Here is a 122767-nt window from a genome sequence, read left to right on the forward strand (position 1 = left end):
TAAAACAGGGTGCCCACTCACACCTTGATTGTCATTCCATTGATTGAAAACACCTGACTTGAATTTCACCTTCAAACTAACTGCTAATCCTAGAGGTTCACATACTTTTACCACTCACAAATATGTAATATTCAATCATTTTCCTCAATAAATAAATGACAAAGTATAATATTTTTGTCTCATTTGTTTAACTCGTTTCTCTTTATCTACTTTTAGGACTTGAGTGAAAATCTGATGATGTTTTAGGTCATATTTATACAGAAATATAGACAATTCTAAAGGGTTCACAAACTTTCAAGCACAACTCTATTGATTTTCTGAAACCTACGTATCCAATTAGAAGTTATGGTTGTCTAGAATCTTTCCTGTCATTGAAAACATTGCAGAATCCAATCTGTTGAGCCTTCGTGGATTGCATCTTTTTGAGGTAATTCTCAATTTGCAATACTCATTTTCACAATTTTATGAAATTTCTGATTTGAGGACAGTACTGCTCCTATTTTAGGTATATTCACATATAATGCGTGAAGCACCTAGTGCGATAGCCATGTCTGTATGTCCATCTGTCTGCATGAAACAACTATGCCCCCAGTCGACCAATTTTGTTAAAATTTGGCACACTTATTCTTCAAGGAAATTGAGAAAGGCAATTCTATTTTTGTTGAGATATTGTGATTGTGATTGTACTGTACATGAACTCATCTACAGTCTAACTCATCTAACTTAAAATGCAGAAATATTCTTTGCAACATAAAGTACAAATTAGTTTACTGTTCCATTTTTACCTTGACAGCGGTTACACCAGCTTGTATATTTTGTATATTTTCCTGTTTCTCACTTCTGATAGATTCTGCTGACAGCCAGCAGACTGTGTATGTGTGTGCGCTGCAGTCCTCTAATCAGCAAGTCCACCTCTGCATGTAAAGAAACTGCTGCATGCGTCTTCCTCTTTCTGTTGATTTAAGTTTTAACAGGTAAGTTGAAGGATCTTACTAACTGTTAAAACTAAAATGCAAACAAGAAAATCAAATGGTCACATACCCAAATGCTTACCTACTCTCTGCTGTGCACCATTGTGCACAAAGCAAATAAACATTTAGTCAGTACTATTTACTTTACACTAACTCAACCTCAAAGATCCATTATCTACACATTATAATGATTCACTATTGCACTGTCACTATAATTTACTAGGGTGGCTAGACATCCAGGTGATAAGGGCAGTCCCAATTTTAGGCTGTGTCATGATAAATAACTGAAGAATATCAAAATGTTTTAACAGGCTGCCTGTCAAATAAAATATTGCAAACATAAACATTCTCATAATATATTAAGAACAGAGCATACAAAACTCCAAATAAGACCCCCATACCCCAGCACCCAGTTTGATGGAATCTGCATATAATAGCATGATCAAAACTCAAGATGGGGTAAGCTTAATTAGGAACTTGTGTTAAATGTGAACAGCATCAAGAACACAACCAAGAAGCAGATAAAAATACTGCCATTTATTTGTTTCCACTTCAAGCACTATGCAAAATCAAACACATTCACTTGTGAAAGCTTTTTGTCCATGCCCTAAGCCCTCGGTATTGAAGATGTTATAAAGAAGGCTTTAAACGAATGAGGATGGGCCTCACACACAGGCATACTCACTACATAAATGTCCCAGTTTGGAACTTTGAAAATCTGGTCACCACATAATTTACCATCAGACTGCCACATTCATCTGAATACCATAATGGTCACTCACTGTAATAAATTTTGTCTTTCAATTCTGTTTATCCCTAACATTTATCATAAGTAAATAACTTTGCAAGTCCCATTTCATTAAAATTAATTTGGTCAGGCATGCTCAAGAAAACAAGGAATTAACTACAAACATTTATTTTAGTTTATGTTAATTTCCAATTGTAAATTGTTACTGTGTTTGAATTTAGGGTGTTTTTCTGGGTGTGTATGTATGTGTTTATGTGTGTGTGACTGAGAGTGGTCCTGACCAGGCCTGTTTTCAGCCTTTTGCTCAATCCTGATAGTAGAGCTTTTGGCCTCCACAATCCTGAAATTGATTGAGAAGGTTGTAGAACCTGCCATTGAATTCAGTCCATTGAAGACTACAGTGCCTGTACAGCCCTTGAACGAACTTTAATGTTATGTGTGCATTTTCCAACTTGTTTTCAAATGTGCTCTATTGCATAAAGGAGTATCTCTTTCAATATATCACACAGGTAGGCGACATCTCCAAAATCTTGCTCTGGTTTGGAGTAACATTGCTTTTGTGTGTAAACTAGAAACATAACTGAAAATTACCACTTAGAAATACTTTCTAATCAGGTTCCCCAGGAACACCAATGTTTTATATAGGTTTTTAAATGGAACATGGAAGCATCTGTCATTTAATTACCCAGGGCTCCAATTGTGTAGAATACCTGACATGTATCTTGCAATGGTAACTATTCTTATTTAGAGATAATTTTATACAAAATAATTTTATATTAATACAAAATCCTTTCTGGTCTTGGCTTAGCAGGTTTCCATTATAAATCTAACAGTCAAAGCAATTTCAAAGTAGTCTCTACCAAGCATGAGCAAATGCCACATGCCATGGAGATGCGAATGCTGCGGTTGGTTCTCAGCCTAACCATATTTGATATTCGGAAGATCATGACCACGGCACCAATCGACAAGAAGATAAGCACTGCATGCCTCCAATGGCACGGCCCTGTCATCCACAGTGATGACAGCTCAGTGGCCAAGACGGTATTATGATTGAGCCCGTGGAGCAAGTGGCCAAAAAATAGCTGGCTCGACCGAATCAAGGAAGATATGTGACAGGTCAATGTTGCCCCCGAAGATGCCCTCAATTGAAACAAGTGGTGAGAGTCTTGCTGAATAGCTGACCCTGCACGAACGTGAGATAAAAGCTAGGAAGAAGAAAAAAGAAGTCAAAGCAATTTCACATAAGACATTTTATTTACTATTAGTGGTGCTGCTGAGTTGCTCCTCAACAGAAAATAACAAGGAGGTCAAATAGACAAAAATTTACTAAATTAATAATAGGGTAACAGGATATTAGAAGAAAATAGGTGCACAGAATAAAAGAACAGCCTCCCATGATTTCTCTACAAAGGGATTCCATTGTCTGCCTATATAAGTAGTGTGGCTGATAAGCATTTCTATCTGTAATACCTTTCCCTCTGGTTTCCTTGTGTTCTCATCTTCCACCTTCCTTTTATCACATCTCTGGACTTTCTTTAGTCCATAGCTGAAGCTTTTAACAACTCAGCGCTAAATTCTCCAGAGGTGGCTTGTAAGTTACACCACACTTTTTTATATACATTGTTGTTTATATTGGCTTCAAAAGGTTGCAAAGTGTTTTGGTTGAACTTAATAAGTAAAAACTGCACTACCAACTTGGGCAAATGCAACAGACTCCTTCTAAGCCAAATTTTGCAAATGATCATCAAGCTACTTCAGTAAACGGCATCTTCCTTTGAAATCAGTGCAGCAATATTTGTATAATGATATAGATTTATGTAAACAACTAATGCTAAATTGCCTCAGTGAAGAAACAGATGAAGTTTCAGTTATGATATATTCACTTGTAAAAGTTCTTTTGACAAATCTCAGTGAGTGGCTGTTAAGATCCTTGGAAACAACTAATGGAAAAATTAAAAGGCATATTTTGGCCTTGGCTTCTGCTTTCTACTGTAGCAGCACAGATTTTAGTTTGATGTGAAGGATTTTGATTTATAACCATTTCTCACTGCTTGACCTTGACTGTTACATATACAGTTGTTCCAAGCAAAGAATAACAAGGAAAAAGACAGATAAAAAAAACAAAACAACTTTTAACTATCTTGCCATCATTTATCACCTTGACATGAACGCAAAAACAGAACCCAAACAACAGCAGGTTTTCTGCACATTAAACAGAGTTTGAGAAACATCTGATAGACAAGAAGATTTCATCAGAGAAGATTCCTGTAAACATTTAGTTGAATAAAAAATGAATGATGCAGGCTTTCTGCCACTGCATTACACTTTATTAGTTTCTTGGGACTGGACTGTTCTATGTATTTAATATTGAGGCACATGATTTAAACCTTCTAAAACATTTTGATCCTTAGTATTTTGAGGTATGTATTATTCTTCTATATCTTGACAAATGTATACCAGCTGTTGTTTTCATTCTCCTCCAACAGAGGTCGGTATCACCTTTTTGGCATTATCTGCTACTCTTGAAGATAGATTAGGAGAATTTAGATACTCCCTTCAAAGTTGTAGCAAGTTAATTTTTCCAGTTCTTTGTTTAATTTGATTTTTTGTATATAGTCTCTTTCTTGACACGTATAGCACTTTACACATATAGTACACTTATTTATGTAATTTTATATGTTAAATGAATTACCCAAAATCACAAAGGAGAACTCCTTTGACATGAGATCACACAGACATATTTCAAACAATCTGTACTATGTTGAAATGTTTTAATGCATTTATTATTCAGCATTTAGTAAGAAAGAACAGAAATTTTCGTTTTTGGGAAAAATGGAAACAGTGAAGATCTTAGAAATAAACTCGACATCTTGGCACTAAAAGTCGAGGCAGAAGTTAAAACTTAGGTGTGATCAGGGAATGTGATCTAAACTATATTATTAGGACTGCATTTTTTCCCTCAAAAAATATTACAAAAGTTAGCTCTCTTACAGTATAGCTTTGCAAGACTCCATCCATCTTCTAACCCGCTGAATCCGAATACAGGGTCATGAGGGTCTGCTGGAGCCAATCCCAGCCAACACAGGGCACAAGGCAGGAACCAATCCTGGGCAAGGTGCCAACCCACCACAGGACACACACAAACACACCCGGGCCAATTTAGATTCGCCAGTCCACCTAACCTGCATGTCTTTGGATTGTGGGAGGAAACCCACGCAGACACAGGGAGAACATGCAAACTCCACACAGGGAGGACCTGGGAAGCGAACCCGAGTCTCCTAACTGCGAGGCAGCAGTGCTACCACTGCGCCACCGTGCCGCCCTTTGCAAGACTCTGAAAAATTAATTCATACTTTTGTTTTTAGATTACTGTAATGCTCTCCTAAGGAAGACATCAACCAGCGGCAGTTAACTCAATATGCAGCAGCAAGAACCTTAACCAGCAAAAGAAAATCGGAGCATATCTCACTGGTTTTGGCTTTGTTACATTGATTAACTATGTCCTTTAGAATAGATTTTTAAATACTGCTAATGGTATACGGTATAAAGCTCTGAATAATCTTGCTCCCTCATGTATTTTGGAGTGCCTGTCCCCTTACATTCCCAGTCATTGCCTAAGATCGCGTAGCACTTGTTTGCTTATTATACTGAAAGCTCAGCATAAAAGAAGTGGTAAAGCAGTATTGGAATTTGGAATACTTTACCGATAAAGATACGCCAGGTACAAATTGACTAGTATGAAGATTAAAAAATAATAAGAGCGACTTTACCACCTTTATCTTTGGTAGCACCAGTGGGAATTGGGCAGACTTTTGGCCTGGAACCCCTGCAGATTTAGATATTTTTTCTTAAGCATTTTTTTATTTAATTATATATAACTATCCATTTCAAACTTGCTGATTTTTCTCTTGTAACTTTTCTTTTAAACTGCATAAAGCACGTTGAGATACATTTCTTGTATGAAAATGTGCTATAGAAATAAAAATGTTGTTGTTGTTGTTGTTGCTGTTTAGTACTAATCCCAATAATTCACCCAGCAGTGTGACACTATAGTATGCAGCATTTGACATGGCAAGTATTGAAAAATTCATGACATACTTCATGGAAAAGGCCAAATACGTACTAAGGTAAACCAAATAAATTAATGTTGAAAAAAGTGATCCAAAGGCCCACAAGAACATCAACTGGTGTCACTAATGAGAAGACACCAAAAAAGATTGGTTTGTATGCTAAATAAAAGTAAGGTTATATAAAAATACCAAAAGAAATGATCCTTCAGGTATATAAAAAGGAGCCTTACAGTGATCAAAGGTAAAGTTAAAATATATACACTAGAGAGCCAGAAAAGAATTAATGGAGTGAAACTGAAGAAACAGCAGTTCTAGACGGATCGTTGCAGAAATTCATTTATACTCCTAGATAGAATGAATTCCCTTATACATTTTTGAGGTGCTTATTCCATTTCTCACATTCATGTTTGGTATTCACATTTTTTCCAATGCCATTTTTTTCCCAAGGGTTCCATCATTTAATATATTCTTTATGTACATTATCTGGGGTGGCTGCCACCGTGGGGTGCCCAGAGTTTGTGACCTTGTATGTAATCAGGTCAACAGTATAAAAGTTACTATCACACGCTTCCTGATTATCTGATATTTCAGATTCTACCAAAAGACTTTTTAATGTATGTTTCTTTAGCTTAGGAGTTCCAGTTTTAGTGTTTCTGGTTTATGTTTCTTGTTTTTTTGGCTCAGTTTCATCTTCTGGTCAAAAATCTAATCCAAATTGCCTCCTGGTATATCTAGACAGGACAGTTGTATTCTAGTTCCTCCTGTTTTTCCTGTGTTTTTACCTGGAGTCTGTTTTTTGATTTTTCTTTGTTTTTTGTTTTCTTGGATATCTCAGTTTGATTGTTATCATATGTTTAATTTTTGGTGAATGATACTGTATATACCCTTTAGGTTTACTTTTTTTGAAGAATTGTACTTTATTACATTACTGTTTAACATGACAATTAGGGTTACGTTAAGTTGGGGTTAGGCAATGTGTTTCCTGTTGGTTGGAATTTCCTTGTACTTTATACATAAGACAACGCTACTACCACTACTACTACTACTGCTGTGTTAGTGCATGTCTTTGAGTTCTTGCAAGTTTCTGAATAGTCTTTTCAGATCATAAAATGAATACAATTTCATTTACATAATTTTGGTTTCTCTTCAATTTCTGATGGCTCATTAAGGGTTTGCATTCTTTATATAGGTTGCACTATCTACCAAATGTGAAGGCATATTTTTTTTTTATTTTGCCTTATACAATTTCTTGTATTAGGAATTTGTTAGTTTTCGCATACCCCTTGGGGTCAGAGCACAGAGCTCCCGGAGCAATTACAGGTTAAGGGTCTTGCTCAAGGGCCCAGAAGTGTAGAATCGCTTTTGGCAGTGACGGGGATTGAACTGGCAACCTTCTGGATACCAGCACAGATCATTAGCCTCAGAGCCACCACTCCACCCCATACTGCTAAGAGCTCCATTCTTACAGGTCTGTCTGTGTATGATGAGGGCTGTTTTCAGGTGGAAGTAGTTGGAGGACAATTACTACTGAAGGAGTAATTAAAGGGTGTGTTTCTTTCAAAAACTACAACCAAGAACCTTCACTTTGGAAAAAAGGCAAATCTTTATGCCCCTCTAATTTGGCATAGTTTAGCATTTTTTGACAGTAAAACTGATGCTCTGTTTTGCCCATTCTAATGCATACTAAGTCTCAGTCAGTCTCATTTTGATGCTCAACTTTACATTCTCCACATGTTCATTTGCTATTTTCCCTCTTATATCACTGAGCTACTCCTTATTCTCGGTCAACTACCCTCCTTCAGCATCCTATAACTACAATAGTACTTTTTCTAAAATCTTTTTAGCTGATGTTATCACACTTTATCACATACACTATTTATCCTTTCAGTCAATTTATGTTCCTAATTCCTTAAAGCATTTAGGAGTTGTTCCTGTAAAGACTAAACCAAACTTTGATCATTCTGTCCAATTGACTTATTAAATATTTCATTTTTGTCTAGAACTCTAGAAAACATTTTTCCAGCTTATTTAGCATCCCATGTCTGTTTAAACACATTTAGATTTCTTACCAAATCACAGCACTGAAAATTTACTTTTACAAATATTGAGCAACTGGCTGATACTAATGACAGGTGCATCTCCTTGACCTCACTGCTGCTTTTGACACCATTATCCACAACACCCTCTCAAGAACTCTGCTAGACTGACATGAATCAACTACTACTGGATGCCTTTCTGCCTCTCCCAGTGCATGTAGTTCAACCCAGAGATACATACCAGATATGTGACTGAAGTTTGGCAGAGAATTAAATACAAGAAGTTACAAGCTATTTTAACTGTGTGAGACAGGAATGTTAGGTCTAAAACGGTCTAATGAATAGTTCTTTTGTATAAGGTTTCTGTTATAGCTAACAATACACAGAACATATGTGATTTGGACTGAAAAGATAAACTGAACTAGTAAATTTATCCTGGCTGCAGGACACTAAGCAGCTGGTGGCATGTCTAGCTGTATGACCTTTGACCACATGGCAAATGTTGTAATGGATCAAAATGTTGGACACCTGGTGATGTCAATGGCAGCATAACTCTTTAAAGTCTCTGCATTGGTTTTGTGGTATGTGACCCAGATACATTAATGCATTACGTCTGATGAATCTACAACTTGTCTTACTAAATGCTCATTTTCTGGTTTTATATTTGTGACTTTGTGACCCTGAACTAGATTAAATAAACATTTTTAAAACATTTCCTTTATTCATCCATCTGTTTACTTAACCAGCTTATCCAGTGTAGGGTCATGGGGTAGGATTAGGAAAAAAGATCAGGAAAGAATCAGGAACTGAAAAAGAAAGGAGAAAGGAAAATAATCAAGGATGAGTGTTTCGAATGGTTGAAAAAGCCAGTATGATTGGCCAAGCTAACCAGTGCATCAGAAAGGAGGCTTGACATTTGGGAGTTGGACCCATGGAGAGCGAAAAAATGGCATTCTTGGGGTAGGGTTGCTTCTGATGAGCATCCAGGAAGCAGGAGTGATCAAAGGGCTTCAGGAGATCATCCTACTGATGCCAGAGTGAAGGTGGTGGGATATTGGAGCCGGGCTTGGGTGTCACAGTGATGACTGGCTGAGGTGGCTGGAATGCAAGTCAGTTTAAAAAGCTGACTGCACTTGCCAGTGTCTCAGCTCCTGTTGAGTAGATCTGATGGGTGAGTGGGGGTTGAGAAGAGTAAAGAGACACCAAGCCTCAGAGAACAGAGCCTGAATTTACTCCCATGATTATTATTCCTTTTTATTCTCCTTTGGATTATTTATCGATAACTGATTTTACTACAACATTGAGCATTTATTTTTACCATGGATTATGTATTTATGTGTATTACTCAAGTTTTTACACTCAACATTATTTATAGAACACTGCCTTGTTTGATGTTAAATAAAAAAGCACTATGTACTTGATGCACCAAATTAGGTTGTTTTATGTGTCCTCATTGTACTAGCCCTCCTGGTCATGACTAACAATGTCTGGGTTCAAGGATGATATGCTAGCTGCGGGCAGCCCAAACATTACAGGCATCTCTAGTAGTTGATATTCACATGGTGTAGCATGAAGATAACTAAAATCATTATTGATAATAACTAATACAGTTTCTTCTTCAGTGCCCTTGGAGTAATCCATTAGCCTATCATCCATACATTCAGTATCACAGAAAGACAGAGGCTATTCTTTTCATTTGATGAACCCACGAGGGCTCAAAACCAGTTCAGCTTACCCACCCCTCTGTCCATTTTTCAAATCCACTATGTGCACAATACAGCTGTAGGAAGTCAGTGCCTTTTCCTGGTGGAATCAATTAAAAATACTTTATTGAATGTTTTTGGTTTAGAAACCAAATGTATAAAATTTAGTGGCAGAAACCCTAAAGAGATTCTTTGACACTATACTGTTACTAGCACATGAAATAAAAAAGTCCTGTCATCACTGGGCAGTGTCAAGCTGTCATTCTGAAAGATAGTAAAGCACTGCAGGGTTACGTGAAATGCACATTTGGGGATCCACGGACTCATAAATACTTCTTGTTAGTGCTCAGCTCAGCATGAAACCTGCCTTCCATTTATCACAGCTACTGAAAATATAAATCATCCTGTCATCAAGAACTGCAACACAGAACTCAAAACGTTAAACTTTCTTCCATATGAAGGCAGAGACAAATGCTAGTGGACTGCAGCAACTCTGAGCAACATAGTGGATCAAACACATGCAAGAGGGAAATGAATTTTTAGATGCAAATAACAAGACAACAATTTATATTTGAAGTAATTAAAATCACATTACCACTCATAGGTATAGCCTTGATTCCACATTTGAAACCCAGTGAAAAATATTTTATGACAGCTCCAACTAATTGATCTTAGCTGGATTTTTGATTCATATGCTTTTGTATCTCTCACTGATATTAATTCCCTGCTACACCCCTGTTAGCACTAGTTTCACAGTTCTTTCTTTTATTTTTCTTTATTACTTTATTTAGTTTGTTTTTTTCCTACGTCCTGTATTTTAGGTCCTACATCTCCAAAGACATATGTTAGGCTAATTGGCAACTCTCAATTTGCCTGTGTTGCTGACAAATGAACGTCTGTGTTAATGGGCTCTGTGATGAATTGATGTCCTGTATCCAGTGCTGTTACCTAATTTGTGCCCAATGTTGCTTGGATAAGCTGTGACTTCCTATGACACTGAATTTCATTGAGAGGGTTTGATAATGTTATGTTAATTTGGATATCTAGGACCTTCAAGAAGTAAACAGAACAAGTAAGAATAGCAAGAAAACTAATGCTAATCAGGTGGTACGAAGGTGCAGTGGTTACCACTTCTGGCAGTGTCCTAGGTTGAAATCTGCACTTGGTCTTTTAGCAGTGTGCATTGTCTTTCCATGTCTACATGTTTTCTTGTGGGTACTACACTTTACTTGACAAATCCCAAAAACAAACATAAAAAGCTGAATAACAGTTGGCCTAATGTGTGTGATGGGGTGGCATTCTGTCCAGGCCTTATTCTTGCCATGAACCCTGTAATGTGAGTTTTAAAAACAGTAAAGAATCACTTGAATTGCTGCTTCAGCTAGGTCTTATGTGTGTAAAGTCTTCAGAATGTTATAATTTTCCTTTCATAAGCACATTTAATAATCTGAAGTGGGTGCTGTTGTGGCCTTAGAGGAATAATCCACCATAAAATATTTTTATATGTTTACTTACCCTATGAACTTGGAAGTTGTGGCCAAAAAAAAAAAAAACCCATTAATTTTCTGTTTCCATTCATAATGAAGAGAAAAAAAGATTATGACATAACAGTAGCCAATAAAGATAAATGATTTACAATGGCAAACAATGTGAAAAATGTAAATGAAAAAAAGAAAAAAAAATCTCATGTTATCCAGTCATATGCTCAATACATGCAACACGCATGCTTTTTTTGCTAAATTATTGGTAAATAATTTCAGAATAATCAGTGCACAACATAAAAAGTAAACTAAAGCAATCTGAACTGAAGACAGGACTTTTGACCAATGAATAAGAGGAAGAGGAAGGTCTTCAGCTCAAAACGTCAATCACATGCAGTTTTACTTTACTGTTTATGTTGTGCACTGATTATTTAACAATATTTTAGCAAAAAGCATCTGTTTTACACGCTTTGAGCATACGACTGGATAACTGCTATGTGGTTTATGCAACATAAGTAACATGAGATTTGTTTTAACTTTTTTCCACGGATGTTTACCACACTTTTTGCCATTGTACAAAATTGGCTACCATTGGCTTGTATTATATCATAAATATATTTTTCTCTCTCATCTGCATTAAAACGCGAGATTAATCATTTTTGCCTGCCATTCATTAAGAGCTACTTAGGGTAAGTAAAGTATTAAAAAATATCATTTTTGGGTAGAGTATTCATTAATTGACAAGTCCTTTTCCACTGGAGTTGTACAATGTGGCTGCAGGTCATCTCCCTCAATTAACACACTCAGTGCTGACCAGAAAAGCTCCAGCTTGATGCAACTCTGGATTGTGTTATGCATGTTTGAAAATATTATGCGTATTACTTTATTATACTGTATTAAAGGGGAGAGTACAGCTAATTATTCAGAAGAAATTAAGATGGAATTGCAATATTAATCTTCTTGTGGTCATCTTTAAAATGTTGTTCTCTTTTGCTTGTTAACTTTATACTTTCTGGTATAAACTCAAAATTATTTAATGTAAACTGATTTTCTGTTAGTCATCATAGGTTATGTTATATATTACATGATGATAATAATAATAATAATAATAATTGTGGTTCAGTGAGCAAAGCAGAAAGAAATTAAGTACTCTGCATTATAGCTATAATCTAAAGATTCAGTTTTTGAAAAATGCACGTTAAAAAACCATCTAGCTGTTTTATTAATTCCTGATTGTCAATGCTTATTTATTAGCTTTTTAAAATCCTTTTCAGTTTTATTTTATTGTTTTACAAAACATGGACTGGAACTAAAGTGCTTAATGATTTAAAGTCCTTAATTAGTTAATCTGTACCATAATTCATTGTTCTGCCCTTTGAAATTGCAAAAAGCCATAAAATCATTTATTGGCTTTTTTCTTACCACCAAAATCTGAATCTTTTATGCCAGTTCTTTTGACATTTTTTTTAATGTAACAATAACACTTTGGAGAAATAGAAATTAATTCAAAATTTACAAAAAAAATTATATTGCAAAGAATGTTCTTTGTATGCAGTGAAAATTAGAAATCCTCCATACTATTTGCCTACATGGCAGCCAATTGAAACCTTATGCGTTAATTGACTAACGCTTCCCTTTTCAGTACTTCTGCCATAACCGCATCTGCCACACAGATTGAAAGCTGTGTACTGAGGCCTTTGACTTCACATTTTTCTCACTATGCAAAACCTCTTGGCTAAAGCATGGTTGTTTATTATATTGTAGTTGTCATTTCCCTTGGGAAAAATTATAATAAACTAAATATTTGTTGCAGCTTCTGTATTTAATATGCCTGGTCCAGAAAAAAAGTTTGGCGTAAATACATCATAAAGCAGCACAAACCATTGTTGATAACACAATAGTTTTAAGACCAACTGGTTTGTTGACAGAGAATGGGACAGGGTTGGTTAAGCTCCTAATAACAAGACGTCACTGAAGGGTTGACTTTGTTTAGTTCTTCTAACAGATCATGTAGTTGAGTGTAAATCTAGTAAAGGAATTTCCTTCCTCACTTTAATTGATAATAGAACTTAATTGTGGAATCAGGATTTTTCTCTTTTTCTTGTTCTTACAGTCCTTAGGTGTAAAAATGAGAAAGAAAATGTAGATGTGAAGAAGGTTGCTCTTAAATTGCATCCATTTCATATGTTTCACCACGCATGGAGAGATTGTGATATTGTTTTTTATCTTCTTAAACCAGTTCAGAGTTGTGGAAAGCTAGTACATATCACAACTGGACACTAATTCAGGACAATGCACCAGTTCATTACTGATCACACTTATAGACCCATTATGCCAGTTTAGGCCTGCCAGTGAACCCAACATGCATGTCTTTAGGATTTGTGAAATTAAACCATGAGGATCAACACAGGCAGTCTCCAGGCCACAAATTGAACCCAGCTTTTAGGAACTGTAAGGCAGTGTGATTAGGCACTATGTCACCCACAGTTCAAGTCTTTTTTTCTTAAATAGCACCATGGCATGATCAGAGTATTTATATTGATTCATAGTAGCTATGCCTACGAGGTGTGATCAAAAAATACGGTGAATATTTTAAAAAAGAAATGTTTATTACAGTAAAAGATTTACAACTACTAGTCACCCTCAAAATACGCACCTCCACTTTGAATGCACTTATCCCAATGCTCCTGCCACTTTGCAAAGCAGTTCTGGAAGTTTTCTTTCCAAGAGTGTCTTTAGTTGGGCTGTTGTGGCTGCCTGGATGTCCTCAATGGATTGAAATTGTTTGCCTTTCATGGTCATTTTCAATTTAGGGAACAGCCAGAAGTTGCACGGTGCCAGATCCAGCTAATAAGGTGGATGTGGATACAGCGTAATGTCTTTATTTGACAGAAATTGTCATACTAGTAGGGATGTGTGACAAGGAGCGTTGTCATGATGAAGAATGAAACCGTTTCAACATTTTCCTCGGTTATTGATGTTGAAAAATGTCCTGATCTTTTCTCAGCTTCAACCGAGTCAGATCCATTCTGAAATCAATCAAACCACTTGTAAACAGTCTTAATTGTCAGTGCAGTGTCACCATAAACCGATTTTAACAGCTGATGGGTTTCTTGAGCTTTTTGCAATTTGAAACAAAATTTCATGTTAATGCATTGTTCGATATCCATTATTAACAAAAAACTTGAAAAACACACTTGAACTCAACAGTGGCTCTCACAAACGACTGACAGTATCAAACAAGTTGAAACTTGTCACAAACTAGGCTGTAGGATGGACATGTCAAAACCTGCAATGAATTGTTTCGTGTTGCTCTTGGCTGGTGCTCTGCATCAACATTCACCATAATTTTTGATCTCACCTCATATATTCACAAATGTGGCTAAATGAATAGTGATAGTAATAACAGTAGTATTAATAGTGATAGTAGCAGAAGTATTGCCACATGTAAAGTGAAATTCCTATTGCATGTACAACCAACCGGCACCAGGTATGCAAGAATGTTTTAAAATAAATAACTTCAAACACATACTGGAGTGGGTGGCACTGGTGGCGCAGTGGTAGCGCTGCTGCCTTGCAGTAAGGAGACTCGGGTCCTCCCTGTGTCTGCGTGGGTTTCCTCCTGGTGCTCCAGTTTCCTCTCACAGTCCAAAGACATGCAGTTTAGGTGCATTGGTCATCCTAAATTGTCCCTAGTGTTGGTGTGTGTGTGTGTGTGTGTGTGTGCCCTGTGGTGGGCTGACACTCTGCCTGGGATTTGTTCCTGCCTTGCTCCATGTCCTGGCTGGGACTGACTCCAGAAGACCCTCGTGACCTTGTCTTAGGATATGGCGGGTTGGATAATGACTAACTGACTGACATACTGTAGTAAAGAGTTCATTACACTTTGCTTAAATGCAAAAGAAATCATACTAACGTAAGATCTTGCTAATGGATGATCTGGCCTGGAGGCATCAGAAGAACAGAAAAGAAAAAGTGCAATTAACATTGTTCCTAGAGAAAATAAGCCATGTGGAGGCCTTCAGTCATTTAGAATAAAGAAAGCTGCAGTTGGCCCGATCCACTGGCTGCTTTCTCCCTTCTTGAAGTATCATGGAGTGACATAGATTAGAGTGACATTGTTCTCAAAAGCAATTTCTATTCACTCTAATGCCTTGTTCCATAACCTAGTGAAAAAGCTCCTTAAAGGTAGCAGTGCCAACATGACACAGAGGAGAGAAACAGAATTTGAGAGGGCTAGTAATGGCTGGTAATGACAGCTGACACACTCCTATTAGGTGAAATACTTAACAAACTTTTTTTTAACAGTTTAAACAGCTCTAATAAGGGTGTGCTGTGTTAAAGAAATTTACCTTCAGAATGGATGTACTGTTGACGGGGAGACGGATGGGCCATTCCTTACACTAGCACCTTTTTACTAATGAAGGAATGTAAGGTTAAGCGTGCTGGAGAACTTGCCAGTTACTGTCACTGATTAGCCAGCACACGCAATGATCCTTTAAAAAGTGCTTCAGCCAGCACAACATGCACAGGAATTTGCCGGGCAGTGGCTCTTCACCACACTAAAGAACAAACTAAGAATTATGCATATGTTTTACATTACTGGCTGCCTAGTCTCATACTGCTCACAAAAAAAAATCAATAGACTCATAAGCTGAAAGACAGTGAGAGAAGCAGCTTTAAATAATGAGGATCAAACAAAAATATATGAAATCTAACAGTATGTGGTGCATTTAAAATTTTTTAATGTTTTCTTGAAATATTCAAAGCGAAAATATGTGAACAATACAGGATTTTACCTGCTTTAGGACATCTAAAAAAAGTTTTCTTGAAATGTAAAAACCATCGTGGACATATGAATGCAATAAAATTTAGTTCTTTTGCAGGATGTTGTCTGCCTTGCATCTAATGCTGACTGGATGGTCTCTGGATAACATCAAACTCTGAAGCTGGAAAAAATTGGTGGACGGATGAGATATTGGATCAAATTACCTTTTACTTACATATGCAAGATGGATTGTCTGAATGTTCTTCTCCTATTTTATTAAATGTATTGTGCTGTGAAATAAAACTAAATATTTATGAGACCATTATTTTGGTGGCTCCATGGATATTTGGTTAATTCTTCTGAATCTTAGTTCCAGGAACCTCGGTTCAATTGTCAGCCCAGTTGCCTTTTGTACATAGTTTAAGCATATTTTTCTCTGGGGAACTTCAGATTCCTCCTATGTTTCAGAAATGTCAAATTGGTTAACTGGTGCCTCTGAACTGAAATTGGATTTTTAGTGATATAGTGGTGTCCAATCTAGGACTGATTGCTGCTTCCTATGACCATGTAATGGAAATAGCAAGTTCAGAAAATGAAAGGATTATCGATACAGTTTACAATTATATGTATTAAGATGATCTTTAAGACGTTAAAAGATTTTGGAAAATGTTTTTCCTTCCCAGGATGCAAGGATCTTAATAAATGTATTATGATTTCTAATAAAAGTGAAACAATGCCTATTTCATATCATGGAGCAATCTGTTAGGCGAGAACAACAGATGTCTTCTTATAAAACTGGCTAGAAGATTAGGCCAGATGCCTTGCCTTTTATGTTTTTATTTTCTTTTTTCAGTTTCCTTTGCAATAAAATATTGGTGTTAAGCTTTCCGTTTTTTCTATGAAGTGTGACCAAGTTCCAAATCTCCAGAAACAGTGAAATATAAATTAAAGGAGGTGTTATAAAGAAATAAAATTACTTATTATAAAGTAATGTGGGTAGATGTAGTCACCACATGAAAAGAAGCACTGGCAAGAAGGACAGGGTGTCCAGCACCTAATTTATAAAATGAAAACTTCATCTCTTCAGCCAAAAATAGGAAAGTGTTAGAGGGAACTCTAATATAAATGTAGAATAAAAATAGCCCTGCAATCTGTGGTATGGAAAATGAAAATGAATACAGTAGATAGATAGTAATAAAAAAAGAATAGAGGGTGACTGTGGTAATTACATGTGGCTACTAGTATGATGCTAGGTATACACTGAAGAAATGAAGAGTCATCAAGAGACTAGGCCATTATTTTTTAAGAGAAAGAAAACTGAAAAGACATCCATAAATCCATAAGATATCCGTATTCATAAATGGAGAAACATGTCAAATTCACAACTTTGGCATGCCTCACACTGCAGCATGTCAGAGCCAGAGATCATATCACATATTAACTGCATTTGCTGGAACTCACTGCTTTGAAGATGTGATATTTTGCAACAAAACAGGACTTGCAGGGTTTATGGATTAAACAAATAACTCCCTCACGACTTATCAGGACAATTTCAACTTTATTTTGTGCTTTGAAAAAAAGTTTTGTTACAGCAAATCAACATGAAACATCCTTTTTTCTTCCTTCGCCCTGTCCTGATAAAATGAGAAGATGTTGAACAGATCAGATCAACAGTTCTGTGTGCCTCTCCTCTGTTTTTGTTGTTCTTGAAAGCCCTTTTTCTTCAGTTTCTTGAGCTCTTATGTTTTAGATTCATTGAGCTTTTCTCTGTTTTGGGCACTGCATGCATTGTATGCTGTATGATCTCTGGTTGTCAGCTCTTGCACATGTGAGAGCAAGTCTGTAAATTTTTACATGTTTGATCTTGTCATGGCTAGTCTAGGGAGTCCATTCCTGGGAATTCGAGAATCCCGGGCTCCCGGGAATGACACAGTGCGGGATGTGAACGGTTTTAGAACGAGCGATACTTATTTTTAATAAAACTACTGCAATACGTTGACACCAATAAAAGACTAACCTTAACTACAAGCAGTTCATGCTGTCATATACGTACATGTATCTAGTTAGTTGCAGTAATAAGAGCGTAGAAAGCACAACGTGTCGAGCATGCGGTCTTCCAGGTGAGAGCACACCTTCGTGCAGAGTACGCCAGCCACTGAGAAAGCATGCTCTGCCTCCACTGAAGTAGGAGGCACAGTCATCAGATACTGATACACTTGTTCTAAACAACACCCGTGCTTGCTGTTGTTCTGAAACACCGCCATTTCAGCTTTTACTGATGCATCCAGTTTCTTGTCATCATTCTATGATGGCAAGTTTCTTGGCACAGATAATGCGGATGCAACAGACTGACGCATTGCAATTTCAAGTTGCTGTTCAAAGCTGTCGTCTGATGACGTGCAGCAATGGCGCCACCATCTTCCAGTGTTGTGGAAGTTGCAGCTGAGCTCCATCGTTTTTAAACTCGACAAACTCTGCCATTCATACAAGGCTTTCAACACAAACAACTGGGGCCTCATGCATAATGGCATGCATAGAATTTGCACTATAACATGACGTAAGCACAAAAGCAGAAATGTGCTTATGCACAAAAAAATCCAGATGCATAAACCTGTGCGAACGCCAACTTCCATGTTCTTCCGCTACATAAATCCCAGTCAGCGTTAAAATTAAAGCACATGCACGCACCTGCTACCCCACCCCAACTCCTCCCAGAATTATGCCTCTTTGAATATGCAAATCAATATAAATAGACCTTAAGCCTTTTTGTGAAAAGGCAATGGCAAAATCACGAGGGAAAATAGAAGAATTTCAGGGAATACCAAGGAGAAATACTATTTGTTGGTTTAAACAGTGGTATAAACAAGAAAAGGAGGTTGATCGAGTGACATAGTTGCACAGAGCCCGAAATAAAAAAAGAAGTTGTCAGATATCAAAGTTGCTGTGAAAAGGCCAGTTGTAGCCCATCGTCTGAGTGTCAAATGAAAGCTTATTAGGGTACAGAGAAAAAAATAAGCACACAGTGAGAAAAAAGCACAAAATGTCAACTTTAAACTCAAAATTTCCACTTTAATCACATAGTTTATTTTGTCATTAAAGTAGAACATCATAAACTTCATCTTAAAATCGTTTAATTTACTAGTTTCTCAAATCCCATCGTAACTAAAGTAGCACGTTAAATGCTTTGTTTTGTATTTGATCTTCTATGTGCTCTATGTGTTTAAATCACTACATGCTTCCGGGGTTTCTCTTCCTCCGATAGGACACAGAATCTATTACATTCGTGATATTACAGCTCTCTGAATACAGTGATCCCTCGCTATATCGCGCTTCGACTTTCGCGGCTTCACTCCATCACGGATTTTAAATGTAAGCATAGCTAAATATATATCACAGATTTTTTGCTGGTTTGCGGATTTCTGCGTACAATGGGTCTTTTAATTTATGGTACATGCTTCCTCAGTTTGTTTGCCCAGTTGATTTCATACAAGGGACGCTATTGGCAGATGGCTGAGAAGCTACCCAATCAGAGCACGTATTACGTATTAAATAAAACTCCTCAATGATATACAATATGCTTCCTGCGCGGTGCTTCGCACACTTCAAAGCTCTAACAGCCCGTATTGATTTTTCATTGTTTGCTATTCTCTGCCTCTCTCACTCTCTCTGACATTCTCTGCTCCTGATGGAGGGGCTGTTTGCACAGAGGCTGTTTGCTTAGAAGATACAGACGCTCCTGTAAAAAATGCTGAAAGACTACCTTCACATTGATCCCTTCATTGCGGCCACTTTATCGGGGGTGCTTCGTATACTTAAAAGCCCAACAGCCCTATTGATTTCTGATTGTTTAAATTTCTCTCTCTCTCTGACATTCTCTGCTCCTGACGGCACTCCTTTGAAGAGGAAGATATGTTTGCATTCTTTTAATTGTGAGAAAGAACTGTCATCTCAATCTTGTCATGGAGCACAGTTTAAACTTTTAACTAAAGGGTGTTATTTCATGTCTAGAGGGCTCTAATAATGTTAAAAAAACGTATTTAGAAGGTCGTAAACAGGTTTTCTATGCTCTAACTGTGAAAATACTAGATTTATAAATAAAGAATACTACTTCGTGGAAATTCATTTATCTGACTGGAGCTGATTAATCGCTATAAACGAGGGTTTACTGTATAACTGTGCGGGGAATATTTATAAACAGTGTGGGAGAGTTTCTAAGGGCTTAAAATATATAAAAATAACCATACAAACATATGGTTTCTACTTCCCGGATTTTCACCAATCGCGGGGGGTCTGGAATGCAACCCCCACGATCGAGAAGGGATTACTGTAATTAAAATACTGAGATGTATAAGTAATATCATTTTTGTGATGATAGGAGTTAAAGCATGCTATTAAACATGGGAACACGGCGGCGCGGTGATTGTTCATGTCTCATGCAAGATGCTTGCTGTGCCATGCGCGACCTTCAATGAAATACTTTATTGTAGCAGTACTGTCTCTTTCAAACATACTAACCTCCAATTCCTGTCCTTATTTTTCTTTCTCTAAATACCCAATTGCCACACAATCAGCTCTGTAATAGACGTTAAGCCAACTGTAAGCTTAGAATGCCGATTCTTCAAAACTTTTAAGGAGCATTGAAATATCTTCGTAGTACATATTTAATTATTCTATCCATCTATCCTTCCAGTGTCGTGTCAGCACCAGCAAAAATACAGCACGAGGCAGGAACAATCCGTGAACGGAGCTCGCTAGCGCTGCAGCACCGTGACCTCACATGTTTAATTATTAACAATATAGATTATTTAAATGAAGTTAAAGTTTTATCTGTATAATATAATAAACATATTTTGCTGCATTTCATCTTAAAGATGATATCGTCATCATATGTAAATATACGCTTTATAAAGTGGCTCAGGTTGTGCAATATTATAACTGTATCGCAAGTTTACAGTGAGGTAATTGTACAGTATAATTATAAATATTATATATAATTATAAATATTGTATAATTGTTATAAGTACAAACAGTTCTACAAGGAGCACTTGATGGACTGATTGAGTGCGTTTAGAGTTCTTGGGATGAAACTGTTTCTGAACCGCGAGGAAAGGCTCTGAAGCGCTTGCCTTATGAGAGCAGTTCAATAGACAGCATGGCTGTGGCAGCGTGTGCTAGATGCTGTATACCGATAATTCACTTTCTGAGCAGCTGCTGTACAGCTGTGATTCACATTCAGATACAGTGACATAAATACTCCAAGTGGTGCAGTGAGAGTAATATGGAAAAAGATGATCTGATGTGGCAACCCCTAACGGGAGCAGCTGAAAGAAGAAAATGCAGTGAGAGTAACAACACTAATGGATTCCCTAGGCTAGTCACAGAGTGTTATGAATGAGTTAGTTGGGATGGTCAGTTTATAGATGTTCCCACCCCTGTCCACAATTGACTATGATTATGAAAATGGAGACAACATGATGTAGATTAACTGAACTTGCTTAGCCAACATTAGAGAAGGTAAGCATCCACAATGTGTTCTTCTTTGACATTCTTTTAAGCTGATTGCTTAATTTTGCTTTAGTGCAAGATGTGGCATATGCATACACAGCCTTGACTGCCATAAAAGAAGTATGATTTGCTAAATTAACAAATAGCTTATTTCAAGCAAATACATAATTATTATTGACTTCCAAAATTCTTTACTTGTTATAGTAGCTTTGGTCATGAAGTTTGACTCAAAAAAATAAAAACATCATTATATATACAGTGCATGTAAAAGGAAACTAAGCATTTAAAGATAATTTAACTTCTTTGAATAAAAAATAGTTTTAATGCCTGTGGTAGATGAGGATATTCTTGTATGAATCTCTCAGGTACAATTTTCTTTCATAATTAATTGGCTTACATTTGTTCATCCATCAGTCCATCATCACTTAAATCGACTTAGGTTTGTGGTGACCAACTCTCCGCTGGGTACCAATCCATCACAGAGAAAACATAAAATATAACTACAGGATATCTCAGCTACATAGTAAAGGTATGAATGACATATTTCAAAATGAGTACATTGGACTTTAGTTAGACAGTAATGGAGTGACTTACTTCACATTACAGAACATGATAGACACATTCATTTTAAATAATAATGCAATAAACTAAAGAGTAGGAGTTTGGAATAAGATTTATGTTGAGGGTTTGATAGTTAGCTGAACTGGTTTAAGATATTCTGTTGGTATCCTGAAAATCCTGTAACCCTGAAGTTTGATTAAGAAGGTTCAATTAATAGATGGATGGATTGATGGACACCAAATGTATTGTTTGTTACTAAAGGAAAATGTTAAAAGGGACATTTACACATTTTCAGATTTGCCAGGCACACATATGAGGCCAATGTCACACTAAGGCCTGCTGACATCTAAGCACTCGTGCCAGAACTGAACAAGTCAGTTCTGTTGCAGAACCTATTTACAGTAAATCCTGCTAAGGTGTTTTTTGATGCAGATTCAGGACACACTGGAAAAATTAAACCACACAGCTTGGCCTTGCAATATCTGGAGATTCTGTGACAAGAACACAAGACAGGTACTTTAGAACATGGATGAAAAAAAGGAACGATTGCTTGGAGGATGAAAATATAAGATCAGTAGAAAACCAAATTCCTGCAATGGTTAACTTAGAACAAATGTTATATAGACTGTGGCTGTAGAGGTCTGACCTAATACAGATTTAATGGGAAATTGTTGTTGATTGTAATGAAATAATTAGTGACTAAACCTTCTTAGAGACATATCGGCTTGGAAAGATGTTTTCATTCAGAAGAAGCAGGGAAGGATAAAGCCCTGCAATGGACTGGCACCCAGTGCGTCTGCTATATAAATCCTTTAATTGAAATAATTAGGTTTAGTAAACAAATGAATGAATGACAAATACAAATTCCAAGTTTATAATTAGCATCAAATAGAGTAAGGCCTTTCAGAGGTATCCCATTTATGAATGTATTAATAAAAATGACTTTTTTTAATTTTAATAACCAAGGGCTAAAGCGATATAGTATACTATGCTCAGTATGCTTTACAAAGACAACTATTGTAAAGGTAATACCTAAAGTGAGTCTAACAAATTAGTGAAAGAATTGAAAACAAAACCCTGGTACTGAAAATTAACATACGTGCTATATTCCAAAAAAATGTATGCTGTACTTCATAATTTTTCACACCCTGGACATATTTTAATAGGTTTGTCTCTCCCACCATTGCCATCTTCTTATGGCCAGTACTCATAACAGGTGATGAGACCATGTCTGATCATCGGTATGGGCAATCCACAACTGATGAACAAGGAAAGAGACAACCAAGAAGAATATACACAAAAAAGCCACATGACTGAATGGACTGTTACTCCTTGAGATCTTAAGGCCTGCACTGAAAAAACCTGGTGTCCTATGTTACCTGTTTAGTCTGTCACTAAGGCTGCAAAACATGCCACTGCTCTGGCAAACATCCTATACTGTTCCAGTTTCACAGAAGGCAGGTGCCTCTTCATCTAATGACTACAGACCAGTAGCCTTTACTTCTACATCATGAAAACCTTTGAGAGGCACATTCTGGACTATAGGAGTCCTCTTGTGTAAGACTACTTGGACCTTTGGAAGAGGCAGTTATCTATCTGCTCCCATCCACAAAAAGCTAGCAGCGCTGTGAGGATTATGTTTTTTGATTTCTCCAGTGCCCACTATACCAGCCTAAGATGTAACATTTTGGACTGATCAAGTTGTCACTTTTCATTCCTTCCATATTTCTTCACTAAAGGTAAAGCGTTAAAATTTTCTCCTGGTTACAATTTGCTGAAATTATGCCATTTTACAGAAGACGTAGGAATTTATTATGTCACATACTCTATAAGGTGTGTCCAATAAACAAAAAATATCGCCCCACATGTTTTATGCAAGTGCTTATTATATGAGACTGATGAACTGAATGGTCCCCCCTCATTTTTCTAACTATATACAATTTACTTATCACTTAACACGTCACTTACCAAAGACTTATTGTTTTGATCATTTGGCATGGATACGGCAAAAAGCCAATTATATTTAGAATTTGAATTTATCCACACTATGGTAGCTTTCATCAAATACACAGTTCACCTCCAATTCTCATCTTTTCTTATTGACAAGATATTGTTTCCTTTGCAGAAAAATGTTTGGCACAAGTTTATTGGCATAGGTTGTTAAACCTATGTAAAGACACAGAGTTAAATTACAGTCTGCCTACAGTGAAGCTAAATTGAACCTCCATGGAAAAAATACAGATGAACCCTCTAAAGTATACGACCACACTCCTCAGGATATTTTCAAGACATTTTTCACATACCTTCTTCCTTTGAAAAAAACATCACATGGTATTTGTACAATGAGATTTTAAGTATTTGTAGATTGTATTAGCAGATTAAATCTGGTATTTTAAAAATAAACAACTAGGTTAACAATTGCAATTCTAATTTATCTGACTCATTGTGTGTTTCCAATTTATTTCACCTGTCTTGGAATATGGGAACAAATGCAGAATACCTGAAGGTAAAAGTTAAGTTGAGAAAATTAAAACTCTATCCTGACAGTGACTGTCTGGCTTTTTAACCAATACCCAGGAGTTAGCTGCTGCACATATAATTTGTGACCAAACGTGTATGGCCCCCAGATCAAGAACGTAAAACAGTGTCAGCGTACTTCCTAATTTGAACTTTAACTAGATAAAACAGTCAGTCAGTCATTATCCAACCTGCTATATCGTAACACAGGCTCACGGGGGTCTGCTGGAGCCAATCCCAGCCAACACAGGGTGCAAGGCAGGAAACAAACCCCAGGCAGGGCGCCAGCCCACCACAGGGCGAGCACACACACACACACACACCCACACACCAAGCACAGACTGTGGGAGGAAACCGGAGTACCCAGAGGAAAACCACGCAGACACGGGGAGAACATACAAACTCCACACAGGGAGAACCCGGGAAGCGAACCTGGGTCTCCTAACTGCGAGGCAGCAGCGCCACCGAGCCGCCTACTCTTGAACTCTTGAGTAAAACATTCCTTCCATAGATCAGTTACTGGTTTTCTTACTGACTGACCTTGGTTTTTGTTGATGGTAGTAAGTAAAAACAATTTTACAGGAAGCTGTACTGTTTTGAATTCAAACAAGTAGTAAGCTGAATAATGAAAATTTTGGACATATATATAATTTCACCGTATAGCACATCCTGTAAAAATGGTAGCTTCGATCAGATTTTAATGTAATACCTTGATCTGTAATTTTGTACAATTAGAAAGTTTTGGAGGGTTTTGATCAAAAGCAAGACACAAATTGAAATAGACCTAGTGAACAGGAAAGATAATTTATCTCAGAGAAAGTACAGAACCCAATAAGAACAGTAATAAACCACAAATAAATGTACAAAATTGAAAACAATAGAAAGTGAGATAAAACGTAGAGCAATCGAAAAATCCTAATCTTGCAATGCATACTACTTACGTATCACATAATGATAGCAAGCAAAATGAACTAAACTCAGGTTCAGATGTGGGTTCTTTGTTCACTCAAGAACTTGTTTTCAAGTTTACCACCAGTTATATGTTAATGGGGGAAGGGGAAGACAGTACTATAGTATTATTATTATTTTTAATGTTATTATTTTTGGCTTTACCTTGAAAGCCATATTGAGGCAATGAAGTTATAACACTAAATCATGTTTTGGCTTAATAAAAGATATTTCCAGGCTGCGCATTTATGCAATTGAACATTTTATGAATTGAAAAGAACAGATGAAAAGAAATAATATTGTGAACTATGTACAACATTACCCACCGAAATCATTTACAGTAAAATTGTTGGTGTGGAAGAGATTGAAGCAGAATTCACTATTACAGGACATCAGCAACAGAGGTATAGAATAAAGGTGATTTAAAGTTGATTCATTCGAAGTTAAAAACTGCTAAAAATCTTGACTCAAAGCCTAAAATTAGTAGTGCCTTAATATCCTTTGAGCATGAATAAATGCCTAACAAGAAAAAAACCCCAAAGTTACTATTTACTTTTACTCAAAAGGTAACATTCTGTTCTACATCACACTCTGTATAACAGCAACAATAGCAAGTATAGAAAAAATTTTGGATCTATTGGTTAATTTTTTGGTTTTTTTTTATTATTTCCTCTGCATTTTTTTAATTGTTGAATTGGTATTGCAAATATAATGATGATATGCATGTGTACAACAGAGTTGACTTTTTAAAAAAATGCAAGCTTTGATTAAATAAAATGTTTAGTTCAAATTCATTGCCACATATGGTGTACACAGTAAAATGAAGTGCATGCTTGGCCAAGTAGATTGTGCCACCACTGTACAGCTGCCAAATCTCACTTCATAGATTATGTCAAATATAACATCACAATAGGTAATTATAAGCAAATCTTTTGAATGCATTATGCATGCTTCACTAAGGTAGTGTTTAAACTGACATAGGGAAACTACTTCTTGTTGTATTTCTCTCTCCTTCTGTGTGCCAGTCTTCACGTACTCCCCAATCACATCTGTGGCTGCCTTCATTTGTATACAACAGGAATCCACATTTCTGTGTGCGCTCATGCGCTGAGTGAAAAAAGGACCTGGTGCCATAGAAGAGCCCATTTGTTCTAGTACTGTTATCAACAGATATGAACAATTTGCGTGGAAATATTTTATTTTTTCTATAATATCACCATATTTTAATCAAATCAGTCAAAGAAATTTTGGGATTTTTGAGCATTTAGTTTTTCATTTGTTCTTTCTTAATGGGTATCTACTAAGCTAGGAGTACAATCCTGCCCAATTTCAGTTTTTTAACTGAAAGGGGAAAAATATTTTTGTTGATGAGTGGGTAAGGGAATGAGTGTGTAAATCAACCCAAAATTTGGGAAAAGGCACTGTCCTTAAAAGTTACTGTAGTAAAAAGGACCCCTTCCCCACCCCACCAATAAAATTACATTAACATTTTGTTTTATTTAAAAAGACAATGTCCTTAAAACTCTCCATAATAAAATGGAACCTCCCGCCAGGGTACACCCAGGGTCAGAATTTTGGGTTCCAGTCTAGTCTATTGTCTCTTCCTGAGAACAACAACAGTAACAACATTTATTTATATAACACATTTTCATACAAATGGTGTAGCTCAAAGTGCTTTACAAGATGAAGAAAGAAAAGATTATAAGAAACAAAAATAAGATTAGGCAATAAATACTAAGTAACAAAGAATAAAATAAGGTCCAATGGCTGGGACGACAGAAAAAACAAAAAAAAAAAAACAAAAACAAATCTCCAGATGGACTGGAGAAAAAAAAACAAAATCTGCAGGGGCTCCAACGCCACGAGACCGCCCAGCCCCAACTGGGCATTCTACATAACATAAATGACAAAGTGGGATATTTGTGCAACAAACAAACACATTGAGCTTTATATATTAGATATCCTCACCCGCTAATTAGGTTGTTTAGTAAAATAATTCTACATGGGCTCTCATCTGTTGTATTGTAATTTAAAAAAAATGATCACAAAAGTTTGTCTGAGCAATACTCAAACTCAGAGTGCTGGAGTAATAATGCTAACCACTGTCTATCCAAGGTTCACTCCTGGCTTGCACATGATGTTGGCAGAAAGCTTGGGCTCTTTGTCATGCTATAACAGAAAAAATCAGGTTTAGAAAACAGATGAATGGAAAAGAAAATTTGTACTATGATGACAGAAAATAAAACACAACAAAATATTACTTAGAAAATGAATTACTTTTATTTTCAGAGGCACAGTTCTTTTTGTGGTCACTTAAATGACAGCAATATATTACAAAATAGGTGTGCATGTGTATGCTTTTAAAATTAAAAAAAGAAAAGAAATAAAAAAACAAAACAGTTTTCAAAACCTCATATGCTAGGCTTGTTTAGATGTCACTTAAAAGAAACACAACAGGTTTTGTCTTAGCTTTAGCTTCAGCTTATTCCATGCAAAACATGCTAGAGTTATAAATACAGTACATATTGAAAAAAATCAAATACAATAAAAGCACACACACACACACACATGCACACTCCAAAATGCTGCTTGGTGGAAATGGCAGAAAGACCAAAAAAATAAAATAAAATTGTGTTATATAACTTTGCAAGTTAAAAATGCTGAGCACTAATTCTCACTTTGGTAAAACAAAATGCTTTATTTCACTGAGAAATTTTCAATAAGGCAGACCCAAGATCTCCAATATATTTGTGACCCTGACATGTGAGTAAAAGATAGAATGTCTCACACATACATATATACTATGTATTTTCATAAAAAAAGATGTTGATGAGTGAAATTGAAAAAAACCCAATAAATTCAAGTGGAAGAGCATGTTCCATAATAATCAGAAATAGCTTCCAGAAGAACAGCTGACTGTTTTGTTGTCCATGAAACTTCTAAGTATGCATTTTAATGAGTACGAGTAGCATGCCTGCGAGAGTGCGCTTTGATCAGCTTCTCAGCATAGTCACCTAAAAAATAACATGTAGTAAATTGTGTTTAAAAAAGAAATAAAAAGTGCATCATAATATAGCATTACATTACATTCTCAAATTCACTTAATTCAGTTCATAGTCATGATAGCTGAGCCTATACGAGCAGTGCTGGGAACAAAGTAAGAACCAGTTTCAGTTCTAAGGTCAGTGAAGTGTGTTTGTATGGTTGCATCTAACATGAGCTGTCTAATGGTTTAATGTCTCAGTAGGGGTCATCACCATCAGCAACCACCATATAAGAATTGAAAAAGTAAAGTTGGCTGAATTGGTTCTGAAGATGACATTGCCTTAATCTGCAAGAAAGGAAGAATGTTCTGGCAACTACAGTAAATTGGTAGTAGATGTGGGAATTAATAGTCAAAAGAAATGTTCTAGTAGAAGCAAAGTGAAGGAGCATGAGCTTTAAGCAGCCATCAGCACAGAATCTATATGTGGTCCTAATTGCTGTTTTCTAGGCTCCTGCTTTTTGTGACCTATGTTTTACCTATAAAAGATGTCCTGCTTCATTTTAATACTAGTGTTGTTTGTTATATTTTATGGAAAGATTTAATTGGTCACAACACAAGTTTAAATATTAAGGGAGTCTGTCCTCCTGAAGACTGGATCTCTCTGCCCCCTTCCTTCTAAATAAGGAGTCGGAGTACCTGAACCAACTAGCTAATTTTTTAAAACTTTGAGATAGCTTCTAGGCTGTCTGTTGTTTTTCATGGTGGCAGGGTCCCATCTGTCATCCATTATCCAACCTGCTATATCCTAATACTGGGCCATGGGGGTCTGCTGGAGCCAATCCCAGCCAACACAGGGCGCAGGGCAGGAACAAACCCCAGGAAAGGCACCTGCCCACCGCAGCCATCTGTCTCATGTGGGTCTAATTAGTTGTGATCTGGCAGCTTACAAGAGTTTTACTGGAGGTTTCCCACTATCATATTATGGTCTGTTAGAAGGTCAGCAACCACTGGCATATGTTAGACTGTCTTTTTCACTAACAATAACAGAAAGCCACTAAACCCTTGGTGTCTTATATGATTAAAATAATAGCATCCACAAAATATAATTCACAAAAAATGCAACACAGAAAAATCAGTACAATAAATAATAAAATAAATGTTTGTTCTTATTTAATTTTGACTTTGAGTGTTAATCTATTAAAATTACCAAACATGTTATATTAACGTTATTACAAATTGGCTCATTTGTAGTTTGAAAAGAGCTACACAGGTATCAGTTCCTAAGTAAAGGTGCAGAATAGGTTGATTTTTAGGAATCATGTTTATTTATTTTAAAGTTTCTAAGCCTTTGTTCTATGTAGCAAATAAACAAAATGATTACAAAAGCATAGTATAAATACCTTCTTTCAAGATGGTTCCAACCTAAAAGACAGAAAGGAAAGAAAGCAATGTGAATTATTTGGGAGACAATTTTGTCCAAAGAACAATTTTTCCTGAAATATTTTCTCTTATTGACTTTCAACCCATAAGTGTCTTTTTAAGATACAGTATTTGTAATTTTATAGGGCAAAATAGCTCACTAAAAGCATTTAATATTAGGAAGAACTATTAAGAATTGATAATTGATGTTATAAAACATTGAAAATGTATGAATTAAGCATTTTTCCTTGTGCAATTTGTTATTTCTTTCTTCCTTTAAGTAGAAAATAGTACACTTCAACCCAAAGTTAAAAAGCAGCTTCAGTTGGGGGATTATCCTGTTTTTATTTCATTTATTAATCTATGATAGACTGCCTATCCTTTTCACAACTGGTTAATGGATTGAACTCTGTTTATGAATACGCCAACCTGCCTGGAAAAGATGACTGTCAATGGAAGCTTAAAGTCCAGAAAAGCAATGTTGGCTATTTTTGGACATAATCTACCCAGGTAGAAAAAACCTGCCCAGACAGTCACCACTTTTATACTTTGAATCTTTTTTTTTTTTGTCACACTGTCCCTAATATAGTTTCTTAGTTTCTTCAGACCAAAGGTGTTCTCATTTATTGAAAGAAGGGTATCACCATTTACTTACTTTCATTGCAGAAGCTTTACGAGAAAATGAAACTTCATCTGCCATAGGCCGGAAAACTATATTAGAAAAAAAAATAATAAATAACAAATAGGTGACAGATCATAGTAATAACCAGTAAATATAGAAAAAACATTATGTTTACCTATGTACTCTGCAATATTAAATTATCCATTCTTGCAGAGAATGCCATAGTGAAAATAAACTTAAGTCAAAAATAAGCTGAGTTTAAATCAAACTTTCACCCTAAACACCCGGGAATCAGTTAAACCAGGATAACTGTGGTTTCTGAATTCAGCTATGAAATTTTTAGCATATTTGGTTCCCACCCAGCATGTGGCTCAATGTATGCCAGCCTGAAAAAACCTTAGCAGGGCTGGATGTCTCCATAACTTTTTATTTATAGCCCGTGCCATATGAGAATTCTGTAGTAGAATTATTATTGCTTTGACAAATGTTTGATAAATATGCTTGAATTGTTTAGTATTTGATTTTTATGCAGACTGGAATCACAGGTGAACTGGGCAGCAGATAAAGTTCAAGGAATTGCTGACAACGTTCAACACAACTGAACAAAGCGCCGCATAAGGAATATCAAAGGAGATCAATGAATCTTGTGTTCTGAGCATTATTAAATGCATTTACTGTAATAAATTGTTGGCCTCATTCTGGTTCTGAGCAGTTTTGGATTATAGAAGTACAGCAGTTTAACTTGTAAAGCAAAGAAAATACTGTAGAGAATACCATAGAATTAATTGAAAACCTTAAAAAGGATGTGATCATAGTTCTAACTGCCATACTACTTTGTATTATGTATTAATGAAAAAAATTCTAATTCAGCTAAATAAATAAATAATGTGAAATATTATAGTGAGGCCACGACAGAGCAGTGTCCCTTCCATGGTTAGTTCCTACTTTTGTCAGTCCTACCAACGTGCTGAATGCTACAGCTCTTTCCAATCCTATGCTTGGAATAAGTGGGTGCAGAAATTGTATCTTCTTCTTTCAGTTGCTCCCATTAGGGGTTGGCACAGTGGATCATCTTCTTCCATATGTATAAGAGAATAAATTAAAAATCAGAAAGTTAAACACGTACATTTCTAGAAGACTAGCTGTGCAACCCATATTAGCCATTTAGTACGGGATTCATAAAAGAAGTGTTAATGGTTGTGATGTGACATCTTTTGTAATGTCAGAGACATAGCAACAGGACTGGCACACAAACACTTATCCTTTTATTAAGGCGGATTGGCTAGGTATTTAAGTAAAAGAATAAAAGGCAATAACTGTTTTTTCAGCTCAGTGTAATGGAACACTAGTCATTTTCCTGATGATCTTAACCCAAAACACTAACATGTTGACATGTTTAAAAGAGCTTTTTTTTAATATTTTAGCTGAATTGATCATTTCCAGAACACAAGGGTGCTATAGACACTCTTTGGACTATTATTGACTGCTGAGCTCTTGAAGCGGTGTCATGGGGTTCCTGAACATAGGAAAAGATAGCAAAAGCCATGAATAACTGTAGTAGATTCCTAAGTATGGGAACCTACCATATGCAGATGTACTGTCAGATGGCAGCATAATTGGGTCAAAATGTGCAACAGTAAGAAGAACGATCTGCATTTTTTGTTTCTCACTTAGCTAATATGGTGGACCAGCTCATTCTGTGTGGTTATGATAAGCAACACATGGAATTTTCTTGATCCATTGAATATATTAATTATATTGAGATTGATGGTAGCGGGAGCTGGTGCAAGATGATTTTTTTTGTGATGTTTTTTTTTCATAGTTTCAAGGAATTTAAGACATATCAAGAAGGTCACTGGAAAAAGGGAAAAATGGTATACCCCAAATGGCATCCATGCCAGGTTTTTGTAAAACAGTTGCAGTCACAAATTTCCTATGCTTAGAGTCATAACTTATAATCAAGTATTATAAACATCCTTCTATATAAAATCGGTCGGGATTGTCCTTCCGTCCTGTGAGTGCTACGCAGGTGCGGAGTTTCACACATGCCCCGTCCATTTTGCAATGCACGGTGGGATTTGTAGTTCCGTTTTTCCAGGTAAAAGATGATTTCTACTCCAGACTGTGCGATATCGTCTTCTTCTTTCTTACTATATAAAAGCGGTCGGGATTGTCCTTCCGTCCCGTGAGTGGAAAGCGTAGCGGTATTCCACTTATCACAGACTTACTACTTGCAGCTTGCGGGACGAAGCAACATGATGTGAGCAGAGTTCTGGTGCTCCCATCGTTCCCTTGCTTTTGTGCGCGATGCACTGGAAAAATAGACAAAATTATGTCTCTGGAAATAATAATGTTGATGGAGTACAAATGCCTCACCGTGTAGTAAATATCAGGGGGGTTCAAAAGGGCGATCTCAATATAGAAAAAAAGTTTAAATTTCATCACAAAAATAACAGAAACTGCGAGTATTAAAGTAATATCGCTCAAATGCAATATAACCAAATTAATGAGTTTGTATAAAATAACAAATTGATATACATATTGAATTACCTTAAGAAGTGGTCAACTTAAAAGTCGGTCGCCTTAAAAGGCGGGTCAGCCTAGTTATACCTAATAAGCAAGTTTGTTTGTATACAGATACTCTAGCCAAACACCCATAAAAAGAAATAGAAAGGTGATAAACTGGTAATTTTGAGTTGTAATTGGTGAAAATTGGGTGTCTGACAATATTCAGATATACAAGCAATTTTGTAGATGACACTTGAAATACATAAAAAATTGCTACCATATACGGTATTACAAAAACGGTTGCATTTTTTTATTCAGTCAATAAAAATTTGCATTTCAGAATTTCGCAGTGTAGTATATGTCAAATAGTCAAACTTAAAATTATTTAGCTCATGGGTATAGTTGTACTTTGGATATGTTGTGCCTGTGCATTTCATATTAAAAGTGTGTATAACACAAAAATCAACATTATTAATTTAATTTAAACATTGAAATGTGTATGCATTGTCTGAACCTAAGTATTCTGAGGTGATCATGACCTTCACTGGAATGTTTAGTGCTATACTGATTTTTTTTTTTACTTTTATCTACATTTAGCAAAATACTTAAACAAATATCTCTAAATGCAAATGTATTTTACTGTTAATATAAAGTAATGTGTAAGAAGTGGAGCTTACCTGGAATCTGTAAAACTGAATCAATGGCATAGACAACTCCATTGGTGGCCATCATATCTGATTCTGACACCGGCATTTTGTTCACGTTGACAGTGTAGTTTTTCTAAGAATAAATTTTTAAAAATTACAAGAAATGATCGACTTATGAGAATTTTTGACAGAAGACTTGTTAAATTTAGCCATTTTTTTAAACTCCAGTTGTATCAAACAACACTAAGCAGAGAAAGAAAAACACTTAAGAGGAACTGAAGAAATATTAATTTTAAGCAGTATGTACCTGCATGCTGTGTTCATGTAATCATTTTCCAAAAAATCTACTCACAAAATTTTGTACATAAAAGATTTAAGAGTACAAACCAAATCATGTATTGCACAGGTTTATCTTTCTATTAGAGCAGCCGATACCTCAGGCAGAACAACATAGAAGCAAACCATCAAGCCATTTCTTTATCAAAACATATTCTAATTACAGAGAAATTACAGATACTCACAGGCCAGGTGAAAGAATAATAATAATTTCAATGATTTTAATTTTTGCTGTTGTTTCTAACAAGTAAACATTGTTTAAAATGATAATTAATATAAATTAGGTCAAACTGATGATTCAAAAGGATTTTATCTGCTAATATGGAAAGTTAGGTCACACTCAAAAGAATATCTTAAAACAAAATGAGAGCTATAAGGAGGAATTTTAAGTGGCATCCTACCATGTTTAGATCAAGTCTTTCTCCTTGAAGGGATTTAAGCCTGAAATGAGATCCCACTCCTCCACTGACCACTAGCTCCTCCCCAATGTGATATTTCAAGATATTGGCCAGCTGACGAGGATTGCCTGCAAGAGAGCACAATCTTTAAAAGCTGACACTTAACAGTAGGCATCAAAATAACAGTAGCACTAGAGTATTGTTGATAAAGTTGGTTAAAGTTCGAAGACAAATTTAAAAATCGGGAGTGGTCTCCTGTAGACTTTCTCATATACTCAGATATGGGGATGGAAATTTGAGTAATAAACCGCAAGACAATGATTATATTTTCATATTATGTGCATTAAAGAACCATCAACAAGAAATCAAATCAAACTAATAATACTGTATACTGAATAATTAAATTTGGTTGACCTAACTGAAAGCATACTCAAGTTATCATGTTTACACACACGCACACACAGACAGACATGCAGACATAATTCAAAATGGTATTTTCAGACTCAGGGAGGTCTAATATGTCGAGATTAATCAAAATCTCAAAATTGAATTTTTTGGACGATTAAAATACTTTCCCTACGAGAAAGTAAATCAGAATCAGGGAGACTGAGATTCATCAAAATCTTGAGGTCAAAGTTTTGAACGATTACAATTTTTTCCCTATACTTCTTATATGAGAAAGTAAAAATATAAGACAGAATTACTGTAAAATGTTGTTAATTAGATGTATTAGCCAAAATAAACAACAATCTATGGTTTCAAATAAAAGAGAAGTGACTTGATATTTAAATAATGTCATGAATTCTGCTTAGTTTATGTGTGCAATATTGGTGCAGTGGTTAGCACAACTGACTCACAGCTCTTGGAAGATAGGTCCAAACCGTGGTTCAGTCACTGTCCTTTATGGAGATTGTTATGTGATTTCTGTGCCTGAGAAGGTATTCTTGTTTTCTTCCCATATCTATACTTTGCACATGCTAGATTACTGTATCTGTGTTCTGTTAATTGGTTGAATATGTATAAACATACAGGTGTGTTCTGTAGTGGATTGGTGCCCTGTCCAAAGTTAGTTCTGGTCCCATATCCAACTGGATAATATAACTTCACTGAATGAACAAATGTACAATTATTTATGGATTAGGTGAAGTGTATAGCAGACAACTAAATGATTAAATGTAATGTAGCTAAAGAGACTATGGTAAGTAACTTAACAAAATATTTTTAAAGCCACTTATTCCGATTTGGGTTACAGTTCACCTAATAAAGATCACTGAGCACAAGACAGAAGCCTTCCCCGGAATGGGCACCAAGTCATTAAAGGCCCACTCTCATAACACTCTGATACACACACAAAGAGCCAGTTTCTAAATGCTAAGTATGTCACAGGAAAACCCACACAAATACAGAAAGTGCAAACTCCACACAGACAACAAGCACATGTAGGACATTGGATTCATGAGGGATCAAACATAAAGCATTAAGATATACAAAAGGGCATATATTGAACAACTCATTGTTAAAACGTGTTTTAACAAACTTTAGAATATAATACAATAGAATACAATTTATCTTTGTATAGCCCAAAATTACACAAGAGGTACTGCTTTAACAGGCAATGCCTCTTGACAGTCCACCAGCCTTGACTCTCTAAGAAGACAAGGAAAAACTCCCCCCAAAAAAACCCTTGTATGGAAAAACAATGGAAGAAACCTTGGGAAAGGCACTTCAAAGAGAGACACCTTTCCAGGTAGGTTGGGCATGCAGTGGGTGTCAAAAAGAAGGGGCTAAATACAAGACAATACACAGAACAGAACACAAGTATATTATATATGGTAGATAATACATCAATGAGTTAACTTTTAAATAAATATCCCTTTTATTTTCAGTTTTCCGGTACTATTTGTCTTACAACATTAAGAAGCCTTCTTAAGGGTCACAGCGGGCCAAAGCCCATCCAGGTGCCATCAGATGCAAGACAGAAACCTACTATGTAGTTAGCATCAGTCCATTGTGGATTTTTAAATTGTATCGTACATAATAGTATGATAGGAAAGTTAAGCACTTCAATGGCCTTTTGACTTTCTTTGCTTGTGGTACCCTGATACATTTTTCTATAACTTTACTGATAACTCCAAATAATTCACCTTGCAACTGATTTAATTCAAAGTTTGTGAACAAGGCATGTTATTTGAAAATGTGTATTTTCTGTTTAATAATGGAATTAGAAATGAATAATGAACATGTATTCAAGGTTTGTTCTAGTCTGGATTTTCATCTAACGCAAATATAACATTTGTGAATTTAGGATTTAGGGGACTTTCTTACACCTTCCTCACCTTGTTCAGTTGTTTTTCATTATAACCTGCCTTATTTAAAGGATCAGGCTAAACAAAAGACATTTTAAATTTTGTATCCTGTTACAATAAAACTTTGTTTCCCGATATTATGCTAGTTTATTCTATATCATAAAACAAAATTATTTAATGTCCTGTTCATTTTTTTTTGTCCCTAGATATCCACCTTATATCTTTTGGGAAAAGAACTGACCTAAAAGCCTGCGCTAACTCAGGAATGACTACTATAAATATAGACTATGTGACATGGACAGTAGAAATGCTTGGTATTCATTTATTTTTCTATTTATCTCTTTTCTCTTTAAAATGTGAGGAATGATAAAGCTATAAACTAGGACTGCACCTGGTGCTGTCTGCCTTTAGCCATCATTCCATCCCACTTATAAAACTCACATGTGGACAGGACCATATAAAAAATGATTGTTGCTTGTAAAAAGAATATAATCATGACTGCTGTTTCAGCAACTGGATTTTACCCTAAGCAGTTTTAAAACCAAAAATACTGAAATGTGTCTGGTAAGACAATTAACAGTAACTCATTTTGCACAAACTCTGAATGGCACCGTCACCATAGCACTTCAAGGGTGTAAAAGACACAAATACTAAGAAATCCTTAGTTATGCTGTAAAAGCCAGTGTCCATTTTGCTGCATAGTATGCATGCATATGCTGCCCATGTAAAAAACACAGACAGAAGCATAAGGATTTCTATAAACTATAAGGCAACCATTCAGTCCATCAAGTGCTTTGGGTTAACCAGTCATTAATTTGTCCAGATGTCTCCAGGTACTTTTTAAAAGTTGTCAAGGTTTCAATTTCAAGCACATAATGCAGTAATTTGTTCTTTATCTACGAGAAGAAGTGCTTACTCGTTTCTATATTGAGTATGCATCCTGTTAATTTCCATCACTTGTATGATTCCTTGAAAGGAATTCCGCTTGATCTGCTTTACTGATGTCTGAGAATTTTGAAGACCTACATTAGGTATCCTTTCAGGACAAGAAAAATAACATCTTTTGCCAATTAGAATAAGATGTAAACTTAAGTTGAGCACTACATTCGCTTATTTTCAGTGGACAGCTTCTTAACCAAGTGTGCTATTTTTTGTGGTTTAGGGACTAAAACTGTGCACTTAACTGCAGTCTCACTAGATACTCTGAGCATAATCTGTTTTTATTTTAAACTCATTACTTTTTACTTAACATTTTACTGCATGTACAGATTGCTAAGAATAGTTCATTTCTTGCGCACTAAACCTTTGAGTCAATGTTGCCCCTCTTGCAAGTACAGTGCAATTAATGATCTTTCTCCCTAAATATACTTTTGGTTGGTTTACCTAATTTTAAAGTCCCTCTTGCCAAGTCTTTTTCTTTTACTGCCTTGCTGGCATTTTCTGTTAGTTAAATTTTCATGCCATCCATTACTTACCATAAGTTTGCTTTTTATATAAAGAACCGATTGGTTGGGTAGAATCTTCTTTTCATAAATGCATTCTATTATTAAGTCTGTTTAATAGCTTTGATTTTAACTTCCAAAATCTTACATGGGATAGAGGTACATCTTATTAACTGTGATCTATTTTGTCTTTCTTTGTGTGAAATAGAATCACATTCGCAACCCTGCAGTCATGAGGTATTTCTTCCCTTGGGGACAATTAAGTATAATCTATCTATCTATCTATCTATCTATCTATCTATCTATCTATCTATCTATCTATCTATCTATCTATCTATCTATCTATCTATCTGTCTGTCTGTCTGTCTGTCTATTTGTCTGTCCGTCCTTCCATCCGTTTAAGTGCTAATAATGTTTTACGTTTATTTCAGTTTTGCTGGTACAGTCTCATGAGGTGCAGATTAGTCTTCAATTCCTAATGGCTGTACCACATCTGACCCCTCTACTACAAATATTTATATACCAAATATGTGTTTTCTTTTTCCTGAGGCATTCCATTTAACTCATCTTCCATAACCAGTTAGCTTAAATATTTATTTAGTTTATTTAATATTTCCTGCTGATTTTTCTTTGGGCAACCCTGAGATTTTATGTTGTTTTTTACTGGATCGGTATTTGATTTTTTTTCTGCTCTCTTGGTTATCATTGCATTTTCTCTGACAGTCTCTTTCTTAATCATTTGGATGTTTTTTATCCTTTGCAGTACTTTTATTATTTCTCTAGATCATTTTGTTTTTGTCTTTTTCAGTTTTCCTGTTGTCGATAGTTTGGTACAATGTGTTTATTCATCCATTTATGTCTTCTCTTTTGGGCTTTAATTTTAAATGATTTTGACATGCAGTCATTTTTTCATAAATCAGACTGCTTCTGAAGTGACACTCTGTACTGTTTACAGTAGCAATGTCTGTATTTTGAAGACTATTTCATACTTCATTAAACTGCCATGGTTGCTGTCTAAAGATGTGTCTTACTCAGTCTCTGTTGCTAGATAAAAGTTACCCCACGTTTGGCTTGAGATTAGCACCATAGGGAAGCAATCTTTTGCCATGAACATTTTATTTTTCTCTTTAAAACTTCAAAGGAGTTTTGGAAAGTTTTAATCACCTATGATCACCACATCTTGTTTCTTATTTCTCTTATTGCAATTTTCTCTTATTTCTCTTGTTTCAGTTGCTATTTTAATACTGGATGGGTTTCATCAGACTGAATGGAAAAAGCAGGAAGAGGGCTGGAGAATTTTACAAATGTGCTATAATGATATATGAGTATAATTAAAACTATAAGTGTGATCTAGGCCTTAAGTTGAGGACTGACTTCATTTGTGTCACTGCCCGGGAAAGAAAAGTTACTCCATCCCGGCTGACTCAGCAACAGAACTGATTCTCTCTGTACCAATTATCTTTTTGATGAATCATTCTTACTTCTGATGACTTCAAAGAAGGAATCAAGGGCTATTAGTTCCTTTTATGGGCGCTGCTCTATCCAAATGGTAATGCCTTTAAATAGGAACCTGGAGCACAATCCGAGCAGGTCTGACCTCATTAATGCCACCTACAAGCCTGTATTGACAACAGCAGCTCTTTGTTATCCAAGCCAGGAGATTTTTATGCGTGTTTGGGAGAGGTTGTTGTTTGTTTTTCTCATATTTATTTTATTTATTTATTGTATTTTTGTATTTAAAATTATAAATTCCTCTTAAGGGACCAATAAAGTATAACGTAAGTAAAGTATCTTCTTTGTGGCATATATGTCTAATTTCATTAAACAATCTGGGATGATCTAAATTAACAGAATGCTGTGGCCCATAGTAAAATTCCATAAATATATCTCTAAACTTCATCCTTATTACCTTAACCCATAGTGCTTCACAAATGGTCCCTTCTTTGTTTATTTTATCTATCTTTCCTGAAAGATTTATACCCACAGATGTTAAATCACAATTTTATTAACTGGAATATCAGAATATACTGGCATTCACAGCGTGGTTAACATTACTACTAACCATAATAATAACAAAAAGGCAATGATTATAACTAACATAGAAAGTAAACTCCATTAAAACTGTACTGTTCTATTACTATGCAGTAGGCGGAATGCAAACGATTGAGGTGTTCAGCAAGATGATGGCTAAAATATTTGAGGAGGTTACTTACAGTACATCCAGAAGACTGGACCTTAATGGGTCAACATCAAATGAGCCTGTATGAGACAATTAACTTCCTCATATCCATATCTGTTATGTTTTTGTGGAATGTTACCATTTTTGGCAATTTCAGCTAAAATGAAAATGTTTATTATAAGTCATTGTGGGGGACCAACCTATGGGCAAATGACAGCAATGTACAGAAGTGGTAAATGCCACATGAAGGGCCCATAATTGCCTAGGGTGAAAAACTGGAACTCACATTGCTTGTAACAGTAGATATTGTCATACATGAATGGGAAAGCAGAAATTGCCAAGAAGTGGTTAAAGCTACAGATGTTCTCAGATACTCCAAATCTGAGGGTACCGAGGGTTGGGAGAGGTTCTAGGGAAGTGTCGGGACACTGAGGCTTATAGTCTCCAATTGGAACCGTGGTTACAATATTGACATTTCAAGAGGACAAGTAGCTCATGAGATATATTTAAGACAGCTTAGAGCTGCTGGGATAATAACGACTGATAAAAAGAATCCTAACACGTTGTCCCCTGTAGCCATGTTATGATGGCCCTGATTGTGTAACTGATTTTGAGACATTGCTCAGAATTACAGTACTCCAAGTGTAAAGTTTAAGGTCTCTTCTTAACTTTAGCCTAATAAGTCTACAGCTGGAAGGAGTGTTGAGATGAAGGCTGAATGGTGGAAGGAAGAGAGGGAAGGGATGAGAGTGGAACTGACAGAAGGTGGTTGAGAGAGAGAGATGGGAAGTGAGAGGCGGTGGTTTCCTGTGTATTTCAGATGGATAAGTGGCCTGTCTACCCCATCTATGTGGCAAAGTCAAATAATGTAAAGGCAGATCCAGAGAGGCAACAATTGTGTATCTTTGTATTCCTTATTTTGTTAAAATAAATTTTGAACACCTTGTGAATTCTGTATTATTTTAAAAAATGAAAAAAACATGGATAGTTTAATTACCTAGTGCAGTGGTTCCCAACCTGGGTTCCGCAGGAATATGTTGGAGGTCCACGGCAAAAGGAGAAAATAAAATCATACGATTTTATTATTTAATAAGTTGTAAATAATAAAGCATTTTTCTAGTTCACCTTGTATTTTAATAATATCATCGTCACTTCGTTAGTGTGCTTGCCAATCACACCTATTAATAAACACGTTTTTGAAAAGCTACTCAAAGGTTACCACAGACATAAAAAATGTTGCATGGTGGTGTTAAAGTAATTCACAGCAAGCTATACATACAGTAGTGTGATGAATGCTAAAACATACGTAATGATGGATCTTTTTAAAAAAGGAAACATTCCGGAGAAAACCCATCTTGTAGTTCTGTATTAAATTTATGAAATGAATCATTTTCTAAAGCACAATCTAGAAAGTATGACACTTCATGCATAGAGTTTGGAATAGGGCTGGCTAAGAAAAAGTATTTCAAGACCCCAAATGTGTTCTTTGTAAGGAAATTCCGCCAAACGAATGTCTAAAACCATCTAAATTGAAAAGACATCTAGAACAAAAGCATCCACCTGATGTTGGGAAACATTTTGACTTTTTCCACAGGAAAGCAGCACAGCAAGCAATGGTTTCAGAGAGGGCACCGAAGGCCTTCTTTTTGGTGTCATATAGCATTGCCCATGTGAAGAAAGCTCATACATTTGGAAAACATCTGATATAATCAAAGACAGCTCTGGAATTGCTTAGTGAGGAAGCTGCCTGTAAAATTGACACTGATCCTTTGTCAGACAGCACTAAGTGTAGACGGATATCAGACATGGGTGAGGATGTAACAGACCAATTCCTGAAACTGGTGAAAAACTGCCATTGGTTTGTGCTGTAGTTTGATGAAAGCACAGATGTAGCACAGATGCAGCACAGTTTATTGTTTATGTCAGAATTATTGGGAGATTAAAACTTTGTTGAGGAGCTTTTATTCTGCAAAAAATTCAAGGGAAGAAATCAGGTCTGGACATTTTTCTAATATTTGGACGCATTCATGCAGGCAAATTTAATTGACTCGTCTTATTGCATGGCCATATGTATGGGCAACTCTACTGCAATGACAGGCAAGTATAGTGGAGGCATCACGTTAATAAAGGTCAGAGCTCCAGGTGCCATGGATACACACTGCATGCTTCACAGATAATGACTTGTCTCAGAAAGTTTGAATGATGAATTGCAACAAGGGCTTCAAGACGTTGTTAAAGCTGTAAATTGTACCAAAGCACATTCCCTTAAACACAGGCTGTTTGCCAAACAGTGTAGTAACATGGGTGCCTGTTTTGAAAGTCTTCTGCTGCATTCTGAGGTCCGTTGGCTGTCTCGTGGGGCAGTTTGACAATGAGTTATTGACCTCTGTGAAGAGCTCCCTGAATTTCTCTCTTCTGAGAACTCCCAGATTGCTGGCTGTTTTGAGAACTACTTGTGGGTCCTGAAACTTGTGTATTTGGCCAACATATTTCAACTTTTACATAGCTTGAATCAGAGCATGCACGGCCCCAATCTCGGCATATTTAATTTTGTGTTAATTAAGTTTGTGCATTTATACAAAAATCAGACTTTGGGAGAGAAAGCTAAATGAAAGAAATACTATAATATTCCCGCTCATTCACCAGGAGCTTGGAATCTCCAATGAGCCTGCAGACATCGTTCTGATGCACCTAAAAGAATACTTTAAATGACTATTTCCCAGACCTGGAAATTCGTAATTTAAGCTAGATCATAAATCTATTTGAGTCCAGAGGATTGTCTTGCTTTTGAGATCACAAGAGGAATGAATTGAAATAACCAATGATTGATTGAAAATGCAGTTCTCCACCATTAACCCTGTCAGAATTTTGAAGCAACCTCAGAAACGAATACCCAGTGTTGACCTAAAAACCCGTCCGATGCTTCTCACCATTTGCAACAACAACAATGTGTAAGGCAGGTTTTTCTCCATTGAAAGTACTGAAAACCATAAACAGAGTATGTCTAAATGTGGAAAATGATTTGAAATTCTCCCTAACCCAGCTGCAACCCAGAGTGGACAAACTGAGTGTGCCTGACCATCCAAGTTCAAAAGTCTCACTAGGCCTAGGGAGAGTTTAATTTATATATTTATTATGAGCAGTCTTTTTTTAAAAAAAACTGTTTTGTTATATGCACTTAACAGGTAGTAGGTCTGTATAGTAGTTTATTATTGACATGTGGGATACATAATTTTTTGGATGGTGAAAGGCAGAGAGTCCTCAGTCTAAGGTAAAGTCTACTAGGGGAGCTTTTGCATGAAAAAGGCTGGGAATCCATGGTTACCCCTGTGACATTATATTGGTCAGCACATCGTTGAAATATTTCTAGATGAATAAATGGCTATGGTACTTCTGACATCTGTTATTCTTCACTCTGAAAAAGAATTACTGAAGTATTTCCTCTTTACATATTGTTTATCTATTGTACTTATAAAAATGTCCTATGACAAGCCAAGATAGAGTACAGAAGGATTCCAAGTGCTGTTGCTCTTAAATGGGTAGCCAACACAGACCACTGTTCATAGTTATTGTAAACAAAATTCTTTCGAATTTCAGTGGCTCCTGTGTAGAAAACAGTGAAATAGTGATGTATTATTTTAATAAATTAGCAGAAGGATTAAAAAGTATAATAAAAAATCATCAGTTTTGCAAAAAGGTGTGCACTGTTCATAGGTGAAAAGGAAAAAAAATACTTTTCTAGCAAATATTGGGCACATGATGCCACAAAACCTTCACAGTGTTGATAATCTACACACACTGGACTATTAGCTTGTAGAAACAATTCCAAATGATAAGCTGTCAACACTGAATTTATGTGAACAGGTGCAAAAAAGAGCAGTGCCCAGAAAAATCTCAAATGAATGCTAGACTTCAGGAAGATGGCAGAAGCTTAACTTGACAAGGAATATGTGACAGCAGTGGCAAACACTTGACCAGAAGATCTTTAATTTATTTTATTATATATAATAAGGACATCAAATCAGAAAGCAAAAACAAGGTCCTTACCCATGAGTTTATTTAGATCTGCTGAAGGCATAGCACGGAAGGCTTCATTAGTTGGTGCAAACACTGTGTAAGTACCAGGGCGATTTAGTGTTTCTGTCAAGCCTGCCTTCTGGATGGCACCAACTAGAGTGCTAAAATATAAAAAATAAATAAATAAAAATTAGGCACTTATACATAAATTACTGAAGTAATTAGCAGGCTAAGTCTGGGACTTGTGTTAGTGGAGTCAGATAAAAATCACCAATATTTTATTGTAATTTCTTCATCTATGAAAGGTTCAAATAAATTTTATCAGTGAGTTGTTTAAAAATGTTTATCGGTGATTATGACTTTATGCTTACAAGCACTGAATGCAAATTATATAGATACTAGCCATAGTACCTGTCGAAGATAGCTAATATAATAACATTTGCTATTGCTTGCCCTATGTGTACTTTCTGCTGCTCTTCTCTGCATTTGTGTGTGTTTGAACATCTCTTCACCAGCACTCCTACTCTCAAGTGTGTTCCCATAAAAGCCTGCTTCACAGACTCTATCATAATTTTCAGGGAACCTTTCTAGCTTCTTTTTATACTTTCCTTGTTTGAGGATGACTCTCCCAGCTTGTGCATTTGCTCCTCCTTGTGTGTCTCACACTAGCACTTCCTCTTTCATTGCAGCACCAAAGTTAAACTGACCAATCAGATTGCTCTGAGGGACTGGACATACAGACCTTGGTGTTTTTTATATAGCAGGTACAGTGGAACCTCGGGTCATGACCGTAATTCATTCCAAAACTCTGGCCGTAACTCGATTTGGTTGCGACCAGAAGTAATTTCCCCCATAGGATTGTATGTAAATGCAATTAATCCGTTCCATACCATACGAACTGTATGTAAATATATTTTCTTTAAAGATTTTTGAGCACAAAAATAGTTAATTATACCATAGAATGCATAGTGTAATAGTAAACTAAATGTAAAAACACATTGCTCGCTCGCTCTCTCTCTCTCTTTCTCTCTCTCCTGCACCGGCTTTCTCCTCCTGCTTCTTGCCTTCTCCTGCAACCTCCCATTCTTTCCTATTCTCTTCTTTTTCCCTTTAGCCAACTCGCGCTTCTATTTAGGAAGAGGATGTGGTAGTCATGGCAATTATGGATGCGGACCGCTTCTCACCTGTGCACTTAGGTGAGAAACGCCCACATCACAAACTGTTCAGGAACTGCTTTGGCCACACACCACCACGCCCCCTCGCTAAGCCTCGAGTGCGGTGACTATTTATTAAAACTGGCCTTTTATGATGGGAGCTGTGGACCCGCTATACCACAGGAGTAAGCTGGGTTGAAAGGAGGTTATAGTTTTGAGGGAGAGTCCCTCTGCGTGATGCACTGAGAACAATGTACAGTACAGGGAGAGACTGAACACGTGCGGAAATCATCGGTGCTTACAAACTGGAAAGGAAACTGGCTTGTTTGTCACCCGAGTGTGTGGACGTGAACAGATGCAAAAGTTTGGCGAACTTTTTGGTTGTAACCCGATTTGTACGTGTTCAGAGATGTTCATGACCCGAGGTTCCGTTGTACTTGTTTGCCAGCTACAAAGCTGTAACTATACTGTCTGCCTTTCAGGATGCCTGGGTTTCTGTCATAAAAAAGGTTAATAAGCAGACAACTGCTCAGTTTGAAATAACATAAAATAAATGATTACACAGCATAGAAACATGCTAATTTAGTATTGAGAGTTAGGCAAAGATGCAAAGAGGAAAAACTGAACACTTAGCCCTGCTTGCTTTATACCAAGCCACATTTGCACTTACCATTCTTTTTAATTATAAAACAACAAAATCTCAACTTTTGTCCACAGATGTTTATAAACAAGAATACATATTAAAGTGATCTTGAACAATCTTCTAATAAAACAAATGCTTTCAAAAGAATTATTCTTTTAAATTAATCTTTTAACATTAGTGGTTGACTGTGTGAACAGGTATCACTGAACAATGACAGCATTTAATTACAATGGTAAATGAAAAAGAATTGGAATTTGCCTCAGTGGAACCCAACCAGCATTAATTTAGAAAAGTGTCTGAAAAGCATTGATGAGAGATCCTGGCTACTGGTTTTTATGTTAACCCATTCCTGCCATTAGTTGTGCTCCTTGTTTAATTAAAGGTTCTATATTTACTGATCATCTATATACTCATAAATAGATTACAGTAGTTGATTTGGTTTTATCTATCCATTTTCTATACCTGTATATCTTCTGAGGTTTAATGAAATGCTGGAACAACTCAAAGAGCTAGACGGGAACACTTCTATTCATGCTACAACAATCTAAATAGGAAACAGATTTAAACACTCATTTAACTTAGATTATTCATACATACTGACAACATGTGTTGGCAGAAATGAAAGGTATCAGGGAAAGAACATAAGGCTCTAAAAAAGGGGGCACCCCATACCGGAAATAAAAATGCAATGAAATTTGAGCAGGCAATGCTTGGCAAAGCTCTGTTTTAGTGTACTATGTCATTTGTTTTGAAGACATTTAACAGAGACCTATATATTTGTTTTTTCATTTATATACCTTTAAAGGAAAACTCACACGAAAATGTTATTTTTTTATGTTATTGAATACAGTAATCTTGACCAATGAATATGTTTTCTGAAAGTTTTCTGGAAGAATTAATAATATTTTAGCAAAAAAATGCATTGATTTCCACAATTTCAACATACTAATGGATAAAGGACATGTGGATTATTTGAGTTACATGAGAATTTTTTTTTTCCTTTTTAGATGGACCTTTTTCACATTGGTTACCATTGTCCAACATTGGTCACTATTGGGTCCCATTCTATTAGAATCTTTGTTAAGTATTAAAAAAAAATTCTTGGTCATAACTACAAACTACATGGGGTAAACCACATATAAAAATATAATTTTTGGGTGTAGTACTCCTTTAAGTTACAATTTTATATTTTTGTTGCGATGTGTTTATAATATCTCCTCTGCCATATATTCCCAAAAATAAAGAGCACACTGATCAGCTCAATTCATCTATTTACACAGTACATATAAGACCCAATGCTGTATATGCAGCATCTCTCCTAGGCTTTTTTTTAGAAATGCCAATGTCTTTCTTCTTCCTTTCCATCGTTTCCCATTTCTATGTGGGGTAAATGTGCTTTATCAACCTTCTCCATACAATTTAGCCCTGCACCTCTTTCCAGTCAGACCCTTTTCCTTCAAAATCTTCTTTTACTCTATCCATCCTCCACTGCTTCCCATCACTATTTTGACCATATTTTCATTGTTTTTCTGCATCACATGTCCATACCACTTCAACCTACATTTCTGTACTTTCTTAAATATTTCTCCCACTTTTGTTGTACCTCCAATTGTTTTATTTCTTATTCTGTCCTTTTTTATAACTCCACATTCTCATTTCTGGCACGTGTAACTTCTTCTCCTGCACTCCCTTTGCTGTCCATATCTCAGTTGTATACATCATTAATTGTCTTACCTTATTTTTAACATTTGCATTAATTCTTTGATCACACAATACTCTTGATAACTTCTTCCAATTGTTCCAACAACACTGCACTCAATAGATTATCTCTGAATTTAATTTTCCATCTTGGGCTACCACTGATCTTACACATTTAAAAGTATCCACTCTTTTCAGTAGCTCTCCCAGCAGGCTCACTTCTGAATCCTGATCATCATTAAACCTCATATATTCTGTCTTCTTCCTATTTATCTTCAGCATAAAATGCACCAGGGAGATTGTTGTTTTATCCCATGACTCAGCACATTCATAACCAGAGCAAAGAGTTAAGGACTTAAAGAAGATCCCTAATGCAGACCTACTAAAAACTGAGATCCTGTCTGTTACTACAACACTGCTTTTGACTCCCTCATACATATCCTGGACAATCCTCACAGACTTCTCTGGTACTTTTTTCTCTCTCATGCACCTGCAGACTTCTTGACATGACACTCTATCGCAAGCCTTCTCCTAATCAATAAATACCATATGAAATCCTTACTGTTTTTCACAATACTTCTGTATGAGCTGTCTTAATGCAAAGACTGCATCAGTTCATCCTCTCCCTGGCATAAAACCAAACTGCTTCTCCCCTACGGTGGTCTTGTCCCTAAACCTTCTCTTTATAACCCTTTCCCAATTTTTTACTGTATGTGACATCAGCTATTCAGGTAGTTTCCTCGATCCTGAATATTACCCTTCTCCTTATAAATGGGTACAATCACACCTGTTCCTCTACTCTTCTGGTATTCTCATTTACCATAAAATCTAAAATAGCAAAAAAACAGCAGCTGCTGTGGTAACCCTGAAGTAATCTGAGGAGCAGCAATTTATACTAAATTTTCACAATTCAAAGTGAATATTACTTAAATTGGATACCCTCTAGAAAAAATAAACTTCAAAATGAAGTAAAATATATAGATTCATATATTATATACCACATAAAATATATTGAAACATGTGGGCCCTTCAACAGGTGAAAGCCAAATAGGGCTACTTTTTGAATGACAAAAGTGTTACGTGTAATGTGTTTTCTTGTTTTATGGTATTAAGCAAATCATGCATAAAATTGTAGTGTAAAATGGCTCAGAGAATATAATAGAGGCCAGAAGAACACGTCAGCCTAGTGATTTAATCAGGAAACCATCAGACACATTCATAGACTGTGCAGTAATTTATTACAGATGAAAGCATTTGAACTTGATACTCTATATTTTGAAACTGCTGTCAATGTGGGCTCTAGTTCCAATAATTCTGATAAGAATCATGACAGTATCCAGTTAAAAAAAGAAAAAACAGAGTTACCTCAAATCATTGCTTCTTTGTGCAAACCTGTTAACATATTTCATGTCATACATTAGAAAAACATCACTGCTTTGTTAAAGACCTAATGGCTTAATGACAGAGTAGTATGAGCTTCTGATAAACATACAAAAGTATTTAGTATGGGTGGCCATGTTAAAATATATATACAGAGAGAGAGATAGAGAGTTCAGTGTGGCAGGATATGCTCCAACATCCACCACTCCAAATTGGATAGATAGAGTGTGTTTGGTGATTATCAGATTTGTTAAAAATACATGATTTTAAGAATTATCCCTCCTCATTCACCAGTCACTCGGGACTAAACAGATGATTACTTGAAGAAGAAAAGCTACATGTCAAATCTGAATACAAGGTTTTCAATGTTACTTTAGCCCCAAGTTAAAAAGTTTAAGATCTTACTTCAGACATTTAATAGTATTATTAATAGTCAGGCAGTCAGTTATTGTCCAACCCGCTATATCCTAACACAGGGTCACAGGGGTCTGCTGGAGCCAATCCCAGCCAGCACAGGGTGCAAGGCAGGCACAAACCCCCGGGCAGGGCGTCAGCCCACTGCAGAATATTAATAGTTCCCCCATCTATTTATAATGAAGGGTAATTTGGGCTAGAACCTATGTTAATAACAAGAAGAAGAAGATATAGAAGAAGAAGAAGAAGAAGAAGAAGAAGAAGAAGAAGAAGAAGAAGAGGAGGAATAGTATGTATTTGTCAACAATTTATTAATATGATTTTAAAGACAAAAGCAGAAATGTCATTTTTTTAGAGGTTTTAAAGAAGCACATTGTATTGTATAGTGCAGAATATCAGAGCAGATTTATAAGAGGATGCTTCTGTCTGTAGTATTCACATAATAGGTGTATCGCTCTGTCCAGTCCACTATTATAAATTGTCATATTTCAACACAGTTCTCCTGATGGGAAGCTTTATGTATTCATTTTGCTAGTAAAAAGCATCTATTTCTTTGTTTAGATTTATCTTTTTAGTTTTTCAAACAGTTTTTAGAGCCCAATTAATTAATTAATAAGGATATTATTTGACTATAAAAAATGTTTAAAAACATTTGATACAATTTTTTAGTAGCTTTGTTGCTGCACACTTCCAGATACGGTACTGTAAAAAAAACTCCATTAATTTAAAATATCTGCAGCAAGAAACAGATCTTTGTTGCTGTTGACAGTTTAACAAAATCTGAGTGGATTCCAAATATACTATATAAGAAAACTATATTGTTTTTCTTTTTCAAGACTAACACTCCAATACTCATTTTCACTGATTTGAGGCAATTTTTTTTTAAATTGACTAAAAGTACAAGGCCACTCACAAAATGAAGTGTTATGGATTTTTCTTAGCCTGGACAGCCCTTTCAGTAAACACATAAAACTTTCATTTTCAAAGCTGTTGGTAGCAGTTAATGTATATGAAATGGTGTGTGCAGAAATGAGAACAAATTCAAATTAACAATGCACAGCTTAAAAAATATATATATAAAATATAAAAAAAATATCTAATGATGGCCAATATTTGGTAAATTATCAGGTCCTCCAACTGGGGGTTGGTGGCAGGATTGGCACTGCAGCTACCGTAAAAAACATCACACTGTTTCACTGTGGGGAGGTGCACGTGGATAAATGCTGTGCTGTTGTTCTCCTTCTTAAGCTTTTTTCTGTTTCGCTTTTTTCTTACCTACCTTTTGTTAATTTCTAATTAGTAACTTCATTCATTTACAATTCATTTGTGTTAATTTTAGGGATCTATTTTCTAATTTAGCATTTAAATGTTAATTTGTGTTTTGTCTTTATTCCCAGTTTATTTCCAAATAAAGTCGTTACTGTAGGTTTACTTGAATTTTGCAATGTGCTAGTGTACAGGAGAAGGAAAACATGCTTTGTTGTTGGTTCAAGTGCAACATAAATCAGCCTAATGCTATACTATGACACAAAAGACACCTCATACACCTGTCACATTAGAAACAAGACAGTAAACAGTTACACAAATAAACTAAAGGATAAACAGGAACTTTAAGAATCTTAACAATTAACAATTTACACTGTTTGTTGATAATGACAAGTATAGCAGCAATCAATAACAGTTAAGGAATCCTAAAAGCTTGAGAAAAAGCTGTTACTGTACCTAGTTGTGCCGCTCTGAAGACTGTGGTACCGTTAGTGGGTTGAGGTACTTGTGGCTACTATAATTCTACTTGGCAGTAATTTTTTTAACTAAGGCACATCAAGTGCCTAATTATGTATGATATATTTAGATTCCATCTTTTAGGCTGTTCTGAAAAATGTTAACTTGAAATGTTTCAGAAAAATAACATTTATTTAGTATATTCAAACTATTTTTTCAATGAGAATAATCCTACATTGCTTCCTATAAAAAGGTGCTGGTGCACCTTATTTGTAGTGACAGAGAGCACCAAACACCATATTTGAGTAACAAAAAAAGTTTAAAAATGAATGCCACAAAGCATGAATGCTACAAAATAAACTGCAAGGGTTTTTGTAGCCCTACAAAACTAAAGCCCTGATACTATCTAACCTTTAAAGAGCACATAAATACCATATACAAAAAAATCAATGGAAAATTAAATGATTTACTTAACACAAAAAGGGAAGAAAAAGCAGGAACAAACATAACCTCCAGAAAAATACAACCAAGAACTTTATGAACATTGTGTTATATGTATGCAGTATTGTAGCTGGAAGATACAATAAAGAAAAGGCTGCCATGTAATCTGTTGCAAATCCCCTCTTTTAAGCATCCACTGCTGCCATGTCTCGCACATCATTAATGGCAAAACACCACAGAGCACCTACACTAAAAGCCAATCCTCACAACCACCTCAGAGATGCGAGCAATAAATTCATCATTAAATGAATAAAAGTAAAAAAAAGCATTCAGCAAACACCACCAGGTGAGAAATCTAACTGGTAGCTTCTTATAAAAATATAGAAAAGAATGCATTAGACCAAGATGCCACATCAGGCTGTTGTTATAAATCTTCATTTCTGGGCATTCTTTTTAATTTCCACAGATCATATTTGAATTATAACTTGTTTTTATTTGTTCATTTTTATCATAATGGATATAATGCCATTACAGGACCATTTTCATTGCAATTCTTTCGGTTAATGCAAAATTTTCAGTTCTTGCAAGACTTCACGACTGTGTTGCCTGACATCATCATGAGCTGTAGTATGCAGAGTATCCTAGCTTTTGGTTTTCAATAAAAACTTTGCATGTATTAATGATTTGGTTTGGATACCTACTTTGATTCCTGAATTATGAATTAGTCTTTTTTCTTTTTTATTCACAATTCTGTTAGATGAATAATTACTGAGCCTTTTCCTGAATTTTAATATAGACAAACCCTTTTCTTTTTGATAAGAAAGTTAACTTTATCTTTCCTGATGCACATATAATCAAAACATTTTTTGCTCCGGCTGCCTGTCATTCTGTTTATTACAGCTATTCATTTGGAAAAAAAAAAATATTCTATATTGACTCTGGCAAGAACTGTTCCACAGAATCACACACAAAATACTGACTATCTGAAGTTCTTCAATATTTCCAAATGAACCTCCATTTTAACATGCTTTACCTGAAGCGATTATCCCCTTTCAAGATGTCCATGACCGTTCCAACTGGTGGAGTAATGACCTTGTCAACAGTGAAGAGTGTGCCAAATCTGCCCTTCTTGTCATGGGCTGCAATGCATGCATTTTCAATGCATATAGACTGAGAAAACAAAACAAATATGAATGTAATGTTTAACATTTTGACAAACCATTGCAGAACAGTTTCATATTTCTGAAGATTGTAGTGTGGTCTATTTTTCGTTACACTAAACTACTATTATACTAGGTAATTACACTGAGCACTGTAAATTTCCAGCATTTGTCTGGCATTTTTCAAACATTTTAATGTCATTTTTTTCAAGTACTTTTGGACTTTTTTGGGGCGTTTTTCAGGTGCTTTTCAAACACTTTTCCAGCATTTTCTAGTGTTTTGTAGAGAAAATATGATTAACATCACTTCCATTTTGTAGGTTTTGAGATGTTGTCATGTTATGAAGCGATTGTTATGTTTCCAGAATGCCTTCAATGATTTTAATGCTTGCATTCTTGGTGATCACAGTACTGAAGGGCAGGGTTCATCAGGGTTGTTAGTGCAAATATTGGGTGCACCCTCTTCTGTGGCAATGGGAGCCAAGAGGACAAATCTGGACTCTTTATGGAGTAGATAGTATCCTAAAAAATTCCAGGATTACAAATGGGTGTTGATAAGCACATACAGTAAGAGTCATTGTGTTATTTCACTCAAAAATTGTCTGTTGCTGTTGGTGCAACATCATGCAAGTGCGTTAACTTCAGTCATGTAGTAACAACTAGTGAGGAACAGGTTATCGTGTACAGCAGTAATCAATTCAAAAGAACTGAATAGACATTGTATGATACACATTTAATCTTGCGTAGATTTAGAGTGCATTTAATCTGCCCAGTTTAGGCACTGATCATCATAGCAGCACTGGATGTAATGCTAGAAGCCCATGCAGCAGACAGTGCACTGATCATTTTCAGGGCTCAGTCACACTGTCAGGCAAAAGAGTGTGCTTTGAGTAATCTGGTAACAGGAATGTATTAAAAAAGTATCTGTTTAGTTTTAATCCAGTTATTTGATAAACTTATTTTGAAACAGTGTGATCTGGTAACATATTGGCCAGCTTTCAGCCGGGGGCTTGGATTAGGATTGGATGTTATTTACATCATGAAGGACTAAATGTATTTTCTTAACTGAGAAGTATTACTGACACATTTTAATTATTCAGTGTTAAAACAGGTAACAATTCTCAGTTCAACTCAATAATCAAGATCAATCCAGATATTGAGGGGTACATGGAAATCTCATATGGCATTGTGAGGAAAAGCTCTGCGCTACCACTCTACCTATTTGTCCAAACACCTGTACTAAACTTTAACCTGATTCAAACTAAATGTACTGTATAACCTGTAACGTTTGTTGAACTCTGAACTCCGATGCATGGACGGGACAATGCCGGTAATTTTTTAATAGTTTCAATGTTCTGCTTCATCCAGGGAGAGGCGTTGGCTTCCTGAAAAATGCTTCCAAAATCCTCTTTTGTTTTCTTTTATCGGCATTTAATTAGCGTTACCTCTGCTGTCGATGAAACAAGCATTTAGTTGAAAATGCCTCAAAACTGCTGCATGCAGGAGTTTTCGAAATAGCTCACTGTTAAAATACTTTGGTGTGTGTAGTGTCTTTGAAAATATTGGCAAATATCTTTTCAAGTGGTTTAGGCGCATTCTGGTCTAGCACTAAAACGACTGAAAAACGCTTATATGTGAATAGGCCCTTATAGTCTGGATGTCAAATAAACAAAAAAAAGCTATGACAATTATCACATATGTTATAGATAAAATCTTGTAAAGGCAGTCTACGTCGAAAGGTACCAGAGACTGTCCTGATTGTCAGAGATTGGGAAAACCTATTCTACAATAATTCTGTATCAGAACTTCACCATAATATGCTTTTTAAGAAGTATTTGCTCACCTTCATGTCTTGCAGCACGTTTACCAACATATTGCTTCATGTCCATGTTAAAGTGCCTTTTACACTTCCACTATTGTGCTTCTTTAACAGCTTGACTTTAGCAGTCATCCACCCTAATCTCATGAACATGTCCAGATATCTGCTAAATTGGCTGTTTATTTGCTTTTGGGAAATGACAGTTAATGCTATTCCGAAGCTGCAACCCTTTCTTGTTCAACATTTTCCTATCTTTAAACTAAAACTAGCCATTATAGGTTTGTGACTTTTATTTCATAGATACTCACTGTTTCCATCGTCTATTGATATCCTTTTCTTTGTCCTTTGGGGACACAATATATTTATATTTGCATGCAATAATGTTGCTTAGGGTTCCTTTATAGGAACATTGACCGTGCATTTCCCCCTTAAATGAAATTACTCTCTTTTGCACTAGGTATCATAACTCTTCTCTGTCACTCTTCTGAGCTCATTCATTAGTAAACAATACTTCCTTCTTTTCTGGCATTTCTTCAGGTCATTTCTTAAAAGTGTCTGCCTCATCAGCAAAACATTCTCCTTCTAGAGAAGCTGATTTTCAGTTTGGCAGGATTTGCATCTTCTTGGGAAAAATGCCAATTTATCTAACATTGTTTTAATATGCTGCAGGTGGAAACATCAATATAAGTTTTTCACAAAGAAATGTTAATGTTATTGGTGTTGTACCCATGCAATTGAAAAATATGTATTTGTGTTGCCTAGGTTTTAAAAGGAATGACGTATGTTTATTATTGAATATTAGAAACTTCACTAAGTAACAGTAAGGTTTTGTCTTAGTTACTTAAATTGCTTATCTATTCTTCTACTTTCAGAACCAGTCTTCCATTAAATGTTCAGAGGAAGTCAGTCTATCCCACCATATATGTGAAGAGAACATATGAATGCTGCACAGACAACAAATTTGCCTAAATAAAAAACAGATCCATAGAGTTGTCAAACTGGATTATTAACCACTGTGTCACTCCATTGTCCTGTACTGTAAAATGAGAACTCTTATATGTTTATACATTTTAATTCTGAAAATGTTGTGGACTCGTGCCAAGAGTTTTCAGAACATAAACTGCTGTTGAAATAACCCAGCACTCTACACACTTAAGCAAATGTCATGATTTAAGCAGGACGCTCACATTACGGTAGACGAAAACTCTAAGCTTCACTCCCTCCAGGGTCTCCAGATTTTGGGCATGGTATAGATGCTTAGAGGAAAGCTGCTCTTTAACAATGTGATTTCTTAAAATTGTTTTAACTTCTGGAGTAATTCTTAGACTTGCACCTGAAAAAGAAAAGATTTGTGCTGTTGTTAGATTCTACTGCTGGAGTACAAATATGTGTGCATTTGATTTAATCTCAGCTGTTCACTGTTAGAAAGATTTCACTTGTCTGAAAAGAAGAACTAGAATTTTTGTGTTACTATTACTTTAAACACTTTTCATACATATGTGCTTAATGCTACATTTTTATTAATGACACAAATGTAATAGACGATAACTCATTGTATTTTTTAGATTAGCTAATTGTAATATAAATTACAATAGAAAACACAGAGATATCTAGGTCGGTCATCTTGCTTTAGTGGAAATAGAAATGGTTAAAACAATAATACACCCTTACATTTATAACATTTGCCCTAATAAATGATAACAATTACGAACTGTTATTAAGTTTACCTTGGAAAGCATCATCCATGGGTGCAAGGAGAGTGAGTGCCTCACTACCAGTCAAAAAGGAATTCAGTCCAGCTTGACCAAAGAGCTCCATAGCTTTTGTTACAGATGATCCTTGTCCCAACTCAAAAAGAGTTTTAGCTTGAATTGAAAATGGTATGTTAATAAATAAAAATGACAGATTTTTTATTGTTAAAATGCCTTTGGCCTTTAATAATATTTTTCCTTCACAATGAATGATATACAGTGCATGTTGATATATATCCACTAATATATAAAAATAACATTATATTCTTGTGTTGAGGAACTCATAATAAGGTATCCAAAAACAAGGCAATTTTTTCCATGTTTAGAATGCTGACAGATGTATATCTAAAATGGTCATGGACCAAACAATTTGACAAACTACTGTGATATGCTCACCTGAATCTGGTATGAGAAGTTCACTGATGTAGTGAATGATGCCATTGGTTCCCAGTTGATCTTTCTTGGTAATAATTGCTTTTCCATTAAGGGTCAGGCCACTTCCATCACATCCCACCTCCAACACAGTTCCCTGCAAGGTCTCCATGGGGGTGCCTGCCACGATGGCTTCAGAGCATTGGATTGACTTCAGAATGTGGTAGTTCAACAAATCTAACAAAAAATTTTCACAATAAGGTAATGTATAGTGCATTTGTGGAAAAAAGGTAAATGGCTTTTATTTTTTTTATTTACAGTACTTAGAAATGTGTCTATTGTGAAATCTATGGGACTATCGAGAACAACTGAAGTTGACCTGTAAACTATTATCTCACCCTTCAGAGCAACTGGATCGCCAAGAATTCTGTTGAGCGTCTCAGAAGGTATTTTCTCAAAGGCATCATTAGTTGGAGCAAAGAAAGTATATTGACCTTCACCACTCAGTACGGTGCTTAGACCTGCTGCAGCCACAGCAGCCTGCAGAATAAAGAGCAAATGATTTAATAGAAATTATGTCTTGAATACTAAACCACAAATTAATCAGCAAAATGAACTGGGATAAATTAAAATGAACAAAGAGTTACTTTAACACCATCCTTTAACACTCAATATTTTGCTGTGTATATGATATATCAAAACAAATATTATAGTGATATTTGGCTGCTTTAGCTTTTCCTCTGAGATATCTACAATAACATAAAGCAATCCTACAGAGTAAGTCAAAGGGTACTCACTCGCAGTGTCTCTAGGCTGTCCTCCAGCTCAATTGTATCCTGAATTGTACTAGTAATAGAAGTAATGACACGATCAATGACGTGCACCACTCCATTAGTTGCATGCTGGTCAGCTTTCATCAAACGGGCACAGTTTACTGTCACAATCTGAAAAACAACAAGTAAACTATGATTTCTTTGGGTATTGTTTATCAGACGTTAACATGTAAGTATAATATTCATAGTACTTTATTTAAGAAAAACAGAAAATGAGCACCCAGTGTTAAACTCACAAGAGTTTCCACATTAAGTGAAAGTTGATTGTATCCATGTGCACATGTTGCTATACCCTAAATGCTATTACAGAAGGTGCTCACACAAAATATATTTTGCTACTAGCAAGTGATTCTTCTAAAATGTAAGCTAAAGGCAACAGTGGAAGTATGTAATGAGCAGAAGAAAATAAAATAAATTACAAATTTCAGTAGTGATTACAGCTAAACACAAAGAGAAGACGTATTATCACTGATGAATGCTAACATGCATTTCTGGAAAAAAATTCTTTTAACATTACTTTAAACAGGAACATCAATTCAGGAACATAAATTCTTCTCCTACTTTTGAAAATGGTATATGGATGATTAAGAAAGTTGGAGACCAATTCATTGAGAGGTTTAATGCATTACCAGTACTCTTTGGTCTTCAGCAGTATCTATAACATTTCCCAAAAAAGTAAAAGGTAATCCCACTGCTAGCTTAGTGGTCACCACATTGAAAGCACAATACATTAGCTTTTACAAATTATTTTAACTGTGTATATTACCAAACTAAAATGTGAATAAAACAAAACCTTAAGATACTCACTCCATTGGGGTAATGATGGATATAAACATTCAGGTCTTGATACATGGAGGGAATGGCCATTCCATGTTTAAGATCATCAGTTGTGAGTCTTTTGTTGACCATATGGTAATGAAGAGCATTCAGCAGCTCAATGTTAACATTGCTAACCAGAGCATCTAGAATTTCCTGTAAGATCCAAGTCAATTATTATATTACAATGGACAAAATGTGAATATTTAACAAAGATATTTGCATATAATTTAAAAATTGGTTTACTTGATTTTGCAATCTCATTTTTTTTAAAACAATTCTTCTGGTGAGGGTCACAGTGACACAAGGCCAAGCAGCTCAGCCCAGATTTCCCTGTCCTGAGCTTTATGGTGTACTCACACTGGCAATTTGTTCTGTGCCTGAGAATATTTGTCCACATGTAACCTCACAAAGTCTAATTCGTTTGAGTAGTGTGATTGCTCTGTACTGGGCAAACCATACCTTGCCCTGGCCCACTTGGAAGAGGTGGGCACAAGCATGGTTCAACAACAACAACAACAACATTTATTTATATAGCACATTTTTTATACAAACACTGTAGCTCAAAGTGCTTTACATGATTGAGAGAAAAAAGACAAAATAAGTAAGAATTAAAATTAGGGAACACTAATTAACATAGAATAAAAGTAAGGCCTGATGGCCAGGGAGGGCAGAAAAAACAAAAAAAACTCCAGACGACTGGAGAAAAAAAAAAAAAATCTGCAGGGGTTCCAAGGCCACGAGACCACCCAGCCCACTCTAGGCATTCTACGTAACATAAATGACCTCAATCAGTCCTCATGGTATTCAGGGTACACATGGAAGAGCTTGATGATGACTCATGTACGTGCAGCAAAATTAACAGCAAAATGCCCACAATAGATCTGTAAGAGGATAGGGCATTATCCAAAACAACCACAAAATAAGCAAAATCATTGTGACATGTATGCTGTCATTCTATATTTGGATCTTGTTTTGGCTTTACACAAAGTCGTATGGGTCATGACGATAGTGTGCCCGGGTGAAGAACATTAAACCCAGTAGCTGTGCAGGCAGGCAGGGGAGAAGGGACAGGGGGCAATCGTGTTTGTGCATGGTACTGAACAAATGTGTCTAGTGTGAGTACACTCTTAGTTTCCAGCCCCACATGGAGAATTCCCAGGCATTCTCAAGCGAACAGAGAAATATAATACCTCCAGTGTGTCCTGGATTGGCCATAGGGCCAATCACTTAGTGGGAGATGCCCAAAGGAAGTCAACCAAGGGGTCATTCTCATAATATGCCCAAACTACCTCAACTGACTCCTCTTGATGCGGAGTATCAGCAACTTTGCTTTGAGGCTCTCCTGAACAGCTTCTTACCCATGGCTGGTTTTCATTAACTACTTGAAGTCGAAAAAATGTCAACACTGAAATATTTCAGTTTCAGTTTGGCTATTTTGCTTAATTCTGAGGAGGTTCAAGGTAAATGTGTCACAAACAAAAGCTATCAGTGCATGTTTCATTAATATCTTGATTCTTTTGCATTTGTGCAGGAGGTGACCTCAGATTTGGTCATCTAAACAAGTCAGGTTTCCAAATATGTGCAGATGGAGAAAACAAAATGTCTGCTACAAGCTGCTAAGAAACAAGTAACAACTCTTCTTTTGTGAGCAACTAACAAAATTTTACTCCTAGTAAATTTTTCACTCTGATACAGCTTTCATAGAAAGCAAGGCATAATATATACCTAATATATCAACACCAGTTATCCTTGTGTACAAGAAGTTCAAATAATGTCTTACCGCAGGTAGTGCAGCCCAAGCATCATTGCTAGGAGAAAAAATGGTGTAACTGCCTGGTCCTTCAATTTCTGCCTGCAAACCAGACCTCTCAGAGTACATCTTGGTGGTGGTAGAACCTACAGTCCCCAGGGTGTTGAATATGTTGGTGAGGGGGAGAGCTGTCACAAACAAAGAAAAAACAACATGGTTCATTGCAAAAAAGAGAATCATGTCTCATATGAATATATGGAAGAGACTGTAGTTTGTCAGCATATGCAATTTCTTAAATTGACTGAAATAGGTTCAATGTATTTAAAACTGGATGCAGTTTTGAAAAAAAAAATCTAATGCTTGATATATGCTCATAATTAAAAAATAACATTTTCAGTTCAACAGCTTCCAGTATTCTTTCCTGTGATTCTGCAGTGAAGGACGTTAAAAATCTTATTAAAAGACTTATTCTCAAAGACAGCCAAAACTAATTTATATAATTAAACTTAAAAGCCAATCATATTTTGTAGCTGACAGATGTTTACTATTTCCTGGTGTGATTTTCAGAATCCCCAAACATACAATATCAATTAAATTATATAATCAGTAATTTTGACTGTACAATTTTAAAGTCTGCAGGAAACAAAGAATTTATTTATTTCAAATAATCACTTCTCATTAGGTTACAATGAAGTGTGAAAATGCATAAATTAAAACACTATGATAGCAGGTCAGGTCAGGTTGGGGAGCATGCACTGGTACAGTGCATTGCCGCACCCACAACATGACGAAACAACTCAGGATCCCGGTTTGCAACCCCCCAGGCAGACACACGGTCCAGTCCCACCCTCCGGAAATGACCCTCTATCTGCCACAGACAGGTGTTACGTGGGCGACCCCTTGGCCTGGTCCAGCCACTCGGTTCCCCAACAATGAGTATCTTATAAGCCGGGTCACCCTCGGGGAAACGTGCCACATGGCCGTAGTGCCGTAACTGACGCTCCCTCACAATGCAGGTAATGTACCTCATTCGGGACTCCATGAGGAACCGCTCATTCGATACAAAGTCAAACCAACGGTACCCAAGGATTTTCTGGAGAGACACAGTACCAAAGAAGTCCAGTCTTTGTTTCAGGTCACTGGATAGTGTCCATGTCTCGCAACCATATAGCAAGACAGTAAGCACCAGGACTCTAAAGACTTGGAACTTCATCCTTTTGCATAGATATCGGGTGTGCCACACACCCCTTTCCAGCGACCTCATGACCCCCCATGCTCTCCCAATCCGTCTGCTGACTTCATTGGAAGAGTATTGGAAGAGGCATGAATGTCACTGCCAAGGTAAGTAAACCACTCGACAAAGTCAGCACTCTCTCCGCAAACAGACACACTGCTGACGGATGTGCCCAAGAGGTCATTAAAGGCCTGGATCTTGGTTTTTATCCAGGACACTCGCAAGCCCAGACTCTCAGACTCCTTGCTCAGTCTCTATCAGAGCCTTCATTGACTCCACGAAGATCAGAGCATGGTCAGCAAAGACAAGATCCGGGAATCTTTCTTCACCAACACATGCCCCACTGGACCCCACGACCTTGCCCAACACCTAGTCCATACAAGCATTGAATAGAGTAGGAGCAAGAATACACCCCTAACAAACCCCAGAATCAACTGGGGTTGAGTTTTTCCCAGTTGACCCCTGACTACGATATGTGAGCATAAATATTAAATGTTTCATGAAAATGCATAATTTTGTGCCATATTTCTTAATGTGTTTAATTAAATATTTCTTTGTTTATTTATTTCAGTGACTCAACATGCAAGAGGAAATACATCTTGAAATGAAAACTGCCATATTCATCCATCAAAGATGGGAGCTCTAGTTCATGTGTTTTGATTGCTTAATTGTCGGTGGAGCAGACACTCAAAGCTGTGACTGTGTGTGTCTATGGCAGATATGTGTGCAAGAAAAAGCTGCCCGGATTTATTGCACATACCGAAACTTTAAATCAAGAAGCAAAGGAGTCATGATCAAGAGTCTTCTTTGGAAGTGTCTACTGTAAATGTGGAACTTAAAGGTTGACAATTTGCATCAACTCAATGGGCAATTTACCAGTCAAAACAGTACACAACAAACCCTCTCAGCTGTGATGGGTGAAAATGACAGTTTTCATTTCAAAGTGTATTACATGTTGCGTGCAGTGTCACTGAAAAAAATACACCAAAGAATATTTAAATAAATACATAAAGGAATAAGCAACAGAAACATATTTTGTGATACATTTAATTATGTTCATGTATCATTTTGTTATTATTTATTTATTGTCAGAATTTACAATCTATCTATCTATCTATCTATCTATCTATCTATCTATCTATCTATCTATCTATCTATCTATCTATCCCATCCAGTTTCTAAACTCACTTATCCAGAGTAGTGTCCCAGTGACGCTGGAGCCTATCCCAGAAAGCATCAGGAGTCGGCGGCAAAAGTCCCCTGACAGGGCACCAGCCCATCACAGAGTGAATACACACATTTACACCAATTTAGCATCACCCATCCACATAACCTGCATGTCTTTGCATATGGAGAATATGAATTCTGTAAGGAGGGAGCACCCGGGACTTGAACCTTGGGCTCCTTGATGTGAGGCAACAGTTCTACCACTGTACACCCTTATTTATTTAATTTTGTCCAAAATATTCCTCCAGAACATAAGCAATAATACTTTAAACAAAGATATCTATTTAATAATACAACCAGCATTTTGTAAGTTCATAGTCTATAATAAATGAATGCAAACATGATTAAAACAAATCGGTTATAAGAATTCTGACTTAAATATAACATAGATACCACTACAAAAGTGGTTCATATTGTATAAAGACCCAATTAGCTAATCTGATGTTATAGTGAGTTTTTTTTTTAGACTACGTTAACAAAATGTAAAATCCAAAATCATTAGTTTTGACTTTATTAATAATATTTTGGATGTTTGGGGTACATTTTGGATGTTACAGGCTTAATAGTGCCATAATTGTATAGCTTCTAAGCACACATTGTATTAACGCTAAGAGCCAATACAGATCCCTTATGAAAACTATGGTATGTGTATTACACATATAAAATAAATTAAAATGTTGTTCTGTTCTGATAAAACACAGAAAGAGTCTGTGAACATAGTGAATAATAGCTCTGGCAAAATATAGTTAAGGCAAGTAGTCAGAGCATATCAAAAACAGACCAGTATATTGAAAAGTTTAATACCCCAGTTAGACTGGAAACGTTTCTCATCACACATGAAAATTTGTTTTTTTCCCAAATGAGGAAACCATTTCAGTTTAAGCTTGTTCAGTATTTTGTAAGGATATGAAATCTGAAGATAATTGATAAAAGCCACAGTATAATTAAAGAATTACTCTGTAAATACATTCTCTCGAGTTGCCAACATCGGTGAAGGATAGAAATCCTTTAGACTTTTCAGAGGTTTCTTGCAAGAAACAGATCCAATATTATCTGTCCATCTATGATACTCAGTAACATTTATAGGACTGCTACTGAGCTACTGGAATTGATTATCTTCTACCTTAAAGCCAAAAACAACAGTCATGGAGTGACTAAAATATGCAATCCATTTTGATCACTGTCTTAAAACTGTCATTTCTGGAGTTTTCAAAGTCGCTTCAATATGCATCCACACATAAAATGAAAACTGACATAACATTGTAAAATTCAATTCAAGACAGCGAAAACACTTACAGTACTTATCTGGCTAGTTTCTCAAATCACAGTGTTGAGTTCTACATTATTAAGTTTCAAAATGCAACATTTTCAAACTTGTTTAATCCAATTTATGGACCTATTCTGCCAACACTGTATAATAGGGGGAAGTAGGTGGGCAAATGTAGGGTCCACTAATGCATTAAACCACACCAGGCCAATGTAGGGTCACCAATTAAGTTGACATGAATATGAGACATTGGAGAACAACTGGATCACCCAGGGATGTAAATTTCAAATAGAAAATGACTGGGCACTGGATGCTACTGTCCAGGGTTAGATTTACCATCACGTACATGACTGGCTCTAGAACGAGGCAACTTGACTGTGGTCGTTCCATGTTCCGCTCTGCAGCTGCGCTTTAAAAAAGCCACTGAATGCAAAGGGAGTGTTTACCAACCTTTTGATGGGAGTCACAAATTTGGTGCCTATGTCACCAGGAGAGATAATCACTTTAAAGTAACTTCAAGCTGCCTACAGGAAAACATTTTCTATTATTTGTGTATAGGTGCCCACAGCTTGTCTGGGAATTCAATCATCTTAGAGCTTCGTTGCCCAAACCGATATGGCCTACTGACTTTGTCACCCTACTGAGAGGCTTCAGTGTTCATGTAGGGAATAATAGGAACAAACAGATGGAAAGTAGCAACTATGACATGAATCTGAGTTTCACATTTTTCTTGAGTTAATGAGCTGGTCATAGATGTGCATTATAAACCCCATGCTTAAACAGGAGGCAACTCATTGATGTACATTCTTAATATAAGAATACGTTGGGCCAAACGTTAATTACTATGTAGTCAAGTCATTTAATCTGAGAATATATTTTCTGAATACTCAGCCAAACACAAGTAATGTACTTTCAATTGATCACCATTTAAGGGTAAGTTGGGTGAGATGAACACAGCATAGGCTGGACAGACCAAGGAGTTCCAAAATGGTAGGGATGGCGTCTGAGTGTATCATGATTAACATTAGAGGTGATTGACAAATAGATGGCAAAGTGCCTGGTGTCTCAAATGACAGGAAACATTCTTTCCCATGGATAACACCAATGGTGAAGGAAGCCATCGAGTTAAAGAACATGTCTTTCTTTAAAGAGCATTAGCAGGAAAATGCCTGTAGCAGCAGCAAATGTACAGTACCAAAAGTAAGACCTAGAAAATACAGACAGCAACATCCATATTGTTCTCAGCAAAAGCAATGAGGTTTTGGCCTAATTTTGGCAAAGTATTGGTTGCAAAAGTGCTATAAAAACTTTACAAGCATTAGAACAATTGTGACGACAATAGGCCATTCCACCCAACAAGCCAGTCCCACCTACGTACCTGGATAGCCTAAAATAACATTAAGGTGTGACTTGAAGGTCTCTAAAGTCATAGTTTCCTCCACACTACTTGGCAATTTATTCCATTACTCTATGGTTGTTTGAAGAAAAACTATCATTTCTACACAATCTGCCCTTAACAAATTCTCAACTGTGTCCACATGTTCTTGGTGAACTCATTTTAAAGTAAAAGCTGGGATCAGCTGTATTAATTCCTTTCATAATTTTAAACAATTATCATGTCACTTTTAATTTCCCTTAACTTAAACTGAAATGGTTCTGTTCCCTCAATCTCTCCTAACACTCATACCTCCTAGTCTTGGAATTAGTCAGCTCTTCTCCAGACTTTGTCTTGCACTGCTACATTTTTTGTAATATGGAGACAAAAACTGCACACAAGACTCCATGTGAGAACTCACTAGTTTGTTATGTTTCTCTTAGGCTTAATCCTCCTTGTCTTATACTCTGCACATTGTGAAATATAACATACCATCCCATTACCCTTCTTGATTATTTCTGTACACTGTCTTGATGTACGTAAATAGTGATGAGTCCACTGTGACTCCTACGTCCTTCTCATAAGGTGCACTTTTAAGTTTCAGACTTTATATTGTGTATATAAACCTAACATGTCTACTCCCTACTTCCAATACCTTATATTTACTTACATTAAATTTCATGTGCCACAAAAAATGTCTGTATGCTGTACAAGTCCGTGTATAACAACGATCATGTGTACTCACTGTCCTCTGAGGAGTCCATTTCAATTGTTGAGAGGTGCCAGAATGTAAATCTCAACAATAAATGACAACTGGATAAAAATGCAAAAAGCACTGTATAATGCTGGCTGTATTACTACTAAACTGTATTACTATGCATTGTAATGTGACACTGTCTGTGGATTGATTCAATGTAGTAGCTGAACTTATTTTAAATATATAAGACAGAACAGTGGTTTCATATTACTGAGAAACTACTTTCCTTGACATCCACATGAAAGTCTATAATACAGTATATCATGGTACTAAAACTCAAACTTCGATCATCAGTTTAATGCAAGATTAAAGATGAAAAATATGAATTCCATCCTGACAATGGAACAGTGGACTTAACTGGCTGTCTTTTCTCAGACATTTCATAGCTTGTGAGGATTTTATCAGTTCTGTTTAAATATGGTTTCGGGACCTGCAGAAGGCTGATAACAACATTCAAACCAGTATGTTATGGGATTTTCTGCAAAGTTATGGAGTTATGCATCTGCTGTTGTATGCCCTCCATCCTTGTATTTTCAGGGAGTTGTGAGAGTTTAGAGTAAGAGTCATGTCTGTTTTCTATATGTTAAGTTAATCCCTTTAAGTTAGTTTAAGGCAGTACCACTGAGCAGCTAAACCATTAACTTTAAACCACAAAATTGTCAGTTCAGTCCTTATACCAGACTTACTGTTTGTCCCGGAGGAAGATATTTAACCTACATTGGGCACATGAAAATATATGAAATTATAATTATGAAATTCTGAAAATATATACGATTATACTATATTTCCTTACTTTTATTGTGACTTGTATTTGTATGTTTTTTTCTTTATCATGGACTCTACCAAGGTTGTGTTTTGCTTTTCCTCCTGTCTGTGACATTATTCTCATAGCCTTATATGACTTTACTTTCCTGTACATAGTGGAGTAGTCTGTATTGATGCGGGAGGAATGAGAAATGAGCACTATCCAATATGGGCCTTAGCTCTTTCCTGGCTTAATCTCAGATGGTAGATCTGTAAATAAACTAGTCAATTCATGCCACATTCCACATGAGTTCTAGAAAATGACTTGAAGACTCAGAAAATAAGAAATAAAACATTTCTTCTGTAGAGTTTTGCAACTCTCACACTGTTAAAAGTTGATAATCAGGGCAAGAACAAAGGAATTTTAAGTAAAATTATTTTCTCATTTACCTTTAATGAAGAGGTAGCACATCTGTCCACCTGGACCTGCTCAGGTTGGACAATGAATGGCCAACTGAGACAAATCCAAGTCACATGCTGGAAGATTTACACTGTATCTAGCAGGCACCCAACTGATAGAGTGTGGTTGAGGAAAGGAAAGCTTGCATTTATTGTCACAATCCTTTAGAACAACATGTGATGGGAAAACACATGCCATATTAACTTATAATCATGTATTAAATAGGTAGACAAAACAAGGTCTCACTAGCAAGCTTCATTATTCAATATAATATACAGGTACATTGATTCATCCCTCCATTTTTAATCAAACACACTTTATCCTGTTGTGGTTTTACAAAAAGGAAGCACCCAGCTCAGTAGCAATAAGGGAAATACACAATTCTACTCCAGACCTCGACTGCATGCATCATTAATCAAGAAAAGGTATTTTTTTCTTACCTGCAGGGCAGCCCTTTTCCCCAGGAATCTTTTCATATCCAGGACAACATTCATATGTAATCATCCTGCAAAAAATGATCCAAATGCAAATTTACAACGAATAAGTCAATACTGATTAGATTATTTTAAGTAAATGCATTTAAAAAGCAAGCCAAAGTTAATCAATTCTTTTTCAATTTTGCATATCAGTACTAATGACATTTATTTTCAGTATGTAAAGGTGTTAAAAATTAGCATCATATTATTGCAAACAGTACAAAAAAAAGAATCTACAGGTATAGAATATAAATGTGTCTAGTCTCCTACCAACATCATTGTATATAAGGAGGAGGAGTAGACTACAATATCTTGCATTCTTTAAATTGCTGGTTAAAAGCATGGACTGCAACAAAAACCACATACTTTGTGAACAAATGTGAGGATTTTTGGCAGTGGCCTGGAGTTTTTAAGAAAGATGATTTCCAGGCAAATATATTTTCACAATATGACATAACATTCTCATACCCGCATAATTCAATTCAGGATCACAGGGGGCCAGGGCCACAGCCTAGCTCAGTAGCACTCGAATCAAAGCAAGAAACAGCCCAGGACAGGGCAGCACCAGTCCATCACAGGGCCCACTCGCAAACACACTGCCACATTCACAAAGAGGTCAGTTTGGAAATGTTCATTGACCTAACCAGCGTATCTTTGATGACTTGAGTACATGGAGCAAAAGCAGCACAGACAAGAGGAGAACCAAGGACACTGGATCTGTACGTGTTCTATAGGCCTTGGAGGCATGTTTATAAATGGTCAACTTCAAGGATCTCACAGGTTATATTACTAGAAATCTTTATTTTATATGATAAAATCAAACCTAGTATAGCTATATCATCTACTGACATACCTTACTTATGATATTTCTCATTTTTATTCATGATTATCACTTTTTGATCTAGCACCATTTAAGATGTGTTAAGTATTCTGACTAAATGAGACAAACTTTACTTGTCACACTAAGATGTTTTTCAAGTTAAGAAACATTAAATGAATTTCATGTTCAAATGAATTTATGAAAAATGTTGGGTATAGCATTCATACTGTAATATTAAAATGTCAGGCTTTTTAAATCATTCAGTCACTGCACTACATTGTACTTAGGAATATACTGTAACTAGACATACTAATTATGTCTGTATATAATTTTCAGATTCCTATGGTGGCAACTAATTACATTTTAGAGATGAATTTCATAAGTGTACTTTTACATTTATTCATTTAGCAGATACTTTTATTTAAATATACTAACTGGTGATGTCAATCTATTAAAACCATTAAAAATTAGTTAGTGGTCTGTTTGTAACAAATTTTACAAGACTAGGTTATAATGACAAAAACCAAGTGGAAGTGCTCAGGACCTTATAGATAAGCAACCATTAAAGTGATTGAAGCACAAGACTACGTAACCTTATGTTATCTACAAGTTGTAATTGACTTAGGCCCTACTTTACTTTAGAGGACTTATCAATGTGTATACTGCAAGATATATATCGAAATTACAAGATACAGACCTTCTAAAATTTCATTATAGTACAGTACTGTAAAAAACAAAGAGTACAGCTGTAGGGAACTCAAATCCTGAAACGGCATATCTGTGAATTTTAGAGGTATCCCTTTTGTTACACCAATTAAATCAAGGCAAAAAAACAGTATTTTAGCACATCATATTACGGAATTTTAGGCCTGTTGGTTAGGCTATTCATATTACAGTTAAATATTTGTGACAGACTTGGTGACTAAGGTTGATTATTTTCCATCGTTTATCTCTTCTTGGTGTTCTGCTGGTCATTACTGCCATTTTGATAAAATTATCTCTCCTGACCTTGGACAATGACTCAAGAAAGGACTTATCATCACTAATGACTGACCTAATGTCTGACCTTTATCATATTCCATCAAAATCATCACTACATTTTTAAGGATTCCGCACAGAAACCATTATAACAAAATTTCATTTAATTACTTGGTTAAAATGCACACTAATCTTTTAAATGAATTCCTAATGAAAAAGAAAGTTAACACATAAACAAACTTCTGAATGTGCATTTATCTTGAGTGGCAGAGGTCTGTATATTTTTCTGAACTTTACTGGATGTACAGATTATCCAAATTAGGCACTTGAGTCTACCTTGCCAGTGCAGCTCTACAAGTGGCATAAGGCACTTCAGCTAAGAATGATAAGTATTTGAGAAAACAAGAGAGATATCAAGAAATGCACATCTTAGTTTTTAGAAAGGAAATGCTAGCCAAATTCTGCCATTTTCCAGATGTCACCAGTCAAGTAAACAAATGGTCTCAAACAAAACATTTAAAATTGTTTCAAGTGCACTGCACGCCATTCATTACATGATGAATGTTGGAGAAGAGGCCTTTTCAAAACAGTACTCAAGATGGGCCTGATCCTTTGTTGAGCAAGCACCAATTGTGAATTCAAAGTCATAGGGACTATAGGAAAATAATTTAGTGACTCCATGACCATTCATATTATAGCAGTGTCAGTATATCAGTGTTCTTGTTTAATGTACCAGACTTATGTTTAGGACAAGTATAGTGGCTACACGGTAACTGTCCTTTCACTGCAGTCACACATTAATGTGTTAGTCCCCATGTGGTGCAAATCTCACTGCTCCCTGCTTGCACCCAAAGAAGTGGAACATGGCCATCACTACAAATCATATTGAGTAAGTAATTAATTTTTGGTGGACTATTACTTTAACAAACATAAATGTGAGCTGCAGAGTCAAGTTTTAATTTCTAAAAAATGTTCCCTTTCCTTTGGTATTTACTCTGCAAATCTTAACACAATAATTATCTGTGGCTATGGGTCATTTGCAGCTTTACCAGGTAACTTCATGTCTAAGAGTTCTTTGTTTGCATCACTGAAATACACTGTATGTTTTAAAAAGCAGACTGGCATCTTAGACTATCATCTGACCTGGAAGGGGTAAAGATAACTTTTCTGGCAGCTCCTCACACATGATATGATCAGTATAAAGACTAAATGAAAACTGAAATTGCCTCGACATGCAAATAATCACAAAACGAAGATGACAATATTCATCTAACAAAGTATGTATACAATTAATGCATTGGGTAGACTAAGATACAACTAGAATTTCAATGTTATGGGATTGCTATAGGTATGTAAACATGGGTGCTAACCATTCACTGTGGTTACACTTACACATACTGTATGGTAGACCTGCTCCAAGTTCTTCAACTAACAGCAAAAACTCTTGAATATGAAAGCCAGAAACCAAATTAGTTTTTTTTTTTTTTATCTAAATTTGGTACATACTTATGAGAGATGTTCCACAGGTCTTTGGTGCCACCTAAACTGGAACTACCCAATACCACGCATCAGATTTAAGGTATGCTATACATCTATGAGAAACAATAATAAAACTACACATAATTTGTTATCTTGGCTTGTTATATTTCCTATACTGTACAGGCAATATTTATAGCACAATGCAAATTTGAATTCTTAAGATAAAGAGAACATCTGCATCTACTTTACAGATTAAAATGACTGCCATGTTCTTTGACCTGCAAAAAACTACTTGCAAAATCCATTTATAGTTGAACTGACAATACCTAAAGATAACTATGAGGAATTATGTAAAAAATAAACCATGCATGCTGGCTCAGTGGTAGCGCTGCTGCCTTGCAGTAAGGAGACCAGGGTTTGTGTCCCAGGTCATCCCCGAATGGAGTTTGCATGATCTCCCCATGTCTGCATGGTTTTCTTCTGGGTACTCTGGTTTCCTCCCACTGTCCATGCAGGTTAGATGAACTGGTGATACTAAAGTGGCCCTAATGTGTGGTGGGGGTGTGTGTGTGTGTTTGACCTGCTATGGACTGGTGCCCTGTCCAGGGTTTGTTTCTGTCTTAGGCTCCAGCATAACCCCGTGGGTTAGAAAATGACTGATGATGACTAAACCATGCAGTGAATCCTGTAGTAAAACTAATGTTTTTCAAAGCAACAACAACCTTGAATACAAATTACATTTTTCATAAAAGGTCATGGTATGTTTCTGTTCAGATATGCTTGTTTTATTGTTAGAAAATATTATCTATGGCCAAGCTGAGCACTGCATTAATTACGTTTTCAGTAAAATGTTGTAAACTAGAATGACAAATGTTGGCTAGTTTTCCAAGTCATAAAAAAAGGGTACACAGCATCTGCCTTTGCCAGAAGTCGACACTGTCTAATTCCTCCCACTTATAAGGCGACACTACGGTTTATAGTTTGTTTCTTTTGAATTTCACATAAATATCAAGTAAGTGATTTCACTTCAGGTTACCAGTTTTGGGATTGTATCGGTGTTGCAATGTTTCTTTAGGCTTCATTTTTTTGTATGAAGATCTATTATGCTGAAGACTGCTTGTGTGGTAATGTTAAGAAGAGACATACTGGCTATTGTTTAAGAACAACTAGTGAATATTATTTATTTGCAACATATGACATCTTTTAACAACATTATCTCATTTGAAATTGAGTCTTGTTACATTTATACATATTAATCTGGAAAGTCAGTTATTAAGTTCCAGATCCATGTTTTAATATTCTAAATATACGAAGTGCCATTTCCTCCAACTAATTCCAGTAAGTTACACATTATTGGTCTGTTGCTGCCATTTACTGCATATGTAATGCTATTAAGGTGTACTATTTCATTTAAATGTATGATGATTTATAGAAGTTCATTTCCTGACTTTCAGAAACACACACAAATCCCTGATGTAACATTAAATGCGTATGAAAGAGAAAGGGATTCCTTTGCCAGTTCTGATTTACAGTTGACAAGATGGTATACAAAATAAACTGGTTACTCTGAAAGACTCCTCATGTCTCCTTGCCTCTAACCAGACATGTGCAGTGGGTTCAACTTCCTGACTCAGCAGTGTATGATTGTGAAGCCTGCCAACTGAGCAATACCTTTTTTATAACTAGATTAAACAGAATGGCAATGTGTTGCATGCTGATTAGCACTACCTACACTTGACAATAACAAATCTATAAATCTATAAATAGTGAAAGTCATTTCACCTATAGTTTGTAAAATTCCCTTTAATATTTATCTGGCATGCAATTTTAAAGTTTTTAGATTGCAAAATGCGAAAGTCGATCAAATTGTGTTTTTAGGTGCTCTTAAAAGATTTTTCAATTGGAAAGAAATACTGCTCCCAAATTCTTTAATCCACAGCCAAAACCTCTGTCTCTTTTCTTGGTCGCCCTCCATCGCCATCCCCTTCTTCCAATCCTTCTGTTCTGCAACTCTGCCTTGTGCATTCACGCCTCTGGTTCTCCCTTGCATCAGTCATTTTGGTTCAAAGGTAACATCATCTGCACTCACTTTCTCCAGTTCCATAAGCTGATCCAAGCTAAGATCCTTACTGGCAGCCAAATACCCAGGAGAATCAATTTTGCACTGGAGAAATGACTTTAAAGTGCTTCTTTGTAAGTACTTTCTCATTCCCATTCCACACTCTGCACCAAAATCAATTTAGTCATTCTTTTGCAGATTCAGAAAAACTCTACAGATAAGATGAAAATATATGTGTTAATGAAGAGCCTATCTGCTGCTATAGTATATTAAGTTTCTTTCTTATTTAAAACTTCACAACTACTGTAATGAGTGAAATATACAAAACACTGCATAACAAGAGAGTATTTAATCTGTCTAGAATTCTGCATGTTCAGTTCTGGCACTACACTACACTTAGCCCCCCAAGTTTAGTTCCAGCAACCAATTACCACCTCGTGTCATCAGTAACCCTTGTGCCAAGTTCTTTGAAACTTTTTAGTTGTGTGCTGTCTCCTGAATCATTTAACTTGCAGTTCAGTCCATCACTAGGCACACACACAGCAGTTCACACTCATACCAGTGAGTTTAGAGTCCTTACCCTAACTCACACGTCTTTGTGCAGTGGGACCAGGACATGAGTTTCTACAGAAAAACCCCACACAGTCAGGAGGAAGAATATATGAACTTCACACAAGAAGTAACCTGACTGGGATTTAAACTCAGTCTGCTGGGACTGTGTACACTAACCACTGTGCCACCCAGATTACATGCATCACTCCAGCAAAGTGTTAAACTATATATAGCCTCAAAACACAGAACATTTTATAGTCAGATTTAATTCATCAATGTCATTGTTTTCAGTTTTAATCTGATATTAAAAATGAGGAACACATCTGTATGATTAAGCAACCAGCCTCAGGCATTAATCATAATATAATCTGAAAAAAACAAGGAAAGTACTAGCCAAGTTTTAAGGTGTGGTAACATCCTAAACAAATAATCCAAATGCAAGATTTTGTTGATATAATGAACATGTCCAAAAAAGTTAGTTTGATAAATTCTTAAAATGTAACATAAGGGAAGGGCAAAAATCATATGTGAGAATCTTATGGATGTAGCTTATAAAGGGTTTATTTATTATGATGCATTGATGTTTATATGTAATTGTACGAACATACAAAATCCAGATAATTAATTGTGTATTATTTAAAGGACCTTGAACTAAATTCTCAAAGTTGTCCAAGTGTGCTTATGTTCTTCTTCAGTTGCAAGTTACTTTGAGGCCCTCTTCCAAATGTTCGAATATGTTATCTAACTTCTAACAGATCTAGGTTTATATTTATGTATCTATGCCATATTGCATCTTTCAAACAATACTCCAGGAAACACATGAAGTGTAAGATATTTAAAATATTGTTAATGATAACAGACAAGAAAAATCTTGTTTCCAGCTTTTTTCATGGGGGTTCCTGTAAAACTTTGTAGGGTTAGTGTCATTGATTACAAGTCCCTTTATTATATGTAAACAGACTCAGCCCATTAATAATTTACAGAAAAAATGAATTTCAAAATGTACTTTCAATAACTTAATTAATTTGTTTTAGAGCAAGACATATAAAGAAAAAGCACTTGTAAAAATTAACTTTTGTTACATGCAAAGTACTATTTTTATTTTTCAACTTTGCTAATTCCTTCATAAAAAGTTTAAACTAGAATTACTCAGTCTAAAGGTTTTTTTAGTAAGAATTAGCATTTCAAAGCTAAACACCCTTTCTTCCATTTGAAGCTCAATTTTTAGCTACAGCATTAAAAATTAGAATTGATTTGCTTCATTATAGAAAATGCTTACCCAATTGGTAGCTACAGGTATATGTATAATTCTGTCAATCTATCCATTATCAAACCTACATATTTTAGTTTGGAGTCACTGTGGCTGTAATCTATCCTAGCAACTTTGATATACCCACATTCACCTTTAAGCAGTCAATTTCAAGTTACAATTAACCAGCCCATAGGCACATTTTTAGGAGATAAAAAGGAAATTGTGAATCTTGGTCAATAACCCAAGCAGACACATGCAAATACCACAGAAATAATGACTAGGCCCGGGTCTGAATGCAAGACATTTGAGTCTCGTGAAGGAAACACAAACCAATGTGTCCCAGTGCCATGCTGGCTTAATGTCACCTACTGCATTAGAGCTCTGTGTGCTGTCTCCTTATAATTACATCGTTGCGTTCTACTTGTTTGAGTTCTCTTTGTTCAGTGACCCTGTGTGATAACCTTATTCAAGTTGGTCACCGCACATAATGCAGAAGGATAATCATTGGCACTGAATTGACGCCAGGTTTGAAAATTTTGTCATGTCATTTTTAGGTATTAGCTTAGCACTCAGTCTGCTGATCAGGTAATTAAAGCTGTAATTTTTCATTTTATAGAAAAAATATTTCAAACATATATAGTCAGTGACACAGACTCCAGGTTATTAGTGAAAAACAAGGAAAGTACTAGCCAAGTTTTAAGGTGTGGTAACATTTTTGCCTTAAACTGAAGTGAAACTACCCTGTGTACCGTAATTGCTAGCTCATCAAATTGCAACTCATATTATTGCAAAATTGTAATAAGTACATTGTTGTTAAGAAATGAACTGCAGTCCAGACACCAGTGTAGTTCCATAAATTGTCAGTAATAATGTTAACATAGGCGGTGCAGCCTGAATCATATGTCTGGTGACATCTATATGGAGTGTGTACGTTCTCTTTCTATTTTTGTACAGCATGCTTTTCTTTGGCTAATTTAGTCCCACCCAAGAACATCAAAAGATATGCCAGACTAATTAACTGTGTGGGTGTTTGGTTGAGTGGACCTTGAACTGGAATGACTCCAAGTGTGTCCAAGTGTGGTTCTTACCTTGTGCCCAATACTTCTAGGCCCTCGTAACTCTAAATTTGGTTCCGTAAACTTATCTCACTATTAACAGATCTAGGTTTATGATTTATGTTCTACACTCCATTTATTAGCCAATCCACTTTCATTACCAGCTTCAGACACAGTGCAGTGTGTGTGTTCATCGTACGATATTAAGGGCATATGGCACAACAGAGCAAGGAGAAAATCTCCCTTACACAAAGAACTTTGTATTCATGGCGGGGCCTGCAATGACTTTGTGCTGTTTAGTGTCTTGTTGTATCTTTCATATCCTTCATTATATTAAGAAACAGACTCACCCCCAATTATCTTAATACATGAAAATCTGAATTTAATTGTAATGCCTTCTCTTAAACTTAATGTACATTTTGTTTTATAGTCAGTCAAGACTACTATGGTATAAAAGCATGAAATTAATTTTTGGTACTACATGGCTGACAAATGTACATATTTTTTTCATTTGCTGTAATTAACACATTATCCAAAATTCCTTCATAATAACATTTCAAAGTTTACATAAATTACATCAACGTCAAAGCTTTTTATTTTAGTTTTGAGCAGGCACAGGCAAAAGTGGGTCTTCTATGACATGAAGGCTCATGATCTTCAAGACATAAAGAGTCTCCCATGGACTTGCTCTTTTAATTTATATAGGTTACCTGCAACATACCAAACTTGATTATGATAATATTTTTCTAAAGTAAAGTGAAATATGGATTGAGTTAAAATGTCCTACAGAGCAAAACACTCCTAAATGCAAGATTTTGTGCTGAATATTTTCGCAAATTGGTAAAAAAAAAAATTAAGTTTGAAATACAATACTTTAAAATGAAGCCACTAAGGGAAAGGGCAACAAATAACAAATGGAAAAGTTATGGATGTCAGCATTATAAAAGGGTTTACTGTGTAGTATGATGCATATATGCCATGTAATGTAATATGGCTAAATTACAGAGTCATACTATAACATCCAAGTAGTATAATATTTTATAAATACGACTTTAAAAGGCAATACTTATTTCTAAAGTTTCTGCGGCTGCTATATGGTTTTTGTTTCAGTATGCAAGTTAATATGGGTGGTGGAAACTTTCCGATGTTAACAGAATATTGGTGTCATAGCTAAATTCATAACACGGCTTCTGTTATAAAGTATATCTATGGATGAGTGCTGCATTTTTCAAACCAGAATAACTCCCAGGAAAAAAAAAATATGAAAAGCTGTCAAAAGATATTTAAAAAATACTTGATTCAATTTTTATTACACATTTAATTCAATAAAATGCTTGTTTCAGCTTTTTCACTAGTGGGGTTGTTCTATTTTTAAAAACTATTAAAGAGGAAGTACACTGTACAAGGTCGTGTATTAGTTGCTGTAAACCTATGACGCTTAAAGAATCTTAAAGAAATATGATATTTCAAAATTATTTGCAGTGCATATATATTTAAAGCTTCTGAGCAAGTGACATAAACTAAAGAGAAGAGCACTTGTTAAAAAAAAAACAGCTGCTTTTACTCGACTGCAAGAGTACTACTCACTACTTTTCAACTGGCTATTTCACAATATATCAAAAGTTTAAACAGGAAGATTGCTCCAGTCTGGGTTTTTCAGTAACAGAATAGATTTTTCAAACTAAACACCACTTTGCATTCCATTTTTAACCTTTCAAACATTTCTTTCAGCTGTCAGCATTAACAAATTAGATATTTGAGTTCTGCTTCATTATAGAAAATGCTTACCCAATTGGTAGCTACAGGTATATGGCTTAACTGTCAATCTATCCATTATCAAACCCACATATTTTAGTTTGGAGTCACTGTGGCTGTAATCTATCCTAGCAACTTTGGATATACCCACATTCACCTTTAAGCAGTCAATTTCAAGTTACCAATTAACCAGCCCATAGGCACATTTTTAGGAGATAAAAAGGAAATTGTGAATCTTGGTCAATAACCCAAGCAGACACATGCAAATACCACAGAAATAATGACTAGGCCCGGGTCTGAATGCAAGACATTTGAGTCTGTGAAGGAAACACAAACCAATGTGTCCCAGTGCCATGCTGGCTTAATGTCACCTACTGCATTAGAGCTCTGTGTGCTGTCTCCTTATAATTACATCGTATTTGCGTTCTACTTGTTTGGAGTTCTCATGTTTGTTCAGTGACCCTGTGGCTGACTAGCACCTTATTCAGAGTTGGCTCCTACCTTGCACATAATGCAGAAGGATAATCATTGGCACTGAATTGAACTGACCAGGTTTGAAAATATTATGTCATGTCATTTTAAGTTAAGAGTATTAGCTTAGCATCACTCAGTCTGCTGATCAGGTAATTAAAGCTGTATAAAATTAATTTCATTTTTTTTATAGAAAAGAAAATCATTTTCAAACATCATATAGTCAGTGCACACAGACTCCAGTGTTATTAGGTTAGGATGACTACTCCTTTCCCATATTTCAGCCCCAATTTAGGTTAAACAATTTTTGTCCTGTATTTTACTTTTTTTTTTTTTGTTGTTCTTTATTTCGCCTTATACAATTTCTTGTATTAGGAATTTGTTAGTTTTTGTATACCCCTTGGGGTCAGAGCGCAGGGTCAGCCATTGTACAGCACCCCTGGAGCAATTACAGGTTAAGGGTCTTGCTCAAGGTCCCAGCAGAGTAGGATCTCTTTTGGCAGTGACGGAGATTCGAACCGGCAACCTTCTGGATACCACACATTTCTCCATGCAGTAACTTATTCAGCTATACACTGCACATATTGTTTGTACATCATTGCACAATCTTTAATCATGAGTCGCATCACTTCTGTTCAAAACAGACAAGATCTCAGTAATCATATCCTTTGTGATTATGATGCTTGCTGGTTGGAAACATCACTTGTCCTACTCTAAGTCAACATTTTCTTTTCTTTTTTTTTGATTTTATGAAAAACAAATAGCATTCCAAAGAAATAACTCATGTTTAACAAAAAAAAGGTTTGAAACAAATCAACCCCCACCCCTAAGAAAGAGAGCTAGGCCACCAGAGTAAAACTTAAAGCTAGTAAAACTAAGTAAATAGATACATTAATAAATGGAGTAAAATAAGGGAGAGAACCTGCTTCCTCAATTTAAATGCTTATTCTAAAATATTATTGATTAGATCCTGACAGGTTTTGAAAAAGATTTGTACAATTCCTCTAGGTGCAAATTTTATTTTTTTCCAATTTCAATTATTATATAACATCAGTTACCCACTGACATAGAATAGGAGAGTTGGGATTCTTCCAGGTGAGCAAGATAAGTCTACATTTTCAGTATGAATATATCTTGTTCTAGTCATGTACGTATGTGAAAGATTCAGCTATCAGACAAAGAATACTTTCAGATAATAAATAACTCTTGGATATTCTACTTTTGTAAACTACAGGCAGCTCTTAGTAACATTATTCACTGGTATTGACATATTTTATAGTTTGAACATAATGGTTTGTGTTCTATGAAGTGGTTAGCCTCCATTTTTTGTTGTCATGATTAGTTTTTATGTGCATAATGCTCTGCCAACACCACACTGATAATGTATTCTGTGTGATTTAAGAGGCTGCATGGAGTTTCCTTCTACTTTTGTGTAACTGTTATATGTGAAAGCAGTATTTTCCTACTTCATATGGTTTGAGGTTCTGATACAGGGGTGCCCAATGTGTCGATCGCGATCGACCGGTAGATCACAAATGTAGTGCAGGTAGATCATATTGCATTCAAAAAAAAAATTTTTTTAAACGTTAGTCTATTATATATCCTCCATATGGCATTTGCCATTTGATTGACATTACAGGCCAGTCTGAGATCTGTTTTCTTCAAACATACTGGTCATCCCACATGCACGATCAAACGCATGAGCTACTGCAAAACACCGGCTGTGATCTAGTTAGCCTTCCAATTTATATTGACTAAAGAAGGGATTTAAAAAAAATTGTATGGGGAGGGTATGGGCTGAATGTGGAATTGGAAGAGGATTTTTTTTCTCACAATGTCTGAGGTTCGATCCCTGATGAGGGGTGCAGTGAGTGTGTATGCCTGATGAGCCCAAAATAGGGTGAAACACATGTCACGTACTCTTTGCATTATTTGACAGTAACTGTGTAACATTCTATGATCTGCTTCTCGCAACTGAGAGGGCACCCGTAGCAGATGTTTGCCGACTCGCAGACAAACCACATGCAATACCTGGTAGGTAAACCACCCATGCAATCAGGTTTTGATTCAGACTTCGAATGCTATGTGTATATATATATATATATATATATATATATATATATATATATATATATATATATATATATATATATATATATATATATATATATATATATATACTGCTCAAAAGAATTAAAGGAACACTTTTAATCAGAGTATAGCATAAAGTCAATGAAACTTATGGGATATTAATCTGGTCAGTTAAGTAGCAGAGGGGTTGTTAATCAGTTTCAGCTGCTGTGGTGTTAATGAAATTAACAACAGATGCACTAGAGGGGCAACAATGAGATGACCCCCAAAACAGGAATGGTTTAACAGGTGGAGGCCACTGACATTTTTCCCTCCTCATCTTTTCTGACTGTTTCTTCACTAGTTTTGCATTTGGCTACAGTCAGTGTCACTACTGGTAGCATGAGGCGATACCTGGACCCTACAGAGGTTGCACAGGTAGTCCAACTTCTCCAGGATGGCACATCAATACGTGTCATTGCCAGAAGGTTTGCTGTGTCTCCCTGCACAGTCTCAAGGGCATGGAGGAGATTCTAGGAGACAAGCAGTTACTCTAGGAGAGCTGGAGAGGGCCATAGAAGGTCCATAACCCATCAGCAGGACCAGTATCTGCTCCTTTGGGCAAGGAGGAACAGGATGAGCACTGCCAGAGCCCTACAAAATGACCTCCAGCAGGCCACTGGTGTGAATGTCTCTGACCAAACAACCAGAAAGACTTCATGAGGGTGACCCAAGGGCCCATGTCCTCTAATGGGCCCTGTGCTCACTGCCCAGCAGCATGCAGCTTGATTGGCACTTGACTTAGAATACCAGGGTTGGCAGGTCCACCACTGGCGTCCTGTGCTTTCACAGATGAGAGCAGGTTCACCCTGAGTATATGTGAAAGACATGAAAGGGTCAGGAGAAGCCATGGAGAATATTATGCTGCCTGTAACATCATTTAGCATGACTGGTTTGGTGGTGGGTCAGTGATGATCTTGGAGGCATATCCATGGAGCGACTCACAGACCTCTACAGGCTAGACAACGGCATCTTGACTGCCATTAGGTATCAGGATGAAATCCTTGGACCCATTGTCAGACCCTACGCTGGTGCAGTAGGTCCTGGTTTCCTCCTAATGCACGACAATGCCCGACCTCATGTGGCAAGAGTATGCAGGCAGTACCTGGAGGATGAAGGAATTGAAACAATTGAATGGCCTTCACGATCCCCTGACTTAAACCCAATAGAACATCTGTGGGACATTATGTTTCGGTCCATTAGGCGCCGCCAGGTTGCTCCTCAGACTGTACAACAGCTCAGGGATGCCCTCATACAGATCTGGGAGGAAATGCCACAAGACACCATCCGTCATCTCATTAGGAGCATGCCCCAATGTTGTCAAGCATGCATACAAGCTGTGGGGCCACACAAGATACTGAAAAGCATTTTGAGTAGCAGAAATTAAGTTTTTGAAAAATGGACTAGCCTGCCACATCTTCATTTCACTCTGATTTTAGGGTGTCTACACAATTGAGCCCTCTGTAGGCAGAAAACTTTTATTTCCATTAAAAGACTTGGCATCCTTTTGTTCCTAAGACATTGCCCTGTCGTTATTTGTATAGATATCCAACTTCATATTGAGATCTGATGTATCTAATGTGTTTCTTTAAAGTGTTCCTTTAATTTTTGTGAGCAGTGTATATATATATATATATATATATATATATATATATATATATATATATAGCATTTTTAATGTAGGTAGATCATTTTGACCTGGTCATTTTAAAAGTAGGTCGCAAGTCAAAAAAGTGTGGGCACCCCTGTTCTAATATCAGCATTAAAGCAGAGACTTCAGAGATGTATTGGTTTCCAGGAAAATCTAGTAGTCAGTCATTATCCACCCCCCTATTTCCTAACACAAGGTCACGGGGGTCTGCTGGAGCCAATTCCAGCCAACACAGGGTGCAAGACAGGAACAAATTCCCGGGCAGGGTGCCAGCCCACTGCAGAAAATCTAGTAGGTCTGTATCAAAAATCAAAATTCAACAAACCCAGAATCAGAGAACAGTAATATAAAAAGTTCAAGTTAGGTACTAGTTGTTATGCCATGTATCTGTTTATTTTTTTGGCCACTCCCCTCTTTTTCCCAGCAGCACCTCCTGTGGCCTGGGGATGCTGTTTCACCCAAGGCTGAAAATTAAAAGCAAGATTTGGATTCAAAATAACTTCAGAATTTAAAGCTTTATCTGCTGACCAGTCCATTATGCCACAATTTATCAAACCAAGCAACTGTAGCATATTTATTTACTTTCTCGGAAGATCAAAATATTTCAGAATCTGCCATTAGCATCAAAATTAATTTATACTAGCCGACGCCTGTCATAGCATACGGCAGTGTAATAATAGGAACGTAAAATGGTGAGAAAGTCTCTTATATATATTTCTCTTCTGGTTCGTCCTGCTTTCTCTTCAAACCCGGTCCCCTCCACACGCAGCCCACATGGCACTTCTCGATTTCTATTCCTCCTCTTCCACACCTTTCCCCATGCTGCCTGCAGCCTCCCATACACCCCCACACAGCTTTTCTCGATTCCTATTCCTCCTTCGGACAACCGCGTTCCCCGCTCCTCTCTCATGACCCCATTGGTGTCATGTCACCACCCTATATGTAGCCTGACCGCGTGACCTTTCACTTCGGCGGTGAGGAAGCAGGATGAACCAGAAGAGCAATATATATGTTATCTTCCATTAAAGGAATACACACTACCACATTTCTTGTTTTTCAAGAAATATTTAGACAGATTTAAGCAAATTGGAACAATTCTTAATATATGGGGGCAGCTGCTGGCACTGTACAAAAGAATGTGAAAAGCAGTCAAAAGGGCAGTATGTGATTTACTTGAACAAAGATTATAAATTGATTGTTAACTTTGGACAGAATGTTAAGTAAGTACAAGAATGTATTGTACATACCCTAGTTTTGGGAAATAGCAACTAAATAAATAATATTAATAATAAAAATAATTGTGTGAGGACCCATTAAAGAACAGGCTAATGAGTCTTGAGTCCAATGTCTAAATGTGTCTATTCACTGGAGGAGGAGTTAACCATTTGTAAGTGAAAGGAAAAGGTGTTTTTGAAAATTAAGCAGATTTGCTAAAAAAAAGGAAATCATTATGTATAAAAGTAATATCAGGCAAGAAAACTCACTTTTATTTTTTCTGCCTTTGTGTGGTATACATCCCAGTACTCTCCTTCTGTAAGATGTTCACTTTAACACAGTTTAATTACAAAAAGAATATGAATTCATGGCTGTTCATTTCAAAATTGTGTCAGTCTTATTTCCTTTATTCCTATTATCTAATTCTTAATGACAGATATATATGTACATAAATGCAGTCTTTAAGGCAATGACTACCTAACCTCATTTATGTTTATGAAGAACGTCCGCTTTGATGTCCTTTGATGTAAAGGGCACACTATCTACTGATGATCTTCATTCACCCTGCCTAGCCCTAAATATTATGGAATTACAGTGTTGCTACTGAGAACCACAAAGTGAAAGAGAAACACTATGTTCTAAAATTGGAAAAGACTTCTGTTTCATCAGATTCCTCAGAGTTACACCCCAGCATCGATGGATACGTCTGGTTTGATCAAACAGATTTGCTGTGACCTTGCAGTTGTCAATTATTCTTCTCCTAACCTGAGAAGAAGGCTTCATTGGAAACATGCCACCCGCCATGAAAATTACCCCACTACAGTTTAAGCACATGATTTTGCCCTTCACTACTTTAACATCTATGTCACTTGGCAACTGCCTTAAAAACTGGTGTGTGTTTTCTCTCAGATCCCTGTGAATTGCATATCAATCTGATGGTCTGCTGCTCCAGACTCCCTGGTTGAATGAACACTGAGAACAGATGTTGCAACTGGCACATGTAAAGCTGTGCTTAATTCCTGGATTTGCCCAACAGGTACATCCAACTCACTTTTCGTGCAACTGCTATATATTCCATTCATTACTATACTGCACCCTTCTTTAAAGTTGCGTGAAATTTATGTTTACAAATTATTATGTTTTTGTTATGATTGCTTTAATGATGAAAATTCTAAGCAAGAATTGCACTGTAGTATCTACAGTACATGTGAAAAATCTGGCCCTGTCCATTTAAAAGATGTGGTAAGTTCTACTCTTGAACCAATGGCAACATTATTTTTAGACATTAAGTATAATAAAAACTGATGTATTCGGAAAAATGATGCAACACATCCATTCGGCCTAACTTAATTTCCAATAATAATAATACTTAAAAACAAAATATTCTCAAGACCCCATTATTAAAATGGCCTTTCTTAATATGTTTTTATATGTATGAAATAAATGTCTTACCTCTCCCTCTTTTTCTTTCACTAATTTTACTCTTTGGATTATCTTGCAAAGACATCATATCAAGGATTAATTCCACTTCAGTATCTGCTACATTGTTGGCATTTGCAGTAAGGTTAGTCTATTGTTAGCTACTGTACACAGACTTCAAAATGGCCAATCCTGTTTAGAGGTTTTGCCAATGCCGCAGTATTTTCACCGCTTTCCTCTTTGCTAAGCATTTTTACTGGCTGTAATTTTATGTGACAGCTCCAATTAACTAAATGGAAAAGATATGAAAATTGTCTATAAATGTAAAACAGGTCTAAAAAGAAAAATTGGCCCTCTTGGTAGCTGGCAACCCAGCCACACACAGACACCTTTTAAAAATGGGTACATATAAAATACTTAATAGAAAAAACATGTACGTGAGAAATTTAGTTTGATATTAGAGGAATTGAACATCATGCAAATTGCACAAATTATTCAAAATATATCTAAAGCAGTAGGGCAAACCTGCATATGACAGAAAGACTTATCATTGGACTCAGGTAAATACTATGTTAGTTAAAATACAGTAATGCGTTCTCTAAACTAATGAATAAATTAAAGAATAAATTCTTAAAAGCGTTTTTTGTCAGGGCGAAAGCTGTCAGAAACTGCACCAATTGATTTAAAAAGTTTGAGTCACTGGAACTGTCTATTCTGAAGTATTTCTTTTTATCATGGCCAGCTTCATTTTCTGATTTGCTGTTTATTTATAGTGCTCTGAATTAATGTGGATATACTGTACATTAAAGCCTCAAACATGGTTTGTAAGTAGTTGTAGTAGTAGTAGTCACAGTAGTAGGTGAAGTACTGTTATCATGTCTAGTCTGAGTACAGTGAAACTCTTACTTGCTTGTTTGACCAATATGAAACACGTCACCACTCTCTGGCACCATGATAAACAAGAATGTATGAAATTATGGGAGGGACTTTATAGACACCTCTCTGAAAAAGGGGAGAGAAATGTGGAGTTGAGGGATAGGAGAAAAATGAACACAACTAGCAGTAGGAGGAATGAGCAGATGACTGGTAAATAGATGGACAATTGAATGGGGAATGACTTTGGCGACAGTTCTGGGGTGGTAAGTGGACAAGACACCTAATTGTTAGACAAGGATTCACAAGACCCACAGAAGTAGGCTAAAGGCTGTGTAATGCACCCTTGTTTCACAGTTGTTTATTTGGACTGAGTCATTCAATAAAATGGTGGCTAACAGAATGCCCAGCCATTTTATGAACCTGATTAATCCATTTTAGGTTTGCAGGAGACATGACCTGTCCTGACAGCACCAGGTGCAAGACAAGAACTGAGCCTAAATTGGGTTTACAGATGTCCACTTTAGAGTTACCAGGTAATTTAAACTTCACATCTTGTGTGAAGCAGACCTTGCGGATCTACAATAGCAGGTTTGACTAGTAGCCTAAGTATTTGTCAAGAACAGGAGATTGAATAAGTTCTTCTGAAACATATACCACTATCTGTGTTTAACAATGTAAATGGCCAGATTTGTTTAAATAATAACTGTTATGTGTTTTAAATCACTCAGATAAAGACCAAGAGTAAACATTCTGGCCAAGGGTTTACCAGCAACAAAATCTGTACTGAATATATGGCAGCTTTTTCTATCCAAAACAATATCCAGGAGAACAAAGGATAAAAAAATATTTTGTATTGTTCACCACAGACACACACATGCACACACACACACACAAACACGCATAAAAAACTGTAACAGATAGAAAAAAGTGCAAATTGCAGAACTTGAACAAAACCTTCTTGGCCTTCTGAGTCTGCTGAAGTAAGCCTTTTCATCCTTGTGTATATAATAGAATGGCTCACTCCCTTCTCACCAGAACTCCAAAGCACTCCATTTATTACACCCCCATGCCCCTATCGGTTTCCATTCTGAGGCACACAGATTGCATTTGATGTGTATTGTTCCCCAATAAGCCCCCATTTTCCCACACTGGAATATGCAGGAACTTTCCTTCTGTGTCATTGCTCTCTCTCTCTAATTTTTGCCTTAAGATCTTCTATGGGTTTTAATCACATCCTTTAATGGTATCATTGCCCCGATAACCTCTCAATGTTGTATATAATTTCAAATCTTCATCAAATCTTCATTTTAAAACAGAGGCGGCACGGTGGCGCAGTGGGTAGCACTCCTGCCTTGCTCCCTGCGTGGATTTTGCATGTTATCACCGTGTCTGCGTGGGTTTCCTCCGGGTACTCTGGTTTCCTCCCACAGTCCAAAGACATGCAGGTTAGGTGCATTGGCAATTCTAAATTGTCCCTAGTGTATGCTTGGTGTGTGTGTGTGCGCCCTGCTGTGGACTGGCAACCTGCCTGGGGTTTGTTTCTTGCCTTGCACCCTGTGTTGGCTGGGATTGACTCCAGCAAACCCCCGTGACCCTATAGTTAGGATATAGTAGGTTGGATAATTGATGGATGGATAGATTTTAAAACAAAAAAACACTAAACCTAGCTTACACTATCCAACTTTGTTAATAGAAACATAAAAATGAGCTACAGGAAATCAAAAATATCCATAATTGATGCATACAGCCTTCCATTATACTAAGAGCAAAAACATTGGAATTACCACATGCAATGTGCATGCAACTGCTTTGAAAATGATGTCAGTGCAAATAATGCTGTTATCCATGTGTTTAGCTAAAATCAAAACTTTAAACTAATGCAAGCGTAAGGCAAATGAAGTATTGATACTGGGTAAAGATATCAAAGATGGAAGAATTTGTGGATCACATATATGCAGATTGATTTCAGCCATCCATGTATTGCAGATGCTACTTAATCCAGTTTATATTCCCGGAAGCCATAGCTGAATCCTGATAGTATAGACTGGAAAGCAAGAACCAGCCCAGGATGAGGTGACAGTCCACTGCAGAGCTTGCTCACTGATAAAGGACCAAAGTAGAGCTGCACAGTTAGCCTGCTACATAAGTGTTTTGGATATGGAAGTAAACCAATAGTATCCAGATGTTGTACAGACAGGACTTTAGCTAGGACTCTAGTATAACCTTTTTAATATTTAGAATGAGTAAATTAGGACATTTTATAGTACTGTACATTAGAAAGTTAATCAACCAGTAAAAAAGTGTGAGCAATCATGAGGTCTTATTTAAAAACAAAGATCAATAGAAAGGTAATTTCTTAAATATATTGTGATCAATCTAATGTTGGATGACACATCATACACAGCATGAGCTGACCCCCTCAGTTTTAATCACATCCAAATGAATGAGTGTAAGTTCACTTGTCCCTGAGGTCTTTCATACTAATTCCTGACCTGTGACCAAGATCATCAATACACATTAATCATAATGAGCTACACTATGTGCAAGTTTGTAACCATCAGAATGCATCAGACATGTTACTCTCTTTGCTGTGCCACATGTCACATCTGAATATACAAAAAAGTCAGAATAAAATGGTTCTTCATGGCATCTGAGTGTTTCTGATGAAAAACTGAAAAACATGCCTGAAATAAAATAGATGGTGTCACACATGTGTGCCTGTGAGATCAATTTGTAATTTCACCCCAAACCACGATGTGGTGCTGCATAATAACGTTTCCCCTCTCCTATCCCCGTGTAGATCTGGAAACAAACAAAATGAGGGCAAATGACATCATTTTTGGTTCTGGGTCTCCTTGAGATGCCCATTCTGCCTCACCACTAGATACTCGCATCTGTAAAGACCTTCTTCATGTTAACATTAATTGTGTTTGTTAATTTGTTGCCTAAGGGTGCCCTACCCCTTGATATGTATCCTTCTTTCCTTTTACAATAAATAGACAGACGTACATATCCACTGACGAAAGTTAGCCTTTTATGCAAACTCAAGAAATATTATAAACAACAACAAAAAATTACAAAAAAGAAGAGAACTTCTAATGTGGACAACATTAAGCAATCAGTCGAAAGGAGGCATTAGTGGAAGCACTGATATAAAGGAGGTTATAAGTAAGTATAATTAATAAGTAAATTAAATAAATAGTATAGCACAAAAGTGAGGCAAATGTAACAATCTATCCACCAATTTTTATGTCATTTTAATTTAGCTTAGGCTCGAAAAAAGCCAGCAATAATTACAATAGCAACATCAAATACATAAATGGAACCATCCCTGGAAAGGGCAGCAGTGCACTTTAACAACCTATATTTTAAATATATACTTTTCAAATTATTTTTAAGTTCTCTATGTGAAATGCAGTTAAATCACGTTTTTCTTCCATTCACATAAATGGTGCCATATAAAAGTTCACTTAATGAAATAAAGGAAAAGGTATCAGCAATTTTGACCTGAACAATAAAAGTAAAAGTAATGAAAAAAACGTGCACTGCTTCTTAGATTTCTTTTTCCTTTTACACCCTTTTCAAAACATTGAAAACTGAATCGTAGGGGCTATCATTTATTATATTTTAATTGCAATGTTCTATATGTCTGGTTACTAAGAAAACTTTTAAAAGATACATATTTAAGATTGCAGCAAGCTTCTGTTTGTTTGTCTTGGACTCACAGCCAGTTTTCATCTGTTAAACTTGAGTTTTAAGACTCTTCAGGAACATTCCAAAATTTCACCCCAGCACGACACAAGAAAACCTCATGTGTGAAACTGCTAACAATCATCCTCTTTGTGTGGGAGATCTGTTGGGTTGTAGGGTGGTTTTAGGTCTCCTGGCTCCAGAGAGTATCAGGTGGAAGAGTACCAGACCACATTTTGACCTCTAAATGGACTACTACTAGTTAGCTTCTTTACCTGTTGTGCTTTACACTGCTATTTTATGTACTGTAAATGGTTTACTTGTTTATGTAACCCACACAGCTCCATCATCTCCAGGGACAAAACAAAACACAGACCAATATATTTATAAGGATATAATCATTAAAACTGTACTGTTAGAAAATGTGTATATCCATTAACCATTTCCAAACTTATTTGATCCAATACAGAGTAATGGTAAGGAGGGGCAGTTGAATCCTAGCAGCTTTAGGCATAGGATAGAAACCAACCTTACTGGAGGGGCAGTCCATCACAGTGCACACACACACACACATTTTAATATGGAGCTAATGTTAGACCCACAAATTAACCACACGTTCAGGTCTTTGGGATATGGGCAGAAAATTGTTGTATATGAAGAATATCCCAGCAGACCTCAGGAGGCTATGCAATCTTCACATGGGTAGTGACTAGGTTCAGGACCCGAACCTGAACCTAGCATCCTGGAGCTCTTAGGCAGCTTTTGGAAATAATAAAGTGATTTCCAAGCTCAAAAAAGAAGGAAGGAGACATACAATTGTAACCATTGAGTTTTTCTCCAGGGAGTAAATATAACCTGTACCTCTCCTTCCTTACATAAATGCACAGTGATGGCAGCCCTTTTCTTGCCCCTTATATTATGACCACATATAAACCTAATGTGTACAGGATAGTCAATTTATAGAGTTGAAAAAACATAAGGCACAAAATACTGTGGAGTCTACTTGCCAACTATATGTTTGTAATATTTTTTTTCCAGCTGTATGGTTAGTTTTTTTGTATACTATTCTAGAAAATGCTAATAAAACAAATTAGATGTGAATAAGAAAAATAACTTCCTGGTACGAAGTTTGATGAAGAACTTCATATATTTAAATGAAGCATTCTGAAGGTACAATAGCTTCTTAGTATATACAGTACAATAAAATCAGCAGGGTGTGTATATAGTATATTCACTTGAAGTGTATATATGGAAACACTCTTTCCATACACACACTTTAAAGACTGAACACTGTAAGAGATAATTCACACTGACAATTTTGCTGCATATGTGCTTTTCTTCAGAAAACCTGGGATTGATTCTCAGCCCAGCTGCTGCCTAGGGGTGTTTGAACGTTTTTCCTTTATCAGTGTGGTTTTTATCCCACATCTAAAAGACATGCAGTTGTAATTAATGGCAAACTTTAAACTGAATCAGCTTGATGGAGTGTGGATTTTTGCAAAGGTATGAAATCCCTTTCTCACTTGGTTCCTCTCTCAGTGTTGCCGATGTATTTTTTTGCTCCCTGCAAACATGTAATGTAAAAACTGAATTTAGACAATGGATGGATTGGAGGGATGTTCAAAGCATAATGATTGTCTTTCATTACGAGTGCTAAATCAAACCTTCCAAATCCCAATGAAAATTTGGTTTGCAAAGTCAAATCATGAACAGGTACACGGCAGATGCCTGTCCTAAGTGTGATGCAATATATATTGAATTCATTATTTTCGCAGTTCTTCCATTAACAGAGCAGATATACTGTATATCTCAGACACACCTTAATGAAAGCTAGAATCAACCACAGATGGTATGTCGGGTGCAATATCATTCACTCTCAATAGTTAAATCTTCAAATGTAATTCATATTTAGGGTTCAGTAGAATATAAAAGAACAAAGTTTATATATCCTGCAATTAAAGTATGATATGCTACACTTATTTAAGCTTTCATCAGATATTTGCCAAAACCACCAGACATGTTGCTTGGTAAATATTTTGATATTGTAGCTCTGTTTAGGCTACCAGATTTCTGCTGACAAGAATTTTGACTTCAAACTTTTATTTAATTTATTGCGTCTCATTATGAATCTACATAAACTTTAAAGGCTTGATAATAAAAAAAAATGAAAATGTCATATACTTTATAGAGATGCACTAAGATTAGTCTTTAAATTAAATAGAATGACGGATTTAGGAAAGAATGAAAATGATTTGATCTGTGCAACCACGACCACCCTTTAGTGTGTATAATGTGGGATTCTGAAGTACTGTTTTCAATTACACATACTGTTTCACTTTAGGTTAATATAATTACTTCAATTATGCTGTGGTAGGCTCCAACAGAACATATTCACATTACTTTAACAAGTTCAGCTGACAATGTGTCACAACTGGTACTGAAAACACTCAATATGTATTTTTTAAAACAAATAAACTAATATTCCAACATTTACTGCTGGTTAATGTTTGGTGCCATATACATTTCGTAAGGACAGTGTTTCTTATTTAATAAAATAAAACCCCTTGTGCTAACCAGACTGAGTGTCTTCAACTGAAAGGGTATGATTTTTTGTTCCAAACGTTATTTGTTCATTTAAGAGTAAACAACAGCAGATTTTCACAGCATTTGATATTTCAGTTAATTAATTTCTGATTTAGTCATCCAAAAAGAAGCAACAAGTAATACTTTCAGGAGGAGGAGAGCAAATGTCTATGAGTTCAGTATCCAAAAATGAGAAGAAAGCAATGGCAATACAACTAACAGAAGGTCACCCATTGCTAAACAGAGTTCAACAAAATGGATTTGTGACCATAAAGAAAGGGCTGTATATTACCTTAAGCATGGATAATTATTGATTTACAATGAAACTCCTTTGTGGGGCAAACATCTAGTGAAGCAGTAATGTAAAACACTGGCAGGGTGCGGAAACTATAATGTACAAGTGGATGATAATGAGGAAGGTGGTCCTTGTTGATCTCATTAGGGAACAATGGCCAAATTATTACAAGTAGTTATGGAAAAAAACTCTTGGAATCTTTTAAGCTCAAGCAAATCACAATACTTAGAAAATGAATCAAAGCTAATAAAAAAATCAATATTACTGTAGCTGATACTATGGATTATTCATTTCTTAATTCAATGAGTCAACAGAAATCTTCTTTATGGATTAGTAATTTTAGTGTATATGTTTTAATTTCAGAGTTACACACTTTTGTAGATCAAAATAATTGCAGTTAAGATGGGTGCATTTTGATTTCTATTTTTTCAAGAAATTTAGTTAAAATACTGTGGTGGGCTGGCGCCCTGCTCAGGGTTTGTTTCCTGCCTTGTGCCATGTGTTGGCTGGGATTGGCTCCAGCAGACCCCCGTGACCCTGTAGTTAGGATATAGTGGGTTGGATAATGAATGAATAGTTAAAATATTTTCCAAAACTTTTAACAAAATCACAGTGTGACCCTATAACATTAAAAACCAAGGACATTAATAATTACAAAATAAATACATCTGACCATTTTTGTTAAACAACAGGCAACAAATGATATTTAAGCTTCATCTGAAAGTAACAGCAAAAAAATAATACATGGTCATCACAGGATTATTGAGACTTCATTGTCTTGTACACAGAGTACAGTAAATGTCTTGTTTTCATGTGCAAATCATTGTGTTAAATGAGAAAAAAACTAACACAATGACTTCCAATTACTTGTTTAAAAAGAACACTCTTGGCTGATTAAATCAATCCCTCTGTAAACAGAAAATTCTTTATTGTCTTATGCTCCACAGTATGATACTCAAGGTTAAGATGTCATCACTTTTACTGCGTGAGGATGCATTTCACTGCGTGTTGTCCTGTATAACTATGTATGTGACAAATAAAGAATCTTGACTTTTGTGATGAATGCACAACATATAAATTATAGACATAAATATCATATGGGTTTGAGAATGTTAATTGTGATGTTCATTATAAAATAGTACAGAATGAGCAGTGTTCAAAAAATGTACTTTAAGAATTCCCTTTTAAGATAATAAAATCTATCTATCTATCTATCTATCTATCTATCTATCTATCTATCTATCTATCTATGGCACACCTCTAAAAACATATTACTACATTTTATGCCTAAACATGTAATGCCTAAACAAGCACACGTTTACTACACCCATTGCCGAGACGCCCCCTTATGACATTTTCCAGTAAATAAATGATCAAGACAGAAAACATTAACCAGATCTTGTTCCAAAATGTTTTAATGATAAGAGAACCTTAATACTGAACAAGCTGCAGAGTTAAAAATTAAGAATTGTACCCTACAGCCCCATCCTGCTCTTACAATCAGCTACTTACGTGGGCTTCCCGCAGATTTTCCTGTGATACCATTGCTTGCAGTTAGTGAAGTACTTCTTGTCGGTGCCATCAATTTGTTGAACAGCGCAAACATTGGGCCTGAGATTAAAGACATACACGTATTTTTACTCACATTTTCAATAAACAGCAGCAAACAATACTCCAAGGCGTACTTTTTAAACAATTAATGTATTAGGAATATATTAATAGTACAATTTTTGGGTACTTTAAGAGTACAAAAATTACTTCAGATTAGTTTACATTTATTAATTCTGCCGTATTCGCCTATATGGGTATATTACTACTCAACTGCCCACTGGGTCCTATTATTTCATTACAGGGTAACGTGTTACCCAAGTCAAGAATACACCCTGCGCTCAGGCTCAGTCCATCTCAAAGCAATACCGACACGTGTACCCAGACTCGCTCACCGCATTTCAGACTCATCAGTCAAAATAACCTACAAGCCTTTCTCACCAACGTATCAGGAGAAAGCGTGCGAGATCTGTACAGGAATGAGTTTCTCACTGTGCTCTCTAGAAGTGAGGTAGCGGTTCTAACCATTGTATCACTGCGTCTCTTTAAATAAACAAACTAATAAATAAATATTCATCCATTTCACGAGTTGGCTTTTTTCAGAACTTTGTAGTGGGGACAGCTTCATGTGCCGTACGGTACACTAGTATACCACAGAGGCTACTGAGGCTTTCATCCAGCTGGACATTAAACTCGCCAGTTAACCTAAAATAAGTCGTCTTGGAAGAAACAAAAGTTGCAGGAGAAAATCCATATAGAAAAGGAGAAAACGTTAAAAGCGAAAGGTCGTGAATGTACCCAAAGTCTCTGCAACGGTGTGACTGCACGGGTAACTAGTCAACTCCATGGATGCATGCATTTGTAATTAAATATATAGTGAATACGGACTGTGTTTGGTTTCCCGTATTCCTGTTTAATGTGTCAATCCATTATCTTACCCCCGCTTGGAATATAGGAAATGATCCATGCATTTCTGAATGATTTCTGCATTAATACAACAAACGAGCTTTTAATTTAAGAAAGACTGACAATCTATATTTTTTCAATTAAAGTTACGATCTTGCTTTTCTCGCACTGGGCAGCCCATCCCATCCCGTTTCGGAGCAAGACCGTAAATGACCTTCGACTTGCAGCCAGTTAACTTTCGCCGCAACTTAATTTCATACAAGATGCAGAATTCATTTTTTATTATTAAGGTTCATTACATTGCGCTATAGTAAGGATAACCACAAGAGAATAATAACAATTTCCTGATGAAAATAATTTTAGCATTAGTGACTTAATCAAAAAGAAGAAAAAATTCCGAACAGAAAAAGTGATAGTACACACTTCTGAACTTTCCGTGAAACTTTTAACCCAAATCACGCACTACGTTTCCCCTGGAAGGTGTATTAGAAAGACCATCTTCTTTGGCTCTACGCTATCTTTCAGAGTTTTCACTAAAATGAATATCCCATCACGCATGTACAACAATCAGTAGGTTCAAGAGGTTCCCCTAGAAGCCGTACCCGTGTTGACGTCCTCGGATCCGGCTGTGCTGCAGGACTTGCTGGTAGGGAGAGCGAGTGCTCAGCACGGTGGTGTACAGCGCCAAGGCGAACGTCGCAAGTGCTAAAAGCTTCATATTCCCTGCCTCGTGGTGTCTGTGCGCCAACCGTTCGCACTCGGCACTAGCTGGAATGAAGAGGATTGATTTGTGGGGGGGCTGTAATATAGGGCGACAAGAAGGCATATAGCGCGGGGTGGGGCTTGGGGTGAGCAATCCGAGAAGAGTCAGTCCGTGTCAGTCTGTGGGCAGCACAGTCGCAGCTGTCCGGTAGGTTGAAAAAGCCGACATTTGGGGAAAGCAGTGTTTATGTGGATCTATCTATCTATCTATCTATCTGTCTATCTATCTATCTATCTATCTATCTATCTATCTATCAGCGCTAATGAGCTAGCGTCAAAAACTTCAAAAAATTTTCAACTTCCCTTTTCATAAAGTACTGAATTCTCAAATGAGTTTGCAAAAAAGGTTAACTGACAAAGAAGTTGTGTGCCTAAAGTTTAAAGAGAGAAGGGAGTGGGGTGTGAGTGGGAGTATTTTGTGTTTGCTACTTAACGCACTGTTGTTTTTAGTGTATAGACTAATGCAGTTTCATACTTTGTATTCTGCCTGGTCACTTTCTTGCCTTGTATGTTCAGATTAATAATCCATTATATTAATATCTAGTATTTTTGGCACTGTTTTATTCAAAGTCATGTTGACACCTAGATTTACTCTCTTACCAGTCACTATAACTGTGTGTGTCTATCTATCTATCTATCTATCTATCTATCTATCTATCTATCTATCTATCTATATATATATATATATATATATATATATATATATATATATATATACGGTATATTCATTCATTCTTACTTCTAAATTGCAATCTGATTACTTAGGTGATTACCTACCAGGTAACTCCCGTGGTTGGTCAGCCAGTAACAAAACACATTCTCTCAAGTAATCAGTTTGCGATTCAGACCTATCAATGCAATTCTTCGATCTTCACCCTTTAAATAAGCTAACCAGCCTCCACAGCCCAGCATCAGAGGCTTCGACTCAGGCGCTGCTGTCTGAGTTTCAGTCCCCGTAAGGGGATGCCAAAGTGTGCACACCTGATAAGCTCCAATAGGGGCAAAACACGTATTGTGTACTCTTTGTATTATTTGGCAGATACTGTATCGCAAATATATGTAAAGTACATAGTGACTGATAGAAGAGCAGATCTGTGTGTCAATATATATAGTCATGCATGCACATCTGAGGTTTGACTTCTGGGCTCATTGGAAATAAGCACTACTACTCCGGGACATGAGTGGGCGCTCTCAATGATGGTATCATCTTTTTTTTCCAACAGCCCTGGGAAACCACCCACTGAGGGCAACTGAAACCACCCCTACTGACCCCATTAGTAAAATGCTAAGATGCTCCTGGCATGGGTTTTAAAGAGAGCCAGCATGAACCTGACTAATTACTTTGCTTTATTATTTTACATTTTGTTATTATCCTACATGCCTGTTAAAGGTGTTTTGGACCTGGCAAAATATTAAAAGAGACAACTCACTTGTGAATGTGTCGTACAGTGTCCAATGGTCCTGTTCTGGTTTAGATCCCTTCTTGCACTTACTGATGTCTACTTTACACCACTAGTGATGAGTGACTCCATTAAATTTGCTTTGCAGCAAAAAAGCAGAAAGGCTCTAAAATTTCAGCAAACTCTGCAAAATGCATTGACATCAATAAGGAAGGAAGTACTGATCTAGTTTTGAGTGTTATAATGGAACATTGGTCTTTAAAGAGTTCATAAGAGTTAGGAAAATGTATGCTAACTCCTTCTTTCGGCTGCTCCCGTTAGGGGTCGCCACAGCTGATCATCTTCCTCCAGATCTTTCTGTTCTTTGCATCTTGTTCTGTTACACCCATCACCTGCATGTCCTCTCTCACCAAATCTATAAACTTCTCTTAGGCCAGCTCTATCCTTCTCCTAATATACTCAACATCTCTCCTCTGCACATATCCAAACCAACGCAATCTCACCTCTCTGACTTTGTCTCCCAACCATCCAACTTGAGCTGACCCTCTAATGTACTCATTTCTAATCCTATCCATCCTTGTCACACCCAATGCATATCTTAACATGTTTAACTCTGCTACCTCCAGTCTGTCTCCTGCTTTCTGGTCAGTGCCACTGTCTCCAACCCATATAACATAGCTGGTCTCACTACCGTCCTATAGACCTTCCCTTTCACTCTTGCTGATTTCTGTCTATTACAGATTACTCCTGACACTCTTCTCCACCCATTTCACTCTGCCTGCACTCTGTTTTTCACCTCTCTTCCACAATCCCCATTACTCTGTACTATTTAAACTCTTCCACCTTCGCCAACTGTACTCCCTGCATCCCCACCATTCCACTGACCTCCCTCTCATTTACACACATGTATTCTGTCTTGTTCCTACTGACCTTCATTCCTCTCCTCTCTGGAGCACATCTCCACCTCTCCAGGGTCTCCCCAACCTGACCCCTACTATCACTACAGATCACAATGTCATCAGCAAACATCATAGTCCATGGGGACTCCTGTCTAATCTCATCCGTCAACCTGTCCATCACCATTGCAAATAAGAAAGGGGTTAGAGCTGATCCCTGATGTAATCCTACCTCCATATTGAATGCATCAGTCACTCCTACCGCAGACCTCACCACAGTCACACTTCCCTCGTACATATCCTTTACAACTCTTACGTACTTCTCTGGCACTCCCGACTTCCTCATACAATATCACAGCTCCTCTCGAGGCACTCTGTCATATGCTTTCTCCAGGTCCACAAAGACACAATGCAACTCCTTCTGGCCTTCTCTAAACTTCTCCATCAACATCCTCAGAGCAAACATTGCATCTGTGGTGCTCTTTCTTGGCATGAAACCATACTGCTGCTCACTAATCATCACCTCACTTCTTAACCTAGCTTCCACTACTCTTTCCCATAACTCCTCTTACTCTGTATACTCTCCTGTACTTCCCCATTCCACCACCAGGTTTCCTTTTCCTCTTTCCTCTGTCCAGATGTCACACCAAGCACCCTTCTTGATGTCACCCTTATTACATCTGCTGTAGTTTCCCAACTGTCTGGTAATTCTTCACTACCACCCAGTGCCTGTCTCACCTTCTCCTTAAACTCAACCTTGCAGTCTTCCTTTTTCAACTTCCACCATTTGATCCTTGGCTCTGCCCTCACTCTCTTCCTCTTCTTGATCTCCAACGTCATCCTACAGACCACCATCCTATGCTGCTTAACTACACTTTCCCCTGCCACCACTTTGCAGTCTTCAGATTGACTCTTCTGCATAGGATGTAATCTACCTGTGTGCATCTTCCTCAACTCTTGTATGTTACCCTATGTTCCTTCCTCTTCTTGAAATATGTATTCACCACAGCCATGTCCATCCTTTTGGCAAAATCCAATATCCCCTGACCTTCTTCATTCCTCTTCTTGACACCATACCTACCCATCACCTCCTCGTCTCCTCTGTTCCCTTCACCAACATGTCCATTGAAATCTGCTCCAATCACCACTTTCTGTCCCTTGGCTACACTGTTCATCACTTCATCCAACTCACTCCAAAAATCTTCTTTCTCACCCATTGCACACCCAACTTGCGGGGCATATAGACTAACAACATTCATCATAACACCTACAATTTCCAGCTTCATAATCATTACTCTGTCTGACACTCTTTTCACCTCCAAAACACTCTTGACACACTGATCCTTCAGAATAACCCCTACTCCATTTCTCCCCCCATTCACACCATGATAGAACAATTTGAATCCAACTCCGATCCACCTGACCTTACTCACCTTCCATTTAGTCTCTTGCATGCACAATATATCAACCTTTCTTCTCTCCATCAAATCGGCTAACTCTCTCCCCTTACCAATCATACTGCCAACATTCAAAGTTCCTACCCTCAGTTCCACTCTCTTTACCTTCCTCCTCTCCTCTGCCTCCAGACATGTCTCCCCCCTCTAACTACAGTACTGACTAACAGTACTGATGGCGGTCGTTGTTAACCCAGGGCTCAACCGATCCGGTATGGAAATTTGTATTGTTGTCCGCATATTGATATGGGGCGGCACGGTGGCGCAGTGGTAGCGCTGCTGCCTCGCAGTTAGGAGACCCGGGTTCGCTTCCCGGGTCCTCCCTGCGTGGAGTTTGCATGTTCTCCCTGTGTCTGCGTGGGTTTCCTCCGGGCGCTCCGGTTTCCTCCCACAATCCAAAGACATGTAGGTTAGGTGGATTGGCGATTCTAAATTGGCCCTATGGTGTGTGGGTGTGTTTGTGTGTGTCCTGCGGTGGGTTGGCACCCTGCCCAGGATTGGTTCCTGCCTTGTGCCCTGTGTTGGCTGGGATTGGCTCCGGCAGACCCCCGTGACCCTGTATTCGGATTCAGCGGGTTAGAAAATGGATGGATGGATGGATATTGATTTGGCAAAATTTTACACCGGATGCTCTTTCTGACGTAACCGTCCCCAATTATCCAGGCTTGGGACCAACACAAAGAAACACACTGGTTTGTGCAACCTCTGTGACTGGGTTAAAATGTATGCTAACTATGCTTGACCAATTATTGTGGGCAAATATTTTACCTGAGCTATGAGGCAGCAGTTCTAACCTCCATGCACAATGTCCCCTGATATAAAATTATGCTCTGAGTCCTTTATCTCACTCTCCCTCTCCAGAGCTTCTATCAATATTACTAAATAATCCTACACAGCCAGTGATGCAAGGAATCAGTGTTATATACATAGGTTGGATGTCCCTGTCACCACCTGTTGTGTGCTGCATAGCGAGAAGCATAACACACTTAATCCAGCAGGAAGGACACAGCATAAATGAATCTATGCAAAACAATCAAGTATTTTAATAATTTTTAATCAGCAATTGTGTCTCTCGAAAGAAAATACTGCAAGTTATGTATCCACATGTGCAATTTAGATCAGGCTGTCGCATAAAATGTAATGTTAAGTGGTTTTTTTTTTTTTTTTTTAATGCATGAAGGGTGCAAATCCACCTGGAGTACCGATCTGTTAGTGACAATACATATGCTTTTTTATGGAGTAAATTATTATGAATATTATGAATTCGTGAAGCAGATCAGGCAGGGCCATAAGGTGTGAGGTGGAGTACGAGTATAGTACATATGGGTGAAAGTTCAGTGCTTGCGTGACATAAATTGAACAAGTAGCACAGATCAGGTAGTGACATCTCCCTCCAACACTGGCGGCTACAGCTCTGTGACGTCACTTTGACTCTCCAAAGCATCATGGGGTGCTAAGAAAAAATGCTCACCTAAGCTGGTTGCAAGCCAGATTTTATGGGAGAAATTCAGCAATCAAGGTCACTGGTGAACCAAGCAAAGTTTAATGCAAGAAGGTCTTTGGTGAATTTCAGCAATCAACAGTATGCATCTCCGTTCAATTAAGCAAGTTCAGAAAATAGAAAGATGAATATTTTATTGCAGTGAAAATAATGGCATCAGGTCTACATTAATTCTCATTGACTGCATTCAAATTTAAACATACTCACTTGTGCATGTATTTTAAAATGCAAGTGGTATTTTAGCTAATATTGTGCAAGCACCCATCTAACTACTGGTTCTCTTCTCTGTTCTGCAGTCTTCTTAAGTATCATAATTCTTCTCCAGGAAATCCAGCTCCTGAAGTGTCTAAAGTTAGACAGTTTCATTGTGCTCACTAGTGCCCTTAATGAACAACTGAACTGTTTTTGATCTAAGATACATCTGTCCTGAGTAATTTATAGCACTCATTAAATACAATTCAAACTTGCCAGTGGTGTACACAAAAACTCTCAGTCTTCTCTTAGTATCTTTTACTGTGAGCTCTTCAGCAATATATATTAACACCTGTCTTCATTGCATTCAAGATTGAGGGGACCAAAACCTATGCTGCAAATGATTTGGCACATGGCAGGAGTCATTAATGGCATGTCACTCACACTCACTCACTGGACCAATTTAGAGTCACCATTTAACCTAACAATAATAAAAATACATCAACCTATGAAAATACTAACTCCGTCTCTCTCAGTTCACAGAATGTTTACAATTCTTCCTGTTTCTCAACAATATTTTAAATGCAAATTTCCAAGCTATTCCCAAAAGTTAATTCTTTCTGATCTTCAGTTCCACCTCTTTCTCTCCCAGGATGAAAATGTCATCTTTTATTACCCTCCTGCTTTATGAATGACCCCCTCAGGGTGTGTCTGTGGCCTCTTCCAGTCCCCTCTATTTAATCAGGCTTCTTCTGCTGACCTCTTGGACATGCCGATGACAAATGATTTCTATCTGACCTCTGTAAGGTTGTCCCACAGCTGAATTATCTCCTTCTTACACAAATAAGCAGACAAGGAAGAGTAAACTGTGATGCATTCTTTAAAGGTCCCTTCCCACCACAGATTCCCAAAACAGATGAGGCACATGTTTCTGTTTGCACTACTGCTTGTTGAGTTACAAATAGTGCGTCTACCTAGATATCTAAGGTGCCTCATTTAATTTTGAAATTTGTTTTAAATTGTGCCAATTATTTTTTCATTAATGAGAAAATCAGCAACAACAGCTAATGAGTCATTATATAGGTCAGGTTTACTTGGATGTTGCTGAAGGCCAGGATATTCCAGTCCTTGATTCTCAGATCATAAGAACACCAGGGTAGGTTAGTCCAATTTGGAAGTGACTACTGAGTTCTCCTTTCACTTCTACCATTGTTGTCCTTTTTCTGAGACTCAGTCAGTCTGGCAAATTGATAAATAACCCACAAGAGACTTTTGAACAAAATTACCTGGCCACCATGGGTATTGTGGGCTTGAGTCAAGTAAGATAAGAGGACTTGCTTAAGATATATGGGAGTTATACACTGTGTAATGGAACATCTACTGGGGAATTATTACTTTGATGTTAATGATCTTTGCCTTGATTTAAAAGGTGGATCATATGAAGAATTTCCCACAACCAGTGTCTTATCGACCGGAATCAACATCAAGACCCCACAAGAAAGTGTTTAGTGGAAGGTTCTGGTGCAGTTAATGCACTGTTGAACATCTTCTTCTTCTTGATCCACCTCCTCACCAGTTACAATTTGTTATTTGAAAGCATACATTTTTAAGCCATATATACTGTGCCTACATAAGCATTCACCCCTTGAAAGTTTTTATTATTATACACAAATAAATCACAATGGATTTAATTTGGCTTTTTCAATGTTGATCAACACAAAACAGTATTATATTGTGTTGTATATTTGCAATTAGTTTAGACCAATTTGCTGAAATCTGTTTTCACTTTAACATTAAAGAGTCTTTTCATGTTGATCTGTGTAAAAAAGTCACATTAAATCCATTGTGATCCATTGTTATACAATACTGTATAACTATAATATGTAAAAACATCGGAAAGTATATAGTATACAGAATTAGGTGGGTTAAAGAATGTTATATTATTTTTGTATATATGAAAGAGAGGGAGAGAGAAGGAGAGTTAAAAATGTAGCGATCAACTCTTTTTCCGTGTTTCTGAAAGAACAGAAGTATATATAGGGTGTTGTACTGTGTTAGCCATTATAATGGCTATAATGGCATCCATATATGGATGCAGTGAGAAGTCAACAAAAATTACACCTTTTATTGGCTAATTAAAAAGATTACAATATGTAAGCTTTCGAGGCAACTCAGGTCCCTTCTTCGGGCAAGATGTTGAAAGAAGACAACAAAGAATCCTGACATGTTTCTTCATTTCTCCCTTCAAAAAGAAAAGGATCCCAACTTTTAGACCACACCTTTGGTCCATCTTCAGAAGGGCTTCCAACACAGAAAAGCGCCACCCTAATGAACTCATAAATAGATACAAGAGTCAAAGGGAAGGGATGCTCTGTGTTGAAGTAAAATAATTTAGCTAAGGAGAATGTACTTTTTTTGGTTCAATTTATATCTGCTGTGTCGATAAATAAATGTGCATCTTGCTGTCTCTCCCTCTTTACATACAGATATGTTCATGTCACTATTAAAATGTTCAGAATCCTTTGACTTTTCACAGAAATAGTATGTGAAAAAATGACTTTGTTAGAGATGTCCCAAAAGGTAGACTAATAGGAGTCAAGTTATAAAAATGGAAAGATACAAAGCTTTGGTTCTCAATGGAAAAGCAAAAATGTATCCTATAATTATCTATGTTTGTAACTGAGCAAAAACTTTAGTCTGATAGGTTTCCATTGTTTTTAAATTAAAGAAGAGATTGAAAAGTTAAGCACATTGTAATTCCATTTTATATATGTACTGATCTTTACATAATGCAAGAAGAGTATGCAAATTTGTAAAAATAAGGAATGTCTGGCTAATAATCAGAAGTCATATGGCATACCCAATTTTTGTTGAATTTTCTTGTACTGTATATTATTTTGAAGTATTTCATCCTATAAAATGAATTTAAATAAAATAAATGTAACATTGTATTGTGGCAGCTTTTGACTTATTATTTGTACTCGTGTGTATAAATACATATTTCAAAGGATTTTGCACAAAGCTGTAACTCACTCTAATCAATGACAGTTCTTTTTTTTTCTTTTAAAGTTGAACTCTTTATAGCAGGGGTAAGGATTTAAAGTAATCCTACTTTATTTTAAAAGGACAATCCAGTTAAGTATTTTCCGGAGATAAAATATTTTGTGAAAGAATACATACCATGGTCTAATAATCCTGTTAAAACATGTTGCTGTGAACTTGCTTTTGGAAGCTATTGCCTTTATTCATTTGTAATTATTATCTTTTTCAACTTCTAACATGTCTTAGTAAAAAAAAAAAAAAGATTTTTTTGGTTCATTTCGATTATTTTTTTACAGTAAGATCTCAAAATTACAGTAAGATTTTAGAATAAGCAGAAACACGTGTTAAACTGTTCTAGTTTACAATTGTTACAAAATCCTAAAATTGTTTGGGCCCAAAATAATTTTAAATACAAAGTTTCAAACAGGGAGCAAGGCTGTTACTCATTATTCATGACTCCAGAGAGTTGTGATGTGTTGCATGTTGATTTGCACATGCAAGTAAGAATTTCGTTGTACTCTGTACATGTGACAATAATGATCTCCTGAACCGATAATGTATATAATCAAGCTAAAGCATGACAGTGCATATGTTCGCATAACAGTGCACCTTTTGTAACAGAGAAAATGAACACCAGCAATACTTTAAACACACAGGTTCATAAATGAGCAAATGCATATGATTGAGACTTAATGCCCTTTCACGATTTCTTCAGTGATTTTCTGTCGTAAACTTCATTTACATAATCTTAGTATGCAGCAGTTCTAGTGAGCACCACTTCTGTAGTCTGACATACTAGGCAACTCAGTCCAAGTCGTCAGCAACTTGCCCCAACAGAATGAAATAGGCCTGACCTTGTCTTAAGTCATAGGAGTGGCAACCTGACAACCAATAAGTGTCCACCTGGAAGTACAATGCACACAATGCAGCCTCAAAGATAAAGGGGAACACATGTTTTGGACCTCACAAAACATAATAGGGAGTCATCTGTATGATGTCTTGTGCTTTACATACCATAATAGAATGGGAAAACAAAAAAAGACCTGGAAGCACCAGCACAACACATTATTAGTAATTAGAAAATGGGGTTAGCTTGCAATACATTAGAAATTTGAAACTCAGCTGGTACATCATCACAGAATCATGTAGTTTATCAGTCTATGTGATCAATAAGTTGGTTAAGTTTTCAGATGATACCGAACTAAGTAGAAGGTCGGATAATTTAGAATCAGCTGAATTGTTACAGAGGGATATAAACAGCATACAGACTTGTGGCAGACGAAGTTTAATGCCAGCAAATGTAAATTATGACATGTAGGAAGTCAAAATATTAGAGATAAGTAGACAATGGGAAGTCTGAAACTTGAAATACCCCCTGTGAAAAGGACCTAGGAGTCATAGTGGACTCATCACTTGTCTATATCCAGAAATTGTGCAGATGAGATTATACGAGGGGGGACCCAAAAATAACCGGAAATATTTTTAAAACATGTTTGATTTAATTTTCTGTACAAGCTACAATTAGTCTCCTTCAAAGTACTCTCCATTGGCGGAAATACACTTATATAACCGTTTGTTCCACTGTTTGAAACATTTTTTAAATTCGTCTGAAGTAATGCCCATTAATGCTCTAGTCGTTTCTTGTTTTACCTCTTCGACGTCAGCAAAACGCCTTCCTTTCAAGACTTTTTTCATCCGAGGGAAAAAAAAGAAATCAGACGGAGCTAAATCTGGTGAGTAGGGTGGGTGGTTCAGGGTTGTCATACCGTTTCAATAACAATAGTTTCTGCAACACTTTTTTCAAGAAGAAAACAAAATTTCACTGCCGCGTGTTGCTCACCATAATCAGCCATTGTAAAAAAACGACGCTTGCACAAAACTACTTTTACAAAATTCACTGAACACAAACACAACCCTCCAGAATGATGGCACTTGGCAGACTGACTTGTGAGGAGTGTAACTAAATCGCGCTAGCGGCCCAACCACGTACTACAAGTACCAACCTAACAACAACAAAATTCCAGTTATTTTTGGGTCCCCCTTCGTATATCACAATGTGTGGAGTAAAAGTCAATGGGGGTTATGCTTAAGTGGAGTGCAAAACAAGAATATAGCAGTGCTAAAAAGTCCAGAGAAGAGCAACTAGGCTGATTCTGGGAGAAAGAGCTATAAGGAGAGATTAATGGTGCTAATTCTTTACAGTTGAAGCAAACAAAGATTAAGAGGGGACAGTATTGAAGTTTTTAAAATTATAAAGGGCATCAGTACAGTGGACCCAGCTGTTTCAAAGGTTAGAATGTTTTACTTCACACAAAGAACTTCAGAGTAATGGTATAAATTAGGACTTTAGGGACTTTCAAATCCTGACTTGATGTTATTTAGGACAGTCTAGGTGAATAGGATGTGTTTCAGACCAGCAAGCTTGTCCAATTTTCACAATTGTCACAATTTTTCTGTTTGTAATGACACACTGGTAATGAATTGCTTCTACCAGTTCATCTCTCTCTGTGTCTCTGGAAGATTTCGGCACCTGTTTTTGTCCCATGCCATTCTGTCCTTCTTGACAAGCAATTTTCCAGTAGGAACCCAACAAACCCTATCATAAAATATCTGCGAGTGGCTACTACATGGTGAAGACAGTTCTCTTCTGATAAAGCATCATGGGGAAATGCCAGAAGAAATCTGGTATGAGGCTACTGAATTCAAATCAAGATACCTAGCTAGTGGTGTGTGCTCGAGAGTCCCAAAGCATGTAAGTCCCAAATAGGTCTAAACATGTCCTCTAGAGAGGGAAACAAACCCTGGACAAAAACACAGAGAATCTGCCACATAGAATCTTTATAAATGAAAAGATTTATTAAGATAAAAATGCTCTGTAACAAAAGAAAGCACTGTAGATCACAAAATGCAAAGTATTTGCCTATAGCAAAGGCAATCTGACAGTAAAAAAGTCCCAATACAGTAATCTAATGATGAAGTATAAAAAAACAGAACATCAAAAATCCAGAAATCACAATAATCACATTAAACACACACCAACTTCCTAGCTCCCTAAATGTGGGAACCACTCCGCATTTATAGGCCTTGAACAGTCCCTGGTGGTGACATACGGGTGATCCTGCCTGTTGGGAAACCACTCACAACAAACAAGGCAAATAGCTAAAGCTTAGAGACAAAAATTAAGACTAATTTAAATAATTAACAAAAGTAACAACATACAGTGCATCCGGAAAGTATTCCCAGCGCATTACTTTTTCCACATTTTGTTATGTTACAGCCTTATTCCAAAATGGATTAAATTCATTTTTTTCCTCAGAATTCTACACACAACACCCCATGATGACAACGTGAAAAAAGTTTACTTGAGGTTTTTGCAAATTAGTTAAAAATAAAAAAACTGAGAAATCACATGTATATAAGTATTCACAGCCTTTGCTCATGCATGGCAGCAATTACAGCCTCAAGTCTTTTGAATAGGATACCACAAGCTTGGCACACCTATCCTTGGCCAGTTTTGCCCATTCCTCTTTGCAGCACCTCTCAAGCTCCATCAGGTTGGATGGGAAGAGTCGGTGCACAGCCATTTTAAGATCTCTCCAGAGATGTTCAATCAGATTCAAGTCTGGGCACTGGCTGGGCCACTCAAGGACATTCACAGAGTTGTCCTGAAGCCACTCCTTTGATATTTTGGCTGTGTGCTTAGGGTCGTTGTCCTTCTGAAAGATGAACCGTCGCCCCAGTCTGAGGTCAAGAGCTTTCTGGAGCAGGTTTTCATCCAGGATGTCTCTGTACATTGCTGCAGTCATCTTTCCCTTTATCCTGACTAGTCCCCAGTTCCTGCCACTGAAAATCATCCCCACAGCATGATGCTGCCATCACCATGCTTCACTGTAGGGATGGTATTGGCCTGGTGATGAGCGGTGCCTGGTTTCCTCCAAACGTGACGCCTTGAATTCAAGCCAAAGAGTTCAATCTTTGTCTCATCAGACCAGAGAATTTTGTTTCTCCTGGTCCGAGAGTCCTTCTGGTGCCTTTTGGCAAACTCCAGGCGGGCTGCCATGTGCCTTTTACTAAGGGGTGATTTCCGTCTGGCCACTCTACCATACAGGCCTGACTGGTGGATTGCTGCAGAGATGGTTGTCCTCCTGGAAGGTTCTCCTCTCTCCACAGAGGACCTCTCAAGCTCTGACAGAGTGACCATCGGGTTCTTGGTCACCTCCTGACTAAGGCCCTTCTCCCCCGATCGCTCAGTTTAGATGGCCGGCCAGCTCTAGGAAGAGTCCTGGTGGTTTTCGAACTTCTTCCACTTATGGATGATGGAGGCCACTGTGCTCATTGGGACCTTCAAAGCAGCAGAAATTTTCTGTAACCTTCCCCAGATTTGTGCCTCAAGACAATCCTGTCTCAGAGGTCTACAGACAATTCCTTTGACTTCATGCTTGGTTTGTGCTCTGACATGAACTGTCAACAGTGGGACCTTATATAGACAGGTGTGTGCCTTTCCAAATCATGTCCAATCAACTGAATTTACCACAGGTGGAATCCAGTTAAGCTGCAGAAACATCTCAAGGATGATCAGGGGAAACAGGATGCACCTGAGCTCAATTTTGAGCTTCATGGCAAAGGTTGTGAATACTTATGTACATGTGCTTTCTCAATTTTTTATTTTTAATAAATTTGCAAAAACCTCAAGTAAACTTTTTTCACGTTGTCATTATGGGGTGTTGTGTGTAGAATTCTGAGGAAAAAAATGAATTTAATCCATTTTGGAATAAGGCTGTAACATAACAAAATGTGGAAAAAGTGATGCGCTGTGAATACTTTCTGGATGCACTGTAAATAAATATCAAAATGAATAAAAAGACAAAACAAGAATTTGAGCTCCAGCCAGGAAGGATTTATTTATTTGGTATTTGTCACTCTTGATTTTGGTGTTTTGATTGCTTCATTTCATTTCTACTTGCGGATATTTCATCGTTTTAGTCTCCCTTGATTATTTCAACTCAACCACTCTCAATCATTTTATGAAGGGGAGGTTGTGGGTAAAAAGGACCCTTCTGGTCATGGGCCCCTGGGTGCACATCCAGAACACCCTGATGGTAGATGTAATCCTGTCTTTGAGGTCTGAAGCCATGTAGTCTATCAATACCACATTAAACAAGCAGGGGAATTAATAGTTAAGGAAAGTGCATAAAAAAGTGCATTATCAGCCTCATTCACTGATTTGAGTCAGTAAGTCTAAAATTGTAAATCGCTAATAAACTCAAAAAATTAATCATCAAATATAATGTACTAAGTTTAATAATAACTGAAAACCAAGTTATGAGGCAACTGAGAATGCTACACATATGGTAAAGCTGCAGGACCGGATGGAGTCAGTCCTTGAGTTCTTAAGTCCCGTGCTGACCAACTTTATGGTGTCTTCTGTCACCTGTTCAGTCTGCCACTAAGGCTTCAGAAAGTGCTACTGCTGTGGAAAGTGTCCTGCATTGTTCTTGTTCCAAAGAAGGCAGGATCCTCTTCACCTAATGATTATAGACCAATGCCTAATGGACAGTGATGAGTGGACTGGAGTAAGCAATTATCTGTCTGCTGAATATTCCCACCTGGAGAAAGCTGGAAGCACTGTGAGGATTATGTTTTTCAATTTCTCCAGCGCCTCCCATCCAGCCGTCCTTGTAAAGGGGTAAACTCAGAAATATGCAGGTGAAAGAGCCTATAATGTCCAGGATGATGGACTATCTGTCGGGCAGACCACAGTTTATGAGACTCAAGGACTGTGTTCCTTATATGGATGTGTGCAACACTGGAGCACCACATGGAACAGTCCTGTCTCCTTTTCTCTTCACTTTGTATACCTATGACTACAAATGTAACACCAGGTCATGTCAATTGCTGAAATTTTCAGATGATTCTGCGCTTATGGGGTATATTGATAAGGAGGATGAGACAGAGTTTATGAGTCAGATGGAAAAGATTGTTTCTTGGTGCAAAGACAATTGCCTGCATCTTAACATCAGCAAAACCAAGGAAATGGTTATTGACTTTCACTGCACCAAAGGGCCTCTATGTCCAGTCACTGTTAAAGGAGTAAATGTAGAGGTGACCCACTCAAATAAATACTTGGGGTGTCCACTTTAATAACAGGTTCGACTGGTCTCGAAACACAGAGGAACAATGTAAGAAAGGGCAGGGTAGGCACTTTTTCCTTAGGAGACTGTTTCCTTTAATTTGGGAAGTGTCATTCTTTGCATATTCTTTGTATAACTCTGAGATGGCCAGTGCAATTTTCTACACTGTGGTTTGTTGGGTTGGTAACGCAACTTTGAGAGAGGCCCACCAAATCAACAAGGTAATTAAAAGGGCAAGTTCACTTACAGGATGCACCCTGAAACCCTGGATGTAGTAGTGAAGGAGAGAATTGAAACAAAGCTTAGTGCCATTAAAATAATGTTGGATATCCTCTCTCTGACATACTAACATTGAGTACATTCAGCCAATGAATGATTCCGCAGAAGTGTGTCATGAAACTTTATAGTAACAGCAATACGTCTGCATAATGTCTCCTCTCACTGGGACTGGGACAGCCAAGGCAGAACTTTTTTTTCTTTTTAATTTTATAGCTTTATAGTCACTGTAGTATGTGTTTAGACCAAAGTGTATGTGTACTATTTATTTATTAATGTACTTACTTATCTACCTATTTATGTGTTTATTTTTTTAAAAGAGCTTATGTCAGGGTTTCTCAACCTTTAAGTATTTGCGACCCGAGTTTTCATAACAGTTTTAATCACGCCCCCCCTAACATTTTTTTGAAATGTAGATGCATATTTTATTATACCTACTTAACTTTTATCGACATTTATCTAACTCTATATTTATTGTTCTAGTATCAAAATGTAGTTTAAGTTAATTTGTTTTGGTTTCAACAGATATTTTTTTCATATTTTTGATTCTTGTTTTCTTTTTTACACATCTTCACTTCCCCCTTTTTGTTACTTCGTGCCCCCCTAGGTGGGCTCACCCCACAGGTTGAGACCACTGGCTTATGTAAAAAGCCCACTGGGTACAAATAAAGTTCTATCTAAGTTAATACTGTATTTAAAGTACTGAACTATTTACTTCTTCTTTTAGTTTTTTGGAACCCCTGTTTTTCTCAGATACCTTGTGTTTGGTTTGAGATTTGAGAGTCCTTCCAGATATATGAGAAATGGTTAACATTGATCAAATGGAGCTTTACAAATAGTCAGACGAGTAGCAGCAACATTTTTATTTTGACAGCACATTTTCATATACAGAATGTGACTCAAAATGCTTCACAAGATGTCAATGAAATTGTTACAAAGAGAAGCACATTAAAATTAGATAAAAATAATAATGAATAAACAACATGCAAGAAACTAATAAGTACTTGTAAGAACAGAAATGTAATTAATAGAGAAGGTAGATACATAATTAATTGAGAACTACAGCCCTTATATTTAAAATTGTTTTTTTAAGTCTCTAAAGATGGGTCTGATTATAAGACCAGATGGCTGGGAAGACAAAAAAAAACAAAAAAACAGTAGATAAGCTGGATAAAAAAATCAAAAATCTGCAGGGGTCCCAAGGCCAAAAGTCCACCTAGCCCCCAACTGACATTCTTCCTAATATAATATACCATAACATGGGCAGGAAGTTGGGGTATCCGCTTTCATTCAAACATCACAGGTGGGTGCACAAGACACAGTAGCTCTAGAAGCTTTGCTGAAGAGAACGACCATGGATTTCCCAGAATTAACAGGCTTGTTCTACACTGGCAGGCTTATGGAATTAAACAGTCTTGAGCAGCGAAGGAGTTAATGTGGAACTAATCCAGGTCTTCAGTATCCTCAAACTCATTAATCAAATTGGCATAGCTGAATTCTTTCAGTCAAATAGCAAACCAGATATTTGTAGTACTGTTCATATTTAAGATTAACTCTTTTAGGGCGGGTGTCAACTTATGTCAACACATACGGTTGAGACAGATGAGGACAGTAATCAGCTGTAAATGTCGACAAAACCCATTGTTACAGTATAGTTTGACTCTCTTTGCTGCTTGCAGTATGTGTTACACTTGTGCTGCAGTTTCAGGCATCTGTTGAGCATACTGTGACTGCCATGGCCGCCACCAGCTGCCACGGGCCGTGGACAGTTGATGGCGGCTGGCTGCACAAACAGCGGCACAAGTGTAACACATACCAACAGCAGCGTAATGTGCCAATGCACACCATTGGCTGCTTCTAATATTATCGAACCTTGCATGACTATGCTATATAATAGGTGTTTGAATTTACAAACTGTAGTGTAGAGGCTCAGGGAACATAAAACAGTGACATTTGTCAAAAATCAATATTTTATATTGATTTATGTGTGAAACCATTGCTTTGTGTGCTATCCAGAAAACTTAGGCCTTTTTTAAAAATATGTAGCCTTGGTATAAAACGGAAAAAAAAAATTAGCCTTCAAAGAGTTAAAGCATCATATTAAAGACTGTGGGACTGTGAAACAAACTATACAGACTCATGTGGTTGAAATGGAAACCAGTTATAAAATGGTTATTTAGAAAATGTTTTTGTCTTTTCCTGTTTGCTTTAGAATCATATTGTAATTTTCTGTAAAGTTGCTTTAGAGTGCTGAATACAACTTTTGAATTTATTTGTTTATTAGAGAAAATTTTCTTGTGATGCTGCCTTTTGATGGGCACTGCCATTTTGCAGATGTTTTTGTTAGCAGTTCCTACTGCGTTACTAGAGTAGAACGGTCAGGGGTGTGTGATACATGTTGTTACATCATAAGCAACATTTTAAATGTCAGTGTCAGGCACTTCCTGGTAATTTGAGTTCTCAGATGTAATCTAAAAAAGAAAAACAGACTCTAGTGTGTTTCTCTAGCTTTTCTGGTTCTTGGATTTCTAATTGTGTTTTTCTGACTTAAATCCTGGATCTCTGTGTAACATCTTGGCACTTGAGCTCAGGTTGTTCTTCATTGAAGTCAGGACCATAAAAAACGAGGCGGTAGGTCTCCAAAAGGCTTCACCATACAGACCAGACCTCCTTTGCCTGCATGGAAAAAGGCCTCACCCCAACAAACTCAGTCCCAGTTCCTCTGGCCTGCCTCAGCCCTCACAGTTTTTACGCCTCAAAAAATAAACTTAAATGTCCAAAAATATGAAAATGTCTCTCAAGGAAAGGAAAACATAAAAAAAAAAACTTTGGTTGAAGAAATAGTTCATCAAGAAAATCTTTACTGCAGTGGGCTGGCGCCCTGCCCGGGGTTTGTTTCCTGCCTTGCGCCCTGTGTTGGCTGGGATTGGCTCCAGCAGACCCCCGTGACCCTGTAGTTAGTATATAGCGGTTGTCACGCACATGCGATTAGGGGGCCGCGTACGGACCTAAACGGTATCGTGAAATCGTATGCCAGAAGGGAATGGCGGGGGACTAACCTTTCTCTCTTTATTTCCTGCAGAAAGAAAGACGCACCGCCGCCATGACTCTGCCCGACTCGCTAATCACGCATAGCCACTTCCGCCCTTCCTCTGTCAACTCCTGATGATGTCAGCAATCCCAACATCCATCTCGGCTCCTTCCCAGCAAACCTCTCTCTACTTCCGGTCCCTCTTCATAAATGCTCCCCCTTCCGCCATTTTGACTGTCGGCAGTCTACAGTAGTATAATGCAATACTGCACTGACAATAATTATTTTGCAAATATTTCTTACAGTATATTGGGCCGGAAACCCCAAACCTTTATGATTGTGTGTCTTTCTTTTTACACGGGTTAGATAATGGATGGATGGAAGAAAATCTTTATAATTAATAATACATTATTTATTTAGGATAATAGCCTTCATATACTGAACTTTCACACATGCTTACTGTAAGATTATTGCTAACCTGCTTCACACATGTGTGATGTCACAACCTAATCAGTACTTCCCATGTGCTTATAAAAAAAAAACTTGCAGTATTGTCATTTGAGGGGTACATTAGATATGTAGCGCTAATAAATGTGCACTGGCAGCACTGCATAGCAAATTTGCATGCATAATTAGCCATGTGCCCAGCTACAATCTCAAAAAAGCCTTAAATAAATCAGAATGAGACCCTGTGAAATAATGATAATAACAAAAATGTATTACTTTTTACAAGGTGCTTCTGTCTTCTTGATGGAAGAAAAATTGCAGAGCATCTGCACAGATACATGGGCAACAAAAAAGACATTGCAGTTGCTCTGGGAGCCACAACTTCAACAATGGAACTTGCCAGTCCCATGTCATGGGTTTGTGGCTTGGCCAATTTATACCCTAAGATTGGAACTCAGTTAGAACAATGACCTATATTTTAAAAATGTATTACTAGTTTGGGGCCATTTGTTGTTTTTGGTTTGTGATATTCATTCTGTCTGATTTTTTGTTTTTTGCAGCACAGAGGCACAGTGGTTAGCACCGCTGCCTCACAGCTCAGATCACATTTTTGGCCATAACGGTCAATCCATCATAGCTGGCAGATGCTTCCCTGACCCACTGGGATACTTAAAAGACCATTGCACTATTAAAATCCATCGAATTCAAGGCAAAGTGAACTCCATTATTTTTGCTCATCACAATTTAGTAGGTATCATTATGACAAATTAAGCACTTCTGTTAGCATTCTCATTAAGCTAATCATTTAACATCAACTGGTCGTTGAATAATTAAGTGCAAGAAGAAAGCTACAGTCTCTGTGGCATTTCCATCTTCTCTCCATTTCTGCCTGGGCTTCTAATGGTGTATGCTGGTTTTCCTCTGACCTCTCAACAACATGTATGCTAATTAAATTATAATCTCTAAACCCATCTAATATGTGAGTCGTAGTGTGTGTATGAAAGAAATCAAATCAAGAGTGAATCAATACTTGAACACTATAATTTATTTACTGAATAAATGTGTTGTTGTCTATATAAATTCTCCACCTTATACACAGAGAAATACATGACCAAGTTTAATAAATCTTAGCTTGATTTAAAGTATAACTATGAGCAACGGATATTTTTCAAAGATAATACCAGTGTATTTAGCTATGTACCATTTGTTTATAAGTAAAAGCTAAATGTCCATATAAGGTGAATTGTAACTTAACGTTTTCCCATTCTGGCAAATATGTATATTTTACATAATGCATTACTGAGTTGTGGAGTGTGTTTTGTAGAAAAATGACAAAAAGCATAGTACATAATAAATACATTTTTGAATAGGAGTTACCTGAGGTGTCATATGTATGCAGTATTTAACAGCTAAAAAATATATGCTAAAACTTTGTTACAGTACTACTGCAAAAAATAATCTGAAGAACAGTTTACTAATAGTGTGATGATTTCCCTAGTTGAAAAGTGGGGGCCAAGTAGGAAAGTATGTCGATATTATAAAACACTGTCAAATAATGCAAGGCATTCAAATGAATAGATAAGAGAATTTGACAGATACTGTAGATGAAAACAGTAGTAAAATGAATCTGACTAATTTAAGGTCAGGGAGCAGGCAGGAATCTACTAAACTAGAACAGGCAAAGTAACGATAATCAAAATTGTGTCAAGAGCCAGAAACCTGAAAGAAAAACATAGCAAAACGGTTCTAACCATAACTTTAATTCTTAGTCTTAAATACATTGGTTGAAGGAAGGAATCAAGAGAAATTTTATATATATCCTAAGCTTATCCACAGTTTAGATTTCTTTGATGCTGTGCTGCCATCTTTTATAGCAATCATACAAAGGTATCATGTGTCACAACACTGGTAGTCATGTAGATGGCAATTAGTGTTGTTATTATAAACAGTTTTCGTGCAGCCATAAAATATGGGCACAATGGTGCAATAATGATCCCATTGTTATTGTTGAACCAATGAGTGTTGACAGGAGATAAAAATATTTGTCCCACATGAAAAGTGGAACTGTTGTGCCCTTTCAAAAAATTTGAAATGTCAGGAAGCTGTTTGTTCTCCTGTATCCTGTTAGATGGCACAACCTAGTCCTGGCTAAGGAAGCCTTGGGAATGCAGAGGTTTCAGACACCACTGGTGGGCACTGTAGGTGGGTTGTCTCAAGACTTTACACAAGGAGTACCATATGGAGGTGGTTTTAAGCCAGCTCCAGCCAGGCATCCTGTAAACGTTGAGTTGAGAGTGCCTGTTACCTCTTTTCACATGTTTTGGTCCTTCCCTCCAGCCACATCTTTGTGGTCCTCCATTTCCATCTGACTATCACGTATGTTGGATATTTTATTCCCTGTTCTCCACAGATTTTATTAGTTCTTGATTTTTTCATTGCTCTCTTTTATATTTATGAATAATAAATTGCTAAATGCTCCTGACAGCTTACTGAAAATAACAAGATCAATGTATAATAAATGCCTAGAGGAACGTATTTTATAACTTAATTCCTTTAGAACTTTCAGCTTCTCCATCCACTATATCATACTTATTTCACTCTAATCGAGAAGCATAGGGCCTGCTGCTAGCACGGCATTTTTCCTTTTTTTCTTAGCCATCTCCAAATTAGTTGGGGTGGGCACCAGTGGGTTGGGGACTTAATTATCTTCTTGATGTTACGCATTTCTTTCATTTTATAATGAATAAAAATTTTTTTACAAAAAAAGACATCCAATAGTCTCTGAGGTTCACCAACTATTGGAAAGATCAAGATCAGGTCACAGAAAACAATGCATCACTTCCACATGCATTGCAAAAATCAGTCAAAAACTACTCTCTCCTACTGACGCAGTTTAACTCCAAATAAGTCTCTACTGCTACTCTAGTGATTTGCTTCTGACCAAAACAAGCATGACTGTGGACAAATGTAACTCTTTCAGCTTTATCCTGTTTGAGGCTGTGGTTTCCTTAATTTACTACAAGACTAGAAATTATCAAGATTGACTGGATCAGAACCAAGACACTACATCATCTCTTGGGAGCAGTATGTGTAATGCCGACTGCACAAGCCTCAATGAAATCGTCTCTGAAATAAAACTAACAAGTTACAAAATGTATGCGTGGCATAACATTCAGATACGTTCCAGGATTTTGTTAACTGATTTGAAAGTTGCAGTGTTTTAATTTTTTTAGTTACTTTATCAAAGAAGTTATCACATTTTGTTATTAAATATACTAACAAGAGAGGCTTATACAAGAATAACAGTGGTAATATAATTATTAACTGCACTCTTTTTATGAGAAATGTACAATGCCATGTAGTTAAAAATAGGTTTGTGGTGGATCAAAAGCTTCCACAGACAGTAGATTCCAATTTAGGTGCTATAAAAATGGTAACAACTGATGTCCTATTGTTGGCTGTTTGTTGTGGAGGGTCTGTCACTAACTGTAACTCACATTTTATAAACATAACAGTTTCGTAAGAAGTAATTGAATTGAGAACTAAATTAATTAAATTAAATTAAATTGTTGGTTGTTTCAGACTATGATAGACAGTAGGTCTGGGGCTTTGTTTATAAATTACTAGCAGGAGTACCCGGCGTTGCCCAGGAATCTATAACCGTTGAATTTCCCAAATGAAAGAAAGACTACATAGAAATACAACAAAAGTTTTTTGATTCACATTTTATTGTAAGTTCCTCCACTATGGATACTGTCTGCTGTGGCGTTTCAGACATCCTTGAAATGGACTGTCTTGTGGCATCTGTGGACTTTCTAATTCTACGTCTTTTTTCGGTGGCATGGGTATATTAGCGAAAAGCAGGACAATTATAATGTGTTACATGGTATTACGTACGAAATAAGCACCACAGTAAGATGAATTGACGTTATTTATGATACGTCGGAAAGTGAACAAATAACACCAGTCAGTGAGAAAGAGCAACACTGAAATCGTACTGTGAGTCGGAAAGTGAGCAAATATAACGGACATTGGCGAATTAAATACAGCACTATCAGAGCGTGTGGGAATGTGACGTGTGGAAACACGGATGTGTTAGCTGGTCACGCGTACTGGGTCGTTCACATTTTACATCTATACGGCAGTTCCTCTTCATCCGATCAAAGCAGTCTGACTCATAGACATATATAGATAGACATCGATTTTCACTGTGTTGCATAGTCGACACGAGACATCAGCATGTCCACCATATTGCGAGTGGCAAAAGTGCCATTTAAACCAATACAGGTAGACGTGGAAACCGGGTTTTCTAATGAAAAAACAATAATGTTTAAAACAATATCGCTTACATACAACAGATTTTGGTGAATCGTTTACATTCAATTATTTATATCTATTTATACACTAATAATGGCAATTATTAAATAATAATAATAATCATTATTATTATTAAATATCCATCCATCCATTATACAACCTGCTATATCCTAACTACAGGGTCACAGGGGTCTGCTAGAGCCAATCCCAGCCAACACAGGGCGCAAGGCAGGAAACAAACTCTGAGCAGGGCGCCGGCCCACCACAGAATTATTAAATTTTTTTTCCCATATAAGTAACATCTTCGAAAACATTTCTACACTTTGCCCTGTTCTTACGGAACACAGTACAGTAATCCCTCCTCGATCGCGGGAGTTGCGTTCCAGAACCCCCCGCGATAGGTGAAAATCCGCAAAGTAGAAACCATATGTTTGTATGGTTATTTTTATATATTTTAAGCCCTTATAAACTCTCCCACACTGTTAACATTATTAGAGCCCTCTAGACATGAAATAACACCCTTTAGTCAAAAGTTTAAACTGTGCTCCATGACAAGACAGAGATGACAGTTCTTTCTCACAATTAAAAGAATGCAAATATATCTTCTGTTCAAAGGAGTGTCTGCATCAAGAGCAGAGAATTTCAGAGAGAGAGAGAGCGCTCGCAAAGAAAAGCAAACAATCAAAAAATCAATACGTGTGCTTTTAAGTTTGCCGAAGCACCGCAATAAAGTGGCATTTTTTTGAGGAGCGTCAGTATCTTATAAGGAAACAGCCTCTGTGCAAACAGCCCCTCTGCTCACTTCTCCTCCATCAGGCGCAGAGAACGTCAGAGAGAGAGCGCGAGATTAAAGCAAACAATCAAAAAATCAATAAGTGTGCTTTTGTGCTCTTAAGTATGTGGAAGCACTTCGATAAAGTGGCATTTCTTTGAGGAGCGTCCGCTAGGCAAACAGCTTCTGTGCAAACAGCCCCTCTGCTCACACCCCCTCCGTCAGGCGCAGAGAATGTCAGAGAGGGTGAGAGAGAGGCAGAGACAAGCAAACAATCAAGCACCGTGCGGGAAGCATATCTTATAGCATTGAGGAGTTTTAGTTAATATGTAATACATGCTCTGATTGGGTAGCTTCTAAGCCATCCACCAATAGCGTCCCTTGTATTAAATCAACTGGGCAAACAAACTGAGGAAGCATGTACCATAAATTAAAAGACCCATTGTCCGCAGAAATCCGCAAACCAGCGAAAAATCCGTGATATATATTTAGATATGCTTACATTTAAAATCCGCGATAGAGTGAAGCCGCGAAAGTCGGAGCGCGATATAGCGAGGGATTACTGTACTGAAGTATAGATTAATGCCCGAGTCACCTCACGTATAGATTACTGTAATGCTATTCTATCTGGCACCCCACAAAAATGTATCTATCGCTCACAACTTATTTAAAATTCTGCTGCCAGGATAATAACCTGCTGTTCTAAATCCACTGAACACATCACACCGATTCTCTCTCAGCTTCACTGCTCCCTGTTAACTACAGAATACAATACTAAATACCACTCTGAACATTTAAAGCTCTCCAGAAGCTCACTGATCTCCTACAGACTGACACTCCTCCCACTCACTCAGATTCTCATTTCCAGCTGTACTTTCTGTACCACACATTAGACACAGGGGTATGTGAGCTCGAGCATCTCTCATGGTGCTCCTCAACTTGGGAATTCTCTTCCATCTCATATATGTCAGCTCGATTCAAGAACACATTTTAAAACTGCCCTCAAAACTTTTCTTTTTACTAATATTGTTTAATTTTATTGTAAGGTGACCTTGAGTACTAAGATTAGAAAATGGGATTTTCTAATGGTGAAATATAACCAAAACAATTGTTCAGCCTTACCTATGAAATGTAATCCCCCGGGATCTGGTTTGGAGCGTACAGCGGTTTGTACAATCCCAAGCAGCAGATGCGTGAGGCATCTTTATCCATTACTTCACTCCACAGCAGTGCCACTCGCAATGTGGTGGTGATGTTGATGTACAATGGTGCTGGCCATGCGGCATGTAGTAATTCTATGTTTACGGTCGGCCTTCTCATACTTGGACACTTCTGCCATCTCTTGGCAATTTAAAGAAACATGGGTAAAGAGCGACACACAGAGACCAAAGCTGCCGCTAGATGGCACTGCGGTGAACTTCTGTTGCAACGTGTGGCCATCTTAAGTACAGGGACCTGTGCCAAACATGGTGTCGGTCAAAAGGTGCCCCACGATTCACCAAGAACATTTTTCCGAAACAAACATAACCCCATGGCCTTCTGCTGGTCTGCAAAGGTGCAGATTTGTATGGCGGACAATACTTTGATTCTGCTTTATATATTAGAAGATAGTGTTAGAGAAATATTGAGCAATTGTGATATTCAGAAAATGCAGCTGTGCGGTTGTTTTAGTGTAAAGTAAATACTGAGTACATATTTGTTGACTGACGCTTACTTAATTCCTGTCCCCTTGCAATAATTTCTAGGTAGATGACTAGTGATTGTATTTGACTAAATGGTATTGAGGATCCATTTACTGATGGATGTGTAAATGAGGGAAAATATACAATATACTGTATACTGTACAAGCTGAAGAGTCCTCTCTCAAGGTAAATATGAAACAGTGAACTAATCCAAAGTTCAATTGCACAGAGTATTTCTGTATTTTAAGATAAGTCAAGTCAACTCAAGTTGATGAGCATGCACTGGTAAAGTGCGTTGCCGCACCCACTACACAACGAAACAGCTCGGGATCCCGGTTGGCAACACCCCAGGCAGACACGTGCTCCAGTTCCACCCTCCAGAAATGATCCTCTATCTGCCGCAGCCAGGTGTTATGTGGGCAACCCATTTGCCTTGTCCAGCCACTTGGGTTCCCAACAATAAGGACTTTACGAACTGGATCACCCTCTGGGAAATGCGCCACATGGCTGTAGTGCTGTAACTGATGCTCCCTCACAATGCAGGTAATGTGCCTCATTCAGGACTCCATGAGCAAATGCTCATTCAACACAAAGTCAAACCAACGCAATCCAAGGATTTTCTGGAGAGACACAGTACCAAAGGAGTCCAGTCCTAGTCTCAGGTCACTGCATAGCATCCATGTCTCGCAACCATATAGCCAGACAGGAAGCCCCAGGACTCTAAAGACTTGGACCTTCATCCTTTTGCATAGATATCAGGAGAGCCACACACCACTTTCCAGCGACCTCATGATCCCCCATGCTTTCCAAATCCGTCCACTGACTTCATAGGAAGAGTCACCAGAGACATGAATGTCACTGCCAAGGTAAGTAAACCTCTTGACAAGTTCGACACTCCCTCCGCAGACAGACACACTGTTGATGGCTGTGCCCAAGAGGTCATTAAAGGCCTGGATCTTGGTTTTTATCCAGGACACTCACAAGCCCAGACACTCAGACTTCCCTCTCAGTCTCTCGAGTGCCCCGATCAGAGCCTCCATTGGTCCTGGGTATGACGTTAAACTGCATCTAACTTGCAGGGAAATCATGGAGGTTGGTGGCAGGATTGGCACTCCAGCCACTGTAAAAAAAGCCTCACACAGCTCCGAGATGACAGAAAAGACCCCTTTTTGTTCTCCACGGGAGTAACTCTGCTGCAGCTGCCCATAGGAAGGTTGCTCACATCATGAAGGGGATGGGGGAAAGCCCTCGGGAGCCCCATCCTAGTAAGAGTCGAAACCTATGGAGAGCCAATGGGGTCAGGTCTGTTGGGGATTGGAACTGATGTGGTACTGAGGCGTCACCGACTGCACGGCAGTACTCAGGTCCCAATTTGAGGTGGCGCATGGGTAGGTCGCATTTTAAGATAGATGAGTTTGAAATTTCATCAATACTAGCATTATATTTCAGATATCTCAACAAAAATGTAACTTTCTTAACAAATTTCCTTGAGGAATAAGTGTACCAACTTAAAAAAAAAAATGATCCACTACGGAGAGACATGGGGATCACAGTTGGTTCCTTTTTCATTATATACAAACACCTTAAACTGGTTAGCAATGAAGGTATCGCCTCTCTTGAGGAAGCTGAATGGATACTTAAAATCAGACAAACCACAATGACTTGGCATATTTTTATTATACTGTGATATTTTACTTGACAAAGAGCACAAATCTGTTTCATTCCTTCAGACTGCACATGGAGTAGTGGTTGTAAAACATAAAAAAAAACACATATTTTGTGGATGCATTGAAAACTATGAAACCCAACTGCATCAGCCCACCTACAAGCTGCATCCACTGACAAATTTTTCATTAGTACTGTCTGTAGGTGAGGTCAGTATAAAAAAACACTGGTCATGACGGCATTCTCTTACAAATCCATGACAGAAAGATTACCTGCACATGGGAGTGCTGCACATGTTCATTATTAGTATATGGATTTGTCCTACAATAAGAGCTGGAGGGAAAAGTGTGCCCATATTTAGATCCATATTGAAAACTCCAAGTAAGTAAGCACTTGAAACTCCAGGATGAAACCTATGAAAATTGATTTGATTTGAATTAAGATATTTTTAATCACATTTTGTTTTGCCACCTTTTTTGTTTGTTAGAAATGCTTATGTGTATGAGCTAAGCTTGTCAGACTACAAGTCATTCTGTAGTAAATCTCAAATCTGTGTTTTGTAGCCTAAACCATATACTAAAAAAACCTTCAAGGAAAACAATACCCAGAGTTTGTTGTAACTTCTCAAAGTTATGAAATATGTAAATACTGTATCAGCTAACAAAATGTATGTCCACAAATAAATTAATAAAACTAAAGCAGAGACAATTTTTGTTTGTGAAATGAAACCATCAAATCAACAGCTGCTCTGGGCATGCCAGTGGTTGCTGCAGCAGCTCCTGTAACATTCCAAAAGTAATA

General features: G+C 36.9%; 1 protein-coding gene across 1 annotated transcript; it reads right to left on the reverse strand.

Moving 5' to 3' along the window:
• Nucleotides 1-27565: 27565 nt before the first annotated feature.
• tgfbi (transforming growth factor, beta-induced) lies at nucleotides 27566-95192 on the reverse strand. Its single transcript, XM_039774091.1, has 17 exons — nucleotides 95001-95192; nucleotides 93457-93555; nucleotides 67629-67693; nucleotides 60155-60312; nucleotides 58363-58527; nucleotides 57520-57666; nucleotides 57121-57262; nucleotides 56747-56959; nucleotides 56327-56464; nucleotides 55787-55932; nucleotides 52654-52790; nucleotides 44199-44329; nucleotides 34228-34352; nucleotides 33521-33623; nucleotides 30369-30424; nucleotides 29695-29716; nucleotides 27566-28322 (listed from the first exon to the last, which is right to left on the reverse strand). The coding sequence occupies exons 1-17, from the start codon at nucleotides 95114-95116 to the stop codon at nucleotides 28261-28263; spliced, it is 2025 nt and encodes a 674-aa protein (XP_039630025.1). The 5' UTR covers nucleotides 95117-95192; the 3' UTR covers nucleotides 27566-28260.
• Between the last annotated feature and the right edge of the window lie 27575 nt (nucleotides 95193-122767).

The sequence above is a fragment of the Polypterus senegalus genome, chromosome 13, assembly GCF_016835505.1.
Source record: "Polypterus senegalus isolate Bchr_013 chromosome 13, ASM1683550v1, whole genome shotgun sequence".
Classification (NCBI taxonomy): Eukaryota; Metazoa; Chordata; class Cladistia; order Polypteriformes; family Polypteridae; genus Polypterus; species Polypterus senegalus.

Coding starts and splice junctions, on each gene's coding strand:
- tgfbi (XM_039774091.1), bottom strand. CDS start 95,116: ATGAAGCTTTTAGCACTTGCGACGTTCGCCTTGGCGCTGTACACCACC. Junction 60,313..67,628: donor GGAAAAGGGCTGCCCTGCAG/GTAAGAAAAAAA, acceptor TGTTTGTGACAG/CTCTCCCCCTCACCAACATA. Junction 56,960..57,120: donor CGATCCAGTTGCTCTGAAGG/GTGAGATAATAG, acceptor ATTTTTTGTTAG/ATTTGTTGAACTACCACATT.